Raw genomic sequence first — 144,179 nt, forward strand, 5'->3', positions numbered from 1 at the left:
CCCTCCTAGTGAAAAAGTTTCTCCTAATATCCAACCTAAACCTCCCCCACTGCAACTTGAGACCATTACTCCTTGTCCTGTCATCTGCTATCACTGAGAATAGTCTAGATCCATCCTTTTTGGATCCACCTTTCAGGTAGTTGAAAGCAGCTATCAAATCCCCCCTCTTTCTTCTCTTCCGTAGACTAAACAATCCCAGTTCCCTCAGCCTCTCCTCATAAGTCATGTGTTCCAGTCCCCTAATCATTTTTGTTGCTCTTCGCTGGACTCTCTCCAATTTCTCCACATCCTTCTTGTAGTGTGGAGCCCAAAACTGGACACAGTACTCCAGATGAGGCCTCACCAATGTCGAATAGAAGGGAACGATCACATCCCTCGATCTGCTGGCAATGCCCCTACTTATACACCCCAAAATGCCATTGGCCTTCTTGGCAACAAGGGCACACTGTCGACTCATATCCAGCTTCTCGTCCACTATCACCCCTAGGTCCTTCTCTGCAGAACTGTTGCCTAGCCATTCGGTCCCTAGTCTGTAGCGGTACATTGGATTCTTCCGTCCTAAGTGCAGGACTCTGCACTTGTCCTTGTTGAACCTCATCAGATTTCTTTTGGCCCAATCCTCCAATTTGTCTAGGTCCCTCTGTATCCTATCCCTACCCTCCAGCATATCTACCACTTCTCCCAGTTTAGTGTCATCCGCAAACTTGCTGAGGGTGCAATCTACACCATCCTCCCGATCATTAATGAAGATATTGAACAAAACCGGCCCCAGGACCGACCCTTGGGGCACTCCGCTAGATACCGGCTGCCAACTAGACATGGAGCCATTGATCACTACCAGTTGAGCCCGACAATCTAGCCAACTTTCTACCCACCTTGTAGTGCATCCATCCAGCCCATACTTCTTTAACTTGCTGACAAGAATACTGTGGGACACCGTGTCAAAAGCTTTGCTAAAGTCGAGGAATAACACGTCCATTGCTTTCCCTTCATCCACAGAACCAGTTATCTCATCATAGAAGGCAATTAGATTAGTCAGGCATGACTTTCCCTTGGTGAATCCATGCTGACAGTTCCTGATCACTTTCCTCTCGTCTAAGTGCTTCAGAATTGATTCCTTGAGGACATGCTCCATGATTTTTCCAGGGACTGAGGTGAGGCTGACCGGCCTGTAGTTCCCAGGATCATCCTTCTTCCCTTTTTTAAAGATGGGCACTACATTAGCCTTTTTCCAGTCTTCTGGAACTTCCCCCGATCGCCATGAGTTTTCAAAGATAACGGCCAATGGCTCTGCAATCACATCCGCCAATTCCTTTAGCACTCTCGGATGCAACACATCCAGCCCCATGGACGTGTGTACGTCCAGTTTTTCTAAATAGTCCCGAACCACTTCTTCCTTCACAGAGGGCTGGCCACCTCCTCCCCATACTGTGCTGCCCAGTGTAGTAGTGTGGGAGCTGACCTTGTTCGTGAAGACAGAGGCAAAAAAAGCATTGAGTACATTAGCTTTTTCCACATCCTCTGTCACTAGGTTGCCTCCCTCATTTAGTAAGGGGCCCACACTTTCCTTGGCTTTCTTCTTATTGCCAACATACCTGAAGAAACCCTTCTTGTTACTCTTAACATCCCTCGCTAGCTGCAACTCCAGGTGTGATTTAGCCTTCCTGATTCCATTCCTACATGCCCGAGCAATATTTATATACTTATCCCTGGTCATTTGTCCAATCTTCCACTTCTTGTAAGCCTCTTTTTTGTGTTTAAGATCAGCAAGGATTTCACTGTTAAGCCAAGCTGGTCGCCTGCCATATTTACTATTCTTTCTACACATCGGGATGGTTTGTCCCTGTAACCTCAATAAGGATTCTTTAAAATACAGCCAGCACTCCTGGACTCCTTTCCCCCTCATGTTATTCTCCCAGGGGATCCTGCCCATCAGTTCCCTGAGGGAGTCAAAGTCTGCTTTTCTGAAGTCCAGGGTCCGTATTCTGCTGCTTTCCTTTCTTCCTTGTGTCAGGATCCTGAACTTGACCATCTCATGGTCACTGCCTCCGAGGTTCCCATCCACTTTTGCTTCCCCTACTAATTCTTCCCGGTTTGTGAGCAGCAGGTCAAGAAGAACTCCGCCCCTATTTGGTTCCTCCAGCACTTGCACCAGGAAATTGTCCCCTACAGTTTCCAAAAACTTCCTGGATTGTCTGTGCACCGCTGTATTGCTCTCTCAGCAGATATCAGGATGATTGAAGTCGCCCATGAGAACCAGGGCGTGCGATCTAGTAGCTTCTGCGACTTGCTGGAAGAAAGCCTCGTCCACCTCATCCCCCTGGTCCGGTGGTCTATAGCAGACTCCCACCACGACATCACCCTTGTTGCTCAGGCTTTTAAACTTAATCCAGAGACTCTCAGGTTTTTCTGTAGTTTCATACTTGAGCTCTGAGCAGTCATACTGCTCCCTTACATACAGTGCAACTCCCCCACCTTTTCTGGCCTCCCTGTCCTTCCTGAACAGTTTATACCCATCCATGACAGTACTCCAGTCATGCGAGTTATCCCACCAAGTCTCCGTTATTCCAATCACATCATAATTCCCTGACTTTGCCAGGACCTCCAGTTCTCCCTGCTTGTTTCCCAGGCTTTGTGCATTTGTATATAGGCACTTGAGATAACCCGCTGATCGCCCCTTGTTCTCAGTATGAGGCAGGAGCCCTCCCCTCTCACACGCTCCTGCTCGTGCTTCCTCCTGGTATCGCACTTCCCCACTTACCTCAGGGCTTTGGTCCTCCTTCCCCCGGCGAAGATGCTCTTCCCTCTTTTCGTTAGGTGGAGCCCGTCTCTGCCTAGCACTCCTCCTTCTTGGAACACCATCCCATGGTCGAAGAATCCAAAGCCTTCTCTCCGACACCACCTGCGTAGCCATTCATTGACTTCCACAATTCAACGATCCCTACCCCGGCCTTTTCCTTCCACGGGGAGGATGGACTAGAACACCTCTTGCGCCTCATACTCTTTTATCCTCCTTCCCAGAGCCACGTAGTCTGCAGTGATCCGCTCAAAGTCATTCTTGGCAGTATCATTGGTGCCCACGTGGAAAAGCAGGAAGGGGTAGCGGTCCGAGGGCTTGATGAGTCTCGGTAGACTCTCCGTCATATCGCGAATCTTAGCCCCTGGCAAGCAGCAGATTTCTCTGTTTTCCCGGTCAGGGCGGCAGATAGATGACTCAGTCCCCCTGAGGAGAGAGTCCCCGACCACCACCACCCGCCTCCTTCTCTTGGGAGTGGTGGTCATGGAACCCCCAACCTTAGGACAGTGCATCTCATGCCTTTCAACTGGTGGAGTCTCCTTCTGCTCCCTTTCCCCAGACGTATCATCTGGGCCACTCCCCGCAATGGCACCTGTGGAGAGAACATGAAAACGGTTACTTACCTGTATCCGCATTGCTGGTACTTGGACGTTCCCCCTTCTTCTTCTGGAGGTCACATGTTGCCAGATTTCTTCACCGCCCTCCTGTCCGCGCTGCGCAGCCTGCTCTGAATCTTCAGAACCTTGTGCCTGTAGAAGCATATCCTGATGTCTGTCCAGGAAATCTTCAGTTTCTCTTATGCAACGCAGGGTCGATACCTGTTGCTCCAGACCTTGAACCTTCTCTTCCAATATGGAGACCAGCTTGCACTTTGTACACACAAAGTCACTTCTGTCCTCTGGAAGAAAGACAAACATGGCACATCCAGTGCAGGTCACAACAGTTGAACACTCCCCATCCATTTTACCTTCCTACTATGAGCTTCCTCAGGAGATGCAGTAATTACTCAGAGAAGTCATTAGGATGTAAGCCTCAGTGGGCTCACTCCAGGCGAACTCCCAGGCAAACTCCTGCTGTTTGCTGCTCTGCTGTTCCCCACCGCTGAGCAGGTTCATGGAGCGCCGGCTTTTTTAAACAGCCAGGCTCACCTGAAACAAAACACTCCCAACTCCCGCCCTTTTCAGCCAACCAATCAAGCACTCGCACAAACTTTCAAGCTGCCCTCACTACAAACACTCCGATCCTCTCACCAAACACACACTCAGATACCCAGATACTCACCAACACAGATCCCGGGCAAACTCCTGCTGTTTGCTGCTCTGCTGTCCCCCGCTGCTCAGCTGGTTCCCCGCCGCTCGTGAGCGGTCTGAGACTGTGGCCCATACTCCTGCAGGCCCTAAAAACCACCATGAACCTCACCAGCTTCTGCTTTGAGGCTCACTTCTGAAACCTCACCTTTGCTAAGAAAAATGCAGAGCACAGCGTACTTGTCATAGATTTCATTTAGCCCCTACCCTGCAGCTCTCCCCTGTGGGAGAGAAAGACAGAACCATACAAGACAAAAGCTAGTCACATTGCTTAATGCACTCAGCTTCTATAAGTTTGAGGGCAGCCTAAGGAACTGAATAGGAGAGAATTTGTAATTACTTTTGCTTAAGTGTTCCTTTTCATTGAGCTAATGATCAGCTGCTATAGGGGCCTCAGGTGTTGCCAGTCACTCTCTGTATCTGGAAACTGGAGCCAAAGGGAGCTGAAACAGCCCTTCAGCCTTCTCTCTGAAGGTTTCAACAGGTGCGTTGTTTCTATAAGGAATTGCCATAACGGTGAGAATGACTGGGCTGCTTTCACTGTCTCCACTCCCATCCAGTTTCACCTGGACACTTCTGCTTGCAGTGTGCAAACAGGAAAGCATGTTGGGTAAGATTCTGATGTCATGTATAGGGGGTGAAACTGAGATCAGAATCTCTTGTTGTAGACTGTGTCCAGGGAATCTCTAACAGGTCACCAGCCGCTCTTTCCCTCATAGAATATCAGGGTTGGAAGGGACCTCAGGAGATCATCTAGTCCAATCCCCTGCTCAAAGCAGGACCAATCCCCAATTTTTGCCCCAGATCCCTAAATGACCCCCTCAGGGAATGAACTCACAACCCTGGGTTTAGCAGGCCAATGCTCAAACCACTGAGCTATCTCTCCCCCCCTCTAAGAAACAAAACTGGATACAACTGAAACAGATGTTTATCGGGTGTAAATTGCCAAATATACACCAAATCACACCATTTTGAGGCACTAACCCCATGTTTGAATGAGGCAGAGCAATTTTCAGGGGTGGATTTTTCAATACAGGTTCAACAGGGCCTCCATTTTTGTCTGTGTAAAGCCATGAAGGCAATTGGGGTGAAGTTTAACCCTGTGCAGACAGCCTGCATGAGATCCAGTCACCACTGAAGCCCAATATCCCTCTGCACAGGGGTTAACGTCTCCCTGAGTGAAGCACAGGCAAGCGGACACTGCAGGAATTACATCCTGGCACAGTGTACAGGAATGGGTGCATGTGTAATTTTATATAGGCAGAATGGAGGCTGTAAAGAACTAACCAAAGATGGTTTTAATGTCAGGGAAAGGTTGCAGGAGAAGGAAGGAAGTGTGTAACACAGGGATTGTGAGACCAAATCAGAACCAGGCTCCATCAAATCCAGGATCCTGGCTCTGACGGTGGCCAGCGTGAGCTGCTTCGTAGGAAGGTGCAAGAAAGCCTGTAGAAGGCAGCTATGGGATAACCTGCTCCCCGGGAAAGTTCCTTCCTTAATCCCTTAGGTTGGAGGTTGGTTTATGCCCTGGAGCAGGAGCTTTATAGCTCTTCCCAAGTTCTTGGGCTTTAAATCTTCTTTAATATTACAGGTCTGGATATTCCTGTTGTCAATAGACATGTCCAGTCCTCCTCTGAGTAGTGAGCCTCCAGGTACCCTGCCCTAAAATGGGAATATAAAGAGTTCTTAACACAGCAGCCCAAGGCAGGAGCAGCAGAAGCTCCCTAAAAGTCGGGGAGGCCACCAGTCCCACCCCTCCCCCTGAGGCCCCACGCCCTGCACCGCCCCTTCCTGAGTCTTCCACATTCTGAGTCACTGTTGCAGCATCATAGAGATGGTCACATCTTGGGATGCCTCCCACCAGCCGTCCACTGCACTGATACTTTGCCCTTCTTTAAGGCCTCTGGCTGAGTATCTTAAGGTTTAATTCTGTGCTCACTGAAGTCAGTAGCAAAGCTCCCATTGCCTTCAGTAGTGAAGGATCAAGTTCTTAAAGGACCATGGAAACATTAATGAGATGAACCTCACAGCCCCACAGTCAGGTGGGTATTGCTATCCCACTTAACTGAAAGGTTAAGTGACCAGTGCAAAGCCAGATGTCACACTTAGCGTACTGGTGTGTCTGGCCAAGGATCAGAATAAGAACAGCAATGACTCTGCACAAGAGTGGGTCAAAATGTTTTAGTGATATTGTTTTCTGTAAAAAAACTGGACAAAAATTTCATTTTCTTGGAAATGTGATTTCTCATTTTGTTTCATTTGGAACCAAAACCTTTTGTTTTGACGCTTATTGGAAAGACTTGTTTCACTTCATTTTTCTAACCCCCCCTTTCATTCTCTCCCTTTCTCATTTTTTCCCATTAGACAAAGGGGCAAGGGGAGAGAGAAAACAAAGAAATGAAACAAATATTTGATTAGAAACATTAACTGTTTTTGTTGACCAACTCTTCACTGCCCCCACCTCACACCTATAAGGTAAACAGCACTCTGTTCAGTCCTGTATTAGTAACATGTACTGGCCTAGCTATTGTCTGCAACCCATAATCAGATAGATGGGGAAAAGCAGGATACGGCGCAGGGATAACATCCTGCAGTGAAGTCAAGGAACATGCTCTGTGTGTGCAAAATCCAAATCAAAAACTCAGACAGGCTTCATCACCATGGACAGCAGCCACATTCCTGTTCCAGCTGGCCACATTCTCAGGGTTGTATTCCAAGGAAGAGCTTTTTCAAAGGGCTCTCAAACCAGTTTCCAAACTTGCCCAGCTGCTTATTTTTAGCTGGCCACATTTTCTGCCTACTTTCTATGGGCATCTATTTTGTCGCTGACATGCAGATGGATTCCTACCTGCAGTTGGACACCTAACTCCCTGCAAATACACTCTGCATACTCACAGGACTGAACAGCCAAGACGGGGCCCGATTCCCAGGTGCACTAGGGCAGCCCTGTGCTACTCCACTGGCTCAAAACTGCTGCCCTAAAGCAGGCAGCCAACCACCTGTTGTGGCCTCCATACTATCCCTTCCTTTTGGCTAGCACAGGGCGCATGGCTGGGGGGTAAAGAGGCAACTCCAGGGCTACCTGATGTCTGGCTGATGCTCAACTGACATTATAGTGCCATGGGACCACGCCAGAGTCAGGGTGGCCACAGAATTGGAGAATTGTAAAAATAAGTGTTTTGTGCTCTCCCCTGTCCTGAGTTGTGCAGAGAGCTCCTTGGCCAACTCTCAAGATCTGGGCTGGAAAGTTTATAACAAATCCCAAGAAGTGACGCAGCAAAGTATCAGAATCACAGACAGACAGACTCACACGGCTCTGATATTAAAGTGTATTAGGAGGCTGGGGAGGGCGTCCTTCTCCAACATCCTGGCCAATTTTAAACTCTGTGACTGAAATAGCTGGCTGTCGGTTGCACTTGGTTCACTCCCCTCAGCCCATCCTAAAAGTGTCTAGAAATTGATTGCATCTTTTCCAAACAAGGAAGTGATCTTTAAGAAATTGAGTTTCTATTATTGCAACTTGGTTACTTATAAACTATAAAGATAAAAGCCATCCACTGCTCAAACACACTGTGCTTCGTCACGTAATGCCATACAGTAACAGGTTTCAGAGTAAAAATAACATAAAATAACATTTACATAGGGCCGAAAGGGGTACAACACAGATTCCAGTAAACCCTCCTTGGTTAATCCTAACTAGTTTCCTTCAACAGCCTTTAAAAAAAAATTCCGTGTCATGCCAGGGTATCAGAATCACTGCTTCCTCCATTCAACACCCAACCATCTTTTGATAACTCTATGCCTAACAGGTAATGTCATGTGAGATTTTCTCTTTCGTTACGCATTATGATTATTGTGTCTGGCAATGGGACATGCCAGGAAAGGGAGGAGGGAAGGTATTACCTCAATATTTGGATGACCTTTTTTAGCTCTGATTTCTTCTGCTGCCACTGCCTCCTTCTCCCCAGTCATCCATGGAAGGCTGTTCCACCCAACAGTCCAATACTGGGGGATCAGGCAGTCCGATATTTCTGGTCTGAGTTCTGCTCTTTCTTCCTGGTTGTGGTACATTGATTGATCTCCTGTTCAGTTCTGTTTGTGACCCCCCAGCCCCTGTGCCAAATCCAAACCCTAGAGTAACCCCAAGCCAGGTTTAGACCTGAGCACAGCCCCCTTAGATCCTTGCTATTTACCATGTGCCTTATAAACACATCTCCTGGCTTTAGCAGAGTGAGTTTCAAATGCTGGATAGTGGCATTGGATATCTGGTCTGGAAATGTCAAGAACCTACAGGTGTGTTAGGGATTTCAATAGGGGAGAGATTTCAAGCCATGGCCCTGATCCAGTAGTTGACTGCAGTGCTGTTGTACCAATAAATTATAAACCAGCAGGATCTTATTAAAGGGAAAAAGGCAAAATACCACATTTATTGTGAATTCAGAAAGAATCATAGTAAGCAGTTAGTTACAGCTATAACATTCCATTCAATCTCATATTTATTCACACGTTCATTCACACACACACACACACACACACACACACACAGGTTCTGCAAGGTTGTTATCATAGTTACCAGCCTTAGAGTTGCTCATGCCAAGCCACTGGCCAGGTGGCCTGGACATGAGGAGGGAGCAGGACCTTGTCAGATGCTCATCTGATGCTCCTGGAAGTTGGTTTGCAGAATCAGACCCCAAAGTTCTCACTTTTTAGAGTCTATTTTTATAGGAGTTTCTTCCTATGCCAGTCTATGGGAATTGCTTCATCATGCTGTTGCTGAATCAATCAGCAGATAGCACATTCCTGACGGCTCCAAGAAGTTATCTTGTTCTTTGGTTCTCCCATTCTTGAGGCTGTTGGGTGGATTCCAGTCTGCCCTCCGGGGGTCCTCTGGTTATTTCCACTTGACGCCTTCTTCAGCCGATGGACCCTGGATTCTTAGGCTGGCACCTCCCTGATCATTCAGTTATTATCCACACCAAGCATCCATCCACGTACATCCTCTATCTCTATTTTAATCACAATTGTTAATACAACAAAAGGGCGAGGAGTCTCTGGGTGCTGTTTCTGTTGTTAGAGTATTGCTTTGAGTCTCTGTGAATTGCTTTGAGAGCAGACTCTGTCTTAGAATGTACTAATACAATTAGCAGCTTGCAAGTTTCACACACAGAGGGAGAGAAACAGTACCAAAAACCAAGAGACCTCTTAATTAGTAATACCCTGGAATTTAAACTATGGGGGAATCAAACTCATTTGTGATTTTAATACAGAACTTCTTTAATATGATCCAACAGTGCAGGCAGACCACTTCACCCATACATAGCCCCATTGATGCCCATTTGCCATTCCAGAGCAGGCCTCAAGGCTAAGGAAACAGACTGTCAGGAACACCTCATCTGAAACAGTGCTGGGCCAACCAAATGCTCATGGTGCGTTGTTTCCTAAAACTATGAACTGAGATCAGGATAGTTACGGAGCTACCAGAACTTCCAGCCCGCAGGCCATTCCTTACCCAGCCAGCGCTCAGGCAGAAGCCCAGGGATGGAGGGGACGTCTCACAAAGGGGTTCCAGATAGGGCTTGGGTACAGGGCTGGCTTTACCATGAGGCGAACTGAGGTGGAGGCCTCAGGTGCCAGACTGTGGGGGGCACCACTAGGACCCAGAATGTAGAAAATTGTGTCTGCTGCTGGTGTATATGTATTCTCTCTGCTCTAGATGCACAGAGATGGTGGAGTGCTGTGCTGGAGGAAGGAGGGCACAAGAGACATAACAGGCAGGCAGGAGAAAAGGTGAGAGGGAATAACAGAAAGCAGCAGGAGCTGCAGGGAGAGAGAGGAGGAGGAGCCTCTTATGTACCTCTCTAGCACCTCCAGGAGCCTGGACTGATTAACACCAGCTTCTCAGGGAGCTTCCTGTTTCCTGCTGCTTTCCTGAACCCACTTGAGGAGAACAGGCAGTCAACTGAAGTAGTAGGAGCCAGTTAGGCCCTTAAGATGCTGATACCTTCCCTCACTCAGGCTCTGCTACCAGCTTGTTTATTTGTCCCCTTCAATTGAGTGTTGAGAGCCACTATAGCTGGCACAGAACAGCAGTCATGAGTGAAAGAAGAAAACACCCCTCTGGGGCAGCATTCAGGAAAAGAAAGAAAGCTTTTCTATCTAAGCAGGAAGGAGCTCTCCTGAGATACATAGACACAAATGTTCACAGTGAGCCTTCTGGCCCCAGTGAGGATGTGAGTGGTGAGGAGATGCCTGATCTTCCAGTTAGTCAGAGTGCAGGCAACCTGGCTACTACTGCAGCATCCATATCTCCGTCTCAAATGGATGGAACCATGCACATTCCTGAAGAAAAGTGTAGATCAGAGAAGAGTGTGGTGGAGGCACAAGAAACATCTGCTGCTGAATTTAGTTCCTTAAGTCTAGATGATCCAGGACTGTGGACCCACTTGAGCAGTAGCCTGAGGGACTTCCTTGTACTGCATGGGCCACAGCAAGTGAAAAACTTCATGTTCCCCAAAGACAATGAAAATAGAAGTTTCCATCCAACACATTACTGGCGTGAAATCCCCAGTGGTGACAAAGTGGAGAGCCCATGGCTTAGGTACTCAAAAACCCAGAGTGCTGCATACTGTTTTTGTTGCAAACTCTTCCAGTCTAATGTTCCAGCCGCATTGGGTTCTACTGGAACAAAGGACTGGAAAAATCTGGCTAGAAATCTGGCATGCCATAAGAAGGCAGCAAATCCCTAAAGAGCATTCCATAGATGGAAAGCGCTTGAGATGAGACTAAGGTTAAAGGCCACCATAGATGATCAGTATCAAGAGAAGTTTGCATTAGAGTCTCTTTACTGGCAAAATGTTCTGAAAAGGCTCATTGACACTGTGAGAATGCTTGCTACCCAAAACCTAACACCGCATGGCACTTCAGATCAGCTGTACGTGCCAAACAATGGAAACTTCCTTAACATTGTGGAGCTGATGGCTGAGTTTGATGCTGTACTCCAGGAGCATCAAAGAAGAGTCACCACCCAAGAAATGTACACACACCACTACCTTGGAAAAACAATTCAAAATGAGATCATACAGTTACTGGCAACAAAAGTCAAACAGAAGATTGTGGCAGCAAGATATTACTCTGTTATCCTGGACTGCCCACCTGACATCAGTCGTATGGAACAAATTACTTTAATAGTGTGTTTTGTAACAACAACAGAACCTAGTGAAAATGTCCCTGCAACGGTGACTGTCAGAGAGCATTTTCTAGAATTTATTGACATTGATGATACTACAGGAGCTGGTATGACAAATGTGCTTCTTAAAAAGCTGGAAGATACAGGAATTGCAATAGCTGACATGAGAGGTCAGGGCTACGATAATGGTGCCAACATGAGAGGAAAGAACAGAGGAGTGCAGACCACGGATCCGAGAGTTAAACCCTTGAGCTTTTTTTTTTTTCCGTGCAGTTCTCATTCATTGAACTTGGTGGTCAGTGATGCAGCATCAGCTTCTAGTGAGGCTGCTGAATTTTTTAATGTAATTCAAAGCATCTGTGTATTTTATTCTGCATCAGCTCATTGATGGCAAATTTTGAAGCAACATCTGGGAACATCCTCTCTGACACTGAAACCACTGAGTGCCACATGATGGGAAAGTCGAGTGGAGGCGATAAAGCCTATCAAACACCAAATTGGGAAGATAGATGATGCCATAGTTGCCATTATGGAGGATAATGCTATGACAGGAACTCTTCGTGGGAAAACAGTGGCAGAGGGAAATGGAATCACCAGAAACATACATAACTTCAAATTTCTGTGTGGCTTAGTGTGGTGGCATGACATACTGTTTGAAATAAATGTTGTAAGCAAGAGACTCCAAGGTATTGACCTTGATATATCTGGAGCAACGGAACAACTGGACAAAGCAAAGTCATGCCTACAGTCTTACCAGTCAGATGAGGGATTTCAAAACGTTCTGAAGAGTGCACAGAAGTTGGCAGAGGAACTTCACACTGAAGCTATTTCCCCACCCACTCAAGAATACAAGAGTCACCGAAGAAGAAGACATTTTGATTACGAGGCACAGGATAATCCCATAAGAGACCCCCAAACAACAATTCAAAGTTGAATTCTTTAACCAGGTGCTAGATTGTGCAATACAGTTGAAGAACGTTTCATGGAGCTCAAGGAACACAGCTGTATATTTGGGATGTTGTATGATATTCCAAAACTCCTCACTGTAGCTGAAGAAGACCTACACCAGCAATGCAGGGCACTAGAGACAGCGTTGACACATGATGACATGCGTGATATTGATGCGAGTGATTTAGGTGATAAACTGAAAGCCCTTTCAAGATACATTGCAGCAGGATCAACTCCAAAGGCTGTTCTGGAATATATGTGCACAAATAAGATGACCACCCTCTTTCCAAATGCTTTTGTTGCTCTGCGTATACTTCTAACACTTCCTGTAACAGTTGCCAGTGGAGAAGCTGAAGTTAATAAAAACACACCTACGCTCCACGATGACACAGGAGAGGCTGGTCAGCCTTGCAATCATCTCAATAGAGCATGAACTGGCCCGGACTGTGGACCTTCAGCAGGAAGCAGTTCAAACCTTTACAACCAAGAAGGCATGGAAAGCACCACTTTGATAATTCAAACTGATAAAAATGCCAGTGTTTACTATGCAGACAAGAAAAGTTACATTTGCTGTTCAGGCATTTGAAAGTTAAGTGTTACTTAAAATTTCTGATCAAGGCATTTTAAATTGTTAGTTCTCCTTTATTGGGGTAGGTAGCAGAGCAGTACCATGAGAGGAGTAGAACAGGAAGAAGGCAGAACTGAGACCTTTCAAAGTTTTGGCCCAAGCAAGGGGGCATGGGGGTGTCATTTGAGCTCCCCGCCTCAGGTGCCAAAATGTTGTGGGCCGGCCCTGCTTGGGTAGATGTCTCATGGTGGCAGTGCAAAGAGAGGCCATCTCTACCAAGAGAAGACTCCACAAATAAATTCTTCCCCACTCCTGCCATCTCCACAGGGGGATGGGGGGAGGGAGGACCCACTATCCATCTCCCTTTGTCCCATGATTACAGCTACAGCAGAATCCACCACCCACGTGTATCTAGTTATAATGGGTAAAAAGTACAGAAAAGCCACACCAGGATGGATTTATTCACTGCCCGTCTTCACTGGAGAGCAAAGAAGTGTATCCCCAATAGCATACTCTGCACCTGTGTTACTAAGAGAGAGATGACTGCCTAGTACCAGTGGGGGAAAAAACAAGCCAAAAGACCACTCGTCTTCTCTGGCCATGTCTTTGCATGGGCCATGGGGATGAGGTAAGGGAATCCAGCATTACCCCCTCAGGATGTGAACGTTTCTGGGATGGCTTCCCAGTTTTCCTGTGAATTCATCTTCTTTTGGTAAAGCCAAGAGGGGGGTAATGATTTCCACAGCATTAAAAAGAGAACACCTGGCCTGATCCCTCCCTGGTGTAAGTGAGCGAAGGCAGTGAGGTGAGTGACGCCCCATTGCACCCAGATCCAATGGTTCATATTCCAGCGGCTGAACCCAACGTGGCATTGCAAGCTGCATGCGAAGGAGTTTTATGCTTTGAGGCCTGGTGGTGAATTGCTCATGCTCTATTCCATCGGGTGTTCTTGACCATGCAATGGCTGAGAATGGGAGAGCATGAGGCACTCCGGTTTGAGCAAACCCACTGGCTTCAGATGATCCCCTCAGGGACACCTGTGCAAACCTGCTGCCTCCTGCAAACAGTTCAGAGGGTGGTGCAGAAGACAGCACAGAGCCCAGCTCCCCCACTGTACTGGCTCTGCTGGGCTGACAGGAATAGAAAGCAGTAAAAAATGTATTGTAGGCACCAATGGCTTGATCTGTAGGACTAGCCACTGGAGTAAGCTCTTCCCACACACCCCTCCCTGGCAGAGCCAGGAGTGGGCTGTCTTGACTCCATCCTTCCCTGCACACCAGACAGTGGGTTAAATTGCATCTTGTGGAGGGCTGCTTTAAATGTTTTCCCTTGCAGAGCAAACAGGGAGCAGGGAAGAAGTTCTGAATCTCAGGCCTCCTGGAGCAGTGCAACAACCTACCTCCATCACGGGAGCTCAGAGCCTGGGCTCCAGCCTGAGCCGGAATGTGTCCACACCAATTAAACAGCCCCTTAGCACCAGCCCTGTAAGCCTGAGTCAGCTGACACGAGCCAGCCACGGGTGTTATATTGCAGTGTAGACACACCCCTAGGTGTCAACAGTGGATTTATGTTAAGTTTTAGAATCATAGAATCATAGAATATCAGGGTTGGAAGGGACCTCAGGAGGTCATCTAGTCCAACCCCAACCCCCTGCTCAAAGCAGGACCAATCCCGAGCAATTTCCGGAGCAGATTTTTGCCTGCTGTATAATGTTTCCTTTTCCTTCCATAACACAGTGGGGTTCATTCAAAGGTGAGGCTTGTTGTGCGTGGCTCTGTCTCCAAAGCCCCAGGGGTGTATTCTTCTTGGCTATTTTTGGAATGCTCCTCCAGGGGAGCACAGCGTGAAAGGATGACACATTGCAGAAGAATTACGGCCTGAGACAAAACTCAGATGTTGCATAATTCCAACTATTTTCTTCTCTGTTGTACTAAGATGTGCATTGAGATGGATGGGTGAAAAGAGCTTGAAAGCTGCAGGAGGAGTTCTGTCTGTGTCATGCTGTATGGAATCAGAGTCCTTAAATAGGAGATGTTTATTACAGAAAATTGCTACAAACAGGCATTTACACAAATTGACTTCCACCTTTGTCACCCTTGTGGACCAATCACTGGCCCCTTTGAGCACAGAGACATCTAGTGGCTGAATAGATTGTCAACATATCATGACAATCACATCCATTCAATTCTCAGCATATTAAGAGACTCAGATAATACCTAACCAATTTATTTGAGCATAAGCTTTCGTGAGCTACAGCTCACTTCATCGGATGCATACTGTGGAAAGTGTAGAAGGTCTTTTTATACACACAAAGCATGAAAAAATGGGTGTTTACCACTACAAAAGGTTTTCTCTCCCCCCACCCCTCTCTCCTGTTGGTAATAGCTTATCTAAAGTGATCACTCTCCTTACAATGTGTATGATAATCAAGTTGGGCCATTTCCAGCACAAATCCAGGGTTTCACAAGAATGTCGGGGGGCGGGGGGGGGGTAGGAAAAAACAAGGGGAAATAGGTTACCTTGCATAATGACTTAGCCCCTCCCAGTCTCTATTCAAGCCTAAGTTAATTGTATCCAATTTGCAAATTAATTCCAATTCAACAGTCTCTCGCTGGAGTCTGGTTTTGAAGTTTTTTTGTTGTAATATCACAACTTTCATGTCTGTAATCGTGTGACCAGAGAGATTGAAGTGTTCTCCGACTGGTTTATGAATGTTATAATTCTTGACATCTGATTTGTGTCCATTTATTCTTTTACGTAGAGACTGTCCAGTTTGACCAATGTACATGGCAGAGGGGCATTGCTGGCACATGATGGCATATATCACATTGGTGGATGTGCAGGTGAACGAGCCTCTGATAGTGTGGCTGATGTTATTAGGCCCTGTGATGGTGTCCCCTGAATAGATATGTGGGCACAGTTGGCAACGGGCTTTGTTGCAAGGATAGGTTCCTGGGTTAGTGGTTCTGTTGTGTGGTATGTGGTTGCTGGTGAGTATTTGCTTCAGACTGGGGGGCTGTCTGTAGGCAAGGACTGGCCTGTCTCCCAAGATTTGTGAGAGTGTTGGGTCGTCCTTCAGGATAGGTTGTAGATCCTTAATAATGCGTTGGAGGGGTTTTAGTTGGGGGCTGAAGGTGACGGCTAGTGGCGTTCTGTTATTTTCTTTATTGGGCCTGTCCTGTAGTAGGTGACTTCTGGGAACTCTTCTGGCTCTGTCAATCTGTTTCTTCACTTCCGCAGGTGGGTATTGTAGTTGTAAGAATGCTTGATAGAGATCTTGTAGGTGTTTGTCTGAGGGGTTGGAGCAAATGCGGTTGTATCGTAGAGCTTGGCTGTAGACAATGGATCATGTGGTGTGGTCTGAGTGAAAGCTGGAGGCATGTAGGTAGGAATAGCGGTCAGTAGGTTTCCGGTATAGGGTGGTGCTTATGTGACCATCATTTATTAGCACTGTAGTGTCCAGGAAGTGGATCTCTTGTGTGGACTGGACCAGGCTGAGGTTGATGGTGGGATGGAAATTGTTGAAATCATGGTGGAATTCCTTAAGGGCTTCTTTTCCATGGGTCCAGATGATGAAGATGTCATCAATATAGCGCAAGTAGAGTAGGGGTGTTAGGGGACGAGAGCTGAGGAAGCGTTGTTCTAAGTCAGCCATAAAAATGTTGGCATACTGTGGGGCCATGCGGGTACCCATAGCAGTGCCGCTGATTTGAAGGTATACATTGTCCCCAAATGTGAAATAGTTATGGGTGAGGACAAAGTCACAAAGTTCAGCCACCAGGTTAGCCGTGACATTATCGGGGATAGTGTTCTTGACGGCTTGTAGTCCATCTTTGTGTGGAATGTTGGTGTAGAGGGCTTCTACATCCATAGTGGCCAGGATGGTGTTATCAGGAAGATCACCGATGGATTGTAGTTTCCTCAGGAAGTCAGTTGTGTCTTGAAGGTAGCTGGGAGTGCTGGTAGCGTAGGGCCTGAGGAGGAAGTCTACATAGCCAGACAATCCTGCTGTCAGGGTGCCAATGCCTGAGATGATGGGGCGCCCAGGATTTCCAGGTTTATGGATCTTGGGTAGTAGATAGAATATCCCAGGTCGGGGTTCCAGGGTTGTGTCTGTGCGGATTTCATAGAATAGAATCATAGAATATCAGGGTTGGAAGGGACCCCAGAAGGTCATCTAGTCCAACCCCCTGCTCAAAGCAGGACCAATTCCCAGTTAAATTATCCCAGCCAGGGCTTTGTCAAGCCTGACCTTAAAAACCTCTAAGGAAGGAGATTCTACCACCTCCCTAGGTAACGCATTCCAGTGTTTCACCACCCTCTTAGTGAAAAAGTTTTTCCTAATATCCAATCTAAACCTCCCCCATTGCAACTTGAGACCATTACTCCTCGTTCTGTCATCTGCTACCATTGAGAACAGTCTAGAGCCATCCTCTTTGGAACCCCCTTTCAGGTAGTTGAAAGCAGCTATCAAATCCCCCCTCATTCTTCTCTTCTGCAGACTAAACAATCCCAGCTCCCTCAGCCTCTCCTCATAAGTCATGTGCTCTAGACCCCTAATCATTTTTGTTGCCCTTCGCTGGACTCTCTCCAATTTATCCACATCCTTCTTGTAGTGTGGGGCCCAAAACTGGACACAGTACTCCAGATGAGGCCTCACCAGTGTCGAATAGAGGGGAACGATCACATCCCTCGATCTGCTGGCTATGCCCCTACTTATACATCCCAAAATGCCATTGGCCTTCTTGGCAACAAGGGCACACTGTTGACTCATATCCAGCTTCTCGTCCACTGTCACCCCTAGGTCCTTTTCCGCAGAACTGCTGCCTAGCCATTCGGTCCCTAGTCTGTAGCGGTGCATTGGATTCTTCCATCCTAAGTGCAGGACCCTGCACTTATCCTTATTGAACCTCATCAGATTTCTTTTGGCCCAATCCTCCAATTTGTCTAGGTCCTTCTGTATCCTATCCCTCCCCTCCAGCGTATCTACCACTCCTCCCAGTTTAGTATCATCTGCAAATTTGCTGAGAGTGCAATCCACACCATCCTCCAGATCATTTATGAAGATATTGAACAAAACCGGCCCCAGGACCGACCCCTGGGGCACTCCACTTGACACCGGCTGCCAACTAGACATGGAGCCATTTATCACTACCCGTTGAGCCCGACAATCTAGCCAGCTTTCTACCCACCTTATAGTGCATTCATCCAGCCCATACTTCTTTAACTTGCTGACAAGAATACTGTGGGAGACCGTGTCAAAAGCTTTGCTAAAGTCAAGAAACAATACATCCACTGCTTTCCCTTCATCCACAGAACCAGTAATCTCATCATAAAAGGCGATTAGATTAGTCAGGCATGACCTTCCCTTGGTGAATCCATGCTGACTGTTCCTGATCACTTTCCTCTCATGTAAGTGCTTCAGGATTGATTCCTTGAGGACCTGCTCCATGATTTTTCCAGGGACTGAGGTGAGGCTGACTGGCCTGTAGTTCCCAGGATCCTCCTTCTTCCCTTTTTTAAAGATTGGCACTACATTAGCCTTTTTCCAGTCATCCGGGACTTCCCCCGTTCACCACGAGTTTTCAAAGATAATGGCCAAGGGCTCTGCAATCACAGCCGCCAATTCCTTCAGCACTCTCGGATGTAACTCGTCCGGCCCCATGGACTTGTGCACGTCCAGCTTTTCTAAATAGTCCCTAACCACCTCTATCTCCACAGAGGGCTGGCCATCTCTTCCCCATTCTGTGATGCCCAGCGCAGCAGTCTGGGAGCTGACCTTGTTAGTGAAAACAGAGGCAAAAAAAGCATTGAGTACATTAGCTTTTTCCACATCCTCTGTCACTAGGTTGCCTCCCTCATTCAGTAAGGGGCCCACACTTTCCTTGGCTTTCTTCTTGTTGCCAACATACCTGAAGAAACCCTTCTTGTTACTCTTGACATCTCTTGCTAGCTGCAGCTCCAGGTGCGATTTGGCCCTCCTTATATCTTTCCTACATGCCCGAGCAATATTTTTATACTCTTCCCTGGTCATATGTCCAACCTTCCACTTCTTGTAAGCTTCTTTTTTATGTTTAAGATCCGCTAGGATTTCACCATTAAGCCAAGCTGGTCGCTTGCCATGTTTACTATTCTTTCGACTCATCGGGATGGTTTGTCCCTGTAACCTCAACAGGGATTCCTTGAAATACAGCCAGCTCTCCTGGACTCCCTTCCCCTTCATGTTAGTCCCCCAGGGGATCCTGGCCATCTGTTCCCTGAGGGAGTCGAAGTCTGCTTTCCTGAAGTCCAGGGTCTGTATCCTGCTGCTTACCTTTCTTCCCTGCGTCAGGATCCTGAACTCAACCAACTCAAGATTTGATCTTGTGCTTTTTCAGGGAGTTTCCTGAGCAAATGCTGTAGTTTCTTTTGGTAACTCTCAGTGGGATCAGAGGGTAATGGCTTGTAGAAAGTGGTGTTGGAGAGCTGCCGAGCAGCCTCTTGTTCATATTCCAACCTATTCATGATGACAACAGCACCTCCTTTGTCAGTCTTTTTGATTATGATGTCAGAGTTGTTTCTGAGGCTGTGGATGGCATTGTGTTCTGCATGGCTGAGGTTGTGGGGCACGTGATGCTGCTTTTCCACAATTTCAGCCCGTGCACGTCGGCGGAAGCACTCTATGTAGAAGTCCAGTCTGCTGTCTCGACCTTCAGGAGGAGTTCACCTAGAATCCTTCTTTTTGTAATGTTGGTAGGGAGGTCTCTGTGGATTAGTATGTTGTTCAGAGGTGTGTTGGAAATATTCCTTGAGTCAGAGACGTCGAAAATAGGATTCTAGGTCACCACAGAACTGTATCATGTTCGTGGGGGTGGAGGGACAGAAGGAGAGGCCCCGAAATAGGACAGCTGCTTCTGCTGGGCTAACATGGCTGTTACTCTGAAACCTGTCATTATGCAAGGCACTGCATTTAGCCGTATGGCGTGGAAATCTATCAACTGCATGAAAAAACTTGTACAGATACAGACAGACATCATCTTCCTTTCCAAATGCAAACAGATGGACATCGTACCAAAAGGACTGAAGGTAAAAAATCCATTACAATCTACATACCACACAGACTATGCTGACAGCTTGTGCCTCACGCTCTCAACGAAACTGTGGAACCACCTGATCAACATCCTCTACAGCAAACAGGGAAAGATAAAGAATGAGCTCTCAAAAATGGATACTCTCATAAAAAACCAACCTTCCACACAAACTTCCTCGTGGCTGGACTTTACTAAAACTAGACAAGCCATTTACAACACACACTTTGCTTCTCTACAAAAGAAAAAGGACACTAAACTTTCTAAACTACTACATGCCACAAGGGGCCACAGCAATGGTTCCCTCAACCCACCCAGCAATATTGTTAACCTATCCAACTATACTCTAGCTTACTCTTAGAAAACCTGGATTTGTGCTGGAAATGGCCCAACTTGATTATCATACACATTGTAAGGAGAGTGATCACTTTAGATAAGCTATTACCAGCAGGAGAGTGGGGTGGGGGGAGAGAAAACCTTTTGTAGTGGTAAACACCCATTTTTTCATGCTTTGTGTGTATAAAAAGATCTTCTACACTTTCCACAGTATGCATCCGATGAAGTGAGCTGTAGCTCACGAAAGCTTATGCTCAAATAAATTGGTTAGTCTCTAAGGTGCCACAAGTACTCCTTTTCTTTTTGCAAATACAGACTAACACGGCTGCTACTCTGAAACCTGTCAGATAATACCAGCACTTTACTCCCTTTCTGCACTGGAGATCAGGGCTGCAATATGGTAGGGAACAATAGCAAATTGGGGCCAGAGTGTCATTTCATACAAACGCCTTTTTTGCTTTCCCCCATGCTGCCCTCATGTTTAGGAGGTGCTCCCTGGAAACAGCTGCAAAACCTCATCACTGTTCTCCTTCAAGCTCTCCTTTGCCATGATGCCTATAAAAAATGTGACAACTGTTAGACTATTGGTGTGCAGAGGCCAGGGCCCATCATGCTGACCAACGTTGTCTTACACTTTCCTTGTACTCCCCTGTCAGTCTGTAGCTATCTGTTCTCCTGTCTTAGTTCCTACCCCAAAGAATTTACAATCTGTCGTTCTTTTCCTGGGTCTGGACATCACCCAGTACAATGGGGTCCTAGTCCAGGACTGGTGCCCCTAGATGCTATCGTATTATTATTATTATTATTATTTATTATTATTCCAGAACCACATCAAAGGCTGCAGGAGTACTGTGGGACTGGCAATTAAGTGTTTGTCCCTGCCTGTTCTATGGTTTGGAAACAGTGCATCTTGCGGACATGGCAAAAAGAAGATGCAAGTAGTAGAAAATATTATACTGAGGAGAATGGCAGGAGAGTGGAGGGTAGTCAGTGTGCATGGAAAGAATTAGGGGAAAGATGAAGTTGGGGTGCTCAGTGCTAGATAGGCTGGAAAGCGCATGTTTGATGTGGGCTGGACAAGTGAGAAGAATGGGAGAAGAACAACCAGCCCAGAAAGCAGAGGAGGAAAAGGACAGCAAGACAGGATGTGGAAGACTGAGGATATGCTGCAAAGACTCCATCAAGAGAAAGTTGGAGAGAAAAGGCTGGAAGGAGCAGTGAAGAATCCTGAGCCTCTCTGACCTCACAGAAACGGGAAAAGGAGTTGAGAAAAGAGAGAGTGATTCCAGAACCACAACAAAATTGCTCCAGGGAGGAAATAGACAAAGTGATAGCTGATCTGGTTGGCTTGGTTTTAAAGCAGATAATTAAGTGCTGAACGCTCGGAAGGAGTTAGGAGTCGTGACACTCAGGATCACAATGCCTAACTTTTAGGCACCTGGAAAAAGGGCTGATTCTCAAGATCTGAATTAGTCGCCTAAACTCCTATCCAATGAATGGGGACAGACAGGCACATCAGAGTACAGTTCACAAAAGCCAGCCCACTAGGTGTGAAGATAGCCAGTGGGAGATGCTAAATCTCACCCCGCTCTCAGAGCTTGGCACCTGAGGCCAGGCTGCAGGGAGGAACCTAGCTGTGAAGTCAGGGACCCTCTTTAGAGTGAGTGCCTGATGCCATTTTAGCAAGGAATTGGTGGCGAGGTGCCCATCTTTATAACTTTTAGCCCTGTGGTTAGAGAGCATACGTGAGAGGTGGGAGACCCCTGCTCTGGCAGTGAGAGGGGAATCTATGGTAGCCACAGGAGCATTCGTCCCAATGGCTTGCAGGCAGGTGGGTAATTATGCTGTGCCCCGTAAACATTCCCTCTGGAGATTTTGATTGGATGCAAACCACTTTTCCTCTCACCCCCTGGTCTGTATTGTTGCTGCTGGCTGTTAAATGTGGTTGTGTCCTATGCCAGAGATGGGTGCATTTCAGGGGTGGCCAAAGTGATTGCTATAGACCATGTTGTTGGTAAAAGCTTGCAGTGCATGCTGGGATCCTTCTGGGAGAAAAGCTGTGTGGAAACAGAAGCTTCCCATAGTACATTGTGAATTAGCAAGCCTCCTGAGCGCTGAGCGACAAAATGGCAGGCCTCACTTATTACGGGGAGGGGACACAAAGGGTGAAATCCGACTCCACTCAAGTCCTCCAGAGGCTTGGGCATGGGGAGTTTGTTTTAACTTTGAAGTCAGGATGCCTGAGGCGAGACTGCAAGTGCAGGCATCTTTGATGAGGATGACTGACCTGAGGCCATGAGGACACTGTCTACCTCGTGGCTGGAGCAGATTAGGTGTGTGAATACACTGCACCTAGCTCCTTGGAAAAGTGCCACCCATGTTTCCTGAGGTCGGGTACCAGCTAGACTAACAGCACACCCGGAATCAGGGCTCTGGGGCTGCCCATTCTTCTGGCTGAGCAAACCCCCAGGGCCACACCAGGAAAATATTAACCTCTTAGAACTAAAGATGGGGAAAAATCTATTAGGTTGCTCTGTGTCCATCTGATGGGAAGCAGAGCGGGATTGCTCCCTGTGAGGATACACCCAGACCAGCTTTACGTGATCCCAGGGGTGGGGCACTCGCCAATTCCACACTGTTAGATCTCAGTCGAGCTGGGAGCCTAGAGCACGTGACTGGAGCAGGGCGAATAATGGACACTTCGGCTTGCTGGCTGTTCTGAAAACCATGACAAAAAGGGAACCCCTCATTTTGCGTCAACCTGAAAATAATTTTTTTAGTGCACTGAAAATAGTTTCAGTTTGGGTTGAGTGAAAGGTTCATGCGACCCACAATGAAATGTGGAGTTTAGATTCTGAGCAATAGATAAGGCAATTTCCTAATACCCTGAAGTCATAACAAATTGCCACTCATGTGAGTCACTCCCATCCAGTGCAGAATACGCAGAAAGGTTAAGTTGCCCTGTGAAGTTTTACAGGTGAGCAACATTTATTGACCAGCTGATGGCAGTGACAAGCTCTCTAATGAAGCAAGATGTCAGAACACCAGTCCATTGCCCTTGTAAATAAAGAGCAACCTGCAAAGGTATTCAGAGCTGATTTCCTGCTAGGTCTAAGAATGAGCCACAAGAACATAGATGGGGGGATCCACGTGTCTAGCTACAAGGTAGAGATGCCTGTACCAGGCATTTCCTCATTCTATCACCCAACACCAGCACCTTTGTACCACATTTTCAAAATGTGGGGCCAGATTTTCAACTTGGCTCCCACTTGGGCACCTGATTAGGGATCAGATTTTCAGACACGTTCAAATTCCATTGTGACACTTAAACCCAGAGTCTCCAAAGTGTCCAGGGGTGCAAGTTGGATACTCAGGTCTTCTGAACATATGGCCCCAATTATGGGGGCTGAGCCCTTCTGAAAATTCCAGTCTAAGTGCCTACCCTTCACCGCCAAAGCACACACTAGACATGTGCAAAATGGGAACATCACGCACCAGGGCTATGTTTGTGCACAAGCCCCAGTTTTGCATGTAGCCTATCGCTGTGTGAGTGCAACCTAGGTGCCTTAGGATAAATTGTGCTCTTAGTTACACTGGTGCAAATCAAGAGGAAATCACTGGTGCAAATTCCAGATATACACAAGTATGATTGAAAATGAAACCCAGTTCCTTGTCTTGCAATGTAGCTCTTGAATTGGTTTTCATGAATGTTTGCAGTCCATAGACTGTGTTTCAGTCTGCCAGTGAGATGCTTGAACAAAAGTTGATAAACACCAGCAAATCTGCACTGTGGAATAATAATAACCAGCTCTTATAGAGTGCTTTTATCAGTCGATCTCAAAGTGTTTTACATATAAAACTTCATCTTGATGTCTATCCTACGCACACGGATGGCAGCTGCCCTCCGGGGCTCTAGCGGCAAAGGAATCTCACATATAATGATGGGTGCTGGGTTAGATAGAGAAGTGCGTGTATAATAAAATTATACCTACACAGGGAAGAGATTTGTTGGATGGCTCTTTAAGTTCGCAGACAAAGGCATAACAATATCCAATGGCTGGAAACTGAAGCTAGACAAATTCAGACTAGAAAAAAGGTGCAAATTTTCAGCAGTGAGGGTGATTTATTGGACCATCTGACCTAGAGATATAGTGAGTTTTCCATCACTTCTGTCTTTAAATCAAGATTGGACATCTTCTCTAACTCAAACTGGAGTTATGGGCTGGATGCAGAAATCACTGGGTGAGGTTCTATGGCATGTGCTATTCAGGAGGTTGGAGCAGATTATCATAATGGTTCCTTCTGAACTTAAAATCTATGAATCTGTATCAATAGCAGCCATTGGTTTAGCTGAAACTCCGATTTCACTAAAACGTTGTCTCTCCACAACCTTCATACATTCAGGGTTTTCTTATAGATAGCAGCAGGAAAGAAAACCAAACAATCTGAGCATTTTACTTTTTTTGTTTGGGTTTTAGAGATGATTTTTAACCACATCTATCTCCCAAGTCTTCCCAACCTCCAAGTAGCTTTTACTTGTGCCCTTGTGGGTGACAACGTTGCCTTCTTCTGGCGAACTCAAGAACTGCTCCCATGTGCAAAACTCCATAAAATAAGAAGCTACATCATCAACGCATGGCATGGCCAGCTTGTGTAAAAAGCTGGATTTAGAAGGAATACGCTGCCACGTGCATTCGCTTAGCTACCCACATGAAAGGTGAGTAATGGCTTACAGTGCGACACCAGCACATTTATGATGTTAGATCGATTTCTTGAATATGTGTGACGTTAATGTTTGCAGTGTGGAATAATAACCGTCAAATTCTTAAAAAGAAAAGGAGGACTTGTGGCACCTTAGAGACTAACCAATTTATTTGAGCATAAGCTTTCGTGAGCTACAGCTCACTTCGTCGGATGCATCCGACGAAGTGAGCTGTAGCTCACGAAAGCTTATGCTCAAATAAATTGGTTAGTCTCTAAGGTGCCACAAGTCCTCCTGTTCTTTTTGCGAATACAGACTAACATGGCTGCTACTCTGAAACCTGTCAAATTCTTAACTCCGATCGACACCAAAAAGCAGGGACTCAATACAGACACATATCTCACATTACAACAATTGGTGACCCACTAACTCTCCTTGTCCTATGACTGCAGATGTGCTAACTGCTTGCTTCATCTTGAATGGTCTCTTGCAACACGTGGTAACTCCTTATGCTTAACACTGTATTTAGCTGTGACACTTCTGTGTATTGAGCAGCCGGGTTATCAGTGCTAGGCAGTGAGGTTCCAGCTGTCGGCACTGCTGGGGCTCACAGCTGGAATGCCCGCCCCTCAGTCAGTTTCACAGTTCCTGCTGTCAGCCACCCTGACAGCCAACCATCAATTTGAGGAACACAGTGTCTTTACAGAACTAAGTCCACCTAAGCCTTATGCCTGTCACTGAGGTGGCTTTACTAGGCCGGCGTAGCGGGCAAGTTACAGTCAGGGGTGGCAGGTTTGTATAATTTTTGGTGGTGCCCAGAACGGGTCCAAGTCCCATCCCCCCACCCCCACCCCACCTAAGGCTCTGGGAGGGAGTTCAGGTGCAGGAGGGGTGCGGGCTCTGGGCTGGGACAGAGGGTTGTGGGGTGGGAGGGTGTGCGGGGCATGGATCTGGGCCAGTGATGAGGAGTTTGGGGTGCAGCAGGCAGGCTGCCCCAGGGCTGGGACCAGAGAGGAGGACTCCCCCCAGCCCTCTCCCCACTGGCAGCAGTGAGCTCTGGGGGAGGAGGAGGAGGCCCCTCCCCAACCCCAGGCACGACACTCACCCAAGACTCTCCCCCCCCCCCGCCCGCTGCATCTCAGGAGGTCCAGCCAGGATAAGCCTGAACCCCTCTGAGTCCCCTGCCAGGGGGGAGGGGGAGTGGCTTCCCCTCCTCCCTCCGCAGGTGCAGCAGCCGCCTCAGTCTGCCCCCAGCGCCTCTCCCTTGCAGCCAGCCGCAGCAGCGGCTGGCAAGGGAGCACAGTGCAGAGCTGAAGGGGGCAGCTGCCCGCTGCCTATGGCAGGCAGGGTTGCTCCGGGGGAGGCGCACAGGGGCGGCCCGGCCCCGAACATCGATGGCGCCAGGCCCCCCAGGCCCTGAATTTGTTGGAGCCCGGACACCACGGGCCCATACAACTCACCGCCGCTGGTTACAGTGGCAGGAGGAACACGGTAATGTGTACACATTGCTTACATAGTTAGGTCGATGTAAGCTGCCTTACATCGACTTAACTTTGTAATGTAGGCATGCCCTCTGATTACCTTTCCCAGACAGGCAGAAGAGTACTGTGGAGCTCGAAAGCTTGTGTCTTTCACCAACAGAAGTAGTGTCCAATAAACGGTATTTCTTCGCTCACCTTATCTCTGAAGTTAATGCTCACACAAAAGGACCATTAGTGCTGGCTAGAGTCAGGCAGAGGTTGGCGAGGGGACATGCAAGCTTCCCACACAGCTGTACTCTGCAGCGCCCTCTGCTCTTCCAGCCCTGGGCTCCACCCACACAGCTCTGCCAGTGCACCTCCACCCTGACCATTGAACTGCTGCCTCCCCAAAAGCTGCCATGCACCTCGGTCCTGGCCTTGGGCATCTGCTGCTATTCCAGCACCAAGCCTGTCTCGAGCAGAGACTAATGAACAGGCCAAGTTGGGCATAATTGTTTTTGGTCGGCCAAAATGAGAATTTTAGCAATTTCCTTTCAGCCTGACAAGGCTGATGATTCCCTCTGAACCTGAAATCTTGCCTTGGGGGCTCAGATTTTGCATGTGGCAGTGGCTGTCACTAAGCATACACTTGTTTGAGGCCCCTGCTCTTGTCCTACCAGGGAGATCTGAGCACTTTCTATCAGTGTCTCACTCCCAGGCAGCAAGAGAGTCCAGGCCCGGCCAGTCCTTGGAGGCCTTGTTTATATTCTCCTCCCCCAATACCCACTCTCATTCTCTGTGCTCTTCCCAATCCTCAGGTCTTCCTTTCCCTGCTACCAATGCCAGGCCTTTTTATTTTAAATAGAGACTGCTCTGCTTGGAGCAAACACCCTCCTTTCCATGCTTCACCTATCCCCTTCTCCTTCATGCCTCTACATATCAACCAAGTCAGCCACTTACTTAGCCTTTGAAACCTGGTCTCCCAACCAGGGCTGTCTGGCATGCGATCTCTGTACTGCCATGTGCCACTGTAAATCTCCTCCGGGGAGGGATTCTCTTGCCTTGTGGGGATTTGAGCAGCAGGAAGCAATAGTTTCCTGTCTCAGGGACACTTTCCGTGCAGTCTCTCCCATCTGAAGGGAACAGATCGGAGATCCACCAAAGCATTTGATATACACAACCAAACAGCATTCAGTAACGGGATGGAGTTGAAAGAGTAACCAGGAGGAAAAGCTCCATATCCCAGGTCCATCCAGCCCATATCCTGAGCCATGCAGACCAGTTAATGGGCCAGATCCTGCTTTGGAGCTACACCAAATTACACCAACAGAGGATCTGGCCCTATATAATTTCCTCTGATGGGCTGATTCAGCAGCTATTGTCACTTTCAGAGTCCACATTAAGCAATGCTGCCATCTAGTGGTTGATTCATACTTGATTTTCGTATACTCTGGCCCTTATTATTAGGGACCTACTAAATTCATGGCCATGAAAACCAAGTCATGGACTGTGAAATCTGATCTCCCACCGTGAAATCTGGTCTTTTCTGTGCTTTTACCCTATACTATACAGATTTCACAGGGGAGACCAGCATTTCTCAGATTGGGGTCCTGACCCAAAAGGGAATTGCAGGGGAGTCACAAGGTTATTTTTTGTGAGGTGGGGGAGTCATGGTATTGCCACCCTTACTTCTGCACTGCCTTCAGAGCTGGGTGGCTGGAGACCAGCGCCTGTTGGCAGGGTGCCCAGCTCTGAAGGCAGCGCCCCACCAGCAGCCACACGGAAGTAAGGGTGGTAATACCATACCATGCCACCCTTACTTCTGTGCTGCTGCTTTCAGAGCTGGGGGGGCAGAGAATGGGGCTGCTGACTGAAGGCCCAGCTCTGCAGGCAGCAGCGCAGAAGTACGGGTGGCAATACCATGCCATGCGATCCTTACTTCTGCGCTGCTGCTGGCGGCGGCTCTGCCTTCAGAGCTGGGCTCCCGGCCAGCAGCCGCCGCTTTCCAGCCGCCCAGCTCTGAAGGCAGCGCCGCCGCCAGCAGCAGCGCAGAAGAAAGGGTAAAAGTACTGCAACACCCCCTACAATAACCTTGTGACCCCCCCCCCGCCCACAACTCCTTTTTGGGTCAGGACCCCTACAATTACAACACCGTGAAATTTCAGATTGAAATAGCTGAAATCATGAAATTTATGATTTTTAAAATCCTATGGCCGTGAAACTGACCAAAATGGACCGTGAATTTGGTGGGGCCCTACTTATTATTAATGATTATTGCTTTATAAGTTGCATTCCATTAGTGCCTCAAAGCACCATTCATGGATCAGGACCCCACTGCACTAGGTGCTGTACAAACACAGAACAAAAAGATGGTCCCTGTCCCAGAGAATTTACCATCTAGGAAAACTTCTGTTGGTGGGAGAGACAGGCTGCCAAGCCACCCAGAGCTCTTCTTCAGGGCTGAGAAAGGTACTCCCAGCTTCACAGCAAAATGAACAGTGGAACAGATTGTTTAGCATAAGTAGTTAGCACATATTGCAAGGGACCTTTCAAGATACAGTGGCCCGTTAACACCTCTGCAGTCATAGGACAAAGAGTGTGTGTGTGTGTGTGTGTGTGGGGGGGGGGTTAATGGGTAGCAGATTGTTGTAATAAGCCATAAATCCAGTGTCTCTGTTCAATCCCTGATTTTTTAGTGTCTAGCAGAGTTATGAATTTAAGCTCCCATGTGTTGTGCAGGTTTCCTTTGAGGATGAGGCCTGGTATGTCCCACTATATCAGGAGCCTGGCAGAATGGACATGGACACAAGCTGATGTGTTCTCAGTTTGCAAACCCCAAACCCCATCCTACAATACATTGCAAATGAACAAAGCAAAATCACGGCCTCCTCTGCTTGCCTCTAGTGTTGAGGGGGTTGGGGGGTGATGGAAAAAGGAGTGTGACTAATGCTTCACTCTGTCGACAGCCAAGTCAGTGCAGTAGTTGGAAACCTCAATCAGGTTTTCATCGGGGTCTCGGAAGTAGATGGATGTGATTAGCCCAATGGCACCCGTTCTGGGCACTGGGCCTTCTTCAATAGTCACACCACAGGCCTGGAAGGAGAGGGAAGGTATGTTTGGTTTTCAGCATTAACAATGGTTTTCTAAGGGGCTTGCTCCCAGTCGTCCCTCATTCCCCCCCACCCCCATGCAGATGGTGGAGCCATTGTCCAAGCACCTCTCTGGCCATGGTTGTTCTGATTTAACAGTGCTGCCGTGCATTTCCCAAGGAGAGGGGCAGATGGTGAAGAGGACCTAGAAGAGCACGAGGTGTCGCCAAGCAGGGCGCTAGCTGCTCTTGAGCCCTGTGATCCCAGCCTGTGGCACTCGATGGCTGCACCTCCTGGCAGACAAACTGTTCAGCATTCAGCACTAGAAGGGGAACAGGACACAACCAATAGATTCAGGTTCACTGGTGAGCTAAGCCAGGCTTTGACTCCAGGTCTCTATTAAGGCTATTATTGCACTAACCCCTTATTCTGCCAAGTCCCTGGGTTTATCTGTCCATGGGCAGGGGGTGTGGGTGTAGGAAGCAGAGAGTCACACAGGTAATGAAAAAACAACGAGGAGGACTTGTGGCACCTTAGAGACTAACACATTTATTTGGGCATAAGCTTTCGTGGGGTAAAACCCACTCCTCGTTGTTTTTGCTGATACAGACTAACACAGCTACCACTCTGAAACCTGTCACCACACAGGTAATGAAATAGACCTTCAAGAAGACACAGGTATAACTGCCCCTCCCATACTGCTTAGATTAGATCCCATACTGGATTAGAGTAGGGTCTTGGATTTCCCAGGTGAGTGGCTGGGTGACAGATCTCATGCTGGATAGTAAGAAAATCTGAAATCTCCCAATCTCCAGTTCCATATGGTGACTTCCTTGAGAACATCTAAATTCATCTCACTCATGTGCTCAAGCTCATGTGCTCTCTGCTCTGAGTGACTTCCATGGACTTTGGACCCCTAATGAAGAGAATCCCCTTGAGTTCAGTGGCAAATGCTCTGCAGACCTGCACAACCGGCTAGGCCGTCAGTTGCCCCTGACAGTGATCCATACAGCACAGCACTGCTGATGTGACTCCTTGTTCCTTATGACTTCCTTGTGCTGTCGAGCAGAGAAGATAAAGAGACACACAACTGAGCTAGGTTGGACTGCAAAGCATCGTGGGTGGATGGGGCTGGACATATGGTGTATGGACAGAAGGAAGGGGCCAATTACATAGACTAGTAGGTGATGGGTTTGGTGTTCTGAAGGCAAGCGATAAACAACACTGGCCAGTGATATTTTGGCAGGTACTGGGTTCTTCTTTCCCAGGCCTGGGGGTTCTCTATGGCTCTGCCACTTTACCTCATCCCTGACCTGAAATACGCACCACTGTTCTAGTCCTACCCTTAGTCTCCCTTCACCACAGCTCTGCAGATGCCCTTCAATCCTGTCTCACAGTTCCCCCAGCTATTCCAGTCCGGGGTTCCCCAGGCACGTCTCTGCTGCTGACCTGCAGCTCCATCTGCTATTCCAGGCCTGGGGTTCCCACGCACAGTTCTGATGATGCCCCTCAATCCTGCCCTATAGACCCTGCCCTGCCCCAAACCTCCTGCTACCCCAGCGCTGAACCTGTTATACAGAGATTTTCAAATGTAACATGTTTCAAATGTTATACAGAGATTGCAAATTTGAGGTTTTGTGATATAGAGCAGTACAAAGCCAGGAGATTCATGCTCACACACTGAACTCCAGGCATCTGATTCTCCTCTTCCTTACAACCCCATTGATCTGAGTGGAATTACTCCTGATTTACACTGCTGTAAGCACAAGCTGAATTGGGCACCAGGTCTCCAAGATGACAGGGAAGTTCGCTAGTCCTTACCCTACCACACCCCTGGGTTTATTCATTCACATCAGGCCCATGGCAGCATCCCATGAGACATGTGGCCACTTGGGTGAAACACAGTTTGCCCAACCTTCAGGTGTCCCACTAGCTGGTCTAGCGAGGTGTCTGTGATCAGGCAGACGTCTATGGAACCAGGAACTGGTCTGTGAGCCTTGGGTTCAAACTCCTTCCCAGCCTCGTGGAGGTTAAACTTTTGGTTCCCAAAACGTAGTGCTTTCCGGTTGCCCTGTCACCAAGGGAAGGAGAGGATTAATGTACTGCCACACAGAGACCCGCCTCTCTGAACGCCAGGATTGCAAGAAAAACCCTGGGCTGGGGAGTGAGCCACTTGTTCATAGCACCAGGGATACTGCTCTGAGAGAACAGGAAAAGTCTCCTTTGACGGGTAGGAGGAGTGTTCCATTTCTGTACTCAATGTCACCCCCTTGTGGAAAGCAAGTGGAACTTCTGTTCCATAGCACAACAAGGGACACAGGAGTGAGATCTTAGCACTGCTATAGCTTTACAGACATGGGAGGAGAGGGAGAATTTCAAAGGCCCAAATGACAGTTTGGTGCCTAACTGCTGCTACACATGTCTTTGGAAATGTCACCCAGGAACTAACCAGCCCTCCCAGTGGCTCTGTGAGGTCAAGCTGGTTTTTAAAAAAAGTGAATTTAAACAAACAAACAAAAATGGATTTCAGTTTTTTGGTCCAAATTTGAAACTTTGCTGAAATGTCTAACTTCAAAGCACTGCAAGCTGCTCTAGAACTGGGAAATGGGCAGGGGGGAATACACGGGAGAAATTGTGTAATGGTGGATTTTATTTATTCATTATTTTATTTATTGCATTGTCCTAATAGGCTACTCAGACAAAGTTTTAAAACTCTGTGGGAATTTGTTATGTAAAATACGGTAGTTAATTTACTTCAAGATGTACCAATGAGAACAGATACACAGAGTCGCTGATGTACAGAGCCCTCACCTCCAATCACTGTACCGCGTGGGTTCAGTTGCCCAGCAACTGTCCGGTCTAACTGAGCTCGGAAGTTAGTCAGGGTTTTTTTTTTCAGTTGTGTACATCGCACTATAACGATATCTGTATGTAACAGTGAAATATAGAGAGATGGCTAAAGACAGGTAGTGTTAAAGAAGAACACTCCAAATGTCAGTGAGCAGAAGGGTAGGGGTATGCGGGCAGCTGGTAGATGCAATAAGAAAAGTTTGGGAACCTCTGCTCTAGGGGCAGGTTCTTCCATTATTTCCTGCTGTAGGGTCTTCTGTACCTGCCTCTGACTAAGCTGCTGCTGACTTATGTCAGAGACAGGACACTCAGTCAGATGGGCCATGGGCTGACAGTTCCTACAATCCTCACTCTACAGATGGGGAAAATAGAGATGCCTTGCTCACAGTGACGCAATAAGTTAGTGGCAGAAGCAGGACCAGAACACAGGACTTTTCATATCCCAGCTCCGTCCTGCCCCTAAGATTACCTTGAAGGTGACCACTTCCATACCCAGGACTTTGGAATAAAAGCCTACGGTGTCTTCAATGTTCTTCACAGTCAGCACCAGATGATCCAGTCGCTGGATAAGACATGGAAGGGGGCCCTCGCGCTTCTCCTGCCAGGACATCATCTGAGAGCCAGGAACCAGAGACTAAAACCGAGTAGAAATAAGGTTAGTGAGATGCAGGGACAAGCTACCAGGTCATTTCCTAGTTGGGCTGGCTGGGGACATGGGGCTAATTAAATGGAAGCAGAAGCCAAAGTTGGTTTTCTTTCGGCCTGTGTGTGGCACATGAAAAATATGTTCTCCTCCTTCAGATGCTTCCTCAAGACCCACCTGTCTTGTGATGCCCAATCCAAAGCCTACTGAAATTAATGAGAGACTTTCCACTGATGTCAATGGACTTTGAGTCAGTCCCTAGAAGAATCAGCCAGTGAGTGAGGGCTAGAAACATGGGCAGATGGGATGGCTGACACTTACCCTATCAACATATGATACAGTCATAAGGCAATCCTGCCTGGAGCACGCTCCTGAGGCAGGCTGTGGCACTACAACTGTGTCTGCCTCAGTTTCCCCTCTCAGCTAACCCAATAACTTCACTTCAGGCTCTCTTGACACTGTAATACCCTCCTTTGGGTTAGTTTGTTATAAAAGCCTTGTGCAATGCAGTACATAACACAAATCCAAACCATATAGTCCATTTCTCACCCCAGTGCAAGGAGTCATGAAAGTTCAAGACGTCTCTTCCCTTGCCCCACATACCACCCCTGTTACCTGTCAGCTCTGTGTTCTTGGGGAACCAGGGCACAGTACCCAGCCTGTCTGACTCACAAAGGACCCGCCCCCCCATCCCCAGCCTCTGCTTGAACCAAAACCGATCAGAAGAAAGACTTACAAAAAGCAATGAAAAGGCAGTGGGAGACACTCCTAAACCCCTGGGACAAGGGTGACAGGATGAAGAAAGCTCCCTTAGCCTCATTTGCATCAAAGATGGGTCAGGGAGGCATCTCCGTTAGCATACAGAATGGAGAACAGAGATTCCAAGGCAAGAACCGCACGGAACTCTGGGACCAGAAAAGCAGGGAAGCACTGCATGATGGGGGATCTCTGCTCCAGATGTTAATGAACCCACGCCTGCACACACCCAGCTCAGTAGTTATCAGACCAATTCTAGTAATAAATCCTTTATTGGTATCCAAAATACTGAAGCTGCCTAATTGCATTGTGAGCTCCCTTGAAACAAAACCGCCCATAGCCAGGAATGATCAGTTCCTATTGTCTAGCCCAGTGGTTTTCAAACTTTTTTTCTGGAGACCCAGTTGAAGAAAATTGTTGATGCCTGTGACCCAACGGAGCTGAGGATGAGGGGTTAGGGTGTGAAAGGGGGCTCAGGGCTGGAGCAGGGGGCTGGGGTGTGGGAGGGGGTCAGGGCTCTGGGCTGGGGGTGTGGGCTCTGGGGTGGGACTGGAGATGAGGGGGTTGGGGTGCAGGAAGAGTGTGGAGCTGGTGCTCAGGGTGGGGGCAGTGCACAGAGCCCCGTGGTCCCCCTGCCTATGAGCTGGACCTGCTGCTGGCTGCTTCTGGGTAGGGACTACTAGTTTTACTCCTGGTTTTACTACTAGTTTTTACTGGCCAGCTGCCAGGGTCCCTGGGTGCAGAGCAAGGTGACCCAGTGCCTTGCATTCCATGACCCAGTACTGGGTTGCGGCCCGAACTTTGAAAACCACTGGTCTAGCCTGAGCAAAACAACTCTGGTATACTCCCTTGAGCCATCAGTTTACCCATAAAGAAACATAATGTTCTCCCTTGAGCCATTATTGTTTCCCTACAAAAACCCCTACTCACACGCAAGTAAGGGTTCTGATGCCTAGATCCAAACTCTGCATCAGTTCCGCTGGGACTTCATCTTCTCCTGACTGATTGTGCTGGGGGCTCTGCCTGTCTCCAGCACTCTGGACTCTCAGATACCACCACCACCTGGGAACCCCCACCAGTTCAAGCTTCACGGAGTGGTGAGAACCCAACCCTCTCTCTCTCTGCTTTTTTTCTACTCTAGGTATAGCTTTCTAACCCAGGCTTGTGTGATCAGTTATAGTGTTCTAAACCTGACTTTTGTAATAAAATTTAAGCTAGATTTAATATTGTAACTGTTTTGTTTGTTTGGCTCTCTTTGGATGGTTATTACCTGGCAATAAATAACTTTTATGGTTCAGCTGGTTGCTTTCCCTCTCTCTCCCTCTCTCTTTTGTGTTTTTGGCTTCCCCATTTACTCTGCAGCAACCCTCCTAAAGCTAAAGCTAAGCTAAAGATCCCTGTAGTGCCCAAAACTCCTGTGGGGTTTGCTCATCCAGTGGGTTACTTCCGGAACAATTGTAACGTGACAGTGGGGATAGGGACGTGCAGAACCTGGGACATATGAGGGTGGCAGCTTGGAAGTGCCACTTGACCCAGGCTGCTGAGTCCAGGGGCATATAAGGGGTCAGCTTGGAAGTGCTGATTCACCCAGTCTGCTCAGACGCGCTCTGTTCATGTGTGTGTGTGTTCATCTGATTCTGGGGCTGGAGGAACCCAGCCCTGGGGAACCTAGGTCCTGCAGGATAGCTCCATTGGGAGGGGACTTGCAGAAGGGAGAAGTAGAGCTCTATATGAACACACAAGTGACACAAGCAGTACATTGATAGAATTACGGCACCTCCCCTCCCGAAGAGTAACCCTAATAAATAAGTGTACCCCAAAGTAACGGGCAAATCTGGTAACACCTCTCATTGCCTTCAACCATGCCTGGACTCTCTATTAGTCTTCTTCTGTCCTTCTGCCACCTCAGCCTTTCCAAGTGGACTGAAACTCTGCTCTTCCTACTGGGAACCCCTGGTGATACTCTGTACCGCATATGACCCCCTGTACACCATGTTCACCACTTTTGTAAGGTTATGATCTATTTTGTACAAAGTATGCCTTCTGAGGTATCATTTGCAAACTCATAATCTGCTGAATATTACCATCCCATTGAAATGTGTGTAAAATCACTGCATGTAAAATTATGAGATTTCACTATATGATTGTTACTGAAATATGTTGTAGTTCTTGGGAACGCCCACTAACTATTTTCTCAGAGACAAAGGCGCACTAGCACACCAGAGACAGGCCATTTACAAATGGGTTCTGAGCTCAAAAAGGTTGTGAACCACTGCCCTACAGCACAGGGCTTCCTATTACACTTAGAGAAAAACAGATTAACAGCAGATTTAAGTTACTTGACTCAGTAAAGCAAAATGTTTGTTTCTCCAGTAACTGGGAATGCTTCTGAGTCAACCTGCAGAACGAAAATAGCACTTTTGGGGATTTGAGAGGTTTTCATTTCGTTTTCTGATTGATTTTACAGGAGATATTCAGGTCTTGTCTAGTGTGACACTGAAGAACCAGGAAGAGTATGCCAGCATCGATAAAATATAAGCGAAACCTCTTTAATCAAAAGGGGAAATAGATTTAATTCAAAATGCTAAACTCTTTGTGTTTATATCTGTTTAACTTGAACACTCAATTAACAGTCAGGAAAAAAGTGCTCTTTGTTAAAGGTCCAACACTTGAATTAAGTTCTGACACAAGTCATAATCCTCTTCTCTGAGGCCCTCAACTAGTCCCCCAGCAAAACCAACATGCAGTAGACACGACACTTCTGATTTTTCTAAGGTTAAAAAAAACAACAATGGGGGAAAGTAAACCGTCCCAGCCCTTTCCATTACACAGTGACAAAAACACCACCAATAACCCCATAACCTTTTATCTGGGGCCAGCCATGAAATAAATAAATCAAGGCGCTGAGACACAATAGGGGATGATGTAATTGCCATATGAACTATATTGATCGTTTATGCAGTATGTGACTCTTTATACACACTCACTGAACTCCCGTTTTATAAATACACTGGCATGTCTCAAGGTAATCCTGCACCATAGTAAAAGCCCTGGTAGCCCATCTATGCTAGCCCTCCCACTGGTGCAGCTCCAGCAGTGAGTGAGGTTAAGAAAAATGCTAGTATAGATAGGTTTCAGAGTAGCAGCCCTGTATAGCATAGATAAGGTTTCCAAGTCCTGCCCAGCCTGGCGTGAGCTGACTGTAAAACCTGGCCCAGATTCCCAGAGGGCAAACCTGGGCAAGTCTCCTCTTTGTTCATGTCAAAGTCACAGTCTGGGATCTGGAGGCGATATCCCGAGGCCACTAGAGTTACAAAGGCAGAAAGAATTTCCCGAATAACATACGCAAGACTTCAGAATTATCCAGATCTGTGGCTCTCCTGCTGTTTGCACCAATTATAGTGAAAAGCTGTGTGACACTGCCATTAAAAATTCACCGGCACTTCCTTGAGCTGGCGTTTGAAAATGCTGAACCAAACACCCTTTAGATGAATGCAATCTCTGCAAAGTCCCATGCATGCCTGTGGACCTGCGTATGTAGCACTCAGAATCCTGATACATTGACTTTGCTTTCTGGTGTTTGCAAGAGCTGATTTTCAGTAGAGCAAGCACTCAGGATGTTTGCTGTCTGAAGACACAGCTTGTCTCTGCAATCTTCCCCCCAGCCCTAGCCTCAGAACCATTTGCAGAGTCACTGTCTGTGCCTCTAGAGTTAATATTTAAGTGTCTGCTCTCAGCAAATGAACATGAGTGAAATGTTGATAGGGAAAAAAAGGCAGAGTACCTGTACGCAGTGAAGACAGGCAAGCTCAGCAAAACAGCCTGAAAGAACACTGTCCCCTCCAGCTAACCACTTCCTGGTCCCCAGAGCTGAGCTGTGCTGGGAGCAGAGTTCCCAAGGAAAAGAGACAGAGCGAGTAGAAATAAAAGCCCAACTCCTGAAAGCTGCTCCCTCCCCTCCGTGAAGACCTTGGTTTCTGTTCGCACAAAGCACCTGACCGGGTTGGGGTCAAAGATCTCAGGCATTTCCCCAGCTTTATGTGTAACACACACTTGCTTCTAAAATAAAGAATACAGGCTCCCTGTGAAATAACACAGGCTACAGGGCGCTCCCGGAAAACAAAAACTGGGGCACACAGCTGCAGTTCTTGGGCTTACCCCAGCTGGGCAGGATGTGCCTGCCTGGGAATCACCAGGTACATCCCACTCCTTCCCTGCCTCCAGGGGGCGCTCTGTGCCTCTGAGACAGGCAAAGGCCATATTGCCCCATCAGGCTGTGTGCACACTCAGTGCCCCCCAGGGACACTAAAGCATCAATGAGGTGGGAAGGAATTGCCTCATCCCTGCAATTATGCGCAGTCAAGCAGGTTCACGGTGGTACTTGCCGATGTCCTGTCCACTGTAGAGTTCCACACGTTGTTCCCAGTGGCAGTGCTAAAAGGGCTTCAGCAAAGCCTGAGCGAGTACTACTGAGTTTAGAGTTTCTGGGTGTGGCATCCATGTCCCCTGGACTTCAGGATCCCTCTCCAAGCAGCCACACTGGCTACCGATTAACCTGAGTAGAACCTCTAGACTTTTCTCCACTTTGTTCAAGATTCTCCACTCTCGGGCTCTGCCCTATCTGTGTGATTTGATCCATGCTGCTCTCCCTGCCCTCTGAGCTCATGGTTCATCATGGCGTAACTCCAGCTCCATGCCAATGATGTCAGTGGAGCTACCCCTGCCTAAAACTGGAGCCACAAACTCGTGTGCCACGCCTGAGGTGCTATTCTCAACTTCTCAGCCCATCAGTTCTCTGGGCTTCTCTTCGCTCACCCGAAGCTGGCAGAATGCGCTCCCATTTGACCTTCATGCCACTGACTCTGTTAGCCTTTTAAAGGTCAGACTTAAAACCCTGCACTTCCACCCAGTTACTGCTGGTCTCATGTCCTGCACTTGTCATCTTCTTTGATAGTTTGGTTCTTCAGCACCTGCTACATGTAAAAGATGTTTTGTAAAACCAACAGAGAACAACATTATGAGCTGCTACATCCCTGCAGAAGATTTAGGGCTTGCTCATTAATAATGCATCTGATGAAGTGAGCTGTAGCTCACGAAAGCTTATGCTCAAATAAATTGGTTAGTCTCTAAGGTGCCACAAGTCCTCCTTTTCTTTTTACCTCTTAGACGATACTCTTATGACTAGGAGAGAGAACTTTTAAACCGGAGGAAAATGGTGAACTGCCTAGTCCTTGCCTTTTCCTTTGACTGTAGAGTGCCTAGCACACATGTATAATAACCAGATTCACAGGGACTGGGTGATGCCAGTGACTGGTGCATTATCCCTTCATCCTTACAGAGCACAATTCCAAGGTACTTATCTATTCCAATGCTTTGGAAGTGCCTGTCTAAACAGCTAAGCACCTTCTGAAAAGCACAACATTCAGATGCACCACTATCCAGGATGAACTTCCTACCTCCCACAAAGACCCCTCCTTCCACCCACTCGTATCTCGACAACCTAAGTCATCAAGGACAGTCTGGGAAAACAGCTAGGCCTGCCAATGTGCCCTGGAGCTCAGGAAATCTGGACTCTGTTGGATCAGGGCTGAAATCTAGCTGAAGGTGGAGGATGATTATGTGTATAGTTGTGTTAGCATTTTAGAGCTGTGTGGATACTGGTTCCTCTCACAACACCACTTTGGAGTTTGTCCCAAGAGGAAGTCTCAGCTTAGCAGAAGCTCAGGCCTGGAATAGAAAAGAGAGTGCTGCATGCCTGGATGAGGTGTAGCTGTTGGGAGGAAACTAGCATAACCCCTACCCACGATATGCCAGGCTTTACATCTGTCCTTTTCCGTCTTTGGGCCTGCTCCCTCTGAAGTCAATGGCAGAGTCCGCATGCCCTTCAATGGGGGGAAGAGCAGGTCTTTTTCAACCACCAAATTCATACAAAATTTGGTAGGGTTTTTAAAAAAGATTTTACTTTGTGTTGAGCCAAGAGCTTCAGATTCATCCCAGTCCCCGTGCCATGAGGCAAAGCTGCCTGAGTTGACATCCCATACAACACAAGGTGACCACGCTGGGATACAAGAACAGGTCAAAGCAATGAGGCCAACACTGAAAGCCTTTTATTGTCTTGTGATACTGTCAATGGGCAGACAAGCTAAATTAGGTAAGAGTGGAAAGATCCCTGGGAAATTGCTCCAGGTTGCATAAGAGTTTTTGCCCCATCCTAGGAAATGAAACATTTATAACAACGTCACATAAAATAACTCTTATTTTTAAACTCTTTGTACAGCAGAATTGATAGATTAAGCAACATCTGAGATGGCTAACACCATGCATACAGGTGCGACGGAAAGCCCTTTATGTTGCAGTGCGTCATTCATAAGCATGGATCCAATTGTTTCAATGCAGCCAAAGGAAGAAACAAGAACCACCCCTTATGGCATGTCCAGCTGCTATTGGGCAAGCCTGTGGAAATTATCTTGGTGAGCAGAGAGATGGTTCATTTCAGACATATCAAAGAGAGAACGGGCTGCTCTGCTTTTGGACTCTGAGGCCGATCCGGGTGTCTCTGACCCCAGTTCTGTTTAGATCCTGACTGGGAGGAGGTGAGGAAACTTGAAAATAAATACAAATACTATAACTGCCACCAAAATGGCTACAGATACATCTAAAAGAAAGGGACAGGAGAGAAGTGAACCACCATTTGCCTGCTGCTGCGGAAACCGAAGAGCTGGCCGGAAGCAGGAGAAAGGGACATGACTAGCACAGGCTCTGCTGCAGCTTTGAAGCGCCTGTGGAAACTGCAGACAGGAGGAGAATAGCCCATTCATACCAGAATTGTGGGAGACGCTGAGCTATGGAAAAGAAACAAACTTTGTGCTTTGTATAGACAGACCTAAACCAAAACCTCAAACCCAAACAACCATAAACATTAGGGGTGTTGGAAATTCAAACCCATATCCAGATTTTAAAAAATGATCCTTAGTTTTACAATGGGCTGCTCCAATCCCCTAGATCTGGACTCCCTGGCATTTTGGGGCATTTGAAATCTAGACCCAAATTGTTAACTGTGGATCCATCTCTAGTTTTATTTAAAACCGGGTATGTTGAACGCGGAAGAGAGATTAACTGGAATTAGTCAAAGTGGCCAAAAATTACATTCCCACTTGGACCCTCCTATAAATTCATAAGTTCAGAGTTGCAAATATATCATGCTTCTCTCCCCCATCTGATCAATGCTGTGTAACTCAGCATAAAGAAGCTGAAGTGCGTGCTCAGAAAGGGTCTAATGAGCATGGGTTGCTCTATGATCGCTCACTCTGACAGGACGTTACAGAGCAATGCTGTAGGAGGTGACAGCACTCACCTTGAGAGTCACAGAAACCCAGCAGTTTGGGTTTATTATCAGCTGTGCATGGCTCCATTGGGGGAAAAGGAATCCCAAAGCTTCCCTCTCAGGGAAGGCGAATTTTTAGACTGATGACTGAGAAAGTTCCCCTTTAATTCAGTAGATCCCCATATTGGGTTAAACCTAGGCTGAGAACTCTTGTGCCAAATGTCAGTCCAGAATAAATGTTCACATGGTCATTTTGGCTCCTTGGCTGCCGATGGAGCTTTCTTGGCACCAGCAGGAGCTGTTGTCACCACGCGCCTAGCCAACAAGGATTGCTTTCACATGCTAGACTGAGTGATGGTGATGAAATAGTTCAGCAAGTCCTCCATGGTGAAGTCCATTGTGATCCCTGACCCTGGGTAGCAGCGCTGGATCAGGTGCTCGAACTCTCGGTACTGCTGTATGAACTCCTGTTCCATGGCTCGCCAGACCACCTGCAGGTAAAACACTTGGAGTCAATAAAAGTGTGGGCCCCTTACTGAATGAGGGAGGCAACCTAGTGACAGAGGATGTGGAAAAAGCTAATGTACTCAATGCTTTTTTTGCCTCTGTTTTCACTAACAAGGTCAGCTCCCAGACTGCTGCGCTGGGCATCACAGAATGGGGAAGAGATGGCCAGCCCTCTGTGGAGATAGAGGTGGTTAGGGACTATTTAGAAAAGCTGGACGTGCACAAGTCCATGGGGCCGGACGAGTTACATCCGAGAGTGCTGAAGGAATTGGCGGCTGTGATTGCAGAGCCCTTGGCCATTATCTTTGAAAACTCGTGGTGAACGGGGGAAGTCCCGGATGACTGGAAAAAGGCTAATGTAGTGCCAATCTTTAAAAAAGGGAAGAAGGAGGATCCTGGGAACTACAGGCCGGTCAGCCTCACCTCAGTCCCTGGAAAAATCATGGAGCAGGTCCTCAAGGAATCAATCCTGAAGCACTTACATGAGAGGAAAGTGATCAGGAACAGTCAGCATGGATTCACCAAGGGAAGGTCATGCCTGACTAATCTAATCGCCTTTTATGATGAGATTACTGGTTCTGTGGATGAAGGGAAAGCAGTGGATGTATTGTTTCTTGACTTTAGCAAAGCTTTTGACACGGTCTCCCACAGTATTCTTGTCAGCAAGTTAAAGAAGTATGGGCTGGATGAATGCACTATAAGGTGGGTAGAAAGCTGGCTAGATTGTCGGGCTCAACGGGTAGTGATAAATGGCTCCATGTCTAGTTGGCAGCCAGTGTCAAGTGGAGTGCCCCAGGGGTTGGTCCTGGGGCCGGTTTTGTTCAATATCTTCATAAATGATCTGGAGGATGGTGTGGATTGCACTCTCAGCAAATTTGCAGATGATACTAAACTGGGAGGAGTGGTAGATACGCTGGAGGGGAGGGATAGGATACAGAAGGACCTAGACAAATTGGAGGATTGGGCCAAAAGAAATCTGATGAGGTTCAATAAGGATAAGTGCAGGGTCCTGCACTTAGGATGGAAGAATCCAATGCACCGCTACAGACTAGGGACCGAATGGCTAGGCAGCAGTTCTGCGGAAAAGGACCTAGGGGTGACAGTGGACGAGAAGCTGGATATGAGTCAACAGTGTGCCCTTGTTGCCAAGAAGGCCAATGGCATTTTGGGATGTATAAGTAGGGGCATAGCCAGCAGATCGAGGGATGTGATCGTTCCCCTCTATTCGACACTGGTGAGGCCTCATCTGGAGTACTGTGTCCAGTTTTGGGCCCCACACTACAAGAAGGATGTGGATAAATTGGAGAGAGTCCAGCGAAGGGCAACAAAAATGATTAGGGGTCTAGAGCACATGACTTATGAGGAGAGGCTGAGGGAGCTGGGATTGTTTAGTCTGCAGAAGAGAAGAATGAGGGGGGATTTGATAGCTGCTTTCAACTACCTGAAAGGGGGTTCCAAAGAGGATGGCTCTAGACTGTTCTCAATGGTAGCAGATGACAGAACGAGGAGTAATGGTCTCAAGTTGCAATGGGGGAGGTTTAGATTGGATATTAGGAAAAACTTTTTCACTAAGAGGGTGGTGAAACACTGGAATGCGTTACCTAGGGAGGTGGTAGAATCTCCTTCCTTAGAGGTTTTTAAGGTCAGGCTTGACAAAGCCCTGGCTGGGATGATTTAACTGGGAATTGGTCCTGCTTCGAGCAGGGGGTTGGACTAGATGACCTTCTGGGGTCCCTTCCAACCCTGATATTCTATGATTCTATGATTCTATGAATAACCCCTCTTACTGGGAGCATCCTATACTGCTCCCCTCAGGGGCTTGCTGCAGTGCAACGTAACCATGCACACCCACAGAGGCACATGTTCTTCACCGCCTGCTGCACAAGTGCAACCACCAGCCCAAGAGGAAGGGACATGCACGGGGTTGACCTCGGAGCTTCTAGGCTCACATCCTCAAAGGCACTTAGGAACCCAACTCCCACTGAAATCAATGAATGTTGGGTGCTTAAATACCTTTGAGGATCTGGGCTCTAGGCCCCAGAATTTGCCTAGTAAGAGTTCCCTCTAAGGGAGCAGAGATAAAGGAATTCCCACTAATTTTCAGACTACTAAGAGAAGCAGGGAGCAGAGACAGGTCACTGGGAAGAGGGAGGAGAGAAATAAGAGAGGGTGGTTTGAGGAGAGAGAGAGAGGAGATGAAACAATGGGCATGAAGAGGGAGACAATGCAGTGGGAGTGATGGTCAGAGAGATGAAGCTAGGAGGTCCCCTTCCTTCTGCCATTTATTGTTGCCTGGCAAGCTTGGCCCCCAAAACATATGAAGCTACCACTGCATTGCACCCTGTGAGCGATGCCCAGGCCATATTTACCGGCAGAAGGTTTTCCTCGGGGGAGAGATACTTGTAAATCTTCCTGTAGAGAGTATCCAGAGCTCTCTTCACCTCCTTGCCAGGGTACTTTTCTATCACCTTCCGCAGCTCCTGCTTGCTGTATGCCAGCTGGAAACTCACTTCCTCTTCTTTCACTCCCTGAGCCACGCGGGCTTTCACCCCCTCGAAGAAATGCTGGGGAAGCAAAGGAGACAAATCATGCACCAGCTGTTTCACGGTGTGATTCTACTAAGCTCTTTTTTGGCTGACTCCAGAAGCCTTTTCTCCTGCCTCTTGCTGGGTTTTGACTGAGCAGATCTGACCGTTTGTGCAGAGCCAGAGTCTTTATGTTCTACAGAGGAGGATGCCTTTAGCTCTCCGCACTCCATGCTCTGCAAGGAGATTGTTGTAGACATCTGCATCCTGTAGCAGCAACACTGATGCTACCTGATATTTGAAAAGCAACCTGTGGTTCTTTTTGCTCCACATACCTCATCAACTATAAAGATTCTGGCATCCAAATATAGCTGGTGGTTTTATACAGGCTGCATAAAGCAGAACAGAACACAGGTGTCTCTTCTGCTGATCCAGGATACTGGCTCCACAGTGCTGGCAGTAGGAAAAACTAGCTCCTGGAGTTTGTCTCTATCATGGGGTGCATACAACCCCCCCCACCCACCCCGTTCCCGTAGCAGCCACACAGGGGTTAATAGGCAGCTACGGTTACTTTCCCGGCTGTGATTAAGTGGCTGACCAACCATAGCTGAGTTAAAAGCCTTCTCCTAGCAAGACCAGCCTTCCGGGGAGGGATACTCGAGGAATGGAGCTCCCAGGAGAAGGCACTTAGGGAGAGATGTCCCAGGTGCCTGGAGAAGGAGGAGGCCCAGCCTATGGGTGGCTGCATGCAGTCAGAGAGCCTGAGGGGACTCGGCATCAGCCTGAAGAAAGTGGCCCAGGGAAACAGCAGGGAGTCTATGGGAGCAGACCCTGGCTGCTTAATGCAAGGTCCCTGGACTGGAGGTGGGGGCCTGAGTTCCCCTACTGACACTCAGAGAAGGGGAGGCAAAAGCCCTGACACAAAGGGGGACAAGGACTATTGAGTCCATGGTGGGGCTGAAGGCTTGGGAAAGGGTCATTAGGCTTCTGCTTCATTGGCCTTGTTCTCCCCCTGGAAGGGGTGGGACTATGAGCAAGCTGGGCAGAGAGCAGAGACATGAAAAGGGGCAAATCACCCCAGGACTGGAGTGACCACTGACAGGGGGCGCTAGAGTAGAAGAGGTTGGTACACCATGCCCGGTCCTGAGGGGTGCACCAGCCGCTGAGTGACTCCCCTGCCGTCCCATTGCTCCTACGTCCCCCAGACTTTCAGTGACACTTGGGGCTTGTTCACACAAACACCTACTTGGTGGGAAGCTGGGGTGTAAATCTAACCCACACTAGCCTGCAGCACACCAAGCGGCTGTACATGAGGGAGCTGTTAGCGCATGGCAGCAGGGTCCACATGGATGGTTAGTTGCCCAGCACCCCAGCTTGATGTGAACGAAGCATTTGCATGGACAAGCTCTTACACCTTCTAAGTGAAAAGGGGACTTACGTTCCTAACTCAGCTAGTCACTTTTGAAAATTTTTACCCCATGTCAGTCAACTAAGCGGCTCATAACTGAAAAGTCACATGGGGAGCAGCTGTGGGCAGCAAAGCCGCTGCTCAGGATTCCTCTCCCTGAGCAGAGCACTGCTAATGGACACCACAAATGTCGTCACTTTCCCTGGCCACCAACAATGAAATTCCACTCTGCCCTCATCAATGGAAGACAAAACAATTAGCACGGGCAGTGAGTTGATTGAAGCTCTGGCTGGTGTCATAGCTGAGCAGATCTTCCAGGGGCAGGAGGCATTTGACAGCAAAGACCAGAAGCAAATCAAAACCAACAGGCATTTCAATTAAGTCCAGCTGGGCCTAGCTTTTATTAGAAGTTATAGGCCATTGAGCAGGTGGGTGAGCATTAATCAGAACAGCAAGGGGTTAGTGGAGTGGTAAGGAACTATGGGAAAGAGCTGAATGTCCGCTTGAGTGGAGCCATGCTTTTAGCTCAGTTAACAAATCAATCACTTGGGAACCCTGAAATTATGTTAGGAGGCTCTGCGCTAGCAGCCATCCAGAAAGAACTGGCATCAGCCAGCCACAGACATGCAGCCAAAAGAGAAAGCAGTGATAGAAATTTGTCCCTTCAGTTCAAAGCCAATTCAGGTGAGCTGCACAAGCAGTTCTGCTCGCTCACGTACAATAGTGAGGCTGTTACCCACCAATGCTAGCTAGAGAGGGCAGCGGTGCACAGACATGGTGAGTGTTAGTCTCACCAGAGTAATTCTGGCTTTGATGTCACAAACAGGGCAACCCCTTCCTGTTCTGTCCTCCAACTGTCTCTTGGATGGGGTGTGTGAATCCAATAGAGGGTTTAGTTGCAGAGTGTGTATCCTTGGCATTTTGGGAAGGGCTGTATTAATTTCTAGAGGTCAGAAGCTCTCCTGATCTAGGGCAGAAATTGAATTATCCCCCACAGGGAAAAAGGATCTCATTCAGCCAATGTTTGAGAAGCACTTTTGACATATAAAGCACAAGATTTGTGCTAATGGATATTAGATAGCAACGGCTGCCTAGTATTGTATGGGGACAAATGAGGTAAGAGCAAAGTAAGGACTTGTCTACACAGCAGCAAAAGCTGCGTTCTCAACTCAGCTAACTCGGATTAAGATCATGGTGAAGACAGGGCAACTTGGGTTCAAGCCTATAGGACAGCCTGGGACTGAACTCAGGCAGCTGACCTGAGTTGCTGTGTCTTTACTGCTTTTTTAACCAGAGAGAGCTAGCTCTGGTTAAAATGCTTTTTTTTCTTTTTGCAGTGTCAAAAGGGTGCTTCAGATTAGCCTTGGGACTTCCTGGGTCATGCTTGCTGGAGGTAGAATGGTTCAGTGGTTAGGGCACTAGCCTAGCACATGGGAGCCCTGGGTTCCAGTTGCTGCTCTACCACCGTGGACAAGACACTTAGCCTTTCTGCATCTTGGTTCCCCATCTGTAAAAAGGACTTAACAGGCACGGTCTGAGGATAAATCCATTAAAGACTGTGAGGTGCTCAGATAGGATAGTAAGGAGTGACCTATACATACTATAGACAGAGGAGGTTGTGGCTTATAATGTACTTACGTTGAGTTTCTCCAGTGGCTGTCCCAGGTACTTAATGACATATCTCTCCAGGTGTTCATGGTACCTTTGCTTGGCTTCCTTTCTCTTGCTTTCCAAGCAGTGGATCTTCTTTTGGCACAGAAAGCAGTGGATGTGGTGGAAGTTTTCCATCATGACCATGTCCGTATTGACCTTCAGGTTTGCTGAGGCCAGACTATTGACTAAAAAGAAAGGGAGAAAGCACATAGGCCTAGAGGGATCTTTTGATAATCAAGATGGGGAGGAAGGAAGGGGAGACACAAGGTGAAAAGACAGGGTGAGTTAAGCCCACCATGCACAAACCCAGAAGGGTCTTCCAGAGAGTCTAGGCAAGTCCTATCAGTCCAATCTACAGACTGCTTCCATCTTCCTAGCCCTAGAGTCTTGCCTATAGCTCATGCTTTGGAGCTAATGGCTCTTAGCCTGTCCCATCTGAATGGCTCGCTGGTTCCAATACCGGAGGAGAATAACATCGTAATGTAAATAACGATTTCATGTAATGTATTTTTATTTCCTATCTCAGTAGCTTTCTAATAAACGCAGATGGTGCCCTGACAGGCCTGGTACTGACTGCATTAGTGAGGCGGATCATCCAGGATAATATGCAAAGAAGGCTACGCCCTCTGCATCAGGGAAAGGTGCTAACGTAGCTTTCCAGCTTTCAAAGTCTGGGCATCTCTGAGTGATCTACAACTCAACCTTCTGTGTGTGTGTGTGTGTGGAGGGGGGGCGGGGATATCACTTCCACAGCACCCTGAGCCCCTGCCAGGCTCGGAAGCAAGAGACCAGCTTTGAGACCCACATTAGGATCTCTTGCATGGCAATGCAGAGTGCAACCTGCAAACTACCAATCTCCCCCTCTTTCTCTTGGCAATGTACAGGAGTGCTTTTTGGGGGGAGACCTTCTTTCTGACAACTTATTCCAGTGACTCTGCACCTCCTGAGACTTGTTAATATTGCTCCTGTGATCTCTCTGCTTCGGTGTATCTACAGCCAGGAAATGCATTCTCAGCCCTCAGCTGTACTGGGTTTGCACTTGGTGCAGCTCAGAAAGGAAGAGTGACTCTAGGCCACCCCTCTGGGACCCCAAACAAGCCCTTGCGTGTGGGTGTGTTTTTCTGTGCATAGTGCATACACATGGGTGGCTGCATATATGTGTGTGGGTGTGTGTGAGGGATTTCAGTGTTCCAACATGGATCAAGATCCTTGTTTCATGCTGGCCTCTCTGTGCCACTAACAGAACCAGAATCCTGATCCAAACACGCTGGGCTTTAAAAGAGGGGGTTTGAAATACTGCTCCAGATCTGAATGTTGTGATTCAGGTCTGAGCGTACTCCACTGCTGGCTCTCTCTACTCACTGCTGCTGAAGACACTGCCCACCAGTTTGGCATGAGCTTTGTCCAGCTCGCCTCTCCGCTGAGCCCATCTGAACACATCCTCCGAGAAATTCACGAACTCCTCAAAGCGGCTGACGAAAGGCAGGATCCCGCCTTTAGCCCTGCTAGGCACCTTCGCTTCCTCGATTTCTTTGCACAGGACACACTGGGAGCAATAGAATAAAACAGAACACTCTCAGACTTGGCCAGTCCCTGGCTCTGGGGTGGGCATGCCAAAGAGCCTGTCAGCAAGCAAACCCCACTAGAGCCTGCATGCCAGCATCACAGCTAGCTGAACCCTGTACTCGTAACCGACAGGAATGAATCAAGAATGATAAAATGGTCAATTTCAGTGCTCTCATTCATACGCTTGCAGATTTTAAGGCCAGAAGGGACCATTGGGATCGTCTAGTCTGACCTCCTGCGTGGCATACGCCAACAAACTTCACTAGTATTGCCTTCCTCCAGCCCAGAATGACAGCCCTCGAATCCGCTTGCCCCAGAACTGGTACCACATGGGCATTGGCAGGGCAAGCTTCCCCTCCAGTGCCCCAGCACTGTGCCACTGAAGGACCACTTCTAAAGGAGAGGGGAGTTCGGTCTCCAGGGATGATTCAATCTTTGATCTCTGGGATAATGCTAAACTAATATTTATAATGTTTATCTATCACTCAGCCTGAGCTGAGACAGCCACGAAGGGCAGGCATGAGTTCCAGCCGTGGTGGTTCTGTGACATGAGCGCCTGTCGACTAGCAGCTAGTGTGAAAGCCGTGTACCGCTCCACGCAGATGGCCGAACAATGACCTGCAGCTCACTTTCAGCCATGGCTAAAAGCACCGAGACAGGAAAGTTCCTAGTGATGCATTTTCAGCCACTGCTTTTAGGAATGTGCTGTTTGAAATCCCTTGGCCTCCCAGCCCTGTGTGAAAGTACGGCCTATGCAGTGTGCCCATACAAGTGGGGACATCCTTGTGTACGCACTAGCAATGAATGATGCAGGGAGATTTTAATTCTCACAAGAACTGAGGGCCACATCCACACAGGCATTGGCTTCACTGGGGGGTAGGGAGGCTGACTTCAATGGAGCCATGCTGGTTTACTCCAGCTAAGCATCAGGCTCAGAAGCTCTAATTATTCGCACAAAGGGTAAATGCTGACTTGGGGCTCCAGCGCTCCGAGGTGCATCTCTGCTTACGGATGGAGACTCACAATGCACTTGTTGAAGTTGTTCTTGGCCAGGAGCAGGACGTTGCTGAGGACCATGTTGAGGAAGGAGGAGGAGGAGGCTGTGGAAGAGCCCTGCATCTCAAACATGTAGTCATTCAGGGTAACCAGGACCTGCAGGCAGCTAAACTGTTGGACCTTATTGCAGGTATCTATAAATCCTCTCAGCTCTGGCTCCAGGGACCTGAAGATCTCAGACAGCAGCTGGGTGGGCTGCTCTTCTAGTCTAGAATAAGTGTCACAAACAGATAGGGGGTTGGGACAGAGCTGCTCAGGAAGTGGGCCAGCCAGAGAGGTATGGACAGGGTGACAGAAAGACACAGAAAGGTGAAGCTCAAACACAGCCTCTTCGGCCTCACAAACCGGGAGCTAAGAGTGCAGACACCAGATAAACACAAAGGCCCAGATCTCACAGGTACTGAGGTGCCTAATTCCCCTTCATTCCAATGGGAGTTAGGAGCCTAAATACCTTTTAAGGATTTGGGCCAAAGACCACTGGCAAGTCATGTACTACAGTTCTACACCATGGTATTAGTGATTTGTGTAAAGTGATAGCCCTACTGTGACCAGTGACATAACAATAGCACTGTGATGGTCAAGGTTTGGATGCCCCAGTTCCCAGTGAAATGAATAGCTCTAGGCACACTTTTGACCCCCCAGTCCAGTGTCCTATCCTGTCCCAAGATACAATACTATCCGAATTCTTGCAGTTACTTTGATAATATATTTGCTCCTATTTCTGTGCTTTGTTTCCCCGTGCGAGCAGACTAGAAGCAGTGATAAAGAACCCTTTCACAAAATCACTCTGCTGAGTAAACACTGGGTACTAACCAGCACTGTCCTGAGTCCTGTGACACTAGCAGGCTAAGCACCCATGTAACATTACAGGCAATTTGACCCAAATTTTGTCCTATTCCACTCTCATTTACGTGGATGTAAGCCATGGGCGTGACTCCTGATTTTCACCAGTGTAAATGTGATCTGAATACAAGCCAACATTTTTTTGTCCCATCAACTTCATTCATTCATTGTCCAACTGACTTCATGTACTGGATTGACTGAGGGCCTAATCTTACCCAGCTCTCTTCTTGTGATATTAGTTAGCAACAGTCCCCTATTTATCTGTCCTAGGTAGTTATAAGTTCACTGATACCATAGCATCTGAGCACTTCACAATCTTTAATGTAGCTATCCTGAATACACCCTGTGCAGTAGGGCAGTGCCACTATCCCAACTTTATAACCAGGAACTGAGGCCCAAAGAGGCTGAGTGACTTGCCCAAGGTCACACAGCAAGTCTGTGGCAGAACATTGCCTTGCCTATGTCTCCTGAGTCCCAAGCCAGTGCCCTGCCATTAGAGCATCCTTCCTCTGTTGGCGGGCACTGGACAGTACATGCCTTTGAATGACACAGTAGGTATGTCCATACTGTAAGGTTAGCCAGGTCTGTGGGACCCTGGCTTATGGACTTGGTGTTTCCAAGTCTGCGCTTAAGAGTCCACACTGCATAGTAACCCTACAATTGCTGGACCAGGGTCTCTCAGCTATGCTGATGTGTCCATACTGCACTAGGCAGATCTTCTGACTCTGGTTAGAAAATGCAGTTTTGTCAAAACATGGGATTGTGTTGATGGGAGAAAGTTGATTTCCTTTGTTTTGATAACATAAAAGAGTTTGTTTCTACTTTAGTGTTTTGATTCATTTTGTTTTGACTCTTATATGAGATGAACTATTGATATTTACTGATATACAGCACACATCTAGTTATCTGAACGCCCTGGAGGACAGCCAGAACTTTTGGATAACTGGAAGTGCTGTTGAGCTGCAGCATCACTGATGTGGAAATATGTAGACCAAAGGGTGTAAAGCTGATGTTGGCTTAATACTGTACTTGGTTTTTTTACTCTATAATAAATTACAAACTTTACTGAGTTTATTAAAACACCAAAATTGTATTAAAACCACTGTGGTCATAATTTAATTCTGATTTAGTCATAACTGTCCTGCTAAGCTGCTGCTGTTGCTGAAACAGGATTAGATCTCAGGTCTGGTCTACACTGGGGGAAGGGGAGGGGGGAAATCGATCTAAGATATGCAACTTCAGCTACGAGAATAGCGTAGCTGAAGTCGACGTATCTTAGATCGACTTAGAATCACTTACTTTGCGTCCTCGCGGCGCGAGATCGACGGCCGCCGCTCCCCCGTCGACTCCGCTTCTGCCTCGTGCTGTGGAGGAGTTCCGGAGTCAATGGCAGAGCGATTGGGGATCGATTTATTGCGTCTACACTAGGCGCAATAAATTGATCCCCGATAGATCGATCACTACCCGCCAATCTGGCGGGTAGTGTAGACATGGCCTCAGTAACTGCAGGTAGCTGCTATACAAAGTTGTTGATCAGCACTAACAGGTGCTAAGAGGCTAATTGAGAAGTTATGAGTGTATGATTAACTATGGTGCTACATGGGGGACACACTGTGGATTCAGATAATTAGGATTTTTGGATAAAGGGCATTTGGATAAGTGGGAGTGTACTGTATTATATTTAATGTTATGTGTATTTGTATGTAATAGAGAGACAAGGTGATATCTTTTATTGGTCTAACTTCTGTTGGTGAAAGAGACAAGCTTTTGAGCTACACCGAGCTCTTCTTTTATTACAATGTTTTGACATAATGGGAATGAAACATTTGATCATTCCAAATACAATTATTTTTGGAATTTGTGTGGTAAATTTCAACTTTCGTTCCGATTCAGAATGAAAGCAAATTTCAAAGTGTCAATTTCCCATGGAAGAGAAATTCCATTTTCTAACCAGCTCTGCTCCCAGGTCACTGCCACAGAGGGGACAAAAATGATAGATCTACTTTGCATGTCCAAATACTCCACTAAGATGCAGGCTGTCTGTCTGTTATTTGTATTACAGTAGTGCTTAGGAGCTCTAATCTCAAAGACTCATAAGCTTTAAAGCCAGAAAGGACCACCGTGACCATCTCCAGTCTGACCTCCTGCATATTACAGGCCACAGAACCTCATTGACCAATTGCTGTAATAGTCACATAACCTCTGGCTGAGGTACTGAAGTCCTCAAATCTTGATTTAAAGACTTCAAGTTACAGAGAATCCACCATTTACTCTAGTTCACACCTGCAAGTGACCCATGCCCCATGCCGCAGAGCAAGGTGAAAAACCCTAGGGTCTCTGCCACTCTGACCTGGGAGAAAATTCCTTCCTGACCCCAAATATGGTGATTGGTTAGACCCTGAGCATGCGGGCAAGACCCACCAGCCAGACACCTGGGAATGAATTCTCAGAACCCTCCCCATCTAGTGTCCCATAAGCAGCCATTGGCAATATATGCTAATAGCAGACGTGGATGGGCCATATGCTATTGTAGGCAATCATACCATCCCCTCCATAAATTTATCATGGACTAGGAGACCATTGTGCTAGGTGCTGCAAAAATGCGTGCTCTTGGGGTGTGTCTCCTGAAATGCCTGATGAAGGGTGGAGAGGTATGAAATCACCACAGTCATGAGACAAAACCCCCTTGTCATGTTCAGCCAATTCCTCAGACACAAACTCCCAGGGACACAAACGACAGATCACACTTATCCACGTACTCGGTCTTAGTCTTGGGCCAATGAGACTTCTCAGGAAACGCTGCATCCTTTCCTCCCTTGCTTGCGGCAGGTAGCTGAAAGAAAGAATGGTGGGGGGAGGGAGAGTACCATTCCTCGAGAGACTTCCATTCATAGAATCATAGAATCATAGAATATCAGGGTTGGAAGGGACCCCAGAAGGTCATCTAGTCCAACCCCCTGCTCGAAGCAGGACCAATTCCCAGTTAAATCATCCCAGCCAGGGCTTTGTCAAGCCTGACCTTAAAAACCTCTAAGGAAGGAGATTCTACCACCTCCCTAGGTAACGCATTCCAGTGTTTCACCACCCTCTTAGTGAAAAAGTTTTTCCTAATATCCAATCTAAACCTCCCCCATTGCAACTTGAGACCATTACTCCTCGTTCTGTCATCTGCTACCATTGAGAACAGTCTAGAGCCATCCTCTTTGGAACCTTTCAGGTAGTTGAAAGCAGCTATCAAATCCCCCCTCATTCTTCTCTTCTGCAGACTAAACAATCCCAGCTCCCTCAGCCTCTCCTCATAAGTCATGTGCTCTAGACCCCTAATCATTTTTGTTGCCCTTCGCTGGACTCTCTCCAATTTATCCACATCCTTCTTGTAGTGTGGGGCCCAAAACTGGACACAGTACTCCAGATGAGGCCTCACCAGTGTCAAATAGAGGGGAACGATCACGTCCCTCGATCTGCTGGCTATGCCCCTACTTATACATCCCAAAATGCCATTGGCCTTCTTGGCAACAAGGGCACACTGTTGACTCATATCCAGCTTCTCGTCCACTGTCACCCCTAGGTCCTTTTCCGCAGAACTGCTGCCTAGCCATTCGGTCCCTAGTCTGTAGCGGTGCATTGGATTCTTCCATCCTAAGTGCAGGACCCTGCACTTATCCTTATTGAACCTCATCAGATTTCTTTTGGCCCAATCCTCCAATTTGTCTAGGTCCTTCTGTATCCTATCCCTCCCCTCCAGCTTCCCATTCTCCCACTTGGAGGGTAGAAGATAAATTTTGTGTGTCAACTCAGCAGAAGCAGTAGTGCCTCACTCTACAACTCCATATACAAGCTTAGGGACACAGTCATATGCTAAGTTAGATAAGAAATTGCTCAAGCATCAGGTTAATTTCAGCTCCTTGTTCCCAAAGGGTTAACTCTCTGATGGTAGGATCAATGGCTCACTTAGCTGGCTTACCCCTGGCTCCTCTTGGTCTGCAGCATCCTGGCTCAGCATAAAGAATTTCTCAATAAACCTCTGCTCCGCAATGCACAGGGGTTGCAGCTCCCTCAACACCTGCTCCAGCATCTGCTTAGAAACAATCAGACACATTACACACACCATTAAATACTGTCTCCCACCTAGCATGCCTCAGTCTTTCCTCCTGTCCTCAGAGCTTCAAGGTCACTACTCCCAGGCAACAGCAGGAGAATTTAGAGTATTGCTGTGCAAATTGCCACACTGTTTTGGCATTCCCAGATCTACTGTACATGAAGCCTTTTAATCTGGAGCAAGTTTTACTGCGGCTGGATCTGTACACATGGCCACTGTGGTACCCTGTTTGATCTCAGCAGCATGGAATAAATAAAACACTGTGGCCTGCTTCAGGCCAAGGAGGGTGTTCAGGAAAAACCACAGGCAAAGGTTTGGAGGCCCAAAGTGCAGCAAGTTCTCCATGAGTCTGTGTGCCTGAGGGCCTGCCCCCATTTTACATTTCCAGTCTGGAATTGTGCTTCTCCCGGAGAGCTGGGTGAATAATGGATTTTTTCGGTTTGCTGGTAACTCTGAAAAGTTATAAAAGATTGTTTTAGGTTGAACTGAAAAGAGGTTTTTTTCTGAATTTTTGGTAAATTGGAAAAAAAATGGGGTTGAATTAAATGTTTTCAGTTTTAAACATTTTTTAATTACAAAAAATAAAATTAAAGGAAACTTGGAAACAAAAAGTCCTTTTGAGCCAAAAAATTGAAATGTTTCATTCTGAAAATGTCAAAATGAAACATTCTGACCTTTTTTTTTTTTTTTTGGGGGGGGGGGGGGGTTAGGTTTTCTTTCTGACAAACAATTGGGTGAAACTAGCATGAAATTGGCAAAATGTTTTGGTGCCATCAAATCTGTGCTTTTCGGCTGAAAATTTTTGCCCAGCTCTATTCTCAAGTGACTCTATGTTAGGTGACCTGATCAGGTCACTAGAGCTCTGTTCATGGCCCTGTCCCTCTTTAAGATGCCACACCCACTGCATGTTCTGATAGTAACTAGGAGGTGCTCTTGATTAATCCTCCTCTGTGCTGCCCCCAGACATGTATGCCATCATGCAGGAGCTCAGCTCAGAGCCCCGACTCTATCCTTCCACACACCTATGTTGGGAAATCCCCGCCTGAAATCTACATCTGGGTGTCACAATCAGAAAGCTCTCTCACAAATACTGAGCTAGGGTCGGAGAAGAAGCAGGTTGCCTCATTCTCTTTGTTCAGTTAAAAAAAAAACACCCTAAACAACCAAAAAAACCCTAAATTTGATTGTGTCCCCTCGAAGTAGACTCCATGTAGTGCCTAGGAGACAAGTGCTTGAAGTATGTGCTTAGGCAATCTGCGCCTGTTACAGGTAGAGAACAACTCTGCGCCATTAATTCATGGACAGAAGGGAGGAGAGGAACCAGTATTGGATTTCTGCATATTCCATAGCCACCTTTCTAAAACACAAGTCCCATCTTCTTTTATTAACTCTCAGTTCCTTACTTCGACAACATTTCCTCTGTCCAGTTCATCCTCTTCCCCTTCTCTGTTGTCAGCGAGACAGAGCCGAGGGTGCTGTCTGCTCCCACAGAGCACCTGCTTGTCTAGAACTTCTTGAAAACCTGGAACAGACATAACTTCTGAAGGCTTTTGTATTTACTTGTATCTCTTTGCTTCTCTCCATCTCCAAGCTGTGACACAGTAGCCATGGATGATCAACATGTCAACCATAGAGATGACCACCTATAGCTATTCATCCACTCACTCAGCCAATCAGGCACACATGATGGGAGGGTCTGGGTATTAGTTGAATTGAATCAGAGTACTATACGCAGTGGGACAGCCATATTAAAAAAGTCAAGGGGGACCAGGAGTGAGAATGCATAAGTCTTACTGCAACTTTGAAAGGGATGTAAACAAGGGAGTAAAAAGTTGAAGAAGGGATCTCCCGCCTATTCTGCACAAGGCTTTCACCTATGGTCATAAGCTTAACTCTCAGCTCTCATAGACCTAATCTGTTCTCTGACGTTACGGTTAGGTGATTTAGCCCTTCCCTGTTAAGCCTGCTGCTTCCATATGGCCCAGTTGGCTTTAAGGAAGCCAGCCCTTACTGCCTGATTGACACAAGACACAGATTCCAGTGGACGTCCTATTGTGGTCTCATTTCTCTTTCTCTCTCCTGTTATCACCCTTCTCCTCTATTGCTCTCCTTCCAGTGCCACTTATCCCCTTGCTACTCAGCAGTAGTACGGATGTAAGAAAATCGGGAATGAGAAATCCTGGATGCTATGGGGATCCTCCAGTTGGTATAAATCAGTAAAACCGGTTGAAAATTTTCCATCAGAACTTTTTTTGATGGAGAATAGGGTTTTAGATCAAACAACAATTTTCATGGAAAGTTACTGCTTTCCTCAATTTTTTCTGATCGACGTAAAACCAAAAATTTTCCTCTGAAAACTGAACATCTTTTCAGGTTTTGGCCCTAAGTTTACATTGTTTTGGCCATTTTGGGACAAAAAGTTGAAATTTTCAGCAGAAAATTTCAACAAAAAACCCAAACAAAAACCGGTTTGTTTTTACTGAAACTTTCTGCGTGAATAAACATGAACACTTTCCAGCCAGCCCTAAAAAATCAACCCAACTCCACTGACGTCAATAGTGCTATGCTGATTTATACCAGCTGAGGAGCTAGCTTTAAAAATCTGGGACACCTAGAGTAACCATCTCAGAGTCCTACTCTTTCTGCATACAGGATGGACCGTGTTTACTTTTGGCCACCTTTCTTTGGAAAAGGTTTAGCTGAGGTTCTAAACGTTCAGAGAAGGACAACAAAGGTGATTAGAGATCTGGGCAAGTCTTGCTTATCTAGCTCTCTGTCTCAAGAAATAACAAAGAAACCCCAAACCCTATTATTTCAGTTTTGCAAAAATCACCAGAAGAATTTTCTAACACGACACAAAAGCTTCTCAACCAATCTCTGCATAAAGAGTATGATAAAGGAATGACATTTTACTTCATTAAAAAAAAAAAAAAAAGCAAGACAGGAAATTCAAGCCTGGAAAAAAGAATGGATAGAAGACTGAACTATTCAGTGATAGCTAAGTGAAAACTGTGCAGTTCCTTCTTTTAACCTTATTCCATAACATGAGAACAAAGGGATGCTTGAAATCAAAGGGCAGTACATTTAGAATTCTTTATGTAGCATGCAGTCAGCCCAAAGAATTCACTGCCCCAAGAGCCAGTTGAGACAAATAGATGGTGAGACATAGGGTGTGACTGGGAGATTGCTTTATCACCGCATCACTTATGGATGTGGAGTGGTAGGTGTGGGTTGCAGACTGATGCTGGGGTTCAGTCTTCTATCCATTCTTTTTTCCAGGCTTGAATTTCCGGTCTTGAAAAATTCTTGTTGCAATCCAAGGGAAATCAACACCCTCCTACTGAGGGCAGGGAAGAGCAAGGAAAATAAAGGAATAGGGAAAGTATAACCTAGCACTTCAGGCTCTCAATCATTTCACTGGGTGACTGCAGCCCTGCATTGCTGCCCCTGTATGGTGCTGTATTACATAGTGCAAGCATCCAGGCTTGCTCAAAAATGGGGACTCCCAGCTGTAAGCAGGAACTGCTGGCTTCTCCTGTGAATCCACAACACTTGGAGGGATTCTCCCTTTTGCGGGAATACAATACTTTCAATAAGAGATTACCCAGATCCACATCTCTGTAGCGCAGTGCACAGGAAACTTGGGGACACCACCTCTGCAGAGTGCAATCTGCTGTTGAGAAGGAATCTCAAAGGAGATCTGACAAAATATGGATGCCTTTGTGGGTTAATCCCTGTTGCGGGGGGGGGGGGGGGGGAGTTCTGTCACACCTCCCTGGCCACCTTCTCTTCCTCAGTGTCAGATCACACCACATGAAGCCACTGATCTATTAGCATTGCACAAACGGCAAGCTACACTGGGAATGAGCAGCGCTGTACAGACTACAGCAACTCTGTGTTGCAGAGGATTTCAGTATTTTGAAATCTGGTTTTGATCCCATTTGGGATGAAAACCAAACATTTCAAAATTCTGCCTGAAAGGGAACAAGGCCCTAGCTTTGGGGCAGTCCTCCTGGAGGCTGCCCCAGACTTTGGATACCCTGGGATCCAATGCTACCGAGAAGCCACAAGTCTTGGAGTCAGGATTCCCAAGGTTTCCAGGCTTCTGGCTCCTCATTAACCCATGAGATGGGCTGCCAAGGAGCCAGACAGGCAAGCTGGCAGGAAGCCAGGCAGGTTTCCAATGGAATGCTAACTGGGTTTCGTCAGAACTTTGTCAAAAATCGAACGCTCTCCGCAAAACAGATCAATTTCACCGTATTCCAGAAAAAAAAAAAGTTCCATCAGTATTCTTCTGACTAGCTCTAAGTGATGAGGTTGGTTGACTTCTCCTATGGTATCCATTATTGTCAGCCACTATTTGAGGCAGTATGTTCCTGATTTTCTGAGCCAAGCACAGGTTAGTAATGTAGAGATGCAGACATTGGGAGTAGTTTCTGAGCTCTGTAAGCAATTATACGGAGCATGAGCTTGCATGAGACACGGCCCCCCTAATTTTTTTTCTCCCTTTTTGCTCCTGTAGCGTTTCCAAGATATCCTGGGTAAATCTGTGTAGAGAGCAACAGAGGGTGGAGTACGAGATGCACCCTCTTCAGAAGCAGATGGATACAACAGGCAAAGAATTGGAAGCCAAGTTAGCCTTTTTTTTTCTAAAAATTCCCACCATCATTAACATGAGCTGAGTTCCAGCAATGCCAAGAGCCCTGCAGTAGATACGCTGCCAGTTCTCACTGCCATTTTAAGCATTGCACCAGCGAGAGCAGATTTTTTAAAAAATGTCTCCTTGTGCAGACAGGACTTTAGCAATATATGCCTGGAGACAGGAGAGACTGAACCACACTGATGTGTACAGCAATTATTCCAACAACAACTGGAGCATTCTGCTGTGCACCCCACTCAGCAGCCACTTTCAGCCGATAGACTTGCCCATGTTCACAATGAAGGTCTCTGCTGGAGCTGGAACAGAACACAGATTCCCAGGCCAGTGCCTTAGCAATGAGGTCATCTTGCCTCAAGATGAGCTACACACACGTGAATGATTCCCTGCGGCCTCATGCCAGGTACAAAGCCCTCAAAGACTCCTGCTGTAACCACAATTGGTTTCCCAGAGTCTCTGTTTCCTGTCATTATTTTAATTACTAGCTTTTTATTACATGTATACAGCCATTGAAAAAAAGATCAGTGAACCGCTAAAAGGAAGTCACCGATATAAATTACAAAACCAGGATTATACAGCCCTGCTGTTACTCATAACCGATACCATCCTTTATTATTTTTAATGAGTCTCTTTTCATAAAGGACTTCTTAAATAATAAAGCTAACTCCTCACCCAACAGGTCTCTCCATTTTTAACAGCTGCAGTGCTGCTGGTAAAGACAAGCTTTGCTTTCTATTATTACCCCACAGCATTAAAAGCACTTGCTTGGAAATGGCGGTCTCTTTGCCTTCTGGACTGGTTTTGCTAATCCTTTTATTTAAATAAGTGCGTTTGCCTTTCTTCAGGAAACTGAATCTGACCACAGCATCTAGTAAACCTCGGCTCGCGCTGATTGCTGTCCCCATTGCTAATTCTCATGGCTCTCTGCCAGAATGTTCATCGCTTCTTTGCAGGATTTCTTCTTTGGATGAGAAAATGGGCCAAGTTTCCTCAGGAAATGCTGTGGCTGTGTATTGGAGTCACTAAGAGGCAAGTTCTCTCTCCCTTTTAACTACATACTTTAGACAATGTGACTCAGATGAGCCAAAGCAGAATCCCAGCTCTCCTGGACTGGCTGGTTGCAGAATCGCAGCTGATAAATCTAGCTCCTTATTGGTGAGGCACAGAACAGCTTTAGAAAGTTTGCACTGGATTATGCAAGCTGCAGCAAGGTAAATTGGATCTGACCAGAATACTACCTCTCCACCTTACAGGTGACATTGGTGGAACACTCTTGCATAAACAAAATGGAGAGAGCTGTGCGGTCTGGCTTCTTGACAAAGGGGTGGTTACTGGGTCCCTGAGGTAAGGGGCACATGGCTAAAAGTACACCAGGATTTGGGCTTCTATTCCCAGATCTGCCACAGGCAAATCACAACTGGAACCAGATTTTTCAAAAGACCTAAAACCCAAAGGGTAAATTAGCAAAATGCTTTCAGCTGGGCTTGTATTGGATGGACTGAAAAAACATTAAGAAACTATAATCCATCTATTTGAACATACATTGCATTAAGGTGACTGCCAATCAACTTTGATGACACCTGGTCAGAGGTATTAGCTTGTCCTTTGTTTTTAACAGGTTTACCCCCTCTTGCTGCCCAAGCGCCCTGTTTACTATGTAATATGTAAATTGAGGTAAACACACATTTCTTTGGTTAGGACAGAGTTGTTTAACAACTTCTGCATAGCCAGGGCTAGGTGGGTTTGAACATGTGCTAACATCATACAGGGGGAATTCATAACTTTACATATAATGTTGCTATGTACATTTTATCAAGGTATTATTGGCCAGGGAATTATTAGTTTTCAAATGCTACCTCACAAGGCATATTTTGTACAAAGATTACAGTACTGTGCAAGGTGTGACTGTAGGGGTGCATTCAGTCACAATATCCATCTGTGAAACGGGGAGAAATCCAGGCCTATCATGGGCTGGCTGGCCCTTTAAGAGAATCCAGGCTTAGCCCTGCCTGTGAAGATCAGCTGCCCTCCCAGCTGATCCTAACTGATGTGGGATCAGGTGGCCTTGAGTAATGATGGGACCCAGCTGAAAGAGGGTTTGCACAAAAGGCTGAGAGTGCTCACTAGGTAACAAATGGCTTCAGGAGGAAGTTTGCACCCTGATGCAGGGGGCAATAGGGGTAAAAGCAATCCCTGGAGGGGGTCTGAAAGAAGGCCAACCCACAGGTAAATGGCCTTGGAGGTAGACTGAAATTGAGGCTCTAGGCTTAGGGAAGAGATAAAGAAGAGATGGGGCCTAGGGTTCCTCCTTGCTGGGAAAAGGTTACTAGGGGAAGTTACGGAGGGAGCTAGTCCTGTGGTGGGCCCTCAAACAGGGGCAAGGCTCTAGGGGAAGCAGTGCTGTGGGTCAGTGTTCCCAAAGAGGAAGTGGGAGTTGGCCAGAACCCAGAGAGACTGAAAACTTAAGCCCATGGTGGGCTGAGGACAAGCCTTTCAGGGTAGCAGGTTCCTAGAAGCGTGGGATTGAAGAGGAGCCTAGGAGGGGAGGAAGGCTCTTATGAGTGACTAGCTTTGTGCTGGACACTGTTGATTTGGGATGTTGATACCCTGCAAGAGGTGAGGCTATAAGTGACCTGACTAGAGGGCTGAGATCTGAGAAGAGGTAGACCCTGCAGGACTGGAGCAATGCTCTGCAGGAGGTGCTAGATGAGGACAGCCCAGCCATGAGGGCATATGCCAATGGTGAGTCCATTCTTATATGATACCCGTTGTCTGCCTTGTCTGTTTAGGGCAAGAACCATCTCTTACTATGTGTATGCATAACCCTAGTGCAATGGGGCTCTGATTTCACTTGGGGGGCCTGTGGGTGCTACTGAAATACAAATAATGAAGGTTTCAAATGTGGCATAGGTCAATTTGGATGTACAGTAACTCCAGGCATTGGGATGACAATATTATACCAAAAAGAAAAGGAGTACTTGTGGCACCTTAGAGACTAACCAATTTATTTGAGCATAAGCTTTCGTGAGCTACAGTTCACTTCATCGGATGCATTCAGTGGAAAATACAGTCATCCGATGAAGTGAACTGTAGCTCACGAAAGCTTATGCTCAAATAAATTGGTTAGTCTTTAAGGTGCCAAAGTACTCCTTTTCTTTTTGCGAATACAGACTAACATGGCTGCTACTCTGAAACCTGATAGTGTACCAGTGGCTGGCTTGTACATAGCACATGGAATTGTAAAAGGGGGATCGCACTGGAAGCCACAGCGACTTCGCTGACTGCGTTGGGATAACAGCCACTGAGGGTTTTTCCCTTCACAATTAAAAACATTCTGCAGCAGCCCAGACGGCCCAGTGGGGAGGTAAGAGGCATATGGAGTACACAGGTTCTATTTTGTGTATGGGTGTGTTATGTTTGCCCAACCCATTCCCAGAGCAGGTGTGTGGAGACTGGGTAAAGCTTTCGATCCACACCTCAGTGCAGCAGAAACCAACTAGTGCTATGCTATATTATTGTGGTTCCAGTCCAGAGAGACTCGTGCACCTCACCAATTGCTCTACTGATCCTCAGTACCATGCTCATACGAATCTTGTGTCAATAAATTTTATGGCTCACTCCCACCTACACATCAGTGTCTGTTTTGACCAAAAAGTGCCTTCTAGATACCCAGCTCGTGGCAATGCTAATCCCTAAGGAACACAAGATGACTTCTTGAGGAAACTACAATCCATCGGCGATCTTCCTGAAAACACCATCCTGGCCACTATGTAGAAGCCCTCTACACCAACATTCCACACAAAGATGGACTACAAGCCATCAGGAACACTATCCCTGATAATGTCACGGCAAACCTGGTGGCTGAACTTTGTGACTTTGTCCTCACCCATAACTATTTCACATTTGGGGACAATGTATACCTTCAAATCAGCGGCACTGCTATGGGTACCCGCATGGCCCCACAGTATGCCAACATTTTTATGGCTGACTTAGAACAACGCTTCCTCAGCTCTCGTCCCCTAACACCCCTACTCTACTTGCGCTATATTGATGACATCTTCATCATCTGGACCCATGGAAAAGAAGCCCTTAAGGAATTCCACCATGATTTCAACAATTTCCATCCCACCATCAACCTCAGCCTGGTCCAGTCCACACAAGAGATCCACTTCCTGGACACTACAGTGCTAATAAATGATGGTCACATAAGCACCACCCTATACCGGAAACCTACTGACCGCTATTCCTACCTACATGCCTCCAGCTTTCACTCAGACCACACCACATGATCCATTGTCTACAGCCAAGCTCTACGATACAACCGCATTTGCTCCAACCCCTCAGACAAACACCTACAAGATCTCTATCAAGCATTCTTACAACTACAATACCCACCTGCGGAAGTGAAGAAACAGATTGACAGAGCCAGAAGAGTTCCCAGAAGTCACCTACTACAGGACAGGCCCAACAAAGAAAATAACAGAACGCCACTAGCCGTCACCTTCAGCCCCGAACTAAAACCTCTCCAACACATTATCAAGGATCTACAACCTATCCTGAAGGACGACCCATCACTCTCACAAATCTTGGGAGACAGGCCAGTCCTTGCCTACAGACAGCCCCCCAATCTGAAGCAAATACTCACCAGCAACCACACACCACATAACAGAACCACTAACCCAGGAACCTATTCTTGCAACAAAGCCCGTTGCCAACTGTGCCCACATATCTATTCACGGGACACCATCATAGGGCCTACTCACATCAGCCACACTATCAGAGGCTCGTTCACCTGCACATCTACCAATGTGATATATGCCATCATGTGCCAGCAATGCCCCTCTGCCATGTACATTGGTCAAACTGGACAGTCTCTATGTAAAAGAATAAATGGACACAAATCAGATGTCAAGAATTATAACATTCATAAACCAGTCGTAGAACACTTCAATCTCTCTGATCACTCGATTTCTGATCTAAAAGTGACTATTCTTCAACAAAAAAAGTCGAAAATAGACTCCAACGAGAGACTGCTGAATTGGAATTAATTTGCAAATTGGCTACAATTTAACTTAGGCTTGAATAGAGACTGGGAGTGGTTGAGTCATTATACTAAGTAAAACTATTTCCCCTTGTTTATTTCCCCCCCTCCCCCCACTATTCCTCAGACGTTCTTGTTAACTCCTGGAAATTTGCTGGAATTGGCCCACCTTGATTATCACTTCAAAAGGTTTTCTCTCCCCTCACCCCACTCTCCTGCTGGTAATAGCTCATCTTAAGTGATCACTTTCCTTACAATGTGTATTTTTTCATGGTCTGTGTGTATATAAATCTCCTCACTGTATTTTCCACTTTATGCATCTGATGAAGTGAGCTGTAGCTCACGAAAGCTTATGCTCAAATAAATTGGTTAGTCTCTAAGGTGCCACAAGTACTCCTTTTCTTTTTGCAAATACAGACTAACACGGCTGCTACTCTGAAAAGAATATTACACCAGATCAAACCAACAGTATAGCTAATCCAACAGCCCATCTCTGATAGTAGTCAGTAGCAGATGCTTCAGAGGAAGGTGTGAAACCTTCATGATAGACACTTTCTCCACCCATGGGTACATTACTGTGTGAGTCCCTTTATACTCTTGTCATTGACTCCCCTTTAAGAGGGAAGAGGCTAGGAGGCCCCCTTGCTGCAGGCCTGAGTGGAGGGCTGTGGGAAGCTGCACCCAGAAACAAGAGGGTTGACTCTGGAGGGACGTTTCCTGAGCAGAGGTAGGACCCACAGGCAGAGTGGACTGGGGGAGTGGAACACGGTGGGGAGCTGTCTTGCAGAAGACCTGACATGGGTGAGCGGAGTCATGGGAAAGAAGCAGCTTGGGTGACCCTCAGGTGGATGGCCTGGAGAATGGAAGCCTGGAATAGGGGTGAAAGAACTGGGAACAGACTTCAAACTGACTCGTGGGTGGGTGGTCTGGAAATGATGCCCCTGGAGGAGGGCATGGAAATCTGCTGTGATTTGTACATGTTGTATTTTGGGGGTTGGGGGAGAATGGTTTTATCATGAGGATTCTGCAGCTTACTGTACATAAATAAACTATGCCTAGAGGTGGGTCTTCGAATTGGACACTGAAAGACTATATTCCTTTCTATGGGTGAATGAAGGGGAAACTGAGGCAGGCACACTGGTCATGATGCAGCTGGCTGTAGGAGGGCACCCCAGGAAGGGGCATCCCTGCTACAATCCCTATGAATTTTTATCCTTCCTAGTGTAACTATAGATATTGCATATAAGTAGCACTGCCTTTCTTGAACCCTGCTTACTTCTTGGCCTCCATAATGTCTTGAGGCAATGAGATCCACAGATAACTGCATATTGTCTGAAATGGACTTCCTGTTCTGATTTCTAAATGTGTAGCCTTTCAATTTGTATTGAATGTCACCTTGCTCTTGTATTATGAGAGAGGGCAAATAGGAGTGTCTGACTTTCTCTATACTGTTCGTTATTTTATATACCTCTATCCTGTCTCTCATTAGATATCTGTCAGCAGTTGTGGGCAGGTGCTTCTGTTCACTGTCTGGCACGCTCACCCTGTGACCCAAGAACCCCTTAATACCAACTGACAAGGGGGTGCAGATGGGTTACAGGACTCTCCTGATTCTGGATTGTACATGCTGGCTCACCAAAGAGGGTCATATGAGGTCTCAGTTGAAAGCTGGTGTCTCACTAGTCATCAATATCATTGTGAAAAGTATGTACAGGTACAGGTAAGGAGTTATGTATCTGTTCCAGAAAATTATGTTCTTAAGCATGTAATCGAAAAGCAGGTCACCAGATACGCCTTAGACCGGTTCCTGCAGACAGGAGTCAAGAAACATTTCTCTCTCTGTCTGGAAAGTAAATTTAAGCATTGTAAGTTAACACAATGGATGCCCATTAACATTTGACTTCGTATGTAAAGAAACAGATGTGAAATCAACAGGAAAGGAAGATACAGGAACAAACAAGCCATGGGGAGATGGGGCATTAACCTGTCCATAGGTAAAGATGACAAACTCTGGGTGTATTTCTAGAAGACAAAGAAGACAGCCTGGCCCCCTTCACTGAGGAAGAAAAAGGACAGCACCTCTGCATTCATGAAAGTGGGGCCTCAACCAGATTTGCTTGAAAAAAATGCTAACGAGAACATTGGGTGAGATAAAACTTCTTTAGCCAGGAGGTTAACCTGCTAGTTAAATCTAGTCTCTGGAAAGTGTGTTTATAATTTTGTTTTACATGTAAGTGCTCCTTTTCAATATTCTTACTTTCTGTTACTTTGATAAACTTGTTCTTGTTTTCACTATAAATACATTTAAGTGCTGGTTCTGCGTTGAATCTTACAAGCTGGTGGGTACTGTTCCTTTGAGAATAGCCAGCCTGATAAGTCTGTTTGTTCAGTGATTAAGGTCCTGGATGGTGCAGGGAACACTCGGAGTACTTCGGGTTGGTGTGTGCCCACCACCCCTAACCTGTACACAGAGAGCAAGGTCTGCAGGGGCCTGGAAGGCAGCGCTTGTGCTGCCATAGGCTGGTGGTTTCAGGGAGCTGATCCATGGCAAACATGCCTTCATGCTAATGGCAGGTAGTGGTGAGGTGTCTCTCAATTCTTGGTCCTGTTGGGGAGCACCACCACCTCCCTCCCCCCATAACGTTCCATGTAAATAGACTTGGTTGAAATTTTTTTGACAGCTTTTTCATTGAAAAATGGCTTTTCCAGGGCAATGACATTTTTTCACAGGAACATTTCACAGTGATTGAAATGTTTTCATTTTCCAACACTGTTCTGGAACAAAACACCTGAACAAATTTCATTTCACCACTCCTTCTTACTCCTTCATTCCCAAAAATGAGGGGGGGGGATTAAAACTGGAAGCCAGGGGGAAGGGAGAGAAGGACTTCTGCTTCCTTTTTTACTCCCCCTCATTAAACATTAAAAATAAGAAATGGGGAATGTCCTCCTCCTCCTCCTAACAAAATAAATCAATACAAACATTTTCCATCATAAAACAAAAAATGAAAAAAAAATCTCTTATGAAACATACTTTTTTTTTCAAAGTGGCTCTACATGTACATTTACAATGCTACTCTTCATGATTCCATAGACCCCATTCTATAGAAAGATCCCCATCTGTATGGCCCCTTATGTCTGCATGGGGTCCCATTACAGGATCTGGCCTGGGTGTATCTTAGCTATTTCGGCAGTGCCTTTCACCTGGGTATATTCAGCAAGGCAGTGCTCTAGTGTGCTCTAACAACACTGGACTATTTATAAACATTAATTCTAGTCAGATTGTTAAAGTCATCATTCTATAAGGCCTAACATGCTGTACTGATGTAACCCGAAAAATGAATTTAAACAGCTATATTGAGTTCAGCAAGTAACTCTATAATCTCAACTTCCCCTTCCAGTTTTGCTGATCACATGAAATAGCTCCAGTCCTTGTTAGATCATCTGGCAGAGTTTGTACACATCTTGTACGTTACATGGGAGAGGGGATGCTAAGAGACTATGGGGAACTGGGGTGAGATGCTGTGCAGCTCCTCGAGGAGGCACAGCACAGAACTTGCAGTCTGGGGAGAGAGGGGGCTAAAGTGGTTTTAAACCACCTTTGAGTTTTGCTAATCCTGGGTTCCTCCAGGGCTGCAGACTCCTGGAATAATTTAGACAGTCCTTGGGGGCTAATTTACAGCAACTCCCCTAGGGTGCCCTATGGGTGAAAGAGCTGCCCAGAATCTCCTGTGTGTTGCGTGATGCAGCTGCACCCTGGACACCCCCTCTAAGGTGGGACTGGAGAGAGTGTCCTAGGAAAGCAGCCGTACGGCAGTCTTCCACAGGGCCTGTGCCAGAATCTGCCCTCTGCTGGTTATGAGGCTGTGGTGCACCATGCACTGCTCTGGGATTGGAGCAGAGTGAGGATCTCCCGACTGGAGACAAGTCACTGGTGTGCAGTGGAATAAGGACAGCTCTCCAGCAATGGGAGGAGAAGGAGAGCCACTGAGGAGCTTGTGAGCTAACAGAGAACAGTAAGCACAAGGAGAGAGGAGGCTCTGAGACACAGGCTGCATGGGTGAGCCACCTTGTCTGCATTTGCGCACGCAAGTGCTTTTCATAATCACTTTGCCAAAGCCTTTGGGATCAAAACACGGTTATTCAGCTGAGCATAAAATGGGAAGAATTCATTCAGCTTTGGGGAACCAATCTGATGCAGCCATGGCAGGTGAAATAACTGAAGCCATGTGTTGCTAGGAAATGCCTGGAAAGATTCCTGCAATTCAAGACAGACCTGGCAAGGTGCAGGCAGTTACGTTTTGTAGACTGAAGGTGCCATGGACACAGATTCGGAAGACAGGGTAGAGGTTGCTGCCTGCAGCTGGGACTTGTGGCAGGGAATCAAGAGGGTGGGAATGATCTAACAAAGCCAAGAACAATGTAGTTCTGCCAAGTCTTCCCAAATGAGTCCAGTGTCAAATGGATGCTGTGTAAAGGGAATGGAAATATGGAAAGGAGACTGTGACTGCAGCAGAAGGAAAGTGGGGGTTAGTTGGAAGTGATGCTTTGGGGAAGAAAACCAAAACCCCAACGTGACTCAGGAACCAAGGATGTATAGAGAGGAAAGCAGGAGCACACCTGCATTCAGAAGGGATGATGGGCTATTTGCCCACCCAAGGGAGCCGGAGGTGGGGATCTCGCACCACAGGAGACCAGCAAAGGTATACGTGGGTAGGCTGATGTCCAGCAGGCTGATCCAGCGGGAGTTCCACTAGCAGAGCCATTGTGTTGGTGGTTTTAGCCACTGTTCTATCCCTTTGTCTCTGGGTGATGACGGCCACACCAGAGCGTGACTACACTAATGATCCTATCCAAAGAATACAACACTGACTAATCAGGAGCAAAAGGACACAGGTGGAATATTTTACAGTAAACACTAACCCCCAAGAGATGGAGAAAATCAAGGAGGAAGTGCTGGTTCACACGTTCGGTAGCGTGCTCTTAAATAAATAGACAGTCCTTATTGCCGTTTGGCCCCTACAGACTCCATCACAGACCACGGGACAGAGAGGAAATGATGACTGGGAAGACGAGCACCCACCCATGGCCTGTATCAGTGATGTTAATGGAGAGGACCCTAGGAACAGCTGAGGAGTTTAAAACTATTGCGGTGACCTGATCCTAGATCCAGTTTACCTCCTGGTGTAATTTAGAGCATTCCCAGCCCCGCTGGCTATGGTCTTTAGGGATTGCTGGGATGCAGGCCATCCCAGCAATCCCTAACTTTTCCCCTGGTGGAATTCCCTTTACACCAGGGGCTGCAGGCTGGAAAGGGGCCACACTGGCTCTTTGCCAGCTATAGAGGGGCTGCTTTTTGGCCCATCATTGTGAGAACAGTGCAAAGGACCTGGAGTGGGGTTCGGGAACGAATTATTCCTCCACCCTCAGACCATGCTGTGGGAGAAATGTTTTTCCTAATGCCTCAATGCATGTTGTAAAATATATGTAGACCAACAGATCTGACAGCCATGGAAAGTGCCTTTCATTCCACTTTAGCTCCATTGCAGCAGATTACTACTTACTATCTATGCCCCTGACAGCAATGGGAAACAGCATGGCTTAGCAGTCACTGAAACCATCAGACCGATATGAAGCACTGTGCAAACAACTTCCTCCCATTGCAGGGAGCAATTTATGACACAACACTCTTGGTTTCACCCAACGCTCCTTTCCACTCCTCCCCACACATTGTGGACTTGGATTTTTTTCCCCCCTTTTCTGTTGGGGAAAATCTAAATGAAACACTTTGTTTTGGAGTCATTTTGATATTGATCTCTGCATCTGCCTGAGCTCTCCCATGCCTTATGGACGCTGTAGTTTTTTGATCAGCTGTGTATTAAAGTCAATGCACTGTTCACCTAAGTAAAGTTATGCATCCATTTGTGTTTGCAGGGTTGGCAAAGGTTAGCACACTTCAGGGGAAAACCAGTATCACAGAATGTTTCTGGGCTTCACCTGCACTACCACACAAACAGGCAGCGTTGCCTCTCCGGCTCTCTGATGCCTGCAGAAATGCCTATGCCTCCCCACAGCAGAGATTTATCTGTGAATTCCTTGAGGGGAAGCCACGAAGACCCCAAAGCTCAGAAGTGACTGAGCAGCACTGAATAAAACCTGCAGCAAATGGTGATACGACGCCCGCCTGGTGTAAATCAGCGTAACTCCTCTACAGGCAATGGAGTTTTGCCAGTTTGCACAAGCTGAGGACTTGGCCCACCGACGAGAGGGGAAAACCCACTCAAGGAACTGATAGTTTGGGGAAGGGAGTGGGGGTACAATTCCTCTGTGGATCCCACTTACAAATCAATCACCGTCCTGCAGCACTGAATCACTTACATTCCTTTGTTTTTCCCAGCAACAGCATTCTGGCCAGCTCGAAAAAAGCTCTGATTTCCCTCTTGTAGAGTCTGCTAAGATTCCAGGCATAGACCTGGAAGAGGAAGGAATGGGTGGAAATGCCAGTGGGTCTCTCTCCTGTCTCTGTGCAGCTCCCCATCTCAATCACTACCCAGCCATTCTCAGCAGCCTCTACACTGTGCCTGATACAAAGCCTACTGAAGTCAGTGGAAACATTCCTGTGGACCTCGATGGGTTTTGGAGCAGGCCTTTGGGAGAGCTGTGGAACTGATCATAAAAAGCTGGGAAGGGAAGAACCCAGCTGCTCAGCACTGAAGCCCATTCTAAAGTCGTGCCGTTCGCTAGCTTCAGCGAGCAGGGTTGCTGAATCGCAAAGACTCTGGCACCCAGACTATGCCACAGCAAGCACACTGTGCCGTGGACAATAGCATCGGCTTGCACTTTGTCTTCCATGAGGGTGAGCTACAATGTCCCCTCTAATTTTTGACAGGCCGTGTGCGCAAAAAATTTCTTCTGTGCAAATTGTTGGGCTTCTGGGCAAATTTTTGTGTGCACGGTGTTTTGCTGTGTGCGTGGGGTTTAGGATCTGTGTGTGCGCGCACACACGCACAGCTTAGAGGGAACAGTGGCTCTACCCCTAAACATGAAAGCACAGCTTCCAGCATCCTTCCCGGCTCTTGTTTTCGGCAAACAAGACAGTCCCACGGTAAGCAGCACACTTGTCACTGAAGGACTATCTGCCTTCCAATTGCACACTTGGCTTTCACAAACTATGTAGCCTCAGAGACGGACAGTACTTTGATGGGAAACCTCAAAAGCAGTGATACTCAGACCTCAGTGAATCAGGAGCCAAGTCAACGATCAACATGGCCCAAAAGAGCCACTGTAGTGTGAATTCATTGTTTTCATTTAATATAAATAAAATAAACTCATTCCTATATATATGCTTCTCACAGCAAAATGACTGACCAAGCATTCTATAACTGGTTAATAACACAGTAAAAGCATCCTGATTGGTTAATAATGAAATCACACAGTGTTTTAATACCATGTGCTGCAAAGAGCCGCAGGAGACCCACTGAAGAGCCACTTGGGGCTCCCAAGCCTCAGTCTGAGGATCGCTGCTCTAAAGGGGAGCAGCAGGGAGCAGTGCTGGTGATTTAGCAGGTGCTACTGTTCTTTTAGTCGGAGCAATGGAGGAATGCCCCAGCATGGTATGAGGGGGTGCTGTCTTTCTGGTCAGATGTAGATACTGGCCTTCATTGAATACTGAGGGGCCCCTGTGTGTTTGATACGCTCAGGGATTAAACCTCATCGGGCATTCTTATATCCCACTCTGATGGTTGCTATGCTGCAGGGCTGGAACTCCGATCTGGGTTCAGTCCCTGGCTCTAACATAGATGCCTATGCAAATTTGGGTAGTTCACTGTAAAATGGGGATAACACTACCTTTGCCTGTCTTGTCTACTTATGCTACGAGCGTCTCTAAGCAGAGATTGTCTGTCTGTTACTATGAATGTGCCCATGGCCTGGCATCATGAGGCTCTGATCTCAGCTGGGGAAATTCAGATAACGATGACTATTCTTGAATAGTGTCCTCATTCAGAAAACAGGGCATAGCTTTAAGCCAAAGCCCAAAAGACTTTACTTTTATTCACAACAGTATTTTATGTGATATTTTCATGGTTTATTTCTTCATTTAATCTCTATATGGCCACGTCTATATTAAAAGACCACATCTTAGATTGCCAACCCAATTAAAAACATCCCACTTAAGTGGAATAATGTAGGATTATTTATTGTTACCCCACCATGGCTGATGTTGCACTGGATATTTCAGCTGCGAGGCCGTACCTTTGGGAGGTCATTGAACAGGATCGGGTTGGCATTCTTCAGCCAGGTCATAAGTGGAGTGTAAGGTAGCAGGTCATCATGGTAGGGCCCATGGATGGGTGAAATTAGCTTGCTAGCCAGCTGCATTCGAGTAGGAACTTGACCATTTCCCTGAAACAACAGAAAGAGCAAAGCCTAGCTCAATAAAATCATTCATATGCAGCACTTGGCAAATTTAAATGAATCTCTTCCGGATTGCTTGCGAAGCTCCAGTTCTGAACAGGGATGCTGGAACAATTTGTATAGTGGGGGTGCTGAGAGCCATTGAACTAAGCCGTAAACCCTGAATATAATGGAAACTGCTTTAAGAGAAGGGGTGCGGCCATGCCCCTACTTCCAGAACCTATGGTTCTGAAAACATTTGAGAAGCCATAAGTTACTTAGGAGAGCAATGTTAAAAACCACTATGGCCATGTATCTACACTTCAACAGTATAGCTATGCTATGACAGCAGGGTGGATGCAGCTTATTGGTGCAAAGCTGGGCTATTCCCAGGATAGCTTATTCCATCACCACCACCCCTCAAGGAAATAAGCTATTCTGGTATAGCCAGTATAGCTGCATCTACACTAGAGGCTTTTGCTGGCATAGTTATGTTGGTGAGGGATCACACACCTTCACGCCACTGACCGACGTAGCTATGCCGGTAGAAGTCTGTACTGCAGATGCGACCTATGTTGCATCCAGTTGTAGGGGAACAGGGCTGAACAAAGTGATAAGCTGGGAATGTCTGGTCAATCTGCAGTGGGAAACTAAACTGAGAAGCCCCATTTGTGATGCTGGATCTTAGCGGGAGAACCAGAAAAGTTTGTTCATCTTAAATTCAGCGTCTACTTATGAGGACCCACATTGCGCAATCAGATCTGCGCAGAATGCCTTGCAGTAGCCTGCACTATGCTATCCTGGGCCTGCAGTCAGGTCCAAACAAGGATCTGGATAGCGGACCTGACTGCAGGCCCAGGATAGCATAGTGCAGGCTACTGCAAGGCATTCTCTCAGGCTGCTAGGGAGACAAGTTGGGGGAGGAGAAGTTGAAGGGCAATTACAATCTCTGGCCCTCACCATTTCCAAAGGGAAGTTTAAAAGGGAGGGGAGAAAACAGGATGTTGGCAAAGCAAGACGTCATTCAATAAAATAACCCTTAGTATTGACTCCAAGCATAAATCCTTGCGTTATGTGTGTGATTAGTCACACTCAGAATCTAGAAAACTAGATATGGGTCATTTCGCAGTGAGCCATAGTTAACACAGCTATTTCCAACAGCACAGTAGAGCAGTGGTTCTCAAACAGGGACACGTGCACCCCTAAGAGTACACAGAGCTCTTCCAGGGGTACATCAACTCACCTAGATGTTTGCCTACAACAGGCTACATAAAAAGCACTAGCAAAGTCAGTACACACTAAAATTTCATACAGACAGTGACTTGTTTATACTGCTTCTGTATACTATACACTGAAATGTAAGTACCATATTTATATTCTTATTAATTTATTTTATAATTATATAGTGAAAATGAGAAAGTGAGAAAATTTTCAGTAATAATATGCTGTGACATTTTTGTATTTTTGTGTCAGATTTTGTAAGCAAGTGGTTTTTAAGTGAGGTGAAACTTGGGGTATGCAAGACAAATTAGACTCCTGAAAGGGATAGGGTAGTCTGGAAAAGTTGAGAGCCGCTGCAGTAGAGTACTTAGAATCCACTCTCTGCAGACAATAATATCCAGCCATGGGCCTGATGGAGTCTCATCTCAATATGGTCACAGCTGCATGAAACCAGAATCAGGACCCAGGTCTGTTTCTGACAAACAATATTCAATAATGACGTGGCAAGGACTACTTTAGTCTTTCAATAGGCATGAGAAGGAGGAAACGTGACCCAGATTTCTGTGCTCTTAGGAATGGAATTTGAGTCCCACTCCAGAGAGAAAGCCCTGAACGGAATGTCTATGCTCTCCTGGAACTGACCCCTTCTCCTTTACAAACCTCTGTTTTGTCCTGTCCCAACCGAGTAGATCCCCTCCCGAATCTAATGTAGATGTTTAAAGGTGACTTTTTGAAGGGATTTGGGTTTGTGCTCCCCCATCTTCATATATAAAGAAAGTGAGAAAGGTGTTGTTTTCCTTTCCCTGCCCCTACCAAAATAGGAGATTTCTGCTTATTTTTTAATCTAGCAATAGCAGGAGTCTCACACTTCAAATGAAGGTGCAAGTAATTGGAGACTTAAAGACATCCTTTCTCCAAAGCATTCATTAGGCTCCGAAGTTAAATGGTTGTGGACAAAAACGAAGCTATAAACAAGCTGATTAATATCCCTTCCTTTCTCAATTGCCGCAACCAGGGGCATGCACAAGGAGGGGCAAGCAGAGGCACGTGCCCCTCCCCCCCCCCCCCCCAATAATTGGCCTGGGGCACAAAACTTCTCTGGCCCCAGAGAGCTCCTGCCAGGGCTGGGGTGGTGGGGACCAGCGAACTCCTCGGGGGTGGGGATGGGGGTGGGCACAGAATGTCTCTCTCCAAAAGGGGTCAAATTTAAATTCCTGCGCATACCTCTGGCCGCAGCTTTCAGTCTCTTCCTTCTTATGATATTATCATTTCATTAGTTTCCAGTAAACGTAGAGTCCTACAAGCTAATTGGGACCTAAGTTTCTAATGTCTATAGGAAATCGGGGAGGGATAATCACTTCTTTAAAAAAAGTGTCGTTCAGGGTTAAGCCTTTTTTAAATTTGACTGTGGTAAGACAGTGGCATGGGAGGACGGTTCTCCAGATCAGTAAATATGTGCAACACTGCCCCCCTGTAAAAGACTCAATCCAAAGAAGGTTTGTTTAGGTGTGTCTAAAAAAGGGCTGGGGAAGGCACCGGTGTCTTTTAACTCTTTCTGTGCCCGTTTTTAGGGTGGCACTTTCTATACCTCCAACATTGCTTTGCCAAAATAGTAATTCCTTTCAGTGTTTAACACATACCACGGCAAGCTTGGGGTTAACCTACCTGCAGTTCAAAGATGCTTGTAATATGGCTGATGAAACTGTTTTCAAAGTTCTGCTTCAGCGTTTCAAACATGATCAACTGTTCTGCTATGGCCTGCAGCTTCCGGTAACCTTGAGTTAAGGAGGAGAAGGCTGACATAACGAGAGACTGCACACGCAGCACTGTGCCCAAAGACACATCAGTCATGAAAGTGACAAATATGACAGGTCTCAGAGACATGCAGTTTTGAAGAAATACTGTCATCCAAACCCAAAAGGAGTGAAATATTCACTGCAGCACTAAAATAAGGACAGCGCCCGAGTTTAAAAAAATATGCATTCAAAGTACACTGCTAGCTGTCCGTCTTCATGTGCAAATATCCAGTTTCTGTACGATGCGCTCACTGCCCTTTCCTGCACAAATGAAGCATATCACTGCACCCATGGGGTTTTGAAATCAGACCCACAGTGTATTATTCTAAAGGAGCAAATAATTCCCCAACACTCGTATAAATACAACTGGGCTGCCTCTTGGTTCTGTGTTAAAAACAAGCTTCTGTTAGCTCTTTTCCTAAATATAAGACCAGATAAGCAGTCAGCATATAGATGGCTCCTGGCTGCACACTGTTCCACTGTATTTAGGGAAAAGGGAGCTAAAGCTTAACTTAAGCTTGCTCTAGCAATGCTTTCCCCTACCCCGTAACATATACAGACAGAGAGGGGGCTGGCTAATTCTATGACCTGGAGGAGTAGAACCCTTTCCTTCTGATTTCTTTCTTCACGAATATGCACTGATGGGGCTGCCCTGGCAATCCCAAACTTTTCCCTGGTTGTGAAAACAGCAAGTTCAGGATGACAGACAACACCAGAGTGTGCTTGTAAGGTCTGTCGGAGGTTGATCCTGAAGGTCTTAGAGCAACCTCCAGCATGTCTCCTAGAAGAGCATTACCCCTTACAAGTAGCTCCCCCAGCTAACATCCAGCATTGGTACCATCCACTGTCAGAAGGCAGGATACTGGGTTAGGTGGACCATGGGTCTGACCCAGTATGGCCGTGCTTATGTTCTTAACATGTACCCCCACCACGCTAACCACATTCAGCTCTCCATGGGCATCAGCCCTATACCACTGAAGATCCCAACACCCCAAACTGGCAGGTCAAGGCCAGTCAGGAGTGGAATACCACTGACTGGCAGCCCAAGTAAATGACTGAGAACAGAGCTCACTAAAGATGTGGGGAGATGAAATTTGGTGCAGAGAGAAAAGTTTGAGGTTTTGATTCCAGTCTAACACGGGTTTGTGTTGAAGTAAGAAAGCAGGATACGCATCCCTCACATCAGAAAATAAAGTGAAGTAACGTCCCATGAGTGCGTGGCACTTCAGATGGGACTGGAGGAGAACAGACAAGTCAAGTGAAGCTTGGGAGTGGTGGAAAGGTCAGGTCAAACACAGGAGGTTCCTGCGCTGTAGCCAGTTTTATGTCTGAGAATGCTGAGGTCCGAGGAGGTGAAGTAACTTGAACAATGAGTCTGGGATCTCATACTCATTCCTTCCAGGATTTTGCTCCAGTTGAGTGTTAGAATTCAGGGCTTCCTTCTGTTTTAGAGCTTTGCCTCAGCCAACCGGCAGGTGAAGGGTTTGGGGCAGTCCCTGGAAATTCAGAAGGCCATGGTTCAGAGGAGCACCTGATGGCTCAGTGACTCAGTGAGCCTATGCAAAGGTTGGACAATACAGTGCTGTGCTCTGTGGGCAGCTCACGTAACTGTAAGCCAATGGGGCTGATTAGGCACAAAAGGTGGCGGTTAGCTTCTACTCCTACTCACCGGGCTGTATCTGAACGTTCATGCAGCTGGAGAGAGCTTCCGCTGCTGCAATGCAGGCCTTCACTTTGCTGGGGCTAGAGAGGTCGCCCCGGCTCAGAACCCGGCGGTGCGTCTCACTAAGGTCCAGGTTACTCTAACCAAAAACCCAAGAGAACTGATTTAATGCATGCTGCCTCCCTATCCCTCCTCCCCTCACCAGCATCCAAGCTTGGTGTCCTATACCCTGTGTGCACATATGAAGGATGGGCACTCTCACTGTTTTAAGTGGCACAGTGCTACATTAAACTGCCAGGCTGCATTCTCAGTCAAATGCATCGTGCTGCCATTTCCCCTTCAAAAATAATAGTGCACCATAAAAACAGCAGAACTCCCAAATGGGATCATGGCAAGGGAGAGCCTAGGGACCCAAATCACAGAGCAGGGCTCCACAGTGCTAGGGGCTGTACAAACACATAACACACAGACAGTCCCTGCTCCCAGGAGATTACAAGTTAGAGAGGATTGTTGGAGTCCATGAAGCCAGGGGCAACTATTTTAGCATCAGATTGCTGCCTCAGCAGCAGTGCAAAAACAGCATGCCAGTGTTCTTGTTTCCAATCAAACATTTCTCTCCCTCCCCCTACCACAAATATGACCCTTGTTGATAGTATCTGCATCCTGTGCTGCAATGCAATTAAAGAGTTAATGCTTTAGCTGTCGCTATGCCCAGGCGTAGTGCTGAGGATCTATGTCATTGCTGATAAAGCACTGGTCTTTGTTGTGAACTCATGGGCCTCTCTGTGCTCCTTTCGGCTGCATGGACAGCTAGCAGCGTGACGCATCCAGCTGTCTGTGTTCTGTGAGACCCTCTGCTTCCAGCCATGTCACTTCTGCTGTACCTGGGCCACCCCCCTCATTTTAAATCTGAGCAGTGTGTCCATCACCATAATATCTAGGCCTCAAAGAACTGCCCTGCTCCCTCACTTCTAAGCCAGACAGGCTGGGAGCCCTGTGGAAGGCAGGTCTGGATCAGGCTCCCTAAGCCCAGTGGGAGTCTGTCCTCTGACTTCAGTGGGCCATGCATCAGTCACTCTGTGACTTCACCTACCATGAGGAAGAGAATCTCGCTCATCAGCTTCTCATGGTTGGAGTCTATCTGGTGCAGCAAGGAGTTCCCCTGCTGGATGTGATCCATCTGCTGCTTCACGCTCCCCAGCAGCTCATCGTAAACCTGCAAGGTCTCCTCCACTTTGGCAACCTCTGCCAGGGCCTCGTCGATGGAGCCCATCAGCAGTGTCACCTGCTTCTCGGAAGAGATGATGGCCTGGAGATTGGTCTGTGAACAAGAGAAGCAGAGTGCTCTGGTACAGCACAATGCCAGTGCAGTGATGAGTGCTGTGGTTGGCTTACGCTCACATACACGCAGACACTTTGATCACTAGTGAGGATCAAACACAGGGACATCTGCAAGAAAGCCACCAGGCCTCTGCCACTTGGGCCAAAACAGAACCCCTTTAGTGGCAATGTGCAACAGCTTGTTAAAATGACTGGGGTCCACCCCTAGAGGTAGACATTGTCACACACTCTCTCTCTCTCTGTCAGTGTATCCTATTTATACGCAGCTAAAATAAAATGCCTTTGGATTACTGCCATAGCAGCAGAGGTTTCTGGAGACCATGCCATGCCATGGGGTTCTGCTGTGTGCCCTGCAAGGTTCTGAGGGTCCGACATGTCCACAGCACCAGCTCAGAATATGAAGGCAAGTGGCATGGCAGCTTCTGAACCACTCATGCAAACACAAGACCCTTCCCTAGATACAGCCTTTGAGGGCCTTGAAGTGATATTATGCCAGGGAAACGCTGGGTGTGGGTGAAGCACATTCCTTGTGTATTCATACAGGATGCCAAGCTCCACGGCATTTTGTAGTAGCCACCTTCCTTCCCACTCTGAGGAATTTTCCTGCCGCCTTCAGTAGGGCTGCCGGAGGGAATCCAAGATGGCAGTTCATGGGTGGGGCTATCCCAATTTGTGTGCTGTGAGATTTCATGGGACCTGTGCCATCCAGGGATATGAAGTATCACAAAGTAGGTCCACTCTCATAATAATTTCAATCTGACACATTGTCTAAGGGTCACGTGCTGTCCCAACAGCACAGCCTGGATAGCCAGGTCTTGCACTGGAGAGATCCATTGGATTGAGAGAGGAAGTGAACAGACCTTCCTCCTCAGGCAGGGGAGAGGTTCTGCTTCTGTATATTCAGTTTAAGGCCATCTCCATCACACACAAATGTGCTCTCAGCCTCACCCACCCCAAGACACACAAAGGAAGGCTCTATGCTGCTTTCTCTCCAGCCTGTCCACGCCTCTGCTCCTTAATGCAGCTCCCCGGGCCCTCTGATTCCAGGCAGCTGCTGCAGAGTGCCCCACAGCCCCTGAGCTGGCTGCCACCCCAGAGAGATGGGGGAGAACAGGAGGCCCTGCAAGAGTCCCAGCCACTACCAGCCCAAGGAGAAAAAAGGAAATAGCAACTCCAGCAGAGTAGCTGGAACCGCCACAGCTACCTCCTCGAGTAGACTCCACAAAGAGCAGAAGAAAGAAGGGTGCTGTAGGGCTGGTGATGGCACCTGGTTTTCCTACAGGGCCATGGGTGCTCTGCTACTGCCTGCTCCTTGTGGGGGGGACACACTGGGGGCAGCAGTGATGACTGGCTCATTGCTCTGCTGGAGCTCTTGCTCCCCTCCACTTCCCAAGGGTGAGTGTGGACTCCAGGGCACTACATGACCCTATAGCCAGCTTTACCCATGGCCATAGTTCTCTGCATTCCCACAAAATGTCTGACCCCGGCCATCATGAGGAGGCACGCAAATTCCGAGCCAATAGCCACCACACACACGGCTTCCTATTCTGATGGTGGAATTAATGAAGTTAAATCATGCATGACGTGTACATATATATAAGAAAATGGGAGGCACTATTAGCCTCAGGAGGCCTTAGACATTTGCTTTGACAGGCCATGGAGTTATAATTGCTTGTTAATCATCACTGACAAGATCTGTTAGAGATTAACTGGTTTTGAAATGGTAATTGTATCGTAGCCACTGGTTGAAGCACCATGTTGGGTATCAAATAAGATAATCGATAGATACAGGCCTGGGAGGATTGAAGTTTCTGGCCTGTTGTTTTTCTCTTTTAAATGAGTTTGTCTTTATTAATATTAAAATTAGGTGGTGAGTTTTTTATTAAAGAAAAAGCAACATCAAGAGAAGCATCTGGGCCCCCACAGTAAACACAGGCAGTGTTTTGCAATCATGAAGGCCACAAAGGAAAGGAGACAGAGGTTCTGTAAATCAGCAACAGGCCTGGCTTCCTAGAGAAGCTAGAAGGGGCTGTGTGATGGGGTGTTCACCCCACACCAGAAAGGAAGGGGTTAAAAGCAGCCTAGGGAAGCAGTGCAGGGAGCAGCCAATCACAGAGAGGCTGCACAGAGCAGCCAATCAGGGCCCAGCAGGCTGATGTAAAAAGGAGCTGCTGGGCAGAGCAGAGTCAGTTGCTGTAGGGAGCCTAAGGAGAGAGGATTGTGTTCCTAACAGCCTGCAGAAAGGTAGCACCTTGGACAGAGCAGGTGCTGGCTGGCTGCTGGGACTTGTGGATTGGAGGTCCTGAGAAGAGTGCAAAGAAGGTGCTGGGGCCCATGGGGAAGTGGCCCGGGGAAGTGGCCCAGGGAATTGAAGCAGTTCTGATGGAGAAGTTAGAGAGGCAGCAGGAGGCTTCTATAGCCAGGGTCCCTAGGCTGGGCCTGGAGTAGTGGGTGGGCCCAGGTCCCCTCTTCTTACCACTGGGGGAGTGGCTTGACAATAGAACTAGGAGATACTCCTCCCCCACCCCCCTGCAAAGGGGAAAACATGGATGGTGACATGGCTGGAGGGCTGAGTCATGAAGAGGACACTGCCGTTCCTGGACTGAGGTGAGTCTGTAGGAGGAGAAAGCGCTGGGAGCGGCACTACCAGGAGAGGGCGTGCTGGCTGAGAAAGCTAATCTGTGTGATGGTGGGTAGGAAGTGCCACTCTGGTGAGGGAATTCTGTTATAAGCTGCCCTAGACCCAAAGGAGGTTAGTCTACAGAGCCTCACTGAAGGAAGACCTCATTGCTTCTCCCCTGAAGGGATGTGTTGGCTGCCACTTCCTGCAGCTCCCATTGGCCGGGAATGGCAAACCGCAGCCACTGAGACCTGCCAGGGGCTGTGTATGCGGATGATCAACGTCAGCAAAATGTCTCATGGCCCGCAATCAGATTACCTTGATGGGCTGCAGGTTGCCCACCACTGCCATAGGGGCACACATGGTGCCATTTTAGGAGAGGCATCGCTTGAAGCTGGTGGGCTTGGCCTCAGCCAAAAACAAAAAGACCCACAATGGAGCAGGGAAGATTCAGTGGAGCCCTAAAGAAAACAAAGACCTGAAAACTTGGCAAAGAGCTTGCCACTCGCCCTTGAACTCTAATAAAACCATGTATAAAGAGAAAAGAGGGCAAGCTTTCCTACAAGCGCCTGATGGGAGTGATGACAGACACCACTGAGCTTCTGCTTGGTCAACCTCCACCCCCCTACCTACGCTCAGAAGGAACTGAGTAGCATTTGGGGCTTTGTGTGTGGCTCCATGCAGGTTCTTATCTCAAAGACCCACAAAAACTAAGGCAGGCAACTTTTCCTCCCGCTCTGAAAGTTCTGGGAAGCTGCCGGATTACAAACCAGTGTAATTTCCCCATTGCTGCTCAACTGCCTTTGCGTCTCAGATTTCCAGCCTCACTGCAGTGGCTCCAGGCTACGCTCCACAAGGTTCCAACTGACATTTTGTTTTTTATTAAGTGCTACTAAATTATAGCCATAAACCTCCAGCAAGCCTGTCACTGCTGTCCCTTCTGATTTTCTTATTAGGGCTTTTCAGAGCCTTGGGACTTTGCCTTTAGCAAAGCGGCACCAATCAAACTGGCAGAAGAACTGTTAGAAGGGACAGCTCTCTGGAGAAATATTGCTCAGGTAATGATAATAACTCTACTGCATGAGACGTCTCCGAGTTTCAGAAACGCATGTGGATTTAAGAATGCCCTGGAAATCGGTGAGTGAACTAGGGTATCAAGGTAGGAACTGGCGCTCCAGGCCTCACAAATACAATGGCCACCGTCTCACTCGCCACAAAATTTTAGCAACATTTTGTTAATGTTTGCAAAGTGCTTCAAGATCCCTAGATGAAAGGTGCTCTAGAAGAACAGTGTTTGTTGTTGTTATGCTGTAGGCAGTATATGAGCATATGCATGACTCAGTTGTACACAATAATATTAATACTTTTTGATAAATGCCACATTTATATTTATCAAAATAAGTGTTAATAATTATTTATCAATTAATGGTCCTTTTAAAATAATGCACTTTGCAGCACCTTTCATTTCCAAGAACTTAACCAATATTTATTATGTACCCTTGGAAGATAGGTATTGCTATCGCTAATTTACTGATGGGGAAATTGAGGCACAGAGCAGTATGTGACTTGCCCAGGAGCACACAGATGTTCTTTGCTGTTAGAAACAGATCTCAGGAGTTCTGCTTCTCAGATCTAAGGACTACATACCAAAGTACAAAGAAGGCACGCTGGTATGAAGCAACATAGAAACACAGGTTCGGAATAGAGACAACATAAAGAAACACAAAGCAAAATGGATTTAGGATTTTGTGGATTCTGATAAATCTTAGGTTATTTCTTCTATTGTTTTGTTTTTTGGTTTTTTAGTTATCTAACTGTAAAATCCAGTGGAACCAGAAATGTTGCTGTATTGTAAGTGCTCTAAACCAGTGGTTCTCAAAGCCGGTCTGCCGCTTGCTCAGGGAAAGCCCCTGGCGGGCCGGACCGGTTTGTTTACCTGCCGCGTCCGCAGGTTCGGCCGATCGCGGCTCCCACTGCCCGCAGTTTGCTGCTCCAAGCCAATGGGGGCTGCGGGAAGCAGCGCTGGCCAAGGGATGTGCTGGCTGCCCTTCCCGCAGCCCCCATTGGCCTGGAGCAGCGAGCCGCGATCAGCTGAACCTGCGGACACAGCAGGTAGACAAACCGGTCCGGCCCACGAGGGGCTTTCCCTGAACAAGCGGCGGACCGGCTTTGAGAACCGCTGCTCTAAACAAGCATCTCATCACGTTCCCTCCAGTACTTAGAGACATAAGATGTCTTCCAGGGAAATGTAATAAAATACAGGAACATTAAATAAATGGAATAAAACACAGCAGCTTTTTCTTTTCCACATGCAGTGTCTCCTGTTATTTGAGCCTCTTGCCTGTCAATCATTCCCTTGCTCTTTCACATGCTACCTCATCCTCTCGCCTCCCCCTCAATTCCATTCTTTCCTGGTCCTCTCCTCCCAGCCTTCCCGCTCTCCATGTCTCTCAGGCCTTGTCCTCACTGGGTTCTTACCTCAGGGAAGTTCACACATGCTAGTGCCCCCAAGGTAAAAATGGCACTTTTTTGAGCAGTGAAAACAAGGCCTTAAGAGTCCCCACCTCCTTCCCTTTCTTGTCCCAAAGAACTCCACCTCTCCTATGCTCTGCTCTTCAGTTTTACCCCCCCACACACATTGCCCCTCTGACATTGTAACCCCTCTCATAGTTTCTTTCCTCCCCTCTCCCCTTGCTGGGCTGTTGCTGTTGAATGCCTATTTCCCCCTCTTCCTTTGCCTTATCCCCCCCATAGGGGCTGCTGAGTGTGCAGAGTGGGTCCCTTGTTCTTCTGTCCTTCTTGTGCCATCTACCTGCAGCCATGCTAGCTCTTCGCTCTCCTCCTTCACGGCACTGGGAGCCCAATGGACAGGGAGACTTTGATTTCAGGGACGGTGCTAGCACTGCGGGCGGCAGTCTGGTTGCCTCTCTTCCAGGTAGTCCAAACAAACCAAAGGACCTGTATGCATGAGCTATCTCTATAGGCCTGGGAAATACATTCATCACCATGATGTCTCATGACAACCATGGGTAACAGACGCCGGTGGGTGCTGATCCCTGCCATGTATTAACCCTTTATAACTTACCCCAAGTCATTTGACTGTTGCCTGGAAATACACCCCATTCCCCTGGCAGCACTGCCATGCGCTGGGGAAGCAATGTCTTTGAACTCTTTAGAGGAAGGGGAGAGGTATTTACTGCAGCAACACCCTCTGACAGCTGATCTCTGTGTCTACACTGCAGAAAATGGTGTTCTTAATTCAGGTTAGTTACCTTGTGCTGGGGTAGCAGTGCAAACACAGCAACTCAGCTTTCAACTCAGGTCAGGAGCTTGACTTCAAGCCTATATGTCAACTCAGGGTGCTAACCCATTAAAAGCTGAGTTGCCCTATCTTCACTGGTACTTTAACCCAAGATAGCTAGTGCAGGTTAGCTGATCTGAGTTAAGAGCACACTTTGTTTTGCAGCGTAGACACACTCTGTTACTTTGAGGGCAGCTTCCAACGGGGTCTATTTACCTGTTCTCCCACCCAGTGAAAGAGAGCCCTAGTGCAGGTCAAAGCACTGTTCAATTAAAGGCAGTGGCAACATTCCCACTGACTTCCGTGGGGCAAGCTTTTGGCCCTAAATTGCTGTGTGTCCTAATAATTGGCTTCTTAGCTCAAATAAAAGAGCCAGAGCTCTCTATGGGCCTCATCCAATTTGCAGTTAGGTCAACGGGATTCTTTCCCTTGACTTAGGTGGAGATGGCCCAGGGCCTAAGCAAATACCCAAGATGAATATCAGAAAGCCTCAGCTGTCTTGCCCCTCACCTCATCCAGCACCTGGAGGTCTTTGCTCAAATTCTCTGCAAAGACCATGGAATTATTCACTATCAGCTCATTCTCCTCCATCAGCTTCAGCATGTCAACCGTTTCCTTCGGTGTCATCTCTTGGTAGGCACTGTGCTCGGCCTGGTCCCCAGCCTCTGTGGTGGCATTTCCAACCTCTTGTAGACTCTGTTTCCCTGCATACATGGGGGAGATTCATGGATGACCACAGCATTCTAGTTAATTTGTTGTATCAACCTTTCCTTTCTGCGGAGACTAATCAGTTCCAGTCACTCACAAGTGACATGGGTACAACACTCTTAGCCTACTTCCCAGGTGATATTTATTTATACTGGAAGAAAATCATGGCATGTCCTACTACCATTCATCTCTGGGGAGGCAAGGATCAGGGCTGGGCTAGCAGGACACTGTTGCAGGTCAGGCCTAAGACATGTGGGCAAACTGGAGTCTGGTTGTGCCCCTGCCTGCTCCCACCCGAAGCAAGGGAAAGCCCACATGGTGATGAGGTATCTGCAGGGCACCTGCGGGATCTCAGAGATGACCCCACCACTCCAATATCCTCAGATACACTGACAGACACATCCAAGAGACAGATGCACCCCCATGTATCTCAACAGACGCACTGATTGGTAGCGTTCCCCCAATAGGTAGATGGCCTCTTTTTAAGCTGATGCTGTTCCCCCACCTCCATACCTTGCCCAGCCCAGATACAGCCGTTACAGGCAAGATAAACTGTCCATTTTTCACTCCAGCCCAGCACTTTCTCCATGTGGCAACAGTCATGGGAATAAATTAGCCTGCTCTATAAATACTCTCTTAAGCCTGAACTCCCTGGATGAGTGATTCCTTCTCTCTCTGTCTGTGACTGTCTCTCACATTTCATGCAGCAGGCCCTCAATCCTCAGCCTCCCCTTCCCTCTTCCCTGCTGTCACTGGGAATAAAATGAGCTTTGTCCCAATCTGACCTTTCCACCAAACTAACAAGGTGACACCAAGGGGAAGAAGGAGATCCCGCTAACTATCCACACCTATACAATTGCAGTGGCTTAGCAGCCAAAGTATATCCAGTAGAGGCACATTTATCTGACCTCTGACCAACCAACAACCCTCATTAACTAAAGGACAGCCATAAAGGACATGTGTGTCTCTGGCAGCCAGGGCTACTGTGCAAGGGTCAGAGGGGAGGAAAGGAGAAAGCACGTGCTCATACTGCTGTAATTGTAACTAAAGGTCCTGCTTAGCTTCACTCTTGCTGGCCAAGACTAGCTCTGTTACACGGACTGTTTCTGTGGTCTGAATCTGATTTCTCAGGGTAAGGCCTGTCAGCTTGTGAACCCAGGACTGCAGAGCTGGCAGATAGCAAACACCGTCCAATAGAAGCTGAAACCAACTTGCACTCCACTGTCCAGAACCTGCTGCCAGCACAGACCTCAGGAAGTCCCAACTGAAGGGGTCTGACAGGCAGCAGCCTGATAGCTCCTGATTGGCTCCCCACCCTGTATAAACCCACGGGGCATTCCAGGAAGTATCCAGGCAGCAGTGTAACTCTCCTGTAGCTACCATTCCTATTCCTGCCCTTGAACTCCTGCCTTGGACCTTGGCTTGATTCAGACCTTGCCTGAAATGTGACTCGGAGGTTGATCCGGATCCTTGGCATCAACCCCGGCCTGGAACTTGACTACAAACTCCTCCGCTACTCTAAATCTTGGGTCTGATGCTGCTTGTGACTGCCCTTTTCAGGATCCTGACATTCCCTCTGTTCTTTTCATTACACCATGCATGCCTTAGATTGCTTTGAATTGAAGTCATTGGGTATGCCCTTCAAGGAAAGGCAGCCTTTTGACAATCAGGGAGAAAATGGTACCTGTTCTGGAGCACAGTTGAGGCAATCCATTAAAAAATCCCTTCCCCCAGCCCCCAGTACTGACTCCAGTCAGGAGGGTCACAAAAAATGCCAAGGTCCCACAAAGCGTGACAGAAATAAGGGACGGAAGCTTACAGGGATCAAGGCAGAGAAAGCCACTCCGCACAAGTGTGACAAGAAGCCATCATTACCTTCCAGTATGCAGGAGGGGATGCTAACAAATGCAATGCTGCTGGAGAGGTATCGGCGGTTCAGCTTCCACAAGCATCTGATAAAGGCATTCTTCTCATCAGCGCTGACAGCTGTCCACTTGTAAACCTTATCAAACTGCAACTCAAACTCCAGACATTCCTAGACACCAATTACAAGACCTGCAATTAATTACATTGGGGGCTATAAGGCATTTACTCTACGCTATGTGATACAATTTAACAAATGTGCTGAATACTGTAAAAGAGAAGACATCCCATGTAGCTAATGCAGCAGGCTCCAGTGTCAAACTGATTGCTTAGCTAACGGAGCATGGGATGAGCAATTTTTGAGGGCTGTAGCTCTGAGATTAGGATTTTTAATGCTACCACAAGGTCACGTTGCAAATGAAGAGTCTGACATGGAGTTAATCTGAACTGAGTTCACTGATACAGAGAGTAACTTGATTTTAACAGTTCAATAGCGATGAATCATGTCTGCATCCATGCCACCTTGGGCGCTGATTGTGTCTGCTCTCATAATCCAAGCTGTGTTGGGCGTGGCTAGCAAACAGAGGGGTGTTTGCTAAGGAAAATTCAGATGCTGCTGTAGGCCTTGGTGATTCAGCTTGCAGGTAGGGGATGTTGTGCCAGTGGAGGTGCTGCCCATTGACGCTAAGGTTCTGATATCTTGTGGAGTGGTAGTGTAGCCTAATGAATAGTCCTGTAGCCTAGGACTTAAAGGAGTTGTGTTCTGTTCCCTGCTTGGGTATTGAGTGATCCTGGCAAGTCAGTTCAGCTCTTTGTGTCTCATTTTTCCCATCTGTAAAATGGGGATAACATAAAGTGCTTTAAGATCTACAGCTGAGAAGAGCTAGACATTATTATGAACCAGATTTTCATCCTCATCTTGCTACCTCCCCTACTGTTTGTTACCCACTACTAGCTGTGTCATGTCAAATATTCTATGAGCATCAGTGGAGCTGCAGAGGCATATCTGTTGGACTAAGTTAGCTAGAAGTATTATTACCTTCCTGGCAGAATCAGTCCTCTGGTATATTTCATGCTCCTTTAGAGACTCAGGCCAGCTCTTGGCATGTGTTCATACAGTTTCTGGCTGGTAGTCAGATGCAATTTTTCCTTGAGGTACCCTTTTGTTGGGAGAGTTCCCCCTTTTATAGTACTTCATTTCCCATCAGAGGGCACCAGATGGGATCCAACAGGCATAGCCACATGACTTTGTGAATAATTATAAGCAACGTGCAGACAGTGAGAGTGTGGCAGATACAGGGATATTTTTGGAGAGTTGTGATTTTAGAACTATGCTTGGGGCAAAGCCCACAGAGTAAACACAGAATGTATCTGTCCACTGAGGAAATACCCTTATTTGTCCTAACTCAGGCCTGAAATCTGAACCCTCTATTTCCCCAGCAGTTCAGATCACTGGAGAGAAGTTCCAAAAATGGTTTGCCCCATCCCTGTGCTTAACTCTCTCTGCCATGATGCTGCAGCATGTACAATTCTGTGGAGCATCCTGGAACATTCCTGACATTCTCTGCTTCATGCTAAGGAAAGGACACTCTGTGGAAATATGCAAGCACACTCCAGCAACAGTGAAAGGGTGAGGAGCAAGCCAACATCTCCTTTATGGGCATTTAATTTGGCTTGAACTTCTGCCGTGGTACTGAAAGAGAAGCAAATAGTGCAATATGGTCTTTATTTGCTCCGGTTCTTGTATATACTGACCCCCTCCTCTAGTCCAAAGCAGGGGAAAGCTCTAAAGGCAGTTTTTAAAAAACAAACCCTGCGATTTACCCCAGCTTCACTGGTTAGCATGCTGAAAAAGGGAAGCCCTGGGTACCAGAGAAAAAAATGTCAGTTCCCCCTTGTAATGGGGTGGCTTGCCCCTTAATGGCTGGAGGGCCTAGGGCTAGCCAAGCCTGATTACTGAAGGAAGGCTAGGAACCCCCAAACTAATGGGAGAGAGACACTGAACTGAGGTTGGAGCCTGGAAGCCCAGTATATATCTAAGGACATTAAAGTGAACCCCAGGTAGGGAAATGTTTTAATTTCCTGTTGAGTGTGTTTGAGGAGCCCTGAAGAAGGGGAAAGCAGAGGCCACAAGAGGGTGCTTAGGTGGTGCCCAGCCCTGTTACACCCCGTTTTAGCCCTTCAATGACAATTAGAAAGAAGAACAGAAGAACTGCAAATCCATCACAGACCAAGGGTGCCTCTGGCTCCTGTCCCCGACTGTGTCTGAAGCCCTCCTTGTGGTATAGATGCAACAGGACTGCTCTGTAATCAACATAAAGGGGATACTTCACTGAGGCTGTTGCACACTGACAAGCCCTATGGTTATTTCTAGCTCCCAGGCTAACACAGCCTGTTCTGCCTACTGTCACCATCAGGGGTCTCCTGAAGTCCAGGCGTGGACTTCGCTCACTCCATTATAGGGCCAAGGCTGACTGCTTCTGGGGCATAACAGAGTGAGGGGATACCGAGTGATCAGCTTGGAATATTCCACTCAGCCCTGCGTCTTCCTCAGCCAGCTCATTAGCACTGCGCTGTCCCAGCTTCCGGAAAGTTTGGAGGCAGCATTTATTATTATTGATCCTAATAATAATAATAGGCTCAGACTTTATGATGATTTATTCAGTCTTATGACACTTTACAGGGTGTTTTCTAAACACCTGAAAGTGATACATCACGCACCCACGCTGCTTTATAGGCTCACTAGCAGTCTCTGGAACAGCTTGTAGCAGTGCCATCTGCGGGGAATTTACGACTGGCCTGGTTTATAGCACGCCTTATAAGGCGTTATTAAAGGAGGGGGCTACCCAGGAATCGTTTCATAAATATTAATACAGTTTTTCTCAAGGGAGCTGTAACTTAAAGCGCAGCCGAATCTGCAATGTCAGGGCTCTGACAGCACCAGGGGAGGGCAGGTTCCTCATGAAACATAAGCTCAGAGTACAGGAGCAGGCTGTGAGGTGAACAGGCTGAATGGATGGAGCATAAGCCATGAACAATCCTTGCACCCTGCCTGGTATTTGACCATTCACTTTCACTCTGTAGCAGAGGGAGGTTTCTGTGTGTTTCTAGTGGTTGATTCACAACAGGTGATGGAGGGATCATTTCTGGGGACTTGGGCTTTTCTCCAGGGAAGGGTGGAATTGCAGTATCCTTCCTAGGGGCATGAGGGGGTGGACTTGCAGTATTTCTTTTTCGTAAGGTTGGCCCATCAGCAGACCCAATAACAAAACTTTGACTGGTATAGCTGAAGGCGCAATACCCAGCCCATATAAGCAGGGAGGCTACCCATGCTGATTCTCACAAGCCTGTCTCTGCATCCCACAAGCTGTCCTAACAGGACAATTCAAGTGTCCTGAATGGACTTATGGTGGGGTCTCTACCCTGCACAGGTGGTGAAAGGGTTAATGTAGGTGTGAGAGGCCAATTAACCCACCTGGTTGCATCTGGAGGGTGGGCCAAGCCTAGTTATAGATGAAACCCAGCTGGGGAGGAGCTGGTTGGTGCTATGAAGAGAGGAAGTGTGGTACACAAGGAGGCTGCAGGGAGAAAAGGAAGGAACTCTGCAGTTTGTCTGTGGGTACTGAAGGGTGGAGAGAGTGGCGTGGTCAGGGAAGGGGCTCTGGGGGAAAGTTGGTCCTGGGAATTTCTCCTGAGTGGTGAGGTCTGGTGAGAGGCTGGGAGAGATGTGGAGCAGGCTCTGGTGATGGGTTTGGACAGTAGGACAGGATCTGGACTTCAGGGAGAGAGCTCTGGGAGGTGTTCAGCTGAGGAGGGGAAATGTGAGAGACATGAAAGAACAAGCTCCAGGAGGGCAGAAGTTGGGTTAAGTTTGTTCTGTTGGTTTGGAATTTTATGGGGGGGATTTCAGGGGAGAGCCCTGTGAGTTCTGGCCCTGGGAGAAGGGTGAACCTAGCGAGGCTGTGAGGAGAAGGCCTGCAAAAAGTCTTTGATAGGAAGAAGTCCAGAAGGCAGCAGTGAGGAGTCTGATAGAGCTGACCTTGGTTTCTGCTTATGGGGTCCCTGGACTGGAACCCAGTGTAGTACAAGGGCCTGGGGAAGGTGATGGGTGTCCCGGGGAAGGTGATGGCCATCCCCTGAGAAGGAGAAGACAACTGAGAGCCCTGAGCAAAGGGGACTAGGGACAGTGGGCCTCGAGTTGAGGGCTGAAGTCCAGATGGATGGATACATACTCCTATTTGTTGGCCTTTAGTACCTCTGAAGGGGAGAGACTTTCAAGTGACCTGGCTGGAGGGCTAAATAATGAGGGGAGGCAGATCAGCAGGGCTGGAGCCGCTGTTGGCATAGGGTGTGAGGTGAGGAGAGCCTGCTACATCACCCGGCCAAGAGGAATTGCAGTCTGGTAGTGGTGTGACTTTGTACAGTGATGCCCTGTCAGTATGTCAGCATGGTGGTGTTGCATTTGTAAGGATGAAAGTTTGTCTCTAGCCAAGGTGACATCATGATGCAGACATATCCCGGCATATCAGTGCAGCCTTCTCATGAGATTATTACATCCTGCATAATAAATTCAAATGATAGGCAATGTCTACATTTCTGGGATGCAACATGTGGTGCTCAGTTTGCTGCCCATTTGCCCCAACGCCTGCTGCTATTGGAGCAAAATGTTTTAAATTTCTATTTTGATTCTTTCTTCAAGATTGTCATCACAGAAAAGCGTGGTCTATTTTGCTACTGGTATGTAACTGATATGCCTTTGTTTTCTGTGTACTGTCCCTCTTAAATCTCCAAACACGGGGCTGTCTGCCGAGATAGGCAGCCATTTTTTGTCCAGGTCAGCGCAGACTGTTACAAAGGAGACACTATGTGCTCCCTTGTGGAGCCTCTACTTTTGTTCGTTCTTGTTTTGTTGTTCTCTTAAGCCCTCATTGGGCCTGGAAAGACTCCCACTGATTTAATGGAGAGTAGAATCCGGGCTGTCATCTAAATTAAAGATCAGGCTGGTGGAAAGTATCTGTGTGCTGTCTATGCATGGAGGAAAGTAACAAAATGAAATGTCAGTTCAGCTTGCAACCTTTGATCAAAACCTCCCTGCAAAGTTGGAAGTATTATTTTCTAAGCAAGTCCTAATGAGCAGGCTATGTTTCTCACTCTTTTTGGCGCCTGCAGGCATGTCTTTGAGACAGAATGGAAAACTATTTAGATGACTTCCTTTCATTTACTTCTATGTTTGTACAAACATGGGCTCATTGCCAAGGCCCCTGGCAAAGTCCCATTAATAAAAAACTAATTATAACAAATTTAACATGCTGCCAACAACAGGCGGCAGAAATGAAATACCTTTTTCCAAGAGCTCTCTGCCAACTGCCATAATGTCACCGTTGAAGCACAAACTGACAGCAACCCAGCACCCACACTCTCCAAGAAACATCCTTACAATAAATACCTCTGGTTAAGTATTAAATAGCTTAGACAGATGCCTGTAAATAACCTGCATCAGTGTGGGCAAACAGATGGGTCTTGCAATGGGTTCTGCAAACAGTGGGTGATCTCTCAAGTGGAGCGCTTTGCAGAGTTGAGGACCCAGTCCATCTCCAAAGTCTGTATGAAGACCGCTAGAAAAAGCGCTTGAAAGCTCTCATTTGCCAGGAGGGTGCAGGCTATGTATGACTACGATGAGTGACTGTTGCACTGACAGAACCTGATTCAACTCCCATATAAATCAGTGGATGCTCCTGTTGGCTCTGTTGGGAGCTGGATCAGGCTCTGCCAATGCAACAGTCACTCATTGCTCAACCCGCTCTGAGTTCCATTCAACCTGCCACTGCTACTCTCGTCCCTCTACTTCTTTGTGTCAAGGAAGGAGGAGCATTTCCCTGCTTGCTACCCGCCTCCCCCACCTCCTAAACAGCCCTACCCCTATCCCAAAAGAGACATGAGAAAAGTCCAAGGCACTCCGGTAGGGTTGGTACATTGCCCGGGAATGGGCAGACCCAGGGCAAAACCTGCCCAAGGAAAGGAAAAGGCTGGCATGTTTCCTGCAGTGATTGTCTTCTCACAAGATTTTATTGAGCTCAAAGTTTGTTCCACCTTGTTTCGTTGTGGATTAAAAGCAATTTGGGTCCATTGTCTCATCCCCATCCCCTGCCTACACACACATGCATTCTTCTTACTGAAAACTAAGACCACGGCTAAGTACCTCTGGCTTCATATCCTCTGCCCATCCATTCCTCTCTCTGTTCACCATCATGTATTCTCTCATGCCCTTTACCGTGATAGGAAGCAGGGGTTAACAGTACCTGTTTGACATTCTTCCCATCTACTAGCTTCAGATCCTTTAAGGGCCACCTGTCAGTCATCTTGTATTGATCACCTCGATCCGCCTTCTTTACCTTTTCTAGGAACAACTGCATTGGCCTACAAGCAGCCACTGGATGGGAGAAGGCAGAAAAAACTGACGTTACTGCTGGCCTGAGACACACATTCAAAGTGTACAAGTACGTGTCTGACTGGCTGATATGTAGGGTTACAAACACTGTATTGACACTGCTTTTCTGTGAATGCTATCATATGGGATTTGGTCTCTTAGAACTACTTGAATGAATTTTCTGATTCAGAACCTAGGTTTCCCCCATTCTAGGTGAGTGCCCTAACCACTGGGCTGTTCTATCAGTTAGGTTCTCGCAACATCTCCTGTTGGTGCTGTCCAATTTTTGTATAAATAATTAAATATTCATTAGGCCATGGAGACTCCCTGTACTAGCAGTTAGGGCACTCTTCTCAGATGTATGAAACCCACATTCAAGTCCCTGCTCCATATCGGGGACTCAAACTCGCTTCTCCCACATCAGTCCCTAGCCACTGGGCTATTGGCTATTCTGGGGGATATGTGAGAGTGGGGTCTCTCTCTTATGTTTTTTCACACCGAGTTTTCGAAAGGTATGGTGTTCCATGCCTGTTTTTCACAAAATGGAATTCTTGTTTTCTGACCAGCCTAAAATGGGATTGAGTCACCCAGGAGACCAAATCTTATGGAAACTCAATCTATCTTAAGCTCCTAAATCAACTAGATGCTACTGAAACTCTCTGTAGAGTAACAGAGAGACAGAATTATGGTGTTCTTCAATACTGCACCTGTTATAAATTCTTTGCTCCAGACCGATCTTTAAATCAGGTTGCATGTTGTCATGATCTTTACCAAAAAGTTGGCATGTAATATACCATTGGAAAACTAATAACTCACTGATCATTAATATTGAGTAATGTATGTACAGGATGTGTACAAAGAGTTATATATGTGCGAGAATTATGTATGTTTGGCAAGCCATGCATAAGCCCAGTCTGCCCTAGATATAGGAATGCGTATTTGCTTGTCTGATCCTCCTGGTCATCTGGCAGAGACAATGAAGGTATATTTACATAAAAGGTAAATAAAGCCAGCAACCTGATGAGTGGGTGGGAGAGAGGGTCTGAACCTCAAATGATAAGCAGCCAAATGTTTACAATGTTACTGTATTATAAATGGGTATTGGGTAAGGTCTTTTATGTAAGCCTGTGGCACACTGGTGATCAATATTACTGTGAAATATCTGTATTAACACTACATGAGGAATTATGGATACTCCCTGATATTATACTTTAAAGTCTGACCAAGCATGGGCAGAAACAGGTTTTTTCCCTTACAGGAAGGCCATGATCTACCCATCTCGAATGTAAACTAAGCATTATGGAATCCAAACAATGGAAGCCGAAACAGAAAGCTGTTTTGGTATCCATCACTGGGGCACTCAAGGGGCCAGTGCTCTTGAAATCTCAGAATGTTGGGTCCATCAGCCAAGAGGGTTGAAGTCTCTGGTAACTGAATATAGGTGAGAACATGCTTAGGCAAAGATTGTAACTTGTTGAAATTAAGTATTAGAGTATTCTTACTTTTGTTTGTCACCATTTCTGTCTTTACTCCTTATACTTGGTATCACTTAAACCTGTGATGTTGTTTAATAAACTTGTCTGTCCTTTACTATAAACCAGTTCAGTGCAGTGACTGAAGTAAGAGTTTGTCAAACCCCAGTTAAATTAATAAGCTGCTGTTGTCTCTTTAAAGGAGCAATGAACTTAACTTTTGAGAGCATTCCAGGAGAGGGCTTGGCCTCTTCAGGGAGATTTCTCTGGGGAACTCGGGAGTTGGGATTCACTGTTTGTTACCCGCTAGGCAAGATTTGGTCAGGCAGAATCCTGAAGAGTTGGCTGGCATGGCAGACAAGCTGGTGTGTCAGGGAGTTGTCACACAGCTTAGCAGTAGCAAAATTCTCATTTGCTGAGGCTGAGAGGGGTAACACAGTAACTCACAATTCTGGGAACCTCAGCGGATTGTCATATTGGCAGATGGTTTGGGGGAAATTTGGGACTGGGAGGGTGTTGGGGTCAGCCTGCAAAGAGTAACTGGGCAGTGGAAGCCAGGGTGTGGCCTGCATGCTTGTATGTTGGCAGGCATAGTCAGGGCTGTGAGCCACAGTAGCCCAGCATTTAAGGCTTCCAGGGTTGCAAGGCAGGTGATGACCCCTGACTGGTCTGGATTGAACCCCAAAGTGTCACAATGAGACATTAATGGGAATAATAGTTACTAATATAGGGAGTAGCCCTGTAAATTGTTAGCCTTTCTATAGGTTGTTGGGAGATCTTTATGCAGCCAAAGCGAACCCCTGCCTCCTTCCTCTCCAGCTCTTAACATGCTATGATGTGAAATCTTGTGATAAACACAAGTTCCCACCCTAAGGTCCAGGTACCTTTTGATTTTAATATTAAAAGTATCATATAAAAAAAGACAAGTACCTTCTCCAAAGCCAGGAAATTACCCACCAGAGATTAAATCAACAGTTCCTCCAAAATACCTGACCACATCACAACAGCCTTTTGTGTGCCATTTTCTCTGTGCTACCAAGGCACTTACCAACTACACAGAGGATGGAGTTCTTCCTCTTCTTTCCTGTTTTCCAGACATGGACAATTTCCAGCAGTCTCTCATTCTGGGGGTTAAACACATCCTTCTCCAGTAAGATCCAGGGAGAGGCCATGGTGGGCTGTGCACGAGACAGTAAGCAACAATAATTGTGCTCTTTCCCCTTACATTTGTCTGTCATCAGAACCTGGGTGACGGTCACTTTGGCCCTCCACTCCCAGGGTATGAAAATAAATAGAGAAGTGCCCTGTCTGTTTGATGCACTTTGATAAATATGCATTATTACACAGACACTGTGATTCTATGGCTCTGAGTCTTCAGTGCCTTGCACCTTGTGTTCAAAGTGAGTGCAAAGTAAGTTGTCATAGATTTTTTTAGAGCCAACAGGGACAATTATGATCATGTAGTCAGACCTCCTGCACAACACAGACCAAAATAGCTTCAACAGTGATTCCTGCATCAAGTCCATAACTCCTGATTGTCTTTTCAAGAGACGTCCAGATCGGAGTGTTAGGCTATGGCTACACTTAAATGACACAGCTGCAGCGGTGTAGCAGTTCAGTGTAGACATGCACTCCAGCGATGGGAGGGGTTCTGCCATCACTGTAGTTAATCCACCTCCCCGATCTAGCACTGTCTACAGCAGGGGTTAGGTTGGCATAGCTACAAGTCTCAGGGGTTTATCACACGCCTGAGAGATGTAGCGATGCAGATGTATGTTTTCAGTGTAGTGCAACCCTTAGTATTTCATACTCACTGTGACCTGGTGTAAATAACTCCCAAAAATTCAAAGCACTGGAGAGTCAGGCCTAGTATTTGAGAAGAATCTTAAATATTTCCCAGTTCTCAATATATTTCAAATACAGAGCAAGGAGCAAAGATTCACTAGCACAACATTTTAATGACTATCTCACATTAGTACAGGAATTTCAATGCCCAGGAATATCAAACTGTTTCAACTGTGAGCATGTCTCCCCTCATGCTGGTATAAATCAGAATTAAATCCATCAAAGTCAATGGAGTTACTCCAGTTTAAAACTTGCATAACAGTGACGACAATCAAGCCCCAGTGTGTATATAGTCATATAGGACTAGAAAGTGTTCTTAAATACAGCCCTAAGCAAGGGATGATGCATAAATTGCACCTACCCAGGCATAGTTCCAAGAGGCTTGGGGACTCAGGGATACAAACTTTTTGATTTTGAAAATTCCCACCATGTGACTAAGCTCACCAATCAAAACTAGCAGTATTGGGGGAGGGAACCCTGGAAAATCAAAATGCAAAGACCCAGAACAACCACCAGGTTACTGTTTTTCCCCATGTAAAGTTTCCGTTCAAAAGATAGGGGCTGTTTATTTGTTTTGTTTGTTTTTTAAATTAAAGTGACTTGGTAAAAAATTATTTTCCAACCTTTAATAAAAGCCCAAATGTTGATTTTTTTAAAAAAAATATTTAGTCAGAAATATTTGGTCTATTTTGTAGAGAGCCTGGTTCATGATTGGGACTCTTAGATGCGACCTTGATACAAAATATTAGTTTTTATGAATGGCGTAATAAAGAACATTTACCATTACGCACATCATTTAAACATTAACAGCTGTGGACATCACCAGCTAAGGTTAACTGTAGAATTCCCAAACCCAACCTTAAAAAACGCACTGTGAATCTGCACACATGCAGGCTCTGGACATGTTTTTAAGCTGTAAATAAATGCTTAGGAAAGGCGTTTGGCAGCATAATGAAAGAAGAAGGTGGAGGGTGAGCAGAGGTGGAGTACAGGGGGAGATGTAGACTGGCCGCATGCCTCTGGGTTGTCCTAGATATTGGAGGGCCTTGGGAGCAATGGGGCAATGTGAGGACGTGGTCATCTTGGTCATTACCAGGAAGTGACCTTGGGACCACCAGAGCTAAGACCATGAAATTCTACAGTTTGACCTAAAAAGTGAGTATCCAGGCTGGGCATTGATAAGGCACAGAGGGGCGCAGGGAACACATACTGGGCAGTGGGGGCTACTTGGACAGCTGAAGGGCCCTGCTTTCCTACTTACTGCAGCCTTTACAAGCTTCTGGGGGTCGCCCCCTGTGCTGTCCACCTGACTGTTTTACCTCAGTGAGCCTAACTAGGCTCCTGGGGACTGACTGGGCCTCCAAGGCCCTTAGGGGTGGGGGAATGAAGCCAACACTCCCACCGAGGCCTATCTACACTGGATCTGTCCAGAGCTACCCTACGCTGGCTTAGCAAAACACCTCTGAAAGAGCTGCATCCAGCTGGCATTATGTGGCAATTTTGAAGTCCCAGATCAGGTGCCCATGGTTAAATACTCCCCCATTCCCCCAGACACAGCAGTCTCCCCCACAGGCCGTATTCTCCCCTCTGCTAATGTTCTGCCCCATTAATGCTATCGCTCCCTGCAGTCTAGCACTCCCCAATGCCCTCCCAACCCTCCTCCCCTCAACCCCTCAGTTCGCGCCCCCCACCCATAACCCCTCCAGGCCCCTTGCATACAAGCTGGGCAGTGCTCCTTGCTCAGCAGCTCCCTCCTGCTGCTGGGCGGGTGGCTGCTTCTCCTTCCCTCCCCTGCTGGCTGCTCTCCTCCTCGGCACCCTCCACAGGCCCCGCTGGGTCGGTGTTTGGGTGAAGGGGATTGGCTGGCAGGATCAGGAGGGGACAGAGTCTCAGCCACCACCACAACTCCTCTCCTCCAGTTCCCTCCACCACTGGATTAGTGGGTTCCTCTCCCTCAAGCCTGGGGGCTATTGCAGGTCTTCCAGGATCATAGAGAACAGGCAGGGCACTTGCCAAGAGAGTGAAATGGGCTTCTCTAGTCTCCCTCCCAGCATTATATGGCTCCAATCCACTGGAGGAAGGGTTCAGAAGGACCCTCTCCCGTAGGGGGAATCTTACACAGTAAATGCCCTGTGCAGAGACTGAGAGGCCCCCAGCCTGTGTGAGACACTGGGACTCTGAAAAATGGCTGCCACTGAGTATGGATGGGCTGAAAATCATGAGACACTGGTAGGGGATTTTAACATGCATGCAATTTTTGATTGATTAGCAAATAAACACTTGTAACAGGTCACTTTCCAAACTTGCTGAGAAATATCTTCTCTAACACTATTTTAAGTATCCCAATGTGCCAACAAATCAGCTGCTCCAGTCAGAAATTAGAAAGGGTAAAAACAAGGGAGTAGAAAATCAAGTAAAAGTAGAAGCTTTAACTATGGAATCCTGGGTATTCCTCCCTGTTTCTGTATTTCTCTTCTTTTGATCTTTGTTATTAGGAAAATGGGGGGGGGGAGGATGTTTAAATTCTCCTCCCAATTACATTGCTACATGCCCCGTTGACATCCTCAGTTGTACCAGTCTAGCTGAAAGAGAGAAATTTTAATTTTTCATCTGCTACTGTTGATTGTGCACCTGAACATACTTCTCAGCACACAAAGGTCTAAATGTGAAACATAATGTGTGATCAAGTCTCAAAATAAAAATACATAGCTCTCATATAGCTGTTTTCATCAGTAGATCTCAAAGTATTTTACAAAGGACGTCAGGATCATTATCCCTTGAACTTGAATGCCTGGTATTAACTGAGGATATTGAGCTGGTTGAAAATCACAATTCCTATAACGTGGGAGGTGGTTTGTCCTGGCAGATGTAGTCCAGACAGCTAGCCCAGCCTAGGGTGACTAGATGTCCCGATTTTATAGGGAGTAGGGACAGTCCTGATATTTGGGGCTTTTTCTTTTATAGGTGTCTATTACCCCCAGCCCTGTCCTGATTTTTAACACTGGCTATCTGATCACCCTAGCCCAGCCCACAGACGAAGATGGGTGCATGACTACAGAGGCATGGCAGCAGCACAGGCCGACACACATTAACATCAAACTGATCCAGAAACAAACATTTTGATTCAGGTTGACAAACCAGAATGTTTCGATGTGGGTTGCCCCAACTTGAAAGGAAATGTTTTGTTTCAATTTCCCTGATGGAACATTGAAAAATTTCAGAAAAAAATTGAAATTTTCTCCTGGAAAATTGCACTTATGGGTAAACTGCATTTTCTATCGAAAATATATTTTGTTGGAAAATTCCCGAGCAGCTGTACTCTCTAACTGCAGGTTCCTGGTTCTGTATTTCTAATATAAATACTGTTTGACAATAAAAGGGAGGGGATGCCAGTTAGTGACTGTATCATCATTTCGGCAACAGCCGATTGTGACTTTGTAAACAGTCTATCTATTTCAATAATAAGCTGCAAGGAACCCAGGAAGCAAAGATTGTGTTTGATGCAAATGTGTTAGTAATTAAGAACCAGAAAAGAAACCGTGTAAAAACAAAACTATTTTGAAGGAACAGCATTGATTTTAAAATAATGATTTTGAAAGTTTCCCATGAGACATCAGCAATTTCTTAATATAAATAGGGATTGTGCAGCTAAATCAAATAAATTAAACCCTTCATGTACATCTTACTTAGACAGTGATTAACCTTTCAGCACAACTGTTTATTTACACAGACTGCAATCACTCCCATGATTATTTAAACTTTTTTTCTGGTGCTGGAGCAAGAAAGAGATTTATCTTTACAATCATTCTACTGCCATCACTTTGAATGCAAATCGTCTAGCTAGGTTTTCTTTGCCTCCCCATTCCTGACGGCTTTTCAATCCTCTCCATTTCAGGCCTTGCTAATGATATTCACCTACAAAGAGACAGCCTTGAGACCAGACCATGTACACCTGCTATTTTGAACTCGTTAATACATAGAATTATAGAATATCAGGGTTGGAAGGGACCTCAGGAGGTCATCTAGTCCAACCCCCTTGCTCAAAGCAGGACCAATCCCCAATTTTTGGGCCCAGATCCCTAAATGGGCCCCTCAAGGATTGAGTTCACAACCCTGGGTTTAGCAGGCCAATGCTCAAACCACTGAGCTATCCCTCACCCCTCTATAATATGATCTAAGCAACCCCTTAAGGGAAATGATTGAAAGTCAAGCTAATAAAGGGACCATCATCTCCTCTCTAACTTAATACAGAAAGCACAATATCTTCTCTGAATGTAACCAAAGAGCAATCTGTAACCTACCTATTTTAACCCCTTGTGTTCTAGAAAGAATCTGTAATATTTAAGGTTTCAGAGTAGCAGTATCTCATTGAAACCCCCCAGAGATTTGCACAAAAATCCAGATCACCAATCCAGAAAGGGTACAAACAGCAAGATAAACATTAGCAAGAGGAAGATCATTGAGACTTTACCAGCCGTATCTTGTTGAAGACAAATTGTGGGATTTCAGTCGCAGGAAGCTTTAGAACAGGAAAGGGTACGTTTGCGAAATGAAAGCTTTAAGAACAAAACAGGAAGTCTGAAGAACCTGATGATGGTGCTGAAAGCAGCAGACTTGAGGTTGGGGCAGGAAATAGCTCATGCGAACATCCAGAGCGGAGAGCAGCACAAGACAGGTGTGGCTTAGAATAAGCAAAGTGTCAAAGCAGCCATAGATAAAATCAATTGTTGGCAGGAGGCAAAATGGTGTGAAATTGGCTTTTCTTTTCTTTGTTTGAAAAGGTTTGAAGTTCTGAATGGAAGAGAGGTATGGTGTGAACAGCTCCCAACAGGACATTGCTTTTCTCCTCACCACATAAAGATGGCCATCAATTTCTTCTCCTATAAAAGGGTGATTTCAGGGCTGTTGTACTATAGATTTTGGAATGAGACAGAGTAATGATGGGATTGTGATAGACCCTGGTTCAGCAAAGCACATGAGCAGATGCTTATCTGTAAGCATGTGTTTTTCCCACTGAAGTCAGTGGGTTGGCAGACGTTTTGGAGTAGAAGGGGGTGTCGGTGTTGTGAGTGTCATTCTCATGGCAGAAAGGTTTTTCAAAGAGGAAGGTTTTGCAGCATTTCCTAAAGTTGGTCAGAGTCTGGATCGGCCTGAAATCTTCTGGAAGATTGTTCAACAGCCAGATCCCCTCAACAGAGAATGCTTTGCTCCAGCTCTCACGTGTTTTGGGCTCTGCATTGTCCCAGAGAAGCGCAGCTGTCATAGAGGTTCAGAGATTGAAATTTGGTCTTTCATATAGCTGGGGCTTGAGCCTTTAACTGCTTTGGAGATTAGGACCAAGGCCTTAAACTGGCATCGAGAGCTGACTGGGAGCCAGGCGAGGGACTTAAGCCTGATGTTCTTGTGGTGAACCGAGCCATGGAGAAGGCGGCCAGCCACCTTCTATACCAGCTGGGGCCTATGCCTCATCTGCACATTCAGCTTCAGAGACCGCAAATTACAATAGTCCAGCCTGGAGGTGACCAAATGCATAGATCACTGTAGCCAGTTCCTTGTCCATGAGGAAGGGAGGAAGTTTCCGAGAGAGCTGGAGGTTAAAGAAGGCGTTTTTAGATACTGATGCAACCTGGTCATCCAGGCTTAATTCGGAGTCCAACAGGACTCTGGAGACTTCACACCAGATCCTGTCCCAAGCTGTGACTGCGGCAAGGCCTTGAACAATTTTGGTGTTGGCTACCTCCTAAAGACAAGCTGAGCACCCTCAATTCCCATTGACTGCAACCGTGGTTAAAGGTGCATGTAGATCTCTTCAGGAGCAGGCTCCTAGTGCCCAGCAGCAATAGGGTGCCTACAGATGCTCCAGGACATTTACTGCCTGTAACTTTTTCATCTGTGAAAGGTCTGACAGGCTTTTGCAGTTGCAACATGGATGACCCACAGGAGGTCACAGGAAAACACCCTGATGCCTTTTGAGGATGGAAACTGAATTCCAGCCCAAGTGAGCCTTTCAGGTCTAATTCTGTGGACACTGCAGAAGCCTATCCATTAGAATATCATTTAAATATATTGGTGGCAACCCTTCCCCTGCCCACAAGAGAGTTCACAGTCAACAGAAATCTAAACTGGCAGGAAGAAAATAAATGATCATTGGAAAGGGGTGACTTTTAGTTAACCATTTCATTTCCCAAATGCTAACAGAATCAGGTCCTCAGGTCCCTTGAGAAGCCACATGAGCTGAGACTATGTCTTCCCACCTGCATCCATGTTAGGCTATGATCAGAACTGAATAGTGGGCTGGTGATCATGACTGCAAGGCTTCAGGGCATTAACCCAGTGGTGTCGTATCTGTTGGGTAATATACAGCCTGTGATTGGAGAAAGCAGAATCCACATTATTGTTGTGCTTGGTGCTTTGGAAAAACAACATGTTTAGTTCATGGCACGAAGGACATGACAAGCACAGAGGTGTGTAATTGGATGGGGCAACCCATAATAGCAAAAAATATGCTAGCACTGCACAACAGGAATCCATCAACATGCTGTAATTTACTGGTAGATTGCAAGGAAACTACAGGTGGGCCTTCCATTCATGATTTAATATTTTTTTCTGTAAATCAGGGCTTCTTAACATCCTCTGTCTCAGGGAGAGCATTCTGCTCTCCCTGCCTGCATGCTTACAACTCCATTAACAGGAATGAGTGTTCCATACAGTCACATAAAGGGGAGCATAGGCCCCCCTAGTATAAACACAGTTAGGTAGGATAACTCACTCTGAACACAAGCACTGACTCCAATGGGATGGTGATGCTTTTTTGAAGCCCTATAATTTGTCTGGTATTAAAAGGAAAATACATGTAGTCTGAGCAATTGAAGAAAGAAGCAGCCAGCACAGAGAGCAATGGTTAATGCAGGCATTCGCTGTAGGAGCTAAACGCTAGCTTCTGTTTAGTGCTGAGCAGTCAAACATGAGCCCAAAGTGAGATCTGGCCCCCTCGGCTATTTATCTGGGCCTCATGACAGATGTAGACGCTGTAGAATCTAAGCTTTTATTTTATACAGGAGTAAGATTTGAGCCCTTATTGTGAAGAAAATCAACCAAATATAACCAACACACATTTCCCCGCCTGAGTCTGCTGATAGAAGGAAACAGCTGTTAGAGAGTTATGAACTAACCCAATTTATCTCAACAACAGCACCCTTAGACAGCGAGGGTCTGCAGCAACGAATGCCCATGGCATGTTATATGGCTTTATTCCAGCATTTAAAAGTTCCATGGGGTTATTACTAATCTGGTACAGACACGTTATTTGCAGATGACCTTGTGGCCACCACCAGTCCATAGCTGGGCAATGTCCCCTCCTGGTCTCAAGTCTGATCTTCAGGGCATGATGTGCGGTGACTTTATCTCTAAGGCAAACTGTAGGACCAAAAAGTGCCACCTGGTGGTGACGGGTGATGACTTCAGTCCTCTCAAGGCCAGTTCTCAGTAATGTATCCCTATTACTGATAACATCAATCCATTTTATGCTTAGTAGTCACCGCTGGCAATGCATATGAAATGCCTCCAGCCTCCTGATGTCTTGTTTGAGCAACATTCATGTTTCAGATTCATATAAGAGGATCAGAAGCACACAAGTTAGAGAAAATCCATACTTTTGTATATCATTTCACCTTGTTTTGGCTCCAGACCCTATGCAGGTCCTTCATTACTGAGGCTGCTAAAGCAATTCTCCTTAGGATGTCTGGCTAGCTGTGCCCATGTGATGACAGTTTACTGGCTAGATAGATGAAATCATCCACAACTTCCAGATAAACCATGGCACTTTTGTGGCAAAACTCTGGATTTTTGTTTATACCCCCAAGAAATCCTTAGCCCAAGGGCAGCTGCCACATGCTGGAAGCTCTCTAGTGCATCTTTAAGGTTGTTTGCATTTTGACTGATGAGGACAACAACATCCACATAACCCAGTTTGGTACAAGAGGTTGAACCAACACTTATACTGGTATTTGCGGAGATACGTTCAAGGAACCAATCCACTGAGTGGGAGAACAGGGCTGGGGCCAGGACACATCCCTGCTTCACCCTGTATCTAGTTTAAAACATGTGAAACTTATGGGTCCCCCATCGCACTGGTACACCTGAGTCAGTATGTAGGTCCTTGAATTAACCTCAGGAGAATGTTGGGACTGCCAATGCCTTGTAGGGCCTTCCACGGGGCAGCTCTATCGACAGAATCAAAGGCTGCCTTTAGGTCTACATATGCTGCTCTCAAGGGGCAACTGAATTTGCAATGGATCTCAGATGAAGGGCAAGTAGAGTGTCCGTTCTAGATTGCCCAGCAGTGAAAACTGATAGCTCTGGGTGACAGCGTTTCACAAGAAGAGGCTGAAGCCAGGCGAGTAGGACAAGTGTAAAAACTTTTCCAGGAACAGATAACAGAATTATTGGCCTGTAGCTGCTGCACTCAGTGCATGGGCCTTTCCCCTTATAAAGTAGGATGATGATCTCTTCCTTCCACTCCATTCATACCTTCCTAACAATCTAAGCCCTGACAAAAAGTGCTGTACTGCAGCACTTATGGGTTCTGTGGTGCACCTGAGAAGTTCAGGTGCTATGCTCTTGGGTCCAGCATCATGCCTGCTTCACAGTTTCTTTATGGCAGATTGAATCTCTTCCAACATAGGTACATCTACATGGGTTTTGGGGTCAGGGACTGCAGCTACTACAACTAACGTGTCCAGATTTGGGCATGGAGTCACTTCAGGATGGTTAAGTGCAGTCTCACACTATTCTTTCCATCTTTGCAGGACGACTTCTTGGGTTGAGCATGTTTTACCATCAGCCTGTTTATCAGCATAAACCCCATGCAAAGTCCAGTTTTGCATCAAAGTGATTGAATAGCTTTGAGTGAAGGTTGTAATTTATTAGATCTTATTCCATCTTCTGCCAAGTTCTCAAAATAAATGTCACGATCCACTTTTGCTCTTGCCCGAAAAATACCTTGTAAATGTTTACATTCAGTGCCACCATGGCGCAGTCTAGTCTCAGGTTTCATCTGCGGAATGTGAAATGTCTCATCAGATAACCCCAGGCATTACTTGTAGCATTGCAGTTTAGGCATCTATAGATCCTCAGATAAGTGTGCTTATGGCTGTCCAAGCTGATTCTATGTAGATTTTTTTTTTTATGCACTGTGACAGAGGACGTGTTAGCAAGTGCTGAATTTTCACAGATGCAGTATGCCTTATGTGTCACTACAGGCGCACTCTTCCGTGCAAATCTGGGGGCACAATTGCCATTTTAGCAACGAGGAGACGACGGTTAGTATTTGTTGGGTCATCTGCACCTCTGCAGATCTGATGTGACCTTCCTAAACTCTGATTCCAGACCAATATATGATCCACTTCCTTCTTCATCCAGCCATCGTTGAATTTCCAGAGTTCCCAATGGATATCAAAGTGCCTGAACCTACTGCCACTGATGGTAATGTTATGAAAAGCACAAAAAGACAGAAATTTCAGAGTTGTCATTTATTGTTCCAGAGCAGAATAGCCCAAGAACAGCCTTAAAGCCATTTCTGGGACAACTTGGTGCTGCGTTCATATCTCCAAGTATAATAAAGTTTGTCTTGTGGCAGAACAGATTGTGTCACTGCTAGCTGCTAATAGACTTTATTTTTATTAGTGTCCAGCTTCCTCGGTAGGAGTGTAGGCTACAACGACGGACAGCTGCCGATGGCAATGCATCAGCCTGGCATATCAGAAATAGGGTGCCATATTGTGAGTGATTTATTAAAGAGTGCATGGGAGATGAGTGCCACCCTGCTTACATGGCTGGTTCCTCCCGATTATAGTAGAATTGTGTGCTCTGCAGAATGTTGACCATTTTTCATAAGTCTCACCTCAATTGTCCCAGCAACTGCAACATTGTATCTTTTCAGACTAATGAAACCTGGTACCCAACCTCATTTAGGGTTAGTATATTCCCGATGGCAAATCTGGTGAATTTTCTCAAGTCAATCGTGGATGCCATAGGCATTGTGGAGCCATTCAGGCCTGAAATGTGGACCATATTTTATCAGATGCCCCTTGATTCACTCTATGTCCTTGTGCAAATGGCCAGATAAACAAAGGGAAGACATAGACATGGTCTTAACGGTACCCTGAAATATTTATTTATTTATGTATGTCCATATTGACACTGTATACAGCAGGAGCTTTGCAAACTAAACATTCCAGCCAAGAGTCTCAGAAGCATCTACCCAGCTCAAGACTAGGAATCTGTAGTGCTGTTTCCCTCCCTCCCCCCTTCCCAAAAGGGATCATGCAGAGATCTTTTTGCTACAAGTCCCAGCAGAGAATTAAAACTGTGTAGTGTTTTTCTGCAGGCATCCATGGTCAACGGTTGGCGGCAACTCTTATTTTAGGCACTTGCAGAGTCCCCACCCTGCTAGTATCTCAGCATTTATCCTTACATCACCTCTGTGAGATAGGGACAATGCTATCCCCATTTTACAGGAGGGGAGTTCAGGCAAAGCAAAAGTGACTTGCCTGAAATCACACAGGAAGTCTCTTGCACAGGAAGGAATTGAAGTTTGGTCTCCTAATTTCCAGGCTGGCATCCTAACCATTGGGCAATCATGCCTCTCTTCATAGAGTTTTATGCTGGGAAGAGAATGCATGGCTGTCATTCTGCTTCTTTTCCTCTTTTACTAAAAGTTCTCAGGAAGTTGCAGCAGGAGAGGGCCAGAGTTATTCTAGTTGCCTCCGCTTGCCCTCACCAGATGGGATTCTCAGGTCTGTTGGCCCTGAGCCAGCCTTTGTCCTTCTCATCCTTCATTTGCCTTGGCAGATCCTTCACCCAGACTGGAACCCCCAGGCCCTGTTGCTGGGCTTGGTAAAAGATGAATCCTTGCATTTTTCTAGGAAAGTCCCCTCAGGACCTATGACATCACAGATCCAGTCACAGAGACTGCCAATGGTGCTGAAATGTGTGCTTGGCAAAGAGGGAGAGGGTTGGGATGTTCACAGATGACGACTGACATGAGACCATCAAATTTGGGCCCTGTGCTATGATTTGGAGCACTCAGGACACCCACCTGGGAGCATCAGTGGCAATCAAACCCCTACATTTCTGCTTCAGATGTACTTTGCTGTTTGTCCCTGAAGAGAAGTGATTCACAACTGCCAGAGTGAGCCAATAGGGGCCCTGGGGCCTTCTTCTCCTCCGCTTTGCACCATGTGGTGGTCTTCCTGGCTGTGCAAAGCTAGTGCAGATTGCTAACTGCTTGGAATTCCTTTCTCCCTCACCCCACCGATAGCTTTGCTCACCTACTCTGCACTCCCCATACAGCATGTGGTGGTAAAGAATCAGGTCCAGTTACCCCACAGTCAGACTTTGGACCCCCACCACTGCTGGCTGGAGCTATAACATGTGCAGTTTGTCCTTGCCCAGTGTGGAGTGGTAAATGGCTTAGTTGGATTTTCCTAGTGACTAAAGGAAGGAGTAACAGCAACAGGTTATGACAAGCAAGGCACACACAGGGAGAGGTACCTCAGCTTCCTCTTCCTTAGGATTTTGCCTGCTTACTTTCAGGAAGGGATCGCTGCTCTTGCAGAAGGGTAAAGTAGTGGCCCTGCTCTGTGCTGAAGGTCTTTTCTGCACTGTGTAACACATTTGGGAGGTTTCTCCTCAGGAAACCCCTCGGTCCACCATCATCGCCTCCCCGCCTTTGGGCTGGGCTGCATCCGCTTTCTTCTCGCCTCTGCTCTCAAGCTGCCTGCTGACTGCCTCACGTCTGTATCCTGGCAGCTAATCTCTCAGCTGGTCTAGGACTCAAGGGCCAGGTCCTCAGTTGCATTGAGTTTACCTTTCCACTCTCCTGATCATGAGCTGGGTGGAGACCCCCTGCATAATTTAGAGCATCCTAAAGGCTGCTGTGAATTATGCAAGCTGTAGAGGTGTCCCATAGGACCTGCTGCACAGCCTGAGGAATAGGGAGAACACTGTGTTCTCAGAACCCTGCTTGGCCCTCCCCTGCCCCCTAGGTGGAGATGGGGGCACTCAGTGGCATAGAACTGGCTATGCTGGCTCCATTGCAAGCAAAGATGCCCCTCTCTCAGGAGGAATTCCCATTTTTCTTTCAGCACAGCTCTCCAGCAGCTCTGCGGTGTGGAGAGCAGTGCAAAAGTGGCCCAGGCCGGAGTCTAGCCCCATGTGGTTATGTGATGACTTGTCAAAGGCTTTGCTGAGATCCAGTGTCTAGATTCCTTATGAGGATTTCCCTTGTCAATTGCCTCCTTGACCCCTTCATTCACAAAAGGAGATTAGGCTGGACTGGACTGGCATGATTTATTTTTGGTACAGCTTTCCTAGCTCCCGCTTAACACCGCTGTCTCTTCATCCCACTCCATCAATCTATCCCTGAGAGGCTCCATCATATTACCTGGCACTGAACTTAGTTCAGATGGCTTATAGTGTCTGTCTCACACCTTTTCCTCTTCATAAAGTCAGGGACACACAAACCTGACAGTAGTGTCAGGGCCCAATCCTGTAAGCTGCTTAGCACTCCCATCTCCCACTGATGTCTACGGGAGGTGAAAGGGTTCAGCAGGTGTTGAGAAAATGCTCCATCAGCTTCCTTGGAATTCTAGGCATGAATTATCCAGGCACAGTGACAGGGTTGTGAAGCCCCTTGCTACCACCTGCCCTTAGCTCAAAGGAATCTTGTCTGTGCTTGCTGTGGATCAGCTCCCTGAAACCACCAGCCTCTGGCAACACAAGCCCCGTCTTCCAGGCCTCCACAGGCCCAGCTCTCTCTGTATAGGTTAGCAATAAGCACACGCCAACCCACTGTCCTCTGAGCATCCCTCTGGAGTGTCCAGCCCTTGATCCACTGGACCCTTGCAGAATTGGCAGATCCTCTGCTCCCAAAGGAACAGTGCATCCCAGCTTACCAGTTACACCTTACATCACAGTTCTGCTTAACACACAGTACTTCAATATAATAAAAAACAGAAGTTTATTTAACAAAGAGCAGAGATTTGAGAAGCAAGTAGAAAGAATGAGAACACATGGTTACATATAAAAACACAAGGCACTTTCTGGAGCCTAAGCTTACCTAACAAGCCACTCCCTTGTCTCATAAAGGTTAGCTCACCCAAAGGTTCTCTCCGAGTATCAAACACCTAAACCGGCTGTGATCCTCCATTCATAAGACAAGCCATCTGGCAACTTGTCCTCTCAGTGCAGGATAACTGGGTGTACTTCTGCACCCCCAGATATAGTACCAATCATCCATTGTCTTCCCTTGTAAATAGGGTAACTCCCCACTGCTTGGTTTTTCCAGTCTAGAATCTTCCCTGTAGATGTTGCGATTGCTTGATTAGCATTTTGCTCAGACTGTAAATATATGTTCATTGTGAAGTTCAACTGACAAATTGGAGGATTGGGCCAAAACAAATCTGATGAGGTTCAACAAGGACAAGTGCAGAGTCCTGCACTTAGGATGGAAGAATCCCATGCACCGCTACAGACTAGGGACCAAGCAACTAGGCAGCAGTTCTGCAGAAAAGGACCAAGGGGTTACAGTGGACGAGAAGCTGGATATGAGTCAACAGTGTGCCCTTGTTGCCAAGAAGGCTAAAGGCATGTGGGGCTGTATAAGTAGGAGCATTGCCAGCAGATCGAGGGATGTGATCATTCCCCTCTATTCGACACTGGTGAGGCCTCATCTGGAGTACTGTGTCCAGTTTTGGGCCACACACTACAAGAAGGATGTGGACAAATTGGAAAGAGTCCAGTGAAGGGCAACAAAAATGATTAGGGGGCTGGAGCACATGACTTATGAGGAAAGGCTGAGGGAACTGGGATTATTTAGTCTGCAGAAGAGAAGGATGAGGGGGGATTTGATAGCTGCTTTTTACTAGGTGAAAGGGGGTTCCAAAGAAGATGGATCTAGACTGTTCTCAGTGGTACCAAATGACAGAACGAGGAGTAATGGTCTCAAGTTGCAGTGTGGGAGGTTTAAGTTGGATATTAGGAAAAACTTTTTCACTGGGAGGGTGGTGAAGCACTGGAATGGATTACCTAGGGAGGTGGTGGAATCACCTAGGGAGGTGGTGGAATCTCCTTCCTTAGAGGTTTTTAAGGCCAGGCTTGACAAAGCCCTGGCTGGGATGATTTAATTGGGGATTGGTCCTGCTTTGAGCAGGGGGTTGGACTAGATGACCTCGTGAGGTCCCTTCCAACCCTGATATTCTATGATTCTATGGAATATTGCGTCCAGTTCTGAGCAATGCAATTCAGGAAAAAGGTGGACAAATTGGAGAAAGTCCAGAGGAGAGCAACAAAATTGATGAAGGGGCTGGCTAGAAAACATGACCTATGAGGAAAGATTGAAAAAATTGGGTTTGTTCAGACTGGAGAAGAAAAAACTGAGGGGGGTCATGCTATCAGTCTTCAAGTATGTAAAAGGTTGTTATAAAAAGGAGGGTGATAAATTGTTCTCCTTAATCACTGAGGATGGGACAAGAAGCAATGGGCTTAAGTTGCGGCAAAGGAGACTCAGGTTAGACATTAGGAAAAAATTCCTAACTGTCAGGGTAGTTCAGCACTGGAACAAATTACCTAGGGAGGTTGTGTTTAGGAACAGGTTACACAAAACACCTGTCAGGGATGGTCTAGGTAATATTTAGTCCTGCGTCAGTGCAGGGGACTGGACTAGATGACCTATCAAGGTCCCTTCAATCCTACATTTCTATAATTTTAAGTATACAATACTCAATCTATATATAGCCAGAAAGGTAGATAAGCATCTCCTACCTGAAAGAAACCTGTTTATCACCTTTTGATGACGGCCCCAACTCACAGACCGTAGGAATATAATTTTCAGTATAGATACATAACTTCTCACATAGTAACCATATACACATTTCACAGGGATTATGATGATCAGTAAAGCTTTCAGTAGAGACCTTACATGACACTCTTTGGTGAGCTAGTATGTAGCTACTAATCCCCGGGACACATTTATCTAGAGACACAATGTTAGTTTGGGTCCAGTGCACAACCAAATTGCTCCAGCTTTGGGGTGGTATAACATCACTGAAATCAATGGCATAAAACTGGAGTCAAGTGGTGAATCAGACCCACAGCTAGTACTGATCGGGCCAGATACTCAATTGATGTAAATTGCCACAGCTCCACTGAAGTTCACCCCCTTGCTGAAATCAGTGGAGTTACGCCAGTTTACACAAGCTCAGGCTCTGACCTGTTGTCTTAGTTATGTTACCAGCAGCCACAAACACTTTGTTCCCATGGGAATACCTTTGAGAAAACTTTACTAAGCTTCTCTGCTAGTCTAATGTCCTCAGTTAATGGTTCTGTTTTCAATAATCCATCAGCAACATGACCTCTCTGTCCCCACCTGCCTCCCTTTGCTTTCTCCCCAACTGCTTGCTCAGCAGTTTAAGAATCAGGTAGGGAATATTTTGATTCCCACAAATCCAATAGGAGTAACTCAGCTTTTCATCATCCCAAGATAGATCCACTGAGTAGCATGAAGTAGTAGTGTGGGATCTTTCAGGTCAAAGCTGAGTGAATAATTTATTTGATGACTTCCCCTTTTTTGTGTGTTTCACAGATTGGCCATAAACAGACCATAAAAATCTCCAACATATTCATCATTTGAGATACATTTTTATTTTCTTCAGCAAATTCTCGGCCTTTGGCTTAATCATGAAATGTTTGCTGCAAGTATCCACGGCTTGCACTGTATTGGCTGGTTATATAAAACATATTCCCTGATTGGATGTGCAATTTAAGTGATCAACAATGAGGAAAACTGTGAATATTTCCTGAGCACCATCCATCCCAGGCACTGTATGAGGCCAGTAGACTGGGGCTAAAAATAGTATGGGAACATGTAATCAAAGACCTCATTAAAATGCATACTCACAAGGGGCTGCATTAAGGTTGCACAGACAACCTGAAATCTGGCATCTCCTGGCTTTTCAGTGCATGACTTGCCAATTTAAGTAAATTCTTCTAATTTAGTTTTGTTGTATGGAATAAAACTAATGAATGAAAGATTCTGTTGCACTTTTTGTCAAAGGACGGCCTTGCTTCAGGCTCCTTGGCCACAGTAATGTAGAAAGGCAGTAGGGTCTGGCCTGGGAGCCAGGAGCAGGGCCGACTTTAGGCACCAGCTAGGGTGGCGCTGCTAAAGGGGTGGTACTCCAGCTGTTCTTGGGACGGCACTCCAGCAGCAGCCCCGGCGATTCGGCGGCAGCACCTCTCGTGGCGGCAATTCAGCAGCAACTCCCCTGGTTCGGGTCTCGCCGGCGGTGGCAATTCGGTGGCAGCTCCCTCCGATGTTCCTGTTCTCTCTGGCGGCTGCGTATTGGGCAGGGGTTTTTTTTTGTTTGTTTGGTTTTTTGCGCTGCTTGAGGTGGCAAAAAATGTAGAGCCGGCCCTGGCCAGGAGAGCTGTATTCTGTTCCCAGCTTTGCCGTGGATTTTCTGCATGACCATGGGCAAATCTCTTCACCTGTTAACGCCTCTACTTCTTCTCCCCTCCCTTTGTCTGCCTTGTCTACTTAGATTGTAAACTCTTGAGGGCAGGGATTGTGTCTTATTATGTGCACATACAACATCTAACACACTAAAGATGGCTGATTTCAGCTGCTGCCTCTAGGTGCTACTGTAATTCAAATAAAAATAGTCACTCAGATCCTCAAAGATATTTAGATGCCTAACTCCCACTGATAACTCCTGGGAGCTAGGAGCCTACATATCTTTAAGGATCTGGGCCAATATCCGTACTGTGTGCCACTTGGCCACTGCCCTGTACCCCAGAAATGGCTGGTGGTGCGTTGAGTACCTTTCATAGACAGACACATCTGTGTATGTCCATCCATCTCTTCCTGAGCTCTAGGATGGAAAGTGCTATTTAAATGTAAAATATCACTATTAATAAAACAGTATGTCTTGGTTGTTTTCACCTCCCCTGCTCTCTCCTTACATTTTTGCTGGGTTGATGATTCTCTTACATGCCCTAGATAACTCATTTAACGTCCTCTTCCCTGCTCCTTCCTCTTTCCTGCTCTTTCATTTTTTATAAAGACTCCTTTTCGTTCTGCTAACATGCTCTTAATCTCTCTGGTAAATCAGGGGGACTGTTTGTCTTTAGCTCTATTTGCTTTCTTGAACAAAGACATAAATCTGCTCCCTGTGCTGAGACAAGACCAAGTTGAATATACTCCTGAATACTGCTGCAACCCACCATAATGCGAGGCTTGGAATAAGTTGTATCTAAAGATCTATGCATATGCCATCTCCATTTTCTAGGACAAGACTGAATAAAGGAAGTAAAAGGCCAGGATGTTCCCCGTCAGCTCCACATTCTCAGGCACTGGTGAGTAAATCATTGTGCCGATAGCTCTTGGGTAAAATCTTGACCAAAGCCCATTGATGCTGATCCACAGACACTGCAATCAACAGAAACACTCACATCGACTTCAGTGGGCAGTGGGCAATGGTTACCATTGATGCTGGTATATTTCTGAGCTTAACACCTGGTCCAAAGCCCATTGAATAGGAGTCTTTCCATTGACCCATTGATCAGGAGTTAACATCATAAATATACCCATATCAGTGGTATCCACCATAGCAGCACACTAAGGAAGTGTGGGACTGCAATCTACAGGAGTGGGAAATCAGGCAATGAACTACCTTCCCTTCAGGTCTTGCTGCCTGAGGGAGTGGGAGTCTGGCATGAAGATTTCTCCATCTATCTCCTCTGGGCCCACTGCTGGAGAGGTAGGTGGGGTTGGCCTGTGGGTAGCAGAGCTTGAATGGGCAGCAGGCTCCCCAAAATGGCAGACCTCCAACAGCCACTAGCTGTGACTGTGGTCAAGGATGACCCTTCGGTTGCGCTATGAACCTCTGTGGGGGTGTCATGCCTTGGTACTGTGATTCTTCATGTGGCATAATTCCACAGGAGAAGAGGTTAAAAAGAAGAGAGCTGTCCAGTTGAATTTAGGGCAGTTTTTACTTAGCTGGAAAGGAGGAATGGCAGTAGAGATATCACAGAGATTTATGAAACAAAGAATGGCTTAGAGGAGGCCGTTCAGGCTGCTATATATCGCATAAAGTCTCTATAAGTTATTTCTTTCTAGGCGTTTCAGTGGTGCTCATAACTGCTGTACGAGAACAAAAGGGCACTCCCTGAAATGAACAGGCAAAATATTTAGAAGGCAGAAAACAAAACTTAGTTTTAGGCAACATATAATTATCCTGTGGAACTCATTGCCTAAGTGTATTATTGGGTCAAATGGCTCAGTAACTTTCCAAAGTAGGTACAGGAATTTATAAGAATAATACAGCAGTAAAGGAATTATTTCCCAATCCTGCAAAGACTTATGCATGTGTTTAGCTCTATGCACTGTGTCCACTCCTACTGAATTCAGTGGAACTACTCACAGTGTCTGAAGTTAAGAATGTGAGTCATTCTGTGTAGGATCAGGGCCTTAGACTGTAAGCGCCTCACAGCTGGGGCTGGCTCCTAACGTACAGCATCCACTCTGCAGTACCTCTTCAGTGTAAACAGTGGTCCAGCCTTGCAAAATCTGGGCATTCTGGGAAAGAGTGGTGAAGAAGGGAGACTAAGCTAAATGGACCAGTGTTCTGTTCTGTGGTGGAAATTCTTACGCTATGTATTTTGTCCAAGTCTTTTCATAACATTTTACTTTATAGAATTGCTTGAGCTAAAAGATTTTACTTTAGAATCTTCAGACAGGAAGGGCCCTAATAGGTCAACCCCCGACCCCTTGCATCTGAGCCCATAGTTTCTACATACTACGGGAGGGGGCAATATAAGCAGATGATAGATAGTAATTATTATTATTTGCAATATAGTAGGATCTAGAGGCCCCAGCTGAGATCAGGGCCCCGCTGTGCTCGGCATTGCATGTGCACCTAGTGAAAGAGAGTCCCTGCTCCAAAGAGCTTGCAATCTAAATAGACAAGACAGACAGAAGGTTGGAGAAAGTCAATATTGTTATCCCAGTTTTACAGGTGGGGCACTGAAGCACAAAGTCGTTGCATTTTTAGTGCCACGTTTGACGTCTTTGGGACGCGTCCTTCATGTTCCTACGGTATTTACACCTTATCTACTGTATTCCCTTCACTTCTGCAGAAACGCCTGGGGGTCTGCAATCGCTTGATGTGATTTGGAAGTTTCTTGAAGTGTTTTGTACAGTGAACAAAACCTCCAGGCCTGAACACCCCAAAACTTAGGGAAAGTTTAGATCCAAATGTGATGGCTGGATCTTATCTCTATGTTGGTTGGAACCTAAATCTGGGATCTAAGCACCCCGATCTCTGGGAAAAATTCAGATTTGTCTTATGCCCATTTCCTGTTTGGTACCTTCCAGAGCTCAGCCAGTCCACCCTACCATCTCCAGTGAGCTCCTACTTCTTTCTGAGGTATCTGCTCTGAAGACAAAACCCTGTGCCCCCCGGTGGCGCTTTAGTCTGGTATCTGGCTATCCCTGCATGGGGGCATTCCACAGATAGAACAAGAACGGACTATCAAGGCTGAGGCCCACCCTCTGTGGGAGTAGAAATTTGTCCTGACTTTGCTCTGGTACCTTTCAGAAAACATTTGCTCTTCTGTGGGGCACCACTTATCTTCTCCCCAGATCTCCTCCACCACAACTCTTTCAATTCATTGAGCCACTGGGTACTGACAAGACAAAGTAAACAAGCTGAGGGAAGAGACAATGTGTGCTCCTGTTTGTTGCTAAAGCTTCAGCTGGAGATGCCAGCAATAAGCATGTGGCCCAGTTATACTGGATCCCTGCTCAGCTGCAGGTGTGTTGTGAAATGTGAGGCTCAAACACCAAGGGCCTTTAATCACCCACAAGTGCAGGTCCATGGTATAAGGCTCGTTAGCTTCCAGACGGATGGCAGTGAAGCCCGTCCCTTTTACATCAGCTGAGGATCAGGCTCAGCGTGACTGTGATGACTTCCACCACATGGCACTCAGCTCACTCATCAGCCACTCAGAGCACTTCCTTTATCTCTCCCCGAGTGTAAGGGCTGGCTCAGGTCTGCGCCTTATTGTTGTGGCTGATATACATTTCAAAGCAGCAAGAACACAGCTGGAGGCTCACTTACCGGCTGCAGCTCAAAGCTTGAAAAGTCTCATGTTCGACTTGCCAGCAGAGCAAAAATGGGATCTAAAGTGAGTGATGGTGGGGAAAAAAATATCGTCTGCTGGGATGTCACTTCTCTGGCTCTTCATCACCCAGTGTTAATAGCTTAATTAAACGGTTCGCTATCAACGGTGTGAAAGGTAACAATCTGGGTTGGCTGCTGCAGTGGAGATGGATGTTAGAGGCGGTCAGCTTTGCTTCAGGCACCTCGTGCCCTATGGTACCTGTTACTGTAATACCTGAGGCATCTCACAATCATTACTGCATTCACCATCACAACACCCCAGGAGGCTGTTATCCCTGTTTTGCAAATCAGGAACCACATTACTTGCTTGAGGTCACGTGCGGAGTCTGTTGCAAAGCAAGGACTTGGACTTGGATCTCTTGTGACCCAAGCTAGCAGCCTGCCCACTGAGCTGTGCTTCCCTGCTGCTCAGCACCTTAGCACTCATCTGACTGTGCCAGGTTCTTATTGCTTAAGGGCCAGTACTTTACAATGTGAGTTGATATAGATTTCAGCCGGACGACTCATACAGTAAGGTACTAATTAACAGGAATAAGGGGGGCAGAATCTAGCCCCATATAGTTATTCTGCTTCAGAGATTCTAAGCACAACTACTGAGCCCTCTGCTTCCACTAGAGGGTGCTGGACAACTTTCTTTGGAAATCCCAGTAGGCTCCATCTGCAATGTCTTTAATAATCCTTGGTTCCAATCCCTTGCAAGCCCTCTCTGTCTTCCTTTCACTCCTGATTTATCTCCATCGCAGGGAGCTCTGCATCTCTGCCCTGGAATGCTGCTGACAGCAGAACAAATCTCACCCTTCATATTTTATGGCTCCACAAAAGCTTTATCAAACAACTGTGAATAATAAACCAGGTTATGGGGAGCTGGGGTCTGGGTTCGCAGCCACCCATGGGCTGTACATGCACTTTCCTCCTGGCTCAGTAGGTCTGCTGTAGCACAGTGTGTACCAAGAAATTTATTCCCTCCTTACGGATGCCAGTAGGCTGCTGTATAAAATGATGAGGGGTCCATGTTAAGTGGTTGAGGGTATTTTGGGGATGTGTAGGTTCTTGAGCAGTTTTTTCCTACTTTCTCAACATCTACCCATCTTTGCAGGACCCCTATAAAAACCCAAAGTGTGAGCCCCCTGTACTTGTTCTGCAGCAAAAGAAACACTTTCCCCGAGCTCGGTGACAGCTGATGGACGATCAAGGGAGGCAAGTGAAAAGAGTCAGGTCAGTTTCAACTCCATTAGAAACACTGGGACAGATTCTGCCAGTGTTACTTGCACTCACTCGTACCTTACTCCCATGAGCAGTGGGCTGCAATTACAGAGCAGGGTGCATCTTGGTGTTAGGAAGCACAACAGAATCTGGCCCATAGCATGGAGAAGGTGGGAACTGATGTTTGATGAAAGCAGAGATGATAGCATTGTTGGGGGAAAATGCCAGTTGCAGGTTTCCCAAAGACCGCCAGGCGACTAGTGACCAACAGCTATTACTGTCTGAGGGTTCTTGTAAGGTCTGTGTGAAATGGGGATGGGGATCTGTCCAGCTTCCAGCTGCAAGCTGTTCACATCGCATCAGCTCTTACCCAGTTTGTGCTACCTGGCAGCCTCCATCAGAGAGGCCTAGAGAAGGGCCTACCCTTCTCCCCTACAGGATGGCTATGGTTTTGGGCAGAGCTGAGCCGAAAATTATTCTTGTGTCCCATGAAAGTTTTTGAGATTTAATTTTTTTCCCAGTTTTGGATCAGAATGAAACCAAGCACTCACCTGGGATGTGTGGGACACACGGGTTCAAGTTCCTGTTCCGGCTAATTTAGAACAGGTCTCAAACATGGGTCCCCTATATCCCAGCTGGCTGCCCTAAGTACTGGAGTTAAGCTCTCTTGCTCTCTCTGACCAGAAATTACATTCTGGACCCAAGAGACCTGCACAGTGAAAATGTTGTCAAAACGGATACATTTCTGGGCAAATTTTCAGTTTTGATTAATCGGCATTTGGTTTAATAATTTTCCAGTGAAAAACCATTACATTAAAAACTTCCCAACTGCTGTAGAGTACAGCACTGTTTTATATAAGGGCTCGACTGCCTCACTTTAATTAAAAACATACCACTAAAAAACCCCTGGTAGTCGAGTGACTCCCGACTTCTTTAGTCCTATGATCTTCACTCTGATCTTCACTGGCTGATGAACCTTTCCATGCTGCCATTCAAAAACCCACCCAAAAGGCTCTCTACAGGCAGCCAAACCTATCGTGTTTGATAGGGCATTCTGAGTGCTGCCGACGTGTCCAGCTGACGGGCCTGTTTTTCAGTTCTCCATCCACTGACAGTTGCCACGTTCCTTTCCTACTCTTCACTGAGATGTATTTGTCACTGAGATAACTGTGGAACTTGGCCTGCAAGCTCTGGCCATTTCTACATTGCCTCTCATGAAAAATGCTGCGACAGATTTTGCTGGCAGTTCTCCATTGACTCCAATAGGAGTTCCATGTGGATAGCTGAGAACAAAATTTAGACCAACGTGTCTCATTTACCATCAGAGGAATTTTCTGCTCTTCATCCTGTTTCTTTCATGGTCAGAGAAATTCTAACTGCCTGAGAATTTCCTTCCTATCCTTTCCCATCACTATAAATCAGGTCCTATCAAACTTTACCCAGTTTAGAACCATAGTGACCACTTGCTGGAAGCCCAAGGGCCCTCCCTCCTAGCATGATATGAGCAGACTGCAGCTGCTGTCACGTTTACAATGGCAATGCAACTCAGAGACTACAGATCCCAACATGCAAAGCTCCAAACTGACCTGGCCACTTTAGTCAAGATGTAGCATTGTTTGTTGGCACTGTAGTGTCTGTGGACTGCACTACAAAATGACTAAACTTCCTGGAGATCTTCATGCCTTGAACATTTTTGATAAGAAGGCTGTGACTTGGCTTGACTGGATTGCACATGCCATAATAAGGGGAGGGATAGCTCAGTGGTTTGAGCATTGGCCTGCTAAATCCAGGGTTGTGAGTTCAATCCTTGAGGGGGCCATTTTGGGATCTGGGGCAAAAATTGGGGATTGGTCCTGCTTTGAGCAGGGGGTTGGACTAAATGACCTCCTGAGGTCCCTTCCAACCCTGATATTCTATGATAGTATTACCATATTAAGGATGATGGCAGCAGTGGAGTGAATTTAGGGTTGCCACCTGTGAGGTACAAAAAACAGGACATCTGGGATGATCCAGAGCTCATAAAACTGGATAGATGGCAGTGTGCACTGGGCACCCTTACAGATTTCCAGGACAGCTATGTCAATAAAGGAATGATCCTGGCAAAACCTGGACAGGTGGCAACCTTAGCTGAATGGTGTAATCCCATGGGCTGCATTGGAACTGCAGGTCATAGTGTGAACACCTCCGCATTCCTGATTATTCCCTTTCACAGGGATTCCATCGTATTCGTGCTGCCTATTAGAAATGATGTTGTTATTATTTACTTGTACGTGATAGCTCCTAGGTGCCCGTGTCATGGACCAGTGCCCCAGTGCGCTAGGCGTGGTACAAACACAGAACAAAGAGCTGCCTCAGAGAGTTTACAATCTAAGCAGAGTTTTCTTCAGTATCTACAGCATAGCAGCAGCACTAAAAGAGAAAACATGCCTTAAAACCGGTGCAACAGAAAAATTAGCTTTATTGCTCACCATTTACATGAACTATTTAGTATTTCAGCCATAAACTTTTTCTTCTGCTCGTTAAACTGGTATTAAAGTTGGACAGAAACTGGTTCACAGTTGCTGATATTAGGCCCAAGCACGGCCAGGGTGTAATAAATTGTCACTTTGCAGCAAGATGCTGCTCTGTCCTTGATTTTCAGCTTGTCATAAGCACTGCTGTTGATGCCACGCTTGCCAGGTCTTGATTGGCAGAGAAAAGTAACAGTGATGAGAAAAGAGGTAATAAAGGGACCAAGCATTTGGGGGAAGGATAGTCTGGTGGATGAAGTACTGGAGTGAGAGTCAGGCATTTTGGATTCAGTTCCTGTCTCTGTTACAGACTCACAGTATGACCTTGTCTCCTTGTACCTCACTTTCCTAGTTGTGAAATAGGAATAAGAATTATGACTTGTCTTTTTATCTTGTAAACTCTTCAGAGTAAGGATTAATTCTGTGAGTGCAGAGCCTAGTACCATGGGGCCTTGATGTAATCTGAAACCTCTGACTGCTACTGGAATATAAACAATGAGGAAAAATGAGGGTATGGCAGATAAATAAGAAAAGGACAGGAGTGTACATCCAGATGTCTTGTTCAAATGTGTCAAAGAGTGATTGCACTGATCACCTTAAGTTTCCTCGGCAATTTTAGCTCAATACAGCACTCTTTTCCATTTTCTGGCATAACTGGGGTGTTGCGGGCTTTAACGACTGCTGTGTTCTGCCCCAGCAGCAGATGCATTTCCGTGGCGAGTGATGCAAGTCTATGTGTATCTTCTTAAACTCACAGGAGTGTTGTGAGTAAGGCTGGCTAGAAAATAAGAATTCTGCTTCACACAAAAATTCAAAGTTTCAGCATTTGGTTTCATTTTGCATCTGTCTGAAACAAAAAACTGTTGAAATTTTTCATGAAGTACAAAAGAGGGATAGAGCCCCACCCCAAAATAACCAAGAGTGGGCTGGGCACTCTCCTGGGATGTGGCAAAGCCAGATTCTTGAGAAACCCTACCCACCATCCTGCTGGCTATTCTGGATGTAGCTTTCTCTCTCTGTCTCCCCAGAAATTCCATCCTAAACCCGAGAAACCTTCCTGAGGAAAGTTGCATCGAAATGGTTATATTCCCTTGAAAAGTTTCAGTTTTGATGAATTGATATTTTCCACAGAAAAACTCCCGACTAGCTCTGATAGTGAAGCTTAATTAATTACAGTTTGCAAAGCACTGTCAGAACCTCAGCTGGAAGGAGAAAAGTATTAATTATTAATAAAATGATCTGCGTTTCCTTATCTTACAGAAGGAGAGTGGCCTCTTCAGAGGCCGCATGCCCCAGTGGGTAGGGCACCGGGCTGGAAGTCAGGACTCCTGGGTTCTCTACCGCTGACTCAGTGGGTGCCATTTTGCCTCTGTGTTGATACTGACCTGCTTTTGGAAAGGCGCTTTGATATCTTTGGATGGAAAATGCTAAATATTTTTATTATCAGTGGCAGATTTTCAGAGCAGTCAGTGCTAGGGTGTTGGTTGCCTAGCATTACCGTGGCACCGTTTCTTGTAATAATCTAAACTAAACACATGGCAGGACTGACAGATGAACATTTCAAATGGGTAATATGAGGGCAAAGTCTGAGTCACGCATATCAGCAGTAGCATTACCGCCACTTTACACTCTCTGTGGTAACACAGAGCCACAAGGAACTGGCCATTAGGAGCATGGGAAGAAATGTCTTCATACTCATTTGGAAAGGATTGCTTTGTTTTCTCTAAATCATAATTAAAACATTATAACTTTGAAAACATTATAAAATGGCATTTTGAGAAACCGATTTGGGGATTGCTTGTTTTGGTTAATATTTGGATGGGGGAAAGCATGAAAACAACGACCTGGCCAGAAAAAATTGGTTCCTCTGTGCAATACTGCAAGACGGTTTGCTTTGTAGAAAACGAGAATCCTGGATTCACACCATAAGATTAAATGGGGGGTTAACTCCTAGCCCTAGTTAAGAGGCAGTGTGCAGTTGTGCCGTACAAAAAGAAGTCTCGGGAAGGGGTTGGGAGCCTCGCTTTCTTCCCTGCTTGCTTCCAGGATGGAAGGGCACATACGTGACTATAGCCCTTATCTCTTAATGGAACACACCTCACAGGGTAGAAATAGAAGCATGAATAAAATGCCACAAAGACAGCCTAGAGCTTTTCCTATATGCACACTGAACCCCAGCGGGTGGCTCTTAGCAGTTCCCCTGGGGCACACAGTGCCTCACAGGATTGGGCTCACGTAGGTGAGCAGAGCAAAGCTGATTATATCTGAGGCCACTTTTGGGAACAAGTCTTGTTGGAGGTTGGCCATGATCTTGATATCATTATCTCCTCGTACACACAGCACGAGTGTAATTGTACTATGATGGATTGCGTTTTAAATGTAGGATTAAGTTTATCTTTTGTGTTGACCTTAATGATGTTCTATAAATAGGTTACTATTGTGGCAGGCCATGGGGGTGACAGGAATTTGTTACTGTGCTGCAAGTGTGATTATATCTTCAGTGCTGAAACTGAACACAATAGACTGCCAGAGTGCACACTGTCTAGTAGATAAAATGTGGGAGTTGGGGATCCTGTTTCTGCCCTGACTCTAACTTGCTCTGTGACCTTGGGAGAGCCACATAAAAAGACAATGTTAAGTATATTAAAAATATGGATCCAGATTGTCAGCTGCTATAAATTGACTTCAGATGAAGTCATGCTGATTTACGCTGTCTGAGGATGTGTCTTCATATTTGTGACTAACAAGTGTCCTCATCTCTGCGAACTCCACAGTATTAAAAATATGAATCCTAATTTTACTATTGACCTTTCATGCTCCTTGTATTTCTCTCAGCTTGCATAAAGGAAATAGGCTAGCCATTTTCTAATCAATTTCACTTTCCAACCCTGGCTCACTGGGGCTGATCAAATATTTTAGATCAAAATTTATTTTTCAATGAAAAACTAGGTTTTTTGACCAAATGGACATTTTTGTGGAAAGTGCCTGCATTCCTTGAAGCTTTTTTTTATCAGAGAAAAGAAACCCCCAAACCAAAATGTTTTTGTCTGAAAACAAAACAACAACAACAACAAAAGTTGAGGTTTTGGATGTTTTGGGCTGAACATTTTCAGTTTGGGGGTGACAAAAAATAATTAAAAAATGTATTTCGGCTAAAGGTTGCAAACCCCATTTTCTGCCCAAAGAATTGCAGGGTTTGGGGTGGGCAATATTTATTCAGTTTAAAATCTGTGTCCAGTAGATTTTTTTTTTAATTCCAAAGCTTGATTTCAGCACTTCAGGTTCAATGCTACAAGCTCTTTTCAATGTGGAGCCCCACTGGCTTCACCTTGCAGGATCAGGGCCTCAAGGCTGGGGTCAAACTTGACTTGGCAAATGTTCTTTTCATCTCTCCAGGTGGCTGTTCCCACTTCTGTGCAATGAGTATAATAATATTTACTTGCCTCATCGAGGGGCTGTGAGGATGAACGATTTAGAATCAGTAAAGTGCTTCGGGATCACCATTTGGAGGCTCTGTAGGGGAGTGAAGTAAATTATTATAGTAAAAGAAGAAGAGGAGAAAATCTGAATTTAAATGGCTGATGAGTCCTTTCCTCTTTACACTATATGAGGAAGCCACAGGGGAACAGCTGACTCCTGAACAGTCATTGTCACAACCCAGACCCATTCTCTGCAAGGACACCAGTCTGTTGTGATGGGATCCAGCTGCTGAATCCCATATGCTGTTAAGTCCTGAGGGTCCTGGTGGAGACTGGTCACTGTTCCTAATGTTGGGTCTCTCAAGTGCACTTCCGGATGAGACACTGTGTTTGACTTCCTTCTTGGGCAGTGGGAGCTTGCAGTCCTGCCACCTAGATCCTGAAATCAATGTCTTAGCTTCCTGAGACACCCAGTTGCTTAGACACATTCTTCCCAGAGACCACCTGGCTGTGGGAGCTCTGGGTTCCTAATTATACCTTTCTGGGACAACAGGACAGTAAAGCAAGGAAACAGAGGCAGAGCAAAGGGATTTCTTAACCACAAACCCATTACTTTTAAACAGCACAAGAGACATAGAGATCGATGGGAAACAACAAACAGTCCTAAATGCATCCCTGGTGCATTCCTGAATGCATCCTGGTCTGATCTCACCACCCCGATGAGTCCCGGGTTTGGTCTGAGTCCTTCGGCCAGACAGCTCTTCTGGCCTTCTTGGCCTGGCCATCTTGCTGCTAGTGATGGGATGGCCCCTTGCTTAGAGAGGCAGCCTACTTTTAAAAAAGTCTCTGTCACCTTTCTTGCCTGTGTGCTTTCACTGGGGAATTGCCAGGCGCCAACCCCTCCCTGGTGTTCCGAGTAGAAAGTTGTTTAAAACAATGGCCCCTACCGGCAGCAAACCTCTTGTTCCACTAGAGTATAAGCATTCAATGTTGATGGCCATCGATGGCTCTATCACAGCTTCCCAAACATAAGCTTTACACTAGGTGTAACATCCCTGCCTCCAGATGGATACTCTAATCCACTATAAAGGTCACAATCATAAATGGGGTTTTCAGAAAATGATGTGAAATTCCTAACTTGACACAGACATATCCCCAGAGAGTCATAGCTTGTGTATTTAATGTGTGAGGCCTACCTACATGACACGGCTGCTCAGAATGGTTTCTGGGGGCTTCTAAGGCTATATCTACACTACACGGGCTACAGCTGCAGTGTTGCAGCTATGCTGCTATAGTGTAGATGCTTGCTACTGCAACAGAAGGAGTTTTTTTTCATTTGTGCAGTAAATGCACATCTTTCCCCCCCAGGGAGAATTCTTCCATCAATCTAGTGGTGTATAAACTAGGGCTTAGGTTGGCTTAACTACATCTGAATTTTTCACACCCCTGAACGACATAGATTGACCGAAGTTTTAGGTACAGGCCAGACCTTAGACACAGAACTCAGTGGGCAGTAGCAGAGGGCTCACCAGGTTTTACCCTATTCCTATATCCTACAGTGGCTAACCCCTAGGATAGGGAGAATAGACTCCAGTTCAAATAATTGCATGTTTAGTTTCATTTTGGGTTTCACACCTACAAGTTATGGTGATTGGAGCCCTATCTGGTAGAAAGACAGATAGATAGCTCTAATCTTACCTGAAAACTCTTTGAGGCAAGAATTGTCTTTTTGTTGTATGCTTGTACCGTGCCTAGAACAGTGGAACTTGGACCTGTAGACACTATTGTAATCTAAATAATGAATCATAATCGTCATCTATCAATCTAAGACATACAGCTCATTATTCTGTCCTATCCCTAACTAATCTATCAGTTAGCTAGATAGATAAACAATCAGATTAGAGAACTAATTCGAGAGAGAGTAGATCACTAGAGTGAGAGTTAGAGAGCGAGTCCCATTCTGCCCTCATTTGAGAGTTGAGCTGGATATTCACCTATTCCCTCTACCGTTGCATGGTGGGGGGTAAAGCAACCATGGCAGCAGAATGGAAATTGGAATAAGCCCATTGCAAACTATTGGCTGGGAGACCCATGGTAATCACAACAGGGTTCTCTGCCTGTGATTTTTGGCGTAAGTGAGATTAATATGTGTATGGTGGAGATATCAAATGTCTGACTGAAGTGCACACACTGCAGAAATCTTTCCTCATCAGAAGGGGAGGGCTTTAAACACAGCCATAAATATGCATCCCCCATGAGGGGTCTTCCTGCACAGGAGTGAGATCTGGCAGAACAATAAGAACCTGAAAGGACTTAGTCATATTTTTGGGTAGGTAAGATAACCTCCCCGGCTTCTCCCTCCTTTCCCCGAGTTATATACATTACATGGACTTGGCAATGATTGCTGAGATTCCTTAAAGCCAGGAGGTGGGTTGGAATTTACACAAAGGCTTCAGAGCCCAGGCGTATGTAAACAGTGCATTGTAATACACTGCAGCTGGCAAATAACAATGGAAGCTGCAGCAAACCATAGAACTTGATCCTGCTCCACTGAAGTCAATGAGCTTTGCTATTGCCTTTAATAGGTGTGGTAGGATCAGGCCCACGGAGAAGACTCTGAAGGTACATTCCCTGGCTAGGAAGCTGCTGAGCACTCAGACCCAGTGATCAGAGTGTTTAGAGGGTAGAACTTTGCTCTCTCTGGTGCAGATGGACACAGTGCTTGGGTTAGAGTTGGGGCAACCAATTTATTAAGGCTGGAATTTTCAGAGGGAGGCCAGATTCTCCAAAGGGGTCAGCTCCTACCTTGGCACCTAAAGTCATAGAGGTCAAGGCCAGAAGGGGCCATTTTGCTCATCTCGTCCGACTTCCTGCATAGCACAGGCGAGAGAGCCCCACCCAATAATTCCCTATCCCTTCTGTTGCACCTGGAGCAGAGCTTTTAGCACACACTGTTTTTGTACCATTATAACTACACCTGTTGTTGTTTACCAACATGGTTATACTGGTACAAGCCCCAGTGTAGATGCAGTTAAACTGGTACAACGGTGCCTTATACTGGTATTGTTTATTCCCCTTCAGCTATACTGCTATAAAGCAGTGTTGACTAGTGGCTAGAGCACTGAACTGGGATCAGGAGAGCAGGGTTCTATGCCACTCGCCTGCAGGTGACCATCAGCAAGTTGCTTCTCTGTGCCTCAGTTTCCCTAAATGTCAAATAGAGGTAATGATACTGACTCCCTTGGTAAGGTGCTTTGAGCTCTATGGATAAAAAGTGCTGTATGAGAGCTAGCTATTGTTGTTATACCTGTGTGATGGAGTCTATACCTCACACAGCCAAATGAAGAGTTAGTCGGAGCCTGAGAGCAATTAGTGCACCTGAATGCACCTGGAGGGTGGCCCAGCCCCAGCTGAGGATGAGGCACATCTGGGGAGGAGCTGGGTATCTGAATTAAGAATAAGTCCAGCTGTGAAGAGCAGGGGGTGGTGACTAATAAAGGAAGGCGTTCAGGGCTGTAGAGGGGAGGCAGGAGGCTAGTATGCATTGGGGTCCTTTCTGGAGAAGAGAGCTCCAGCAATGGGCCAGCAGAGACACTGGGAACTCATAGGGATGGAGCAAACTCCTGAGGTGAACCTGCATGAAAGGTCAAGGCCCAGGGAAATAGGATCAGGGGTTGGGTTTCTGCAGGAAAGAGACATAGACACAGAGACAGAGCCTGGAAGAGGCAGACAAGAGCCTGACCTCTAGGGAGAAAGCTCTGGGAAGCATTGATTGGTATGAGAGCAGGAAAGAACTCTGCAAGGCCCGGGAAGGAGTGAAGAGCCTGCAGAGAGGTGAGCCCAGGAAAGGGGAAAAGGGCCTAGAGCCTGGCCAAGGTAGGAAGTGGTCAAGGGAGGCAATTAACAGTCTGAGGGAGCAGATCTTAACTGCTTGCTTCAGGGTCCCTGGGCTGGAACCCAGAATAGGGGGAAGGTCTGGGTTCCCCTTGAAGCCATGAAGGAAAGTGGGGTGAAATCCCCTGAGATGAGCAGTGTAAGGATCATTGCGCCTAGAGCTGGGCTGAAGACCTGCTGTAAGGTCTCTGGACTATTGTTCTGTGAGAGTCTCTGTTACCAGAGGGGATGGGTCATGAGACCACCACACAGTCACAGTGTCTGTCAGCAGGGGACTCCAGTGGAAGCGCACAAGCCATGTCCAGTCATGAGGGGTACAGGTCGGTGAGTCATTCCTCTATACCCAGTGCAATTGCATCTGCAGGACACCTTTAACTACACTGACACAGCTCTTATGTGCAGACAAATCCTTAGGCTCATAGAGTTTAAGGCTAGAAAAGACCATTGTGATCATCTTATCTACAAGTAGTCAGAACTCCTAGAGTTCAGCAGGTTGGGTTCACACTGGATACCGACGTCCCCTCTAGCTATTAGTCATAATGGGAGCTGCTCTGTACTATAAAGTTTTCAAAATGAGGCCCTTATAAGTTTTTAAAACCTGGCTGTGCTTGTGGATGTTGAGCACTGGAAATTGAAGCCCTGCATGAATTCAGCTCCTTGGTTTGTTTGTGAAGTAACAGAGAATAGACTTTGCTGTTTAGTAGAGCTGGTTGTAACAGATAAATGATTCTTTGTCATGGGGGGGATTAGGATTTTTCCCTCCAATTTTGGTTGAAACCCTGAACTCCTCTCCCTAACTGATGCATCAAGTCTTGCTGTTGTGGCATGTGATTGGTCACCTAAGTCACATGGTATTTCTCCTTGATTGATTGCCTTTTACCTGAGGTATGAAGCTGCTTGGGAACTCCACCACTCTTCTCACTCCTCACTCTCTTGATATGTCGCATAAGATTCTCTACAGAGGTTCAAGTCAGAGACATTTAGGGTATGTCTACACTACCTGCCGGATCAGTGGGTAGTGATCGATCTATCGGGGGTTGATTTATCACATCTAGTATAGATGCGACAAAATCGATCCCCGATCGCTCTGCTGTAGACTCCGGTACTCCACCACTGTGAGAGGCGGAAGCGGGGTCAACGGGGGAGCGGCGGCAGTCAACCCTGCGCTGTGAGGATGTGTGGTAAGTCAATCTAAGATACGTCGACTTCAGCTACACTATTCTCGTAGCTGAAGTTGCGTATCTTAGATCAATTCCTCCCCACCCAGTGTAGACCAGGGCTAAGAACTGTACAGTCCCTTTGGAGGTGGGGGTAACACTCAAACCTTTAGTAAACACTCATATGATGGAGGGGCTGGCATGCATAGATGCCCTACCCCGAGTCCCCAAGGCTGGAGCATGGTGGAAAATTTACCACTCAGCTTTGCAGAACAGTCAGCTTTAAAGGGGCCATGCATTGGGCTTGACAATTCTAACCCACTTTGCAGACTGGCTGTTTTGCCAAGCCAGATGGCCTTTCACAGATGGCCCAGTGCCAGGAGACAGAGTATACCTGGATTTCAGCTCATTGAGGTTCTCACTAAAACCAGGGTTATTCTCGACGTGCGTTTATATTTAGTGCCTTTTATTTTTATATTGTCTTCCTGTTCCATGCCGTAACTATGGGCCTGGTGTTATATCTTCTACATACATCCTCTCCATATGAAGATATAAGCAATAGGGGTAACTTTATGGCCCAGTCTGTTTCCAGCTCACTGTGGAGCATGTCCTGGGCAAAGTGTTTGTTTTTACAGAGCCAATTGTTTCCCAACATGAGATGAACACTGCAGTAAGGCAGGGGACAATGGCTACAACCTGAGAACTCAAATCTCTCCACAGTTGTACCCATGCAACCTGCCCTGAAGTCTGGGGCTTTGCATAGGTGTTACTATGGGACAAACTTGGGCTTGAGTTTTCAGTAAGGTGCAGCCGTTCACTGAAGGTGATCATAGTTGCTACAGGAAAGAGAATGAATCGTCAGTGGCATCTGATACCAGTCAGCTCTGTGTTCTTGGGGAACAGGGCACAGTATCCAGCCTGTCTGACTCATGAACGACACCCCCCCACACCCCCCGCAACCTCTGCTTGAACCAAAACCAATCAGAGAAAAGACTTGCAGAGAGCAGTGAAAGGCAGTGGGAGACACACCTAGAGCCTTCCTGACAAGGGTAATAGGATTAAGGCAACTCCCCAAGCCTCGTCTGCATCAAAGATGGGACAGGGAGGCATCTCCATTAGCATATAGAATGGAGAACAAAGATTCCAAGGCAAGAACCGCACTGAACTCTGGGACCAGAAAAGCAGGGAAACACTGCATCCTGGGGATCTCTGCTCCAGATGTTAATGAACCTACACCTGCACGCACCCAGCTCAGCAGTTATCAGACCAATTCTAGTAATGAATCCTTGTTTGATATCCAAAATACTGAAGCTGCCTCATTGCATTGTGAGCTCCCTCCAAGGAACACCGCCCAAAGCCGGGAATGATCAGCTCCCATGTCTAGCCTGAACAAAACAACTTTGGTATTCTCCCTTGTTTACACATAAACAAATCTAGTGTTCTCCTTTGAACCATTGTTGTTTCTCTACAAAAACCCCTGTGTATGTTCAAGTAAGTGTTCTGATGCATGGATCCAACTCTACATCAGTTCCACTGGGACTTCATCTTCTCCTGACTGATCGTGCTGGGCGCTCTGCCTGTCTCCAGCACTCAGGACCCTGAGCTACCACCATTACCTGGGAACCCCAACCAGTTCAAGCTTCATGGAGCGGTGAGACTCCCCCTCCCCCTTTTCTTTTCTACCTCAGGTACAACTTTCTAACCCTGACTTGTTTGATCAGGTATAGTTTTCTATATATGACTTTCATAACCTTTAATAATGTAACTGTTACGTTTGTTTAGGCTCTCCTTGTGTACTTATCATTATTATTCAATAAATAACTTTTATGGTTAAGCTGGTTGCTTCTCTGTCTCTCTCTCTTTGAACTTTACTATTTTATGTTTTTAGCTTCCCCATTTACTCTGCAGCAACACTCCTCTTACCTAAGCTAAAGATCCCTGTAGCGTCCAAAACTCCTGTGGGGCTTGCTCATCAACTGGGTTACTACCAGAACAATTGTAACGTGAAAGTGAGGATAGGGACGTGCTGAACTTGTGACATACGAGGGTGGCAGCTTGAATGTGCTGCTTGACCCAGTCCGCTGAGTCCAGGAGTACATAAGGGTGGCAGCCTGGAAGTGCTCTTCAACCCAGCCTGCTCAGGCTTACTCTGTTCTGGTGTGGTACCTGTGGCACATAAGGGTGACAGCTTGAAAGTGCTGCCTGGCCCAGGCTATTGAGCCCAGGGGCATATAAGGGGTCAGCTTGAAAGTACTGATTGATCCAGTCCACTCAGACTTGCTCTGTGTGTGTGTGTGTGTGTGTGTGTGTGTGTTCATCCGGTTCTGGGGCAGGAGGAACCCAGCCCTAGGGAACGTAGGTCCTGCAGGATAGCTCCATTGGGAGGGGACTTGCAGAAGGGAGAAGTAGAGCTCCATATGAAAACACAAGTAACACAAGCAGTACATTGATAGAATTACAGACCTCCTCCCGCCCCCCCAGAAGAGTAACCCTAATAAATGAGCATAGCCCAAAGTAACGGGCAAATCTGGTAACACATCCCACCGGCTTAAACTAGTGTTGCTTTGCCACTGTACTGTTTGTCACAAGATGTTCCCATTTTGACCAAGCCACAGCTGTCCCTTGAACACTGCACCAGACTGAGAACACTAAACACACCCTGAAATATCTCCAAGGGTGATGCCACATGGCTGCACCCTCAGGTTGTGTTGTGATGGCATTTGGTGCCATGGTGCAGTGGCATTGTGTTCCCACATCATAAGGTTTCAGTGGGATGACACAGCATCAAGAGAACATCAGAGACAAGTCATACAATAATGTTGCCAGAGGGGAAGAATACTTAGAAAGTGGCCATCCGGTTCCTGACACCATCTGGTGATGTGAGATCAGCAGATGCATATGTTCTTGTTACTGTTAACCAGTATTGAAGCAAGATGGATATTGACGTTCGGTCTCTGACGCAAGGTTTCCAGAGTCAGCGATGTCACTAACGATGTCTGTTTCAGTAAGCTGGAAGGGGTGCAAAACGAGCATAACTCTCAGGAATACTCTAGAGATGATACTGAAGCAAAATCTATAGCCTGGAGAACCCCCAAACTTTGGGCACATAGAAGAGAGGAATTTGAAATCTGGATCCCGGTTTGTGGCTATGGCCTGTTGCTGTTTTCCAGACACAGTTTGCTGGAGTTAGAATTGAGCTTTCAGAGTGACAAGCTGGGAAAAGATACACTAGGTGCAGCCTTCTCTGATTCTATGTCCGAAATCACCCAGGCCCTGGAGTGGATACTTGGGTAGCGGTAAGGATTGTATAGCGCTAACCTGTTTGAGCACTTGGCAGACTAACTGGCAGGCATGTTAAGAATGAGAAAGATTAAATATATAAGTAAATAATTGAACCGCACACCCATTGCTTCATGCCATTGCGTAGCCTCTAGATTTATACAACGTGTGCCAGGCCTGCAAGATGGAGATTGGGATCTCACAGGCTTGGGTCAAATGCATGTGGCTGGTAACATCCTTCTGCTCCTGTAGCCTGGAAAATTACCTTCCTAGCCAAGCTGCCGGGGGTTAAATACATTTTTACAAAAGCTGAATGTTCCACGCTGCTCATTTGACCACAGTACATCCTTAAAAAGATGGAAGAAGAGCAGGCAGATGTTACCGGTCAAAAGATAGACTGAATACACACACTTTTCTCTTTTATTTAACTCCACATGCGCACTGTCTGTGTGTGTGACACTAACCAGCAACAGGTGGGGCTACAGGATACTACCTATCTGGTAGGTGCAAGGTCAAAGAATGAGATTGAAAGCCTGGCTCCATTGAAGTCAGTTGGGGTTGGGGGGAAGGGCGTTGTCATTGACAGCAGTGGGATTTGACCCCCAAGTGCCTATAACCAAGCAATAAGCTCAGTATGGTTTCATCATCCAGAATCTGTAGGCTGTCTAACAGTAACTTTGAGAGGTGAGAACTCTCCCATCGCATAGGAATCTCAATGGGGTGTTAACTCTGAAACGTAATGATGGGACTTTAAATGTCAGCATTAACTACTTCATTGCTAATCATAGTGAGGATGGTGGGAGAAAAGCTGGTGACTGGGAGATGCTGGAAGGAAAGACAAGCAAAGGCAAGAAAGGAGGACAGAAGCAGACACAAAAGAGGGAGAGAAACAGAGAAAGGAGGAGAGGGAGGAAGAGAAACAGAGGTTCTAAAGGGGAACAGATTTCCCCATTGAGTGATGCTGGATGCAATAAGATACTTAACAAATAATGCTAATAACTAAACATTTGGTTACAACGTAAAGACCAAATTCCATCTTCGATCTTTATCCAAATCTTGTCAGTGAGCAATTGCAGCTGTACTGTAGATTAAGGGGGATTAGAGTCCTACATTGACATCCAGCCCATGAATTTTAATTAAAAATGGAATTTTAACCTCTCCATGAAATGCATTTGACACTCTGGTCTAGACTGCGGTTGGACCATCAGTTACTTCCTTATATAAATATTCCACACAACACATTGCTACTTCTTATGTCTATTTAATAGATTGCTGTATGTGTAATGCCAGTGTCCCCAGGGTCAGAAATCAGCAGCAGGGCTTGAACTTTCAACATCTGGATCTTAATTCTTGACTGCCTGAGTTAAAATATCTGGTTCTTTTAGCCACAGCGAAAAGGTGGGGCTACAGGATACTACCTATCTGGGTACATTGGGAGGTGCAAGGTCAAAGAATGAGATTGAAAGCCTGGCTCCACTGAAGGCAATTGTGGGGGAGGGTGTTGTCATTGACAGCAGTGGGATTCTTCACCCTCTGTGTGGCTGAGTGACCGCTAGAGGCAGACAGAGCATCACACCAAGTGGTGAGAGTTTACAGATAGAAAAAATTTGTCACTTCTATCTCATTGACTGTCATTGCAACACAATATGTCACAATGTCATAATGATCACCCGCTGATCAAGGAGGACTTAATACCACTTTGCATTAGGTTCCTGAACAAGCTGACTGGACCATATTGTTGGTTGGGAGCCATGGTGACATCCCATAACATCTGCTATACAAGGAATGCCACTAGGTAGGAGAGGGTAAGGCACCAAAATACAAGTTAGAATTGTTAAAGAAGGCTGGGAAAGAATATTCCACTGAAAATTTAAACTTTTTGGCCAAAAAACATTTTCCACAGATTTTAGCAACCAAAAAAAATCAGCTGAAAAACTGAAAAACGTAATGAGAAATTAAGGAAAACTTGAGGAAATAGACCCTTTCTGTGGAAAAATTTTCATTTACTCAAAAAACCTTTTTTTTTTTTTAAAGAGTGGAACTGTTTGAATGTTCCTTGAGGATCTCAAAGGGCCTTGTCTCTGCAGTGCTCAGATACCACGGTGATGGGATACTACAGAAAATCCTAATAGGGACACATGGGGCTATTGTGTGTTACCAGAATATACATATTTACTACGAAGTATCTCTTCTCCTGCAAGGCCAGTCAGCATTGTTATCCTCATTTTACAGATGGGGAGAAGGAGGCAGAGTGGCTAAGTGGCTTGTTGTGACGTTCCCCTGGTGTTATCTGGAGCAGTGATCTGCTAGATCACTCCAATTCTTGACTCAGGAAGCCAGCCTTACCCTCATAGAATCATAGAATAACAGAGTTGGAAGGAACCTCTGGAGGCCATCTAGTCCAACCCCCTGCCCAGAGCAGGACCAATCCCAACTAAATCATCCCAGCCAGGGCTTTGTCAAGCCTGACCTTAAAAACTTCTAAGGAAGGGGATTCCACCACCTCCCTAGGTAACGCATTCCAGTGTTTCACCACCCTCCTAGTGAAAACGTTTTTCCTAATATCCAACCTAAACCTCCCTCACTGCAACTTGAGACCATTACTCCTTGTCCTGTCATCTGCTATCATTGAGAATATTCTAGATCCATCCTCTTTGGATCCACCTTTCAGGTAGTTAAAAGCAGCTATCAAATCCCCCCTCATTCTTCTCTTCCGTAGACTAAACAATCCCAGTTTCCTCAGCCTCTCCTCATAACTCATGTGTTCCAGTCCCCTAATCATTTTTGTTGCCCTTCGCTGGACTCTCTCCAATTTCTCCACATCCTTCTTGTAGTGTGGGGCCCAAAACTGGACACAGTACTCCAGATGAGGCCTCACCAATGTCGAATAGAGGGGAGCGATCACGTCCCTCGATCTGCTGACCCTGCTCTGCTGTGAGAACCCCCACTCCTGGGTTGTTCATGCACAGACTCTGGCATTCTAAGATGCTTGTATTGTGCAACCAAATGACACTAGCCAATAACTCCGGTCCTAGATGCAACCCTAGGAACATCCGTCTTGCAGTGTCCAGTTATGCCCGCTGGACACTGCAAGCTTATATGAGTTTGTCAATTTAACAAAGAAATTGATATGTACCAGGCTTCTTATCCCAAGTGGAGTCTCTGACGTGCTTCAAACCAAATGCACTGCTTCAGATAGAATAAACAAACAAATTTATTAACCATAAAAGATAGATTTTAAGTGATTATAAGTCAAAGCACAAGAAGTCAGATTTGGTCAAATGAAATAAAAGCAAAATGCATTCTAAGCTGATCTTAATACGTTCAGTGCTCTTACAAACTTAGATGCTTCTCACCACAGGCTGGCTGGTTGCCCTTCAGCCAGGCCCTTCCCTTTGATCAGCGCTTCAGTCACTTGGTGGTGATGTCTGTAGATGGAGGTGGAAGAGAGAGGACAAGCATGGCAAACATCTCTCCCTTTTATCATGTTCTTTCTTCCCTCTTGGCTTTGCCCCCTCTCCCCCCTTCAGGGTCAGGTGCACATTACCTTATCATAGTCCCAAACTGGCCCAGGGAAGGGGGCTGACTCACTCGAGAGTCCAACAGATCCTTTGTTGCTGCCTAGGCCAGTGTCCTTTGTTCCTGTGAGCCTGAGCTGGGTTTGTCCCATACATGCCCTGATGAGGTGTGAACTGCCCCTTTGATCCTGGAGAGTTTTGCCTGGGCTTGTTTTAAGCCATGAGGACACATTTTCAGCCTCATAACTATATACATGAAATTACAACCTATAACATATTATAAGGATGAACATGGGGGGGCAGGGTATTCCCCAAGGTACAGAGTGTCACACTTGGCCCAAGGCAGAGTTGGAAATAGAATTCAGGAAGCTATGCTGATCCTTTGCAGCTGACCACATTCCCATGGAACAACAGAGTGGATTTGTTTTTAAACCACTGCCCCCAAAACACCCACAAATTAGGTCCATTCCATCCTTCTCGTGGGGCTCTTGTGACTCTCCTTCTGTTTGTGGCTGATGATGTCATCATAACTCACAGATGGAATTGTGTTCTTAGTACGTACAATTCTGGAAGTGGCTTATTTGGGCTAGTCTACAGTTGCTTAGTAAAATCTCCTGGGCTGCCTTTTCTGAGGCTCCAGATCCCCTTTTCCTTTCTCAAAGGTCACCATCATTTTCCTCCTCCCAGGAGATTATATTTTTGCTGTGTGGAGAAAGGCCAGTCCTGGGATGGAGGTTTTCACTGCGGCTCATTGACATATTTCCCCCAGTTCAAGACTTAGTAACGATGCTGACGACTAATATCGGGGTCAGAGCGGCATATTGTGCTCTCGTCTGCACCCAAAGCTAATGGAGTTTCTCTGTGTTTACACCGCTGTAGTTGGGAGCAGAGTTTGGCCTAAGAATTTTGAAGGGCAGAACTTTCAGTAAGATTAAGGCAGACAGGTTCTTGGGGACAGAATGAGGCTAATTCAGCTGACAACCAATGGGAGATGAAAGTGCTTTCTATTATTCATCTTTAGCCCTGGTCCGGGGAGATGGGGGCTGGGTTTTATTGCTCATGAGCTGACAGAGATGCAATAGCAGCTTGGCAACAGAGGTTGACATGCTTGGTGCAACAACAGTGAGGGTCAGTTTTTGAATAACACTGGCTTGAGCCACAAGCGTAGAGCAGGCTGGGGCAGAGTAAAACTTCCCCCTGGGTCTGCTGATGCATCTCAGTCCTGACCTGCAGGGCTTCCACCTGCCTCCCTCCCTGCTCTGCTATTCCAGTCCTCAACCGCTTCCCAACTCTGCCAGGCCTACCTCAGACATGGCCTACAACACCCCCTTCCCTTCCATTCTTGGTCTCCCATAGTGCTCTGCTGATGCACCTCAATCCCCACTTGCAACACCCCAGCTATTCCAGCCCTGGGCTCCCCACACAGCTCTGCTCAGGCACCTCACAGACATTAAGACCATAAGGGACCATCATGATCATCTAGTCTGATCTTCTGAACATCGCAGACCGCAGAACCTCAACCACTCGCTCCTGTAAAAGGCCCATAACCTCTGGCTGAGTTACTGAAGTTCTCAAATCATGACTTAAAGACTTCAAATTACAAAGAAGCCGCCTTTTACACTAGTTTAAACCTGCAAGTGAGCGGTGCCCCACACTGCACCCCCAGTATAGAATGTGGGTTTCACACAGCTGACAGGCTGCTCTCTGGGAAGGCCCCTGGCCACTGGAATGCACTTTCCCCTTAGGTTGCTAGACCCCTGATTTGTTAGCCTTCTAGCTTTTCCCCTCAGGCATTTAGGGAGGGAGTGGGATGAGGGTTGCATGGGGTTATCTACTGGCATGGGATAATTATATTGTGGGGCTGTGCCTGATGATACTTGTACGAGGGATTGTCAGTGGATTTAAATGGTCAAATGGGATTTTTTCCCCACTGACTCAGTCCCTTCCTCCATGCCAGCAGCAGTACAGCCCCCTCCCTAAGGAGGAAATGCCACTGTGCCAGCAGGGGATGCTCTTTTTCCTCAGACTGCACCCTTCCTTCCCCCACATTCATTCTGACCAGAAGGATCCCAGAGCACAGGAATCAGTTTGCCCATCTCTAAAATGCAGCCACTTCAGGAGAGGAATGCAGCAACATTGCACAGAAATGTTGTACGGGAAGTGAAGAATACCCTTGTCATGCTCACGACCTCAGGGAAGACTGTCACAAAGCAGGGCAGAGACCCCAAAATGCCTGTATGTTCTATCATTAGATTTTACCAACCCAGTAACAATGTGAACTCCTAAAGCACTGTAACTTCCTTACCATGGACTCCCAGACAGTCCCCTTGGGCACTCCAGTCTATTTTGCCATCCAGGCAAGCTGGACTTAGTGATAGTTGGTTGCTATATACCAAAGATCACAACATTTTCAAGTTGCTCCCAGTCCCAAAGGACCAGTCACGTACCCCAGATCAATTTGTACCTTAGATCTCACACCAAAGACAACACTTGCAGCCAATCCTATAGTAAACTAACTAAAGATTTATTAACTAGGAAAAAGAAATGAGAGCATTATTACAAGGTTAAAGCAAGCAAACATATATATACAAATGAGTTACAGTCTATGTATGGTTTTAAAAAGTGATAGAGTTGTAGTTATTTGACAGCTCTGAATGTCTTTAGAGCTAAGCCAGGTTGATCACTGGGGATCACTGCTTCTGCTTCATAGCTCTGGCTCTGTGAGAGTCCAAACAGCAAAAGAGATGAGAAAATTTCTTGTCAGCTATTTCTATTTCCTTGCCCTTTTGCACGTAGCCTCTTAAATATTACCTTATAGCAGGGGATAAAGAAATGATAAGGAAGATTAATGCATGCAGCATCTTACAAGCATTTCATAAAGTCCAAATGCTAAATGTTTTTAAAAGTCCAATACTCATCTTAGCCACACTAACACACAGGTGACACAGACTGGTTTCCAGCAATGAATTTGTCAGTGCTCGGCTGAGGTCTAAAGCCTTGGCAAGAGCTGGCACCTGGTCTGTCAGCGTCACATCCCTCTCTTACCAAACTCTCCCCAATGCTCACTCTGCATTATAGAGAAGGCTCTGTCTGCCTCTAGCAGTCACTCTCCATTTCTCCATTAAAGAGAAGCAGACATTCCTGGGTGTGCCTCGAATGGGCCCTGCCTGTGTGGAAGGACATATTGCCCACCCCCACCCGCCCAATGCCTGCTGGAAAATTCCCGTTAGTGCAAGGGGCAGCTGGAACAAGCCCTGAGTTTCTGGTCTGTGCATGCATGTTTTGTCCAGGACATTTCCTTTTCTGAGCACCTCCCCTGGCGCGAGCCCTGGGAGTGGAATCCATGTCAGCCAGGTACCTCTGATCCACACCCGTATATTGAAATACTTGTTGTTTTGTGGATGATGCAAAACCTCAAACTAGCCCTCTCCGCAGACTTGCCTGTCCTTCCCATCAGATCAAACCAGTAGTGACTGATGGCCAGGAGCACCCCTTGCCAGCTGGCAGTGACAGGAAACAGGCCTCTTTAATGGCATTCCTTTTACGTATGGGTGTAAACTTTATTTTTACACCCAGGGAGCCTTCTGGGACCACAGTCTGTATTTTATCATGGAGATGTTAATGCAAAAGCATAACTTCATCCTACCCCTGTTATCTGGCTCCCTATAATTAGGGCCCTACCAAATTCACAGCCATGAAAAATAAATCATGGACCGTGAAATCTGGTCTCCCCCTGTGAAATCTGGTCTTTTGTGTGCTTTCACCCTACACTATACAGATTTCACAGGGGAGATCAGTGTTTCTCAAATTGGGGGTCCTGCCCAAAAGGAAATTGCAGGGGACTCACAAGGTTATTTTATGGGGAGGGGTCGCGGTATTGCCACCCTTACTTCTGCGCTGCCTTCAGAACTCAGTGGCCAGAGAGCGGCGACTGTTGGCCGGGCGCCCAGCTCGGAAGGCAGCACCCCACCAGCAGCAGTGCAGAAGTAAGGGTGGCAATACCATACCATGCCACCCTTACTTCTGCGCTGCTGCCTTCAGAGCTGGGTGGCTGGCGAGTGGTAGCAGCTGACTGAGGGCCCAGCTGTGCAGGCAGCAGCACAGAAGGGGGGCAATTGGGGGGAAGGGATAGCTCAGTGGTTTGAGCATTGGCCTGCTAAACCCAAGGTTGTGAGTTCAATCCTTGAGGGGGCCATTTAGGGATCTGGGGCAAAAATTGGGGATTGGTCCTGCTTTGAGCAGGGGGTTGGACTAGATGACCTCCTGAGGTCCCTTCCAACTCTGATATGCCATGATTCTATACCATACCATCCTTACTTCTATGCTACTGCTGGCGGTGGCTGTGCCTTCAGAGCTGGGCTCCCAGCCCGCAGCCGCCACTCTCCAGCTGCCCAGCTCTGAAGGCAGCGCCGCTGCCAGCAGCAGCGCAGAACTAAGGGTAGCAATATCACAACCTCCCCTACAATAACCTTGTGACCCCCCCCCCCCACACACACACAACTTCTTTTTGGTTCAGAACCCCTACAGTTAGAACACCATGAAATTTCAGATTTAAATAGCTGAAATAATGAAATTTACTATTTTTTAAATCCTATGACTATGAAAATTGACCGTGAATGTGGTAGTATCCTACCTATAAGTCTCCTCAGATTGCGCTCAGGTTTGCATGGAGCCCCACTGCAGTCCTGACTCCTCGTACAAGTTTCCCTCATACATGGCTGCTGAGGTGGGAGTGACTGCAGGCCGTGTGATGCAGAGGGATTTGAACTGACAGCTCCGTGTCCTTGGCATATGTACAAATCCCTAACGAATAAGCCTTGCTCTATATGCTCAGTAGATCTCTAATGGTGTGTGATGGAGGGTGAGGGAGACTGAGCAGGTATTGATGCCAGACCAGAGGAGACATGAATCAGGAGGAGGTCAATTTGAAGGGCTGAGTTACTGCTAGCTTAGACCCAGATCCTCAAAGGTGCTTAGACTCCTAACTTCCGTCTGGGTCTGGAGCTTGGCTGAGCTCAAAGCCATGAGCAAGGGGAGATGCATAAGCAGCATCACCCCAGGAGTAGATTTAGGAGAGATTGTGTTTCAGCAACAAGGCACATCCCCTCTATCCTTCCTCCTTGCTGGGCAAGGGGATTGTAATGTGATGCTGGCCACAGGAGCAGAGCCAAAGCTCTCCCCTCTCTTTGCTCCCCCTCGCCCAGCTCTCCAGGGGTACAGTAATGGTTATGAACCTGCACCCACTCCCAAAGTCCTGGTATCTCCCTCAGGGGTTATTGGGGGGAGGGTTCTCACCCCTTACTCCTGTGCCCAGCATGTAGTCCAGGTCCCAATCTACAGCTGGTTGAAATTTTTGAATGAAAAGCTCTTTCAAGGCAAAATGGCTTTTTAAAAAATGGATTATTTTGCAAAAAAAATTGTCAAAAACGTGATTTTTGTGTGTGAGTGTGAAAAATGTTGTGGTCTTTTGGGGGATTTAAAAAAAAAAAGTCAATGGCCATTTCCAGAACATCTTGTATACTATTTTCAATACAAACTTTGTTGTTGTTTTTTAAAATTCATGAATAATTTGCGGAAAACTATATGGGCCTGCTTCTCTGAAAACTCAGAGTTTTTTCTCCAAAAAGAATCATTTCTTATTGTTTGACCAGCTCTGTCATAATCTAATTTATAGAAGGAAAGCCTGGTTTATTGGCTTGCAAGATCCTGGATCCAACAAAATTGAAGACAGTGCAGAGAAAAGCCACAAAATCTATTCAAGAGCTGTAGATAGTACCTTATAGTGAGATGTTTAAGGCGTTTGATTTGTTTAGTTTATCAACAAGAAGATCAAGAGTGTACAAGTACCTTCATGGGGAGGAAATACTAGGTGGTAAAGGGCTCTTTAATTTAGCAGAGAAAGGCAGAAAAAGAACCAGTGGCTGGAAGTTAAAGCCAGACAAAGTCAAATTAGAAATAAGACATTTTTAACAGTAAGGGTGATTAACCACTGGAGCAAACTGCCAGGAGAAGAAGTAGATTCTCCATCACTTGGCATCTTCAAGTCAAGGCCAGAGGCCTTAATACAGGGGTAACTGGGTGAAATTCCATGATCTGTTATGCAGGAGGTCACATTAGATCACCCAATGGTCCCTTCTGGACTTAAAAATCTATGAATGTAGAAGCCAGGGACATTAACTTTATGTGACCTCAGACAAGTCACTTCCCATCTCTATGCCTCAGCTTCCCCTTCAGTAAAATGAGCTTAATGTAGTTCTCTTTAGAGTCATGGTCTTGAGGAAGCCAGCAGCTTCTCACCCCCCGCTTCCCGCTTTTGTCGTTTAGGCAGCTGTGTGCCAAGGCCTGTGTCCCATACAAACAGGATTTGGCCTTGGTCTGATAGCCAACTTATACTAATCAGTTTACATTAGGATCTGTGAAAAGAGAGAATTCCATTTCTTGACAGCGCTCTAATGCTCCAGCACTTTTGTCTTCAAAGTCCTAGGATTTACCACATGCCTTGCAGTGGCACCCTTGACCTAGATGTGAGGAGGATTGTTACTGATGGAGTCAGTTGATGTCGTACAGGCCTGTGCCATCTGTCAGGAGTAGTATGGGGCTGGAGTGATTTGAGAAGGATCACTGGAGAGTTGGATGTGTTGGGAACATTCAGAAACTGAGTGACTTTAAATGCACCAGTTGTGAGGAGAAGTATCCAGTTATCTGAATGGGAATGAGTATGAAGCAGGAGATACTAGAGAGGCCAACACTTTGGAACAGTCAAAGAGACTATGGGTAAAATTTTCAAGCGCTTAAGTGTCTTTCATCGAGGCCAGAAGGAACCACTGTGATCATCAGATCTGATGTCCTGTAAAACACAGGCCAGAGAACTTCCCCAAAATAATTCCCAGAGCAGATCTTTTACAAAAATACCCAGTCTTGATTTAAAAATTATCCGAGATGGAGACTCTACTATGTGCCTTGGTAAGTTGTTCCAATGGTTAATTACTCTCACTCTTAAAAATGTACACCCTATTTCCAGTCTGAATTTGTCTAGCTTCAACTTCCAGCCATTGGATTGTGTTAGACCATTCTTTGCTGGATTGAAGAGCTCATTATAAAATATTGTTCCCCAAGTAGGTATTTATAGACTGTAATCCAGTCACCCCTTACCCTTCTCTTCCTTAAATTAAACAGATTGAGCTCTTTGAGTCTATCCCGATAAGGAATGCTTTCTAATCCTCTAATCGTTCTTGTAGTTCTTCTCTGAACCAGTTTATCAACATTCTCTTCAAATGATGGGCATCCGCACTGGACAGAGGATTCCAGCAGGGGTCACACCAGCACCAAGCCTAAATACTATTTTCAAAAGTGGCTTAAGCACTTAGAAGTGCTTTTGAAAATGTTGAGCTATATTCCAAAGAATCCATCCCAGGCTTTACATCAGGCTCCATCCATGCTGGGCGGAACTTTAGGAGTTTAGTTCATGCTGTGTGAATACCCATGTTGCGCAGATGTGATCAGTAAAGCTGAGAAATTACTGTACTTGAACACTGAGTCTGCCGAGTCTCGGGGTATTAAGGAGAGTGATCACTTTAGATAAGCTGTTGCCAACAGGAGAGTGGGTTTGTGGGGGGGGTGGGGAGAAAACCTGGGTTTATGCTGGAAATGGCCCACCTTGATTATCATACACATTGTAAGGAGAGTGATCACTTTAGATAAGCTATTACCAGCAGGAGAGTGGGGTGGGGGGAGAGAAAACCTTTTGTAGTGATAAACACCCATTTTTTCATGGTTTGTGTGTATAAAAACATCTTTTGTATTTTCCACAGTATGCATCCAATGAAGTGAGCTGTAGCGCACGAAAGCTTATGCTCAAATAAATTGGTTAGTCTCTAAGGTGCCACAAGTACTCCTTTTCTTTTTGCGAATACAGAC

General features: G+C 46.6%; 2 protein-coding genes across 3 annotated transcripts; both read right to left on the bottom strand.

Annotated features, from left to right (window-relative positions):
* Positions 1-28,996: 28,996 nt before the first annotated feature.
* GLOD5 (glyoxalase domain containing 5) lies at positions 28,997-37,614 on the bottom strand. Of its 2 annotated transcripts, none has more exons than XM_074963074.1 (4): positions 37,494-37,614; positions 32,780-32,944; positions 31,376-31,531; positions 28,997-29,464 (listed from the first exon to the last, which is right to left on the bottom strand). In XM_074963074.1, the coding sequence occupies exons 2-4, from the start codon at positions 32,921-32,923 to the stop codon at positions 29,315-29,317; spliced, it is 450 nt and encodes a 149-aa protein (XP_074819175.1). In that variant the 5' UTR covers positions 32,924-32,944; positions 37,494-37,614; the 3' UTR covers positions 28,997-29,314. The 2 variants fall into 2 exon arrangements, with proteins under 2 accessions (XP_074819175.1, XP_074819176.1); XM_074963075.1 differs by lacking the exon at positions 28,997-29,464 and adding an exon at positions 29,996-30,518.
* Positions 37,615-41,368: 3,754 nt separating this feature from the next.
* LOC141993531 (exocyst complex component 1-like) lies at positions 41,369-117,328 on the bottom strand. Its single transcript, XM_074963076.1, has 18 exons — positions 117,220-117,328; positions 96,243-96,372; positions 93,595-93,725; positions 87,308-87,467; positions 85,235-85,428; positions 78,556-78,783; positions 77,469-77,601; positions 75,669-75,778; positions 72,642-72,791; positions 70,767-70,860; positions 56,094-56,212; positions 54,556-54,666; positions 53,351-53,424; positions 49,716-49,956; positions 48,489-48,672; positions 47,112-47,311; positions 43,910-44,104; positions 41,369-41,524 (listed from the first exon to the last, which is right to left on the bottom strand). The coding sequence occupies exons 2-18, from the start codon at positions 96,364-96,366 to the stop codon at positions 41,369-41,371; spliced, it is 2,604 nt and encodes an 867-aa protein (XP_074819177.1). The 5' UTR covers positions 96,367-96,372; positions 117,220-117,328.
* Between the last annotated feature and the right edge of the window lie 26,851 nt (positions 117,329-144,179).

The sequence above is a fragment of the Natator depressus genome, chromosome 9, assembly GCF_965152275.1.
Source record: "Natator depressus isolate rNatDep1 chromosome 9, rNatDep2.hap1, whole genome shotgun sequence".
NCBI lineage: Eukaryota > Metazoa > Chordata > Testudines > Cheloniidae > Natator > Natator depressus.

Coding starts and splice junctions, on each gene's coding strand:
- GLOD5 (XM_074963074.1), bottom strand. CDS start 32,923: ATGATGTCCTGGCAGGAGAAGCGCGAGGGCCCCCTTCCATGTCTTATC. Junction 31,532..32,779: donor TGGAAGTGGTCACCTTCAAG/GTAATCTTAGGG, acceptor CCTTGGTGACAG/GGCAACCGGAAAGCACTACG. Junction 29,465..31,375: donor AGCTAGTGGGACACCTGAAG/GTTGGGCAAACT, acceptor CTCTCCTTCCAG/GCCTGTGGTGTGACTATTGA.
- LOC141993531 (XM_074963076.1), bottom strand. CDS start 96,366: ATGGCCTCTCCCTGGATCTTACTGGAGAAGGATGTGTTTAACCCCCAG. Junction 78,784..85,234: donor ACCTCCAGGTGCTGGATGAG/GTGAGGGGCAAG, acceptor TCTTGTTCACAG/ACCAATCTCCAGGCCATCAT. Junction 54,667..56,093: donor ACAGAGGAAATGTTGTCGAA/GTAAGGAACTGA, acceptor GTTTCTAAGCAG/ATGCTGGAGCAGGTGTTGAG.